The 144,179-nt window shown below is 40.4% G+C and overlaps 1 protein-coding gene and 1 long non-coding RNA gene across 6 annotated transcripts; one reads left to right on the top strand and one right to left on the bottom strand.

Moving 5' to 3' along the window:
* Nucleotides 1-13,195: 13,195 nt before the first annotated feature.
* On the bottom strand, nt 13,196-93,157 carry LOC134226900 (proteoglycan 4). Of its 5 annotated transcripts, none has more exons than XM_062708004.1 (6): nt 92,777-93,157; nt 24,491-24,703; nt 23,457-24,437; nt 22,820-23,300; nt 15,972-16,617; nt 13,196-15,905 (listed from the first exon to the last, which is right to left on the bottom strand). In XM_062708004.1, the coding sequence occupies exons 1-6, from the start codon at nt 92,817-92,819 to the stop codon at nt 14,709-14,711; spliced, it is 3,561 nt and encodes a 1,186-aa protein (XP_062563988.1). In that variant the 5' UTR covers nt 92,820-93,157; the 3' UTR covers nt 13,196-14,708. The 5 variants fall into 5 exon arrangements, with proteins under 5 accessions (XP_062563988.1, XP_062563985.1, XP_062563987.1 ...); XM_062708001.1 differs by adding an exon at nt 16,923-16,955 and having other exon boundaries at nt 15,972-16,476; nt 22,820-24,437; XM_062708003.1 differs by having other exon boundaries at nt 15,972-16,476; nt 22,820-24,437.
* LOC134224013 (uncharacterized) lies at nt 79,347-80,391 on the top strand. The gene is made up of 3 exons (XR_009982806.1): nt 79,347-79,408; nt 79,464-79,547; nt 79,628-80,391. It is a non-coding gene; the product is annotated as an uncharacterized LOC134224013 (long non-coding RNA).
* Nucleotides 93,158-144,179: the final 51,022 nt, after the last annotated feature.

Genomic DNA, 144,179 nt, shown 5'->3' on the forward strand with positions numbered 1-144,179 from the left:
TAAACTCCACACCGAGCGCAATAGAGCGTCGTGTGGTACCATTATTCACGTCTACTTCCTATACTTCTTGCTGTACTTTCCTCCCGGCGGGCGCGGTGGTACATGTCCTGCAGCCGGGCCTTTGCGAATCTTGAAGTTTCGATGTTTGTCATGCTTTTCGTGTAGTCTTCCGTTGAAGTTGAAGGGTAGATACATATGTAGGCGCTCCTCGACGACGACGACGGTGCCAGACAGACAGCTCGGCGAACGTTGAACCCAACACCACCCATCGTCATCATCGCCATCAACGTCGTCATTCTTCACGATTACATCACGCCAACTGGAGAGGACACACTAAGGGTTTCCTACTGACTGACTGGTGGGAAATGTTCTCTGCTGTGAGCAAGTTGTGTCGGCATCGTCGGCGTGCTGGCTTGGATCAGCTCGGTGCGCACTTTATCCATCGTCTGCCGTCATTAAAAGTGAAAGCTTCTTGTAAAACACATGTTGGCTTTTAATTCGTCTCGTCCTTCTGAAGGAGATGGGATGGAGGGTGTCTATTTTTTCGTTAGAAGCAGAACATGTAGACGAGGATGGTCCATAATGCACCACATAAGCTTTCTCGATGTTTTACCCAAAATAAGCTAAAATTTTGAATCGCTTCAGAAACAAAAATTACGAGATCAACTGTGGGTTACCTTTATCCCCTATTTATATTTTCAATGCAAAAAATTATGTTTAACACAAATTTGATTGTTTATATAAGCACGTAGAATGAAATGAATTTCACTGAAAATGGATTTTTTTCTCAATGTTTATTACAGCTCAAAATAGCTTCTAAAATTCAGGTTTGGATGTTTTTATGAGCGTTTAGGCCATCCTCCTCTAGTGCGGAACAAAGATACTGTAAGAAAGGATGGAATGGTGCAGCACAAGCCCTCAGATTGAATTTTCTTGTCAGTCCGAGAAAGCACTTGGATTAGTATTATTGAATTGGCTTCTCGGTTTTTGGCTTTCCCTGAAAATTACGCACTTGATAGGAACAGAAACTTCATATTTTTGGCTTTTCTCGTACTCTAAGAGAACGTAACTCTGTCTAGAATAAAAATGTAAACTGTGTAGAATCACTCCTCATCCTGCCGTCGTGACATATTCACATTATTAATGTGAATGAGTTAAAAGATGCTAAAAACCTTATTTCGAAGAAAAGGAATGTTCTTTCAACTGAAGTTACCACTACGCATTATTTTATTTTATTTTATTTAAAAACAGGAAACATACCATAAATTCTCGTTGAATTAACCATTGATTGATTATTATAAAATAAATCATTTTTAAGCTTAGAGGCTAACGATCTTTATAAAAAATATTTACTCTCCTATGAATATAGTGAAAATTCGTTATGTACAATAGATTCGTGTGATAATTTCCAAAAAAAATGGCAGTACATGTATTTTTTTCCTTAAATAGTGCCGTAGTTGTGCGAAATTCAATCACACTTCAGCATAATAAATGAGTATTGTGTACGTCTGTCTGTGAAAGCGTGACTGATGATAAATTGCGACGGTTCTACTATTTACAAAAAAAGAAAATCTCCGCTGATTGCTCACGAAGCCTATGACCTATTACTGATTACACGGTTCGGAATTAATCTAACGCCGTGTGACACCGGACCGGACCAGGAAACAGTTTTTGATTGATGGATTGGTCCGGCGGTGTTCCGAATGGGATCAGGTTTTGCGAATGAAATTCGCTTAATGAACGATGAACATGACAACAGAATTGAAAGAGAAAAAAACATAATTTTAGTTTGGGTCTGTCCCAATCGAAGCGGGGGAAATAAATGACTTAATTAAAAACTGCCGTAACTCTACGTAATAATATTTACATAAATTATCGTATCCTAACAATGAAATATTGCTTGCATGTCTGGAGAGAGAGAAAAAAGGGGGTTTTAACATTCGACGTATTCAATGTGTGCAAAGCGATTCACAGTCAGAATGATTTTCCAATTTTTCCCTCGTAGGAAAAGATGAAAAATCAATCCACCCACTGTGTGCAGTCAGTTCGTTCGCGTCAAAGTCTGGGGGTCTCTACCTAATAGTCTATACTTAGCGTTATGGGGGGAATGGGAAGGGGGGAACGGTACTAAATTATGCTATTCTTAGGAAACCAACTCTAAAGCTAATCCACTTCCACCGGAAAGTGACGACAGTTTGTCTTGTCGAGTGAGGTGCATAGCGGTAGTTTAGATTTATGGCTCTTCTTTGCCGCGCCGTTAGAAGTTTGAAGAAGATGATTTCTCACAAGAGTTACAATGGCCATTTCGGCGCAGAAGATGATGGGTTTGGTGCCATAAAAATCATCCAACTCCCTGCGAAAGAGCGTGTATCCATCAGGGCAGGAACATAGAAACCCACAAAAGGCTCGAGGCACGGCATAGTGATAATCGTACATCACGTGAATTTATGTCGGTAAACAACTTCGAGGCACTTCCAGGCTAAGATGGTTAATGTGGAACGTGGGGTGCTGGCCAGCAAAAATATTCTTACCGGGGCAAACGGTACCATAAAGGAGGGGTTTGTTGAAATTATAGTTGTTATAGGACGATGTTATAATATGCTGACGGTGCGGAAGGAGGCACGAGTTCCGATGCCAGATTAGTGGGTTCCACCTTCGCGCACAGTTAACTATATGGTGGTTCGGTTTGGCCGGAGAACCTTTGTCCGGGTGCGTTTGGTCAATGGACGAGATCCGTTATGAATACCTCTCCCTACATGGTTCATGTGCGAATGGTCGTAAGTCATTGGTGCGTAAACTAATGGGAACGATTTCGAGGGGCTACCCAATTATGAGATTCTGACGAAATGTATCTCTTGAATATTTAGGGAGTTTGGAAGAATGGACAGGGCTTGAAATACGTTGGATGAGCAGCTACAGTCCATTTGCAGTTGGGAGTATTTTTCATCAAGACAAAAGCGAGAAAGGACTGGCAATATATTTCACGAAAATAGAGCGCAAAATTGTTAGATTCGTCCCAGAAATCCTGAAAAATAAAGGCTCTGGACATTTCTTCTTACTGCCTTGGGAAAAGAAGGTATTGAAACATTCAAAGCTTGAGCAGACTTCCTTGTCAAATATGGGATGATATTACCAGAAAAGATGAAAGGACCTCGACCTGAACTTAGGAGAGGTTTTGTGCATCCACGAATGATAAACTTCATCTCATTCATTCGAACGCTGAATCAGTCAGTCAGCCATTTTTGCCACTGTCGATTTCCATGTGAGCAGTGCCTCTTTGGAAAGAATTTTAGAGAAAAATTAAAAAGTTTTCTGAAAATGTGACGAATATTTTTTCTGGAAGCAAATAATGAACAGTTTTTTTAATCTGAAAGTTTGACAAAGTTCTCTTTTCAATGTTGATAGAGCCCCTTAGAAAACGTTAAACCATCATTCAAGAAGGTAGGGGAGGCATTCTCTAAGAAGCTTAGAAAATTCTGATTGGAGTCCCTTGAAAATATTTAAAAGCTTGGCTTGAAGGGACCACTAAAAAACTACCAAAAAATTCTCAAGAAAGTATGCAAGTCGTTTCAAGGAAGCTTGAGCAACAGTGTCCAATTCCGGGAATTCCTTGGGGAAGTTTTCCAAAATATGAAAGAAATTTACCTCAAGCTTCTAAAAGATCTTCTTAGAATTAAGAAGAAGATCCCATTGAATACCAGCAAGCGTCTATGGAGGACTATACAGAAGGTCGAAGGACAAATAAGAACGACAAAAGGAAAAATAGTTGAAGGGAATAAATAGAGAAGTAAAGGGTCACTTGGCCGAAAATGACTTTTATCAAAAATGTCATTGAGCCTAAATTGACTCACGGCCGGAAATGTCGTTTAGCTGAGCAGGTCATCTGGCCAAATATATGCCGTTGGTTGGCAGACAGAGTTATTCGGCCGAACGGATCATACCTCGAAAATGCCGTTTGGCCGAAGGGGTCTTTCGATGGTAAATGTTATTGGGCGAACAATAGTGAATGTGAAAATTGTAAAATGGGTAATGATAATTGAAAAAAAAGCAGTAAGGAATAAGAAGTGAGATTTGTGAAGTGAGAAGTAGAGAATGAGACATGAAAAGTGCGACTTTCGAATCTTTTATCTTACTGTGAAAGTCAGCGAGGTGAGAAGTTAGGAATGAGAAGTGAGAGATGAGAAGTGATTAGCAAGAAGTGACACATCTTATTTCTCACTTTTCATATCTCACATCTCATTTTTTTACTTCTCACTTTTCACACTTATGGGAAGTTAGAAATAAGAAGTGCGGGGTGAAAAGTCTCTACTCTCTTTTTTCACTTCTAACACCTTTTTTCCCACTTTTCATTACTATCGTCTCACTCCTCAATTATTTTTTCGGCCATTTAACCTGTTGAACTAACGACATTTACGCTCGTATGATTTGTGCGGCCGAACGGCCTTTTCTGTCAAATGACCATTTCTGCCAGGCGGTATTTTTGTCCACTGTCATTTTCGGCAGTTTCGACCAAACGTTCAATTCGGCCAACTGGCTTTCAGACGAATAACTTTCAGGCTTAATTGGACGTTAAGTCGAAACTCATTGGACAGAATCCAATTTGACCAAAGAGTAATAGAGCAAGCCCAAGTAACCAAAAGTTCCTTTAAAAGTACGGTTTTCGCTTAATCAGCTCGGTCAGGCTGGTTACTGGGGAGTATTGCGCGATCGAATGTCGTTTGACCGAATGAGCTCCACCTGGCCAAAAGTCACTTGAAAAAAAAAGCTTTCAGGCCAACCAAATCATACAGTCAAATAGAATTCTGTTGGGTTTGGGAACCGAATCTTTTTGACCTTCCGAATGGAATTCTTTTGGACAGCTGTACGAAATCATTTTGGCCTACTGAAAAGAATTCTATTGCGCTTCAGAGCCGAAACCTTCCAGATGGTTTTTTGGGTTTCTGGAAGGAATTATTTTGGGCTACCGAAAAGAATTATCTTAGGCTTTCGAACTGAATCCTTTTGAACTTCCGAATGGAAGATTTTCAGTCTTTCTAACCGAATCACATTGTCTTCCGAAAAAAAAAGTTTTCGGACTCCCAAACTGAATCCGACAGGAACTTTTTTGGGTTTCTGAATAAAATCATTCTGAGCTTAGAAAAGAATTATTTTGGGCTTCAGAACGGAATTATGTTGGGCTTCTTAACAGAATCATATTGGCCTTTGGAATGGAGTTATTTTGGGCCCCCGAAAAGAATTCTTCTGAACTTTCAAATGGGCGAATTGGGCTCCTAAACCGAATAAATGTTGGTTTTCGAAAGGATTTTTTTGTATTTTCGATCCGGAATCCTTTTGGGTTTCAAAACATAATTCTTTTGGGCTTCAGAAATTATTTTCCTTAGGCTTCTGAGCGCAATCATTTTGGAGTTTCGAAATAAATTCTTTTAGGCTTTCGAACCGAATCCTTTTGGCCTTCCGAATGGAATCATTTTGGGCTTCTGAATGGAATTATTTCGGGCTTCCGAAAAGAATTATTTTAGGCATCCAACTGGAGCTCTTTTGGACTTTTGAACGGAAGTATGTCAGCCTTTCGAATGGAATTATTTTGGGTCTACAAACTGAATCCTTCTGGGCTTCCGTATGGAATTATTTTGGGCTTCCGAAAAGAATTATTTTGTACCTTCAAACTGAATTCTGCTGGGCTTCTGACTGAAAATCTTTTGGGCTTCTGAACGAAATCATGTTGGTCTTCTGAAAAGAATTCTTTTGGGGTTATAGCCAAAACGAAAGAATTATTTTGAACTTCCGAAAATAATAATCTTGGGCTTTCGAACTGAATCCTTTTGAACTTCCGAATGAAAGACTTTTAGTATTTCGAACAGAATGATTTTGCAAGTTTTTGGGTTCCCGAACTGAATCATCTCTGGCTTACGATTGAAAATCTTTTGAGTTTCTGCATAAAATCATTTTGAGCTTGAAATAGAATTATTTTGGTCTTGCGAACCAAATCCCTTTGGGCTTCCGGATTGAGTTATTTTGGGCTTCTGAACGGAATTATTTAAGGCTTCCGAGAAGAATTCTTTTGGGTCTTCGAATTGGAATCTTTTGGGCTTCCAAATGGATTTTTTGGGCTCCCGATTTTTTTTTTGATTTCTGAACAAAATTATTTTGGACTTCTGACTGGAATTCTTTTGGGGTCTCGAATCGAATTCTTTTGACCATCCGAATGGAATCATTTTGTGCTACTAAATGGAATTATTTCGGGCTTCCAAAAGGAATTCTTTTAGGCATCCGACTGGAGTTCTTTTCTAGCATGATTTTTGAAAACGTCGTATGTCCAAATGATCTTTTATTACGCTCTCTTTCACTAATATCGAAGCTAGTTTTGCATTTATTACAATATTTCCACCTCAGCACGCTAGAAAAGCTATTTTCTTCAGATCTCTGTGAAAAAATCCGATGTAAATATTAGTATGGCTTCGTAATAATCGAAAGAGAAAGTAAACAAAGAGAGCTTCTCTTTTGGACGTTTTCAAAAATCACGCGAGTTTTGGGATATTGAGCGGAATTATTTCAGCCTTTCGAATGGAATTTTTTTGGGCCTACACACTGAATCCTTCTTGGCTTCCGTATGAAATTATTTTGGGCTTACAAAAAGAATTATTTTGCACCTTCAAACTGAATCCTGCTGGGCTTCCGACTGGAATTCTTTTAGGTTTCTGAATGAAATCATTTTGAGCTTCGAAAAGAATTCTTCCGGGTTTTCGAACCAAATCCTTCTGGGCTTCCGAATGAAATTTTTTGGGCTTCTGAACGGATTTTTTTTTCTTCTAAAAAATATTCTTTTGGGCTTTATAGCCAAAACGTTTCTTGCTTCCCAATGTTTTTTTTGGCTTCTGAAAGAATTATTTTGGGCTTCCGAAAAGAAAAATCTTGGACTTTCGAATTGAATCCTTTTGAACTTCTGAATGGAAGACTTTTAGTCTTTCGAACGGAATGATTTTGCCTTCCGAAAAGAAGTTTTTGGCCTCCCGATTAAAATCCTCTCGGGCTTACGATTGGAAATCTTTTGGGTTTCTGAATAAAATCATTTTGAGCTAGGAAAAGAATTCTTTTGGGCTTGTGAACCAAATCCCTTTGGGCTTCCGGATGGAGTTATTTTGGGCTTCTAAACGAAATTATTTAAGGCTTTCGAAAAGAATTCTTTTAGGTCTTCGAATTGAAATCTTTTGGGCTTCCGAATGGTTCTTTGGGCTCCCGAAAAGAATTCTTTCAAACTTTCGAATGCGAATCTTTTGGGCTTTCAGCGGAATGTTTTGTACTTTTGATCCGGAATCGTTTTGAGTTTCAAAACTGATTTTTTTGGACTTCTGAACGGAATCATTTTGGACTTCTGATTAAAATTCTTTTGGGCTCTCGAAGCGAATTATTCTGACCATCCGAATGGAATCATTTTGCTTCTAAATGGAATTATTTCGGGCATCCGAAAGGAATTCTTTTAGGCATCCGACTGGAGTTCTTTTGGGGTATTGAGCGGAATTATTTCAGCCTTTCGAATATATTTTTCTTGGGCCTACAAACTGAATCCTTCTGGGCTTCCGACTGGAATTCTTCTTGGTTTCAAAATTAAATAATTTTTAACTTCAAAAAAAAATCTTTCAGGTTTCCGAATAAAATCTTTCTGGGCGACCGTTAGGAATAATTTTGGGATTTTGAATGGAATTATTTTAGGCTACTGAAAAGAATTCTTTTAGGATTTCAAACCGAACACTTTTATGGTTGGCTTCCGAACGGAATTTTTCGTACTTTCGATCTGGAATCCTATTGAGCTTCCAAAAAGAATTCTTTTAAGCTTCAGAACTGAATCCTTTTGGGCTTCCGACTGGAATTCTTTTGGCCTTTTGAGCGGAGTTTTTTCAGCCTTTCGAATGGATTTTTTTGGACTTTTTGGACGAATGGAATTATTTTGGGCTTTTGAATGGAATTATTTTGGGCTCCCGAAAAGAATTCTTTTAAACTTTCGAATAAAAATCTTTCGGGCTTTCAAACCGAATACTTTTGGGCTTCTGAACAGAATTTCTTGTATTTTCAATCCGGAATCCTTTTGGGTTTAAAAAAAGATTTTTTGGGCTTGCAAACTGATTTTTTTTAGCTTCACAACGGAATCATTTTGGACTTCCGAATGAAATTCTTTTGGGCTTTCGAACCGAATCCTTTTGATCTTCCGACTGGAATTCTTTTGGCCCTTTGAATGGAATTATGTCAGCCTTTCGAATGGAATTCTTTTGGGCTTCCGAACCAAATCCCTTTGGGCTTTCAAATGGAATTAGTTTGGGCTTCTGTATGGAATTATTTTTGGCTCCCGAAAGAAATTATTTTAAACTTTCGAATGAAAATCTTTAAGGCTTTCAAACCGAATACTTTTGAGCTTCTGAACGGAATGATTTTTGGCTTCTGAAAGGATTTTTTTGTGCTTTCCTTCCGCAATCCTTTTGAAAAAATGTTTGAGCTCATGAACTCATTTTGAGCTTCTGAACGGAATGATTTTTGACTTCCAAATGACATTTGTTTGGGCTCTCAAAACGAATCCTTTTAACCTTCCGAATGGAATCATTTTGTGCTTCTGAATGGAATTAATCTGTGCTTCCGAAGAGAATTCTTTTGGGCATCCGACTGGAGTTCGTTTGGGCTTTTGAACGGAATTATTTCTGATTTTCAAATAGAATTACTTTGGGTCTTCAAACTGAGTCCTTCTGCGCTTCCGTAAGGATTTATTTTGGGCTTCCGAAAAGAATTGTTTTGCAGCTTCGAACTGAATCCTGCTGGACTTCCAATTGGAATTCTTTTGGGTTCCTGAATGAAATCATTTTGAGCTTCCGAACCAAATCCTGCTGGGCTTCCATTTGGAATAATTTTAGGCTTTTGAATGGAATTATTTTAGGCTCCTGCAAAGAATTCTTTTGGGCTTTCAAACCGAATACTTTTGGGATTCCGAAAGTAATTCTTTTGGCCTTCTGAACGGATTTTTGTGTGCTTTTGATCCGGAATCTTTTTGGACTTCCAAAAAGAATTCTTTTGAGCTTCAGAACTAAATAATTTTAACCTTCTGAACGAAATTATTTCAGCCTTCCGAACCGAATACCTTTGTGCTTTTAAATGGAATTATTTCGGGCTACCGAAAAGAATTCTTTTAAACTCTCGAATGACATTTTTTGAGCTACTCCGAATACTTTGGGCTTCCGAACGGAATCATTTTTAGTTTCCGAACAGACTTTTGTACTTTCGATCCGGTATCCTTTTGGGTTTCAAAAAAGATTTTTTTTGGGCTTCTGAACGGAATCATTTTGGACTTCTGATTCAAATTCTTTTGGGCACTCGAACCGAATCCTTTTGACCATTCTAATTGAATAATTTTGTGCTTCTCAATTAAATTATTTCAGGCTACCGACATTTTTTTTTCGGGCTTCCGTTTGGAGATCTTTTGAGCTAATGAACGAAATTATTTTAGCCTTTTAAATTGAATCCTTCTGGGCGACCGATAGGAATAATTTTAGGCTTTCGAATGGAATTATTTTTGGCTCCTGAAAAGAATTCTTTTGGAATTTCAAACCAAATAATTGTGAGGTTCGAAAAGTAAATCTTTTGGGCTTCTGAACGGAACAATTTTTAGCTTTCGCACGGATTTTTGTGTGCTTTCGATCCGGGGTTTCCAAAAATAATTCTTTTGATCGAGTCAAGTACGAGACACTGAAGGCGACCTTTTTGTTGAGGTCGAAATACGTATCTGTCAAGGTACAAGGGAATTCTTTTGAGCTACAGAACTGAATCCTGGGCCTACAATCTGAATCCTGTAGGGCCTCCGTATGGAATTAATTTGGGCTTCTGGAAAAAAAATATTTTGCGCCTTCGAACTGAATCCTGCTGGACTTCCGACTGGAATTCTTTAGGGTTTCTAAATGAAATCATTTTGAGCTTCGAAAAGAATGCTTTTGGGCTTCCGATTGGAATTATTTTAGGCTTCTGAACGGAATTATGTTGGGCTTTCAAAACCCAACACGTTTGGGCTTCCGAACCGAATACTTTTGAACTTCCGAAAACATTTTTAGCACATCTGAACGGAATGATTTTTGGCTTCCGAACGGAAGTAGCTGTGCTTTCTGTGGGAAATAAAGTGAGCCTGGAGAAAGCATTCGCATTTTTTGATTACATTGATAGATAAAGTAGAACGTATGTCTTGTTTCATAATAAAAATAATGAAATAAACTAAAATATGTTCAAACGACAATAATAAATAAAATATAAATGATCGTAGTAGGCTTTTGAAATGCTAGCATACTAAGAAGCCAATGAGAAGAAATTTGAAATTCAATCTCAGTAGGCTGACATGGAATTCTAGTATGTTCGAAGGTTGACGTCGAAAATAAATGAAGATTATTCAGTGTTCGTTTCTTGAGGCGGGATTACCCCGATTGTTTTTTATGCGCCCAAGGCATGTTTTTCACGGAGAAAGTAGACAAATCGTTTGGTTGCGAAACTTTAGATCCGGAATCCTTTTGAGCTCCTGAAAAGAATTCTTTTGGGATTCTGGGCTTCCCAACTGAATTCTTTTGAGACTCCTGATGGAATTCATCTGGGATTCCAAACCAAATCTTCTGTGGCTTCCGACTGAGCTTCGAAAAGAATTCTTTTGGGCTTCCGTTCTCTTGAGCTTTCGAACTGAATCTTTTTGGGTTTTTGAATGGAAATATTTTGAGCTTTCAGTCCGAACACTTGGGCTTCCAATGCGAATACTTTTGGGCTAAGAAAATATTTTGTTTTTTGCTTCCAAACGGAATTTTTGTGCATTAGATCCGAAATCCTATTCTTTTGGGTTTTCTGAATGAAATTGTTTGGGCTTTCGATTGATTTTTTGGGCTACCAAACTAAATCCTCTCGGACTTCCCACTGGGATATTTTGGGTTTCCGAATGAAATCGTTTTGAGTTTCGAAAAGAATTCTTCGTATGGAAATATTGTTGGCTTCTGGATGGAACTATTTCGGGCTTCTGAGACGAATTCTTTTGGACCTTCTAACTGAATCCTTTTGGGCTTCCGAATTTAATTTGTTTCGTCCTGGGATTTTTTGTGTTTTTGATCCGGAATCCTTTTGGGCTTCCGAATAAAACTTTTTGGGCTTCCAAACTGAATTCTTTTGAGACTCCAAAAGGAATTCTTCTGGGATTCCAACCACCAACCAACCCAGCCAGAGAATTCCGATTGAAATTCTTTTGGGTTTCGCAACGAGATTATTTTGGGCTTTCGACTGGAATTATTTTGGGCATCTGAACGAATTTATTTTAGCCTGCCGAAAAAAATTCTCATGAGATTTCGAACTGAATCCTATTGGGTTGTCTGAATCATTTTGGGTTTTTGAATGGAATTATTTTGGATTTCAATCGAACACTTTTGGGCTTCCAATCCGAATACTTTTGGGCTTCCGAAATATTTTTTTTTATCTTCTGAACGAAATAAATTTTTGATTCCTAATGGAATTTTTTATGCTTTCGATCCGAAATCGTATTTTTTGGGCCTCCGAATTGATTTTTTCAGCCTTTCGAATGGAATCCTTTTGGGCTTCCAAACTGAATTCTACTGGAATTCTTTTCGATTTCCGAATGAAATCATTTTGACCTTTAAAAATAATTCTTTTGGGCTTATTAATGGAATTATTTTTGGCTTCTGAACGCAACCATTTCGGGCTGCGGAGATGAATTCTTTTAGACCTTCAAACTTTTCGAGCTGAATACTTTTGGGCTTCCAATGGTATTTTTGGGCTTCTGAATGGAATTTTGTTGGGCTTTCAAATCGAACACGTTTGAGCCTCCGAGCCGAAAACTTTTGAACTTCTGAATGAAATATTTTTTGCCTTCCGAACGGAATTTTTTGCGCTTTCGAATCGGAATCCTTTTGAGCTCCCGAAAAGAATTCTTTTGGGCTTCCGAATGCAATTTTTTGGGCTTCCAAATTGAATTCTTTTGGAACTTCGAATGGAATTCTTCTACGATTCCAAACCGAATCTTCTCTGACTTCCGACTGAAATTATTTTCGTTTTCTGAATGTAATCATTCGAAAAAAAAAATCTTTTGAGCATCCGTATGGAACTGTTTTCTGCTTTTGTACGGATTTATTTTAGGGTTTCTAAATCATTTTAGGTTTTGGGCTTTCAATCCGAACACTTTTGGGCTTCCAATCCGAATACTTTTGAGACTCCGAACGGAATTTTTTGTGCTTTCGATCCGAAATCCTATTATTTTGGGCTTCCGAAAAGAATTATTTTGCATCTTAGAGCGGAATCCTGCTGGGCTTCCAATTGAAATTCTTGTGGCTTTTTGAATGAAATCATTTTGAACTTCAGAAAAAGCTCCGAAAACCATTTTTTTTGGGCCTCCGAGGCTTTTTAATGGAATTATTTTAGGCTCCTGAAAATAATTCTTTTAGGCTTTCATACCGAATACTTTTGGGGTTCAGATAATAACTCTTTTGGCCTTCTGAACGAAATAGTTTTTTGAGGCTTCCGAACGGATTTTTGCGTGCTGTCGATTTGGAATCCTTTTGAACTTCCAAAAAGAATTTGTTTGAGCTTCAGAAAAATTATTGTGGGCTTCCCAACTGAATCCTTCAGGGCTTCCTCATAGAAAATTTAAGGGCATCTAAACGGAATTGTTTTGGAAAATATTACACCTTCGAACTGAATCCTGCTGGGCTACCGACTGGAATTCTTTTAGTTTTCGGAATTAAATTATTTTGAACTTCGAAAATAATTCTTTTGGACCTCGGAACCAAATCCTTCTGAGCTTCCGAATGAAATTATTTTAGGTTTTTTGAACTATTTGGGGCTTACGAAAAGAATTCTTTTGGACCTTCGAACTGAATTTTTCTGGGCTGAAAGTTTTTGGGCTTCTAAACGGAATCATTTTGAGCTGAAGGAAATTATGTTGGGCTTCCGAACCTAATACTTTTGAACTTTTGAAAATATTTTCTGGGCTTCTGAACGGAATGGTTTTAGGCTTTTAAAATATCCCAAAAAGAATTCTTTTGGCTTCCGTATGGAACTATTTTCGGCTTCTGAACGAAATTATTTTGGGGCTTTCTAGAAGAATTCTTTTGGGCATTTGAACTGAATCCTTCTGGGCTTTCGAATGGAAATTATTAATTATTGAATGGATTATTTTGCCGAATGAAATCATTTTCAGCTTCGAAAAGAATTCTTTTGAGCTTCCGTATGGAACTATTTTTTTTCACTTTTTTTTTGGTTTTTGAATGAATTTTTTTTTGGACTTTTAAACCGAACACTTTCGGGCCTCCAATCCGAATTAGCCTACCGAAAATATTTTTATTTGAGCATCTGACTCCGTTTTTATGCTTTCAAAATCTTATTCTTTTGGGCGTCCGAATGGAACTCTTTTGGGTTACTGGATGCAATCATTTTGTGCTTCGAAACCAAAACATTTTTTTTCTAAACTGAATTATTTTTGGCTTCCGAGAAGATTTTTTTTTGTGCTATCGGTCTAGATCATTTTTGTCTCCATAATGAAATCATTTTCGACTTCTGAACGAAATGGTTTTGAGCTTTCAAATGGACTTCTTTTAGGATTTTAAACTGTATCCTTTTAGGCTTCCGAAAAGAATTCTTTTGAACTTCCGACTGGAATTCTTTTGGGTTTCTGAACGATTTTTTTTGGACTTTTTAATAGACGCCATCCTGTTGAGCTTCCGGAAAAAAATCTTCCATACTTCCGAACGGAATCGATTTGAAATTCCAAAATATTTTTTTTGGGCTTTTGCACCGAATCCTTTTTGTCTTTCGGTTGTTTTTTTTCTAGGCTTTTGTACAGAATCATTTTGTGCTTCCAAAAATAATTACTTTGGGCATTCGAACCTAATATTTTATTTTCTGAATGAATTTATTTTGACCTTCCGAAAAGAATTGTGTGGGCTTCCAAACTAAATCGTTTTGGGATTCTAAAAATAATTCTTTATGGCTTTCGAACGGAGTCATTTTGGGCTTCTGGATTTAATTATTTGAGCTCCTGACTTCCGGAAATAATTCTTTCAAACTAACCGGGGTTTCAAACCGAATAGTATTCGACTTTCGAAAAAAATTCATTTGACTTCCGAGCAGAATTTTCTTACAAAATACACATAGCAAGTATTTTATACATGTATTCCTTTGGGCGATGTATCCTATAAACATTCGTTCATCTTGATATTTTAAAAAATTGGAATATTTTCATATGACCAATCCCACTTACTTTGCACCGACCCCTCGTACCATCGACATACGCCTCATCCATCCTAACTCAAACCTATAATTTCCTCCATCCCGCCCACCAGGTCCTCAAACAAAGAAAGTCCGATTCGATCGGGACCACCTTGCGAAGGTAGGTAAACGAAATTATCCATTTTCTCATCGGATTTCTCCGTTCCGATTTCCCTCCAGCTACTGTTGCTGCTGCCGGGGGTGTCACGCAACCCAACAAAGAGCCATAAACCCAAAGTTGCCACACTGCCGCTTAACTGGAAGCTCCACATACCCATGCGGGTTATTGCGGGAAAGGGTGTCGAGTGGGGCACATTAAAAACAATTGATTGCTATCACTTGCGAAGAGTTGAGCTACAATTAATTATTAGCACTAGTGGAGCTGGGGTGGAATAGAGATAGAGATAGGGATAGCGCAGTTTCCTGCAGTTTTAACCCACGTACGGGAAGGGGGCGTACGGTGCGGGGAAGTAACCGGGGAAAGCGGCCGCCGTCGGTTGCACCGGAACCGACTGCGTCACGTAGGTGGTCAGCTGCGTGGGGACGACCGTCGTCGAGTAGAGGGTAGTGTACGCCGTCTTGGCGCCGAAAGTCAGCTTGAGGATCTTGCTGTTGGTTTCCGTCACGATGACGTTGGTGACGACAGGGGTGGACTGGACGGTGACCTGCGGTTGCGGTTGGAAGGGGTTCAGCTGAGGGATCGGTGGGATTGGGAGTGCGGGCAGAGTGGTGCTGACGACTTCGTAGTTGGTCTTGGTGACCGTACCGATCGGGCGAGAAATGGTACTAAAGATGGTGTTCTGTCCGTTGATGATTGGGAGAACGTGCGACTCGAAGACAGTTTCGACGGAGACGACCGGTTTGGAGGAGGTGATGACGGAAGGGATCTGAGCAGCGGCGGCGGGGTTCAGTAACCGTAGGAGAGCGAGCTGCTGGATTTGATCGGGAGTAAGCGATGGGGTTGTAACCGGGGCTTCAGTCGTGACCTTGTTGGCTTCCTTGTGAGTAGAGATCTTCTTCTTGGGGCGTATGTTTTCTGGGATGTTGGTTTTGTCGACTTCGGACAGGTCAAAGTCGGATCCAATGCTGGACAGGTCCAAGTCGGATGGAAGTCGCTCTCGTTTGGGTTTGTCATCGTCTTCGTCGTTCTCATCGCCGAACTCCAATTCCAAGTGCAGTTCAGATCCAGCTTCGTCGAGGCGGCTGTTGAACTCGTTTAGGGTTTTGGAAGGCACAAATTGATAGATCTCCATGGGTGGCAGGGTCTTCGTGGCAGTAACCAATCGAGTCACGTGATAGGTTTGGATCAGCGTGTAGCTCGACGTGTCGGTTCCGTCGCGAATTACTGGAAGAATGTGAGTTTTGAGCATGACTTGTGTAGTGCTGAAGGTTTCCGTCAGCGTTTCCAGAGGTGGAGTTTCCGTGTCTCCAGACAAAGAAATTGGTGGCAGTGTAGCAATACTCGAGTCCAGGAGGTTGCTTTCCTTATCGATGTGAGTAGTGGTCGCCAAGATGTTCTCAGTCAACGGCTCTGTCAGCGAAGGAGTGACGGTGGCCGTTTCCTGCTCCAACACCTTCTCGAAAGTCGAAGTAACAGTGATGTATCTCGTGTTCTTCACGGTTCCAACCTAAAAAGACATCAACATTTAAATATTTGTTCTAAATCAACTAAACCAAACCCCCAAAGAATAAACCTGGAACGTGTAGGGCGACTTGATAGTGGCAATCTCGTAGTAGGTATCCTTGAAGTCCACCGGGGTCGAAATCTCCACCTTAATCGTTTCGACCGGGTATCGTCGCTCGATTTGGTTGTCATTCTCGGCATCGTTCAGCACGTTTCCATTGACCGATCCGGACTGATCCAGATCCACGTCGGTGTCAACCTTCTCCGAGTGGTCAGGATTCTGCGAAATGTCGTTGTACTGCACGGAGGTGTCCGAGATCGGAGCCGTGGTCAGATTTTCCACGGCATCGTTTGGCTTCTTGGTTCCGCCACCGGGTTGCTTTCGGATATTGACGGTGGGCTTGGGTGGGCTCTTGTACTGCCAGCGGCCGGGCGAGCGGTTCAGCTTGAACTTGTAGAGACTGGTGCTGGTGGTGCCGAATTCCGCTTCCGGTGGCGTAGGCTTCAGGTTCGGCTTGAACGAGCGTCGGTTGTCCTGCTGGGATGCCGATGACGGTGATGACGACTGGGCTGGGCTAGATATGGTAGAGCTTGGCTTGAAATTGTTACGAGATGCTTTGTTACGCCTGTTTGCGTAGGCGGGGGTGGTGGGTTCACTAAAAACGGACACCGTCGCCAGTTCCACACTAGATGAGGAGAATCGGTTAAAGCGGGTGCTGCAAAAACAAGGTTAGGTGGTGGTGTGGGGTGTGGAGTGTGGGTGGAAGAGAAGAAAACGAAAAACAAAACATATGTACAGTCACCGTGAGTGTGGTTTGGTTTCTTCGTGTACTGTGCTTTTTTATATGTATAATGGTGGGATGTGTTGGTTTTGAGATGGCCCTCGACAACCCTGGGTTGAAGTCTCGACAACACTATTTACAGCTAAGGCATGCGAATTGTCTTGGGAGGGAATGAAAGCTCACAACTTCAAACGTGCAAATTTTGGATGATCGAATATTGAAAACACGTTCATACTTACTCGTTCGTACGGTAGCTGTCTGTGAGTTGTGGACTGAAAGTAAATTGTTATTAGTCGGCGGTCTGTAGCTGTAAAGATGTCATTTGCGGGTAGCTGCTACGTTAGAAGTTTATTCTGTGGTCATTAATTTTCATAACTTAAAACACATGGCCAATGTATATTTGGCTTATCAATGATGGGTAACAATTGGTGCGAGTATGCAAGATTTTTGGCATACTTAAGTGCGAATGTGAATGAGATATTTCAATCGATCCTTAGAAGTGTATAAAGACGTGCAAGAAGGATCCTTACCTTAAATATATTGGGATGAATACTGGAAACTATATGAATTAATGCATATGAAATGTGGGCGAGAATTTCCTTCATTCATTCTCAGAAACTCATTATTACGTTCAGAATGTTGAAATATTCTTGTCAATTTTTATATTTATTTTTATTCTAATAATACAGTTTTCGTCGGATTTTGTGGCAACAAAATAAAGAGCAATAGGCTTGTCTTGCACTAAGAGTTGAAATTGTAGCAGAAAATATAAAACGAGCCTATATATGACAGTGGAAGAGAAAATAAACCTCAACTTGTTCCTACTTGGAATCGAGTAGAGTCCGTCTCTTCTTCGGTAGAAGTTGAACCCATATTTCAATGGAAATATCATGAATTCGAAATTAAAATTTGATGACCACACGTGTACTATTTTACCCTTTACACGATCCTTAATTCTCGAGAAATCGTATCTTTATTGAGTTGATGACATCTACTCGAATAAAAAGGTTGTTATTTTACATTTACGAGGGTGAGACGAGTTCGGCTAAGTTTTAAGCGGATGAGTATGCCTATGCTTAAAATTCGCGGCACTTGTGCTAAATTATTCAAATAACAGATTGATTTATTATGGCGTGACATTCATTATCGTTGCAACAAAATCTATATGCGTCTATATGCAAGAAACGGTCGATACAAAATATTCCGGAGGAGAGCGTGCTTATCAACCTCATATAGATATAGAACACGTTTCACATGATTTTGACATTTTCGGAGATTTTTATATCTTCGAGCATTCTGATATTTTGGTTGGTTAAATTTTTTATTTTTTCAAGAGAGTATGTTAAATATCGCCATCCAAGTGAGTTCTCTACTCCGAATCGAATCATCCGCCGAATTATAAATGAAACATGAAACATCATTTAGTTGATTGCAAATTATAGGCTCTTTAGAATCCATATGAATTTTACATTTACATTTACGAAAATACATTAGAATGTATTGTTATGAACCATTCATTAAATTGTAAATGAAGTTTTCACATTAGAATGTACGGGCTGTTAAGTATCGTAACTTTAGAAAATCACTTTTTTTTTGTAAAAAAAAGAGTGAATTGTAAATATATTGTAGAAATATCCGAAGAAAACCGCATATGGTAATTCAATTGTTTAGACTACATTGCTGTCCAACAGTCGTACAACTTACCCACAGACGGTCCGACTTTACTCCGACCGAATCACATTACCTGGGGGCGAAGTCAAAGTTGAACAACATGTCGAAGCGTGTATGGAGCCCCTTATGCTGAGTACATAGTGCAGCATATTGTGTAACGATGGTGATAAAACTTTCCAATTTTTACCGATTTACTTCATTTAGGTGTTTTTACTGCTGACTAGTTACCAAAGTTCAAAGATTTTGCCAGACAAATGGATGGATGGTGCCCTCCAAAATTCTACACTGGCGGGTAAGATAAAGGATCGTTTGGCCGAATACCGTTCCGCCGCATGCCATTTGGCCTTAGGTCACTAGGCCGAAAATTGTTTAGCCGAATTCGGGCGAAAGGTTTATTTGACCGAATAGGACATTTGGCCGAATAGGTCATTTAGCCGAATAGTTTATTGAAAATTGAGAAATTAGGAATGAGAAGAGAGACGTCTCATTACCCACTTTGCACTACTCACTTTTCACAGTGAGAAGTGAGAAATGAGGAGTGAGAAGTGAGGCGTCTCACTTCTTACTCCTCAATTCCCACTTCTTGCTGTCGAAAGTGAGAAGCACGAAGTGAGTAGAGAGACGTCTTACTACTCACTTCGCGCTTCTCACTTTTTACAGCGAGTAGTTTCACTTCGCTGTCTTCGTTGTCGCTGAAACGTCTCACTACTCATTTCGCACTACATACTCACTTTTCACCTTGAGAAGTAAGGAATGAAGAAAGGCAATTGAGACGTCTCACTTCTCATTCCTCATTTCTCACTTCTCGCTGTCAAAAGTGATAAGCGCGAAGTGAGTAGTGAGACGTCTCCTTACTCATTTCGCGCTTTTCGCTTTTTACAGCGAGATGTGATAAATAAAGAGTGAGAAGTGAGACGTTTACTCTTAACTCCTTATTTCTCACTTGTCACTGTAAAAAAAGAGGAGCGTGAAAAAAGAAATGAAGAGTGAGAAGTTAGACGTCTCATTTCTCACTCTTCATTTTTATCTTTTCACTGGTCAAAGTGACAAACGCGAAGTGAGTAGTGAGACGTCTCACTACCCACTTCGCACTACTCTTTATTCACAGTGAGAAGTAAGAAATGAGGAGTGAAAAGTGGGACGTCTCACTTCTCTGTACTCATTTACTACTTCTTGCTGTCAAAAGTGAGAAGCGCAAAGTGAGTAGTGAGACGTCTCTCTTCTCATTCTTTATTTCTCACTTTTCAATAAACTGTTCGCCTAAATGACCTATTCGGCCAAATGACCCTTTCAACCAAACGAAACTTTCGGCCAATCGACCCTTTTGGCCAAACGACCCTTTCGGCCAAATGACCCTTTCTGCCTAATGACTCATTCAGCCAAATGACCCATTCGGCTAAATGACCCATTCGGCCAAATGACCCATTCAGCCAAACGACCCTTTCGGACAGATGGGTTTCGGCCTAATGGTTTGTTCGGCCTAGTGGCATTCGGCCAAATGGTTTTCGGCCGAATGGGTTTCGGCCAAATGACTCTTCCCCGTTCGCGAGTATGGCAGTATTTTGATTCCGAGTAAAAATCACGAAAGGAATTCCTCCGGAAGTTCCTCCAGGAATTCCAGCGGAAGTTCCTCCAGGAATTCCTCCGGAAGTTCCTCCAGGAATTCCTCCGGAAGTTCCTCCAGGAGTTTAAAAAGTTACTGCAGTCTATGACGATTTCCGATTTGGTCACTACTTCGGGTACTTCAGAACATTCTAGGACCACTTGATGCCCATTCGAGTTCAATTTGTTGTCTTTGCAATGATTTTGCTCTTACAATGCAGCAGTAAGGGATCTTTGAAGTCGTAGTTTTCTAGAACGGAATTTCACAATTTTCCACTTCTCCGGATGTTGTGAAACTTCTGGAGGGCCACTTATCTTGACCCGAAGCTTCCGGATGACCACTTCCTGGTCTTCCGGGATCAATGTGTGGTCCCTCAAAATGTGTTTACCCACATATTGCTATTCAAAAAATGAACACTGCTCCTGATGTTTCGGATGTTCTACCGGAGAACCTGTTAGTGGTCACCTGGGTCCAATGAGTAATTGATTCGAAATTTTCGCATCTTACTGGAGGAAATGGGAATAATCGACCAGTTCTTCGGGTGTTCCAGAACTTTCAGAATATCACTGGGGTCGCAGAAATCAATGAGTGGTAAGATAGATAACAAAAATTAAGATGAGAAACAAGGCCTTTAGGTCATTTCAAGAAGATTGATACTCATATTGTTGGGGTTCCATTGAAAAATGCTTATGACCTCTCTCGACCCCTCTGGAGCCTGTTCTAAAATGCTCACTCGAATGTTCACACGTCTGATGATCCCAATATAATCATGATATCAACCTGCTAACCTGGAAGAATCCGCAGGCTTCGTGGAAGACCGCGTTCACGATGGCTTTTTGCAGTTGAAGAGGACCTGATGGCGCTCAATGTTCAGGGCGACTGGAAGCGATTGGCCCAGGATCGAGTCCAGTGGAGAAGGATACTCCATTCGGCGTAGGTTCATCGAAGAGCTGTAGCCCATCAAGTATCAAGTATCAAGTAAGTATCAACCTGCTGTGGAAATTTCAAAAAGTTTGTTACTGAAATCCAATATCAGTATTTCCGAATCAGGACATGTCCCTGGAAATTTGGATTTCCCGAACATCATCATGACTGAGCCGATCCAACCCAACAACAGCATGATGAAGAAGAAAATTCCGAATCGAATGAGCCCAAAACTGCTGAAATCGGTTGAAAGTTGCCTAAGATACAAGCATTTAAGTTGCGTGGGTACCCGGATACCATGCTGGCCATTTAAAGGGCAAAAAAAATCAGAACGCCTTCCTTCACCCCTCCCTGATCAAAACTTCCGTCAACCCCTACAATCGATTTTAATCGTCATTATTGCGGATCTGACAGAGTTTCAACGTCTTGCTGTGAAAAATCAATTAGATATCGTGAATTGAATTCCGAAAAGGTACCCTGGTATCCAGCCGGCCACATAAGGGTTAATGATCATACGGGGTGCATCTACAATTCTCGTAATTTCTTAAGTCAACTTACACTGATCATGCAGCTGTTGATAAGTTTTCTTTCATCAGAACTCGTCGTCAGTTGCGCATGGATGAAATTTTATTTTCGCCCTCATTGCGCTATTCAGACCAAATCGAACAGCTCAGTTTAAAAATGTGACGGTTCTAGAGATGTCGCAAATTAATCGATTACTTCGATTAATCGATTCATCGTTGTGATAATCGATTAATTTTGAATCGATTATTACCCAACGATTAATCGATTCAATAATCGAGATGAATCGTGAGTAATCGATTAGTTACTAATCGATTAATTAGAATTTTACGACATCATAAGGATGTCGAAAATTAATTGAATATTTCGATTAATCGATTCATCGTTGTGATAATCGATTAATTTTGAATCGATTACTATACAATGGATTAATCGATTCAATAATCGACAAGAATCAAGAGTAATCGATTAGTAACTAATCGATTAATCGGGATTTTACGACATCTCTAGACGGTTCCCAACTGTAATCAAAAGTGCGATGGTATCGAGTTCAATGCATTTAAACATCGATAAATGTCGGAGGAAAACAACAGTGTGAAAACCACGTGCTATTGTTTTGAACATTTTCCACTGATTATTTCCGTAGTTTGAAACCTTTGAAACGTTTTACATTTTCTCCTTCCAAACGATGGTTGTGCCAAGGTTGCCAGTTGTGTAGTGTACCTATATATTTATTTTCCTAACGAAATATTATTTTGTGGAATTCGAGAAAAAAAATCGGCGACTATGCACAAGCATCAAAAAAATATGATTATCGAATGCATTGATAATCCGTTTCAAAGCAAACTGCCATATGAAAATTGGATTGAATTACTCGAGTTCAAGCGTCTTCTCCGAACACAACAATAACTAGTGTTCATTTAATTAGATTAACGATAAGTATGTGAATATGTGGGAATTAGTCGTGAATATGTATAATGTTGTTCTTTCGGAGTATGTAATTGTATGGAATGAGTCTACAAATCTTGGAGTAACAATGTCAATGTCAATGGTATAGGCAATGGTTCTGTGCGTGTATGTCAAGCATAATATGAACGTGCATTTCTTCTTACCAATATAATCATGGTTGTAAAAATAAAATAAATATCACACATTTACAGCGAACAAACATCCAATCATTCTTGAAAGCAAACCAAACAAATCACTCAAAACTAAAGCAAACAAACACATCACAACACACAATAACGGCAAGTTAAATAATTTTATCAAAGGTCCTCAAAAAATCACGCCTGGCGCATGCTAGTTAATAATAGTGTGTAAAGGAAGGGTTACGAGCCCCAAAACGAACGTTACCCTTACTCTCTCAATCTGGTCCATCAAAAAACAACCGGCTTGCAGAGCGTGCGCAATACTTACTTCTTGACCACATTGTTAGGCTTGATCGTTTGCGTGTTACGGTAGCGGTTAGTTTTCTTCCCATTACCAAAGCTTGGCTGTGCCGAAGGGGCAGCCGGTGGCCCGACCGGTTCCTCAACCGTGTCGGACCGCTCCTGCAGGTCGTTGTTGCTGTCCTCCTTGCCGATCCGGTTCTTTAGCCGGTTCTTGAATGCGCCACCATTGAGACCGGCTCCGGGACCGCTGAGGCGGCGCGAAGGCCTTACCAAGCTGGAGCTTGGCTGGTTGGCGAACAGATTCTCCAGCGGCAGACCCGTGTCCTCTAGCAACGCTTGCGACGAGTGCGACGGCGTGATGATCGAGGCCAGTTCCGGATTGTAGCGGGGCGATTTGTTCGGGTTAGGGGCCGCCGTTTTCAGAATGCGAAGCGTTGGAGTGGGCTGCACCTTCGGTCCCGGAGCTGGCTTGGCATTGGCGGCGGCGTTGACGTTGGCCGGATTACCTTGAAATACATGAGAAGTGCTTTGTAGGACTTGGGCATATTTTCCTGAAATGTAGGTGCCGATGACGCTGGTTTCGTGGACGGTCGTGGCCCCGTCTTTGATTACAGTTCCACCGAGTTTGGTGACCAGACCCGTCGGGCGGGGTTTCTTATTACCTCGTTTCGGTTTGGCCCTAGCCGTGGATGCCGTCGAGGCGCTCGAGGTGGCGGTCGGTTTCAGGTTTATGACTCGGTACGTTTCTTCCACGAATTCGGATGGTTGCCGGGAAAGGAAATCGTATTCTGGCTCGGGGGCAATGTTGTTACCGATTTGCAGCACTGGGGCTGGTTCATCGTCTTCGTCTTCTTCGTCTTCCTGTGCCTCACCGCGATCGGTTTCGTTCTCCTCTGTGATGTTCGAGAAGTCAATCGGTGAGTGTTCTTTGTGCTGATGAGCCTCAATTGATGGTTCTTCGGTAGTTTTCGGTTTGGGAACTTCAACCAACACTGCCTTAGGTTGGTCTTCCTCTTTGTGTTCTTTATGTTCTTCTTCATCTTCGTCTTCTATTTCTCCTTCGGGTTCCTCTTCGACAGTTTCTGTTTCAACAGGTTCCTCAACGTGTCCTTCTTCAACCTGCTCAGATTCTTCTTCATCATGATGAACATCTTCTTCTTCTTCCTCATTATCTTCCTCCTCGTGAATAATTTCCACTTTGGGTTCAGGCGTGACAACTTTCTTTTCCGTGGTAACTTCTACTCTTGTAGCCACAACCTTAATGATTGGAGCATGCGGCTTTACAACCTGAACTTTCGGTTCGATCTTCTTCTCCACGGCCACTTCTTCTGGTTCTGATTGGGCCTTCACAGGAGTAACTTCAACGATCGATACTTTAGGTTTCGGTTTGCTTATTGGTTTGGCTTTGATCGGAGTCACCACTTTGGGGACAAACTTGACTGGGATGTTTGGTTTGACGACAAAAGGTTTTGGTGTTTCGGCTATGACCTGAACGACACTGACTTTTTCCTTAGGTTGCACCGGCAACACTACGGTCTTGCTAGGCTTGATCTCCTCGACAACCGGTGCCGATGGCGTGGTGGTTGTTGGCGGAGGTGACGTCTCGATTACCGGTGGAGGGGCCGGTGTCGTCTTAGGGGGTTCTGCAACGAAACGGTTAGATGGATGCATTGTGGAGCACGCTTAAAAGACTTACCCGTTACTGCAGCAGCGGCACTTTGCGGTGAAAAAATCATCACCGTGTTACCAATAGTAGTGGTGAAATCCAAAAATCCATACACGGTCTGGGTGACGAGGTAGCCGGGATTGTTGACCTGCGTGGGGACGATGGCTGGCACATCCCCGTTGGCATTCGGGTTGTAGACGGGGGCATTACCCGGCGTATAGACGGCCGATTGGGCAAGTAGTGCTGAAACAAGAAAGTTAAACGCAATTAATTTCAGATGACAGATTGTCAGTGCCCTCCATCACACGTCATCCAATCAAACGAGCTTTAATTGGAATGGAAATAATTGAATTGTCATCAATTACTGCATTGTGTAATTGAATTAGGCTTCCCGCCTCGACTGTCACGAATAAGCTGCTATTCTCGTTTTTTCCCTTTTCGTGAGTGTCTGCTTCACAACTCAAGCTAATGACAGTGAGTGTACTACAATCTGCTCTGATCAAGTAAGTCTCTTGTCTAATAGCTTGAGCAAGCATTCATGATTATAATCCCAGTTTGTGAAGCATGGCATTTTGTGTTAATGACGGTCATGAGGTCGAATGATAGAATTTCGAATTCATGAACAAAATCTCTTAATAGTCGAATTTATTGCAGTTTTCGTCAATTCACTTGAAAAAACAATGTGAATAAATCGAAAAGCACTACAATACATGATAATATAAAGTCTCTGAAAACATAAATGGAAAAGGCCAGTGTCTAACCATTCATTTGACAGCGCAATTCTGTTCACTTTCACCTCCTCGCTCGACTTATTGTCACTCGACATTCCGATCGGAGACCCTAGCTTGTAAATCCTAACTAGGGGCATCGGCGTCGATGGCGATAATAATTTGCTCAAATATTGACGCCAACGATTTGCATCATTTTCATCATCGCATCCGGCGCTGGCTGTGACGCACAAAGGTTCCAGTTGCCATCAGGGAAGAACCACCACGATGGAAGAGGAAGGAATGTTTGCAACTGCTCGGAGCAGAGAACATGACGTATAGACGATGCCATCAAACGATGCTACTTTCTTCGAAAAACAAACAATTGTTGGAATACGACAAACGCCCGGAAGCCCCACGCGATCCAACACAGAGTTTCTCTAATGGAGTATGAAGAGATGGCTGCGCGTTCACTCAAGCCCAGCACTGATGGAACTATCAAATTTCAATAAATTTCCCTCCAATGAGATTGTTTTGTCAGATGTGCTGCTGCCAAGGAGGGGGGGTCAAACCAGGTACAAATTATCACGACGCCCCGACATCCGATTGTCGATGCTATACCGTTGGGAGGAATCTTATGTGAGCCTCGTGGGTTATGAGAAAATTGTCTTTAGTTCGCCATGTGGTTGCTTGACGAGAGATCTAAATTTAGGCATCAGTGATGAACTTGGGGCCTTCAGTCAGCATTATGAGTAAACATGTTGCTGGTGGGGAAAATGTTCTGAACGCGCAAGATTCAAGATTTGCTGACTTGGGAATTTCTTTAAGAGGCTTCTCCCTCGGGACGAAACAAATAAGACAAATAAGACAAATAAGACAAATAAGGCAAATAAGACAAATAAGACAAGTAAGACAAATAAGACAAATAAGACGAATAAGATAAGTAAGGCAAATAAGACAAATAAGACAAGTAAGACAAATTAGACAAGTAAGACAAATAAGTCAAATAAAACAAATAACTCGATGTTCTGTAACTCGATATTTTCCCTTACTCGATGAAATTCAAAGTCCCTTGAATCTAGCATACTGCGTTCCCTCCGTAAGTCGATATCTCCCTTACTCGGTATTCTCCGATTTGAAGTAATTTTCTAATGCATTTTTACCTCGCTAACTCGATGTTGTCTGAAACATAACGACATAATAAGAAGTTAGAAGTGGACAGTGATAAGCGAAGAAGTGAGAATGAGAAGTGGAAAGGGAGAAATAAGAAGATAGAATTGAGAAATGAGAAGTGAGGAGTGAGAAGTAATTAACGTGAGATTAATTACGTAACGCAAACGTTGGGCTTTTTCAACCCCCCTCCCCCTTATGTCACACTTTCTGTATGAAAAATCTGAAGTTTTTGTATGGATCGTCACACTTCGCCCAACCCCCCTTCCCCGTCTAAGCGATACGTACTTCGTGGACACTCCCTTAGTGGCGATTGAAAAATTAAAAGTGAGAAGTTAGAAGAGGCATTCCACGGGGGCATGTCAGTCGATCCTGAGCGACCATTTCGAAAATATTTGAAACTCTGCACAGTTTTTCAATTTCATCTAAATCGTCATTTTTCGATATCAAATCTTCATATTGAGTCACGACTAACTTTTCAAAAGGGTGTATGTGAAAATGGTTCAAAAATATTTAAAAGCTGCACAGCAAAAACGGAATGTTCGATTTGTTATGATTTTTTCAGCAAAGTTAGACAACTAAATGGTGATTCTTAAGAAAATGTGCACAGTAAAAAAATTTTTTTTGCCTTTAAAAATATCATTTTGTCACAAAACTCAAATATCTCAAAACCCTATCTTTTTTCGAACGTAATTTATATTAGCTATTATATTAGCTATCTACCATAAAAATTTGGTGATGGTAAACTAATAAACAAAAAAGTTTTCATTTCACAATTTTCACATTTAGTAAAAAAAATTTTTTTTCTGTGTAAGTTATTTCGAGAATTGCAGTTTGATGCAGATTTTATTGTTAAGGGACGTGATTTAAACAAGTTGTTTTCATGATATTTTTGATTTAATTATTCATAGCATCTATAAGAAACTTAGACACGATCCAGTGTTGTGATCAAAAGTATTGATAGTGTCATAATTTTCATTGCACGTGACTGGCGAAAAATTCTTTTAATAGTGTTGAAACCTGTTGATAATAACGTTGATAGAAACATATCAGAAATGTTATTTTTAAGACAAAAGCTGCAAAATCAAAGATTTATATACACGTGTACGTCTATAGTTTACCGGCAAAAAATATACCTCTTAGAGAATAGACTTTATGATCGGGAGGAAACGGGTATCTTCAACAACAACAAATGCATGATAGGTACATACCATGACAATGCTTACGAAAAAGCAAAAAAATGACTACTACTAAGGTTGTTAAAGATCTTATAGTAATTTTTTCTTCAGTCAAGCAAATGACACCAAACTAGTCAGTAAAAACTTAAAAGTGATTTTGTTTATTGAAATATTACGAACAACATGAGTAGCCGCTTTCTCAACTGTTGTAGGCCGTTTGATGGAAAAAAGTGTTCAAAAGAGTAACGAAATCTTACCGAAAGCACCATAGATAAACTGAAAGCGACTGGTTATGCTCCAATGTCCACATTGAATACAAATTTACGCATTTGCACGTCCTGCCGTCTAAACGTTGACAAAAGAGCAATCTGTATATCATCGGTTGAGCAGAGCGCAGGAAGTTCGAAAACGACAGCAACTGAGGAATTGCCAGATGTATCGACAACAACTGAGGAATTACCAGAAGTATTAAGTGCTGAGAGCCTTGCCACCGTACCATCAGCGAAATCTGTTTCAACAAATCAATCGGAAGATGAGTGTATCCAAAAGGTCAACATCGAACGCTTTAACGATTAAATGGAGTAAGATGGACTACGTTTATTACCCGGAGAAAAATACCGTGAAATAAACGAAGCTGTACGAAGAAACCTCTTCAAATTAGGACCTGATGATGTGGAAAATACAGACTACGATGAGGTAATTATAAATATGAAGGAAAGGTTCTCGAATGCAGCCACGACAAGGAAAGAAAAATTATTGATTTTGTCGATGCTGCCAAGTTCGTGGTCTATTCAGGATGCCATTGATGAGTTCAAAACCAATAGAAATACAGTAAAAGAGGCAAAACAATTGAAGAATAACTGTCTTTCAACCAAAAATACTAGGTCTAGTACTGCATTAACAGATGAGACAAAAGAAATAGTAGTTCAATATTTTGAAGATGATGAAGTAAGTCGAGCTATGCCTGGTCAAAAAGATTATGTATCAGTAAAAAAGATGGAAAGCGTCAAGCAATCCAAAAACGATTAATGATGACGACTTTGAAAGAAGCGTACACACGCTTCAAGGAAATTCACGATAATATTAAAATAGGTAAGAAAATTATTTTGAGCTTTTTAGTGGAATGTCTTCACTTGTCCTAAGACGAGTTTATACCGTCCCATTGAATTCCACCACTTAATTGTATCTTGACAGATACGTATTTCGACCTCAACAGTAAGGCCGTCTTCAGTGTCTCGTACTTGACTCGACAGTGTCTCGTACTCGACTCGACCAAGTCGAGTCAAGTACGAGACACTGAAGACGGCCTTACTGTTGAGGTCGAAATACGTATCTGTCAAGATACAATTAAGTGGTGGAATTCAATGGGATGGTATAAACTCGTCTTAGGACAAGTGGGATTAAAATAGGTTTTTCCTCATTTGCAAGCCTTCGGCCAAGGCAATGTAAGCTTCTTTCCAATTCAGGAACACATAATGTGTGTGTGTGCACAACCCATGAGAATATTAATCTTATTTTACATAGTTTGAAAAGAATCAATTTAACAAAGGATATTAAAATGTTAACTGGTAGTCTTTTGTGTGAAAATACAACATCAAATTGCTATCTACGATCTTGTTCGGATTGTCCAGATTCTTCATCATTGGAAAATACTTTATTCGCTGAGTTTGAAGAAAAATATATTGATCAGTTATCATTTGAGCAATGGGTGACCACGGATAGGTGTGACATAGAAACTATTGTAAAACCTGTAGATGAGTTTGTGTCATATTTTTGCTTGAAATTAGAAAGTTTAATCCCTCACGATTTCATTAAAACAGAACAATCCAGCTTTTTAAAAATACGAAAATACATTACAAAATGGTGAATTTTTAGTCATTTGTGATTTTTCTGAAAATTACAGTTTTGTATTGCAAGATGAAGTGCAGTCCCATCACTGGAACGTACAACAAGCTACAATTCATCCATTCGTTATTTATTTTAATGGAAGTACGCAAATTGAACACTTAAGTTTTATTATAATTTCCGAAGATTTAAGACACGATTCAGTATCCGTAAACTTGTTCATTGAAAAATGATTAACTTTTACGCGTTGATAAGCATAAAGAAGTCAAAAGATATATTAACGCATTTGCCCAAAAGTATACGCGGCGCTCCCCAGAGGTAACGACGCACCGCGCTTTTGCAGCCCGTATACTCGATTCTTATGTGGAGATAACATTGCGGCGTTTCCTAGGGTGCGGATGTTCCTTTCGAATGGGAAACGCCGCGTGGAATCTTGTGCAAATAGGTGCAAATGCGCTTTTGGAAACATTACAACAGCCGCGCGGTGTATCGTATTGACAGCACCCTACAATATTTCATGTCTGATGGAGCAGCGTCGCAGTACAAAAATCGTAAGAATTTTTCGAGCCTATGTCAATTTAAATCAATGTACGGAATTGATGCAGAATGGCATTTTTTTGCTACATCACATGGCAAAGGTCCTTGTGATGCTATTGGAGGAACAATAAAGCGCATGGCCACAAGAGCAAGTTTAGCCAAAGAACGTGAGCAATTAAAACTGCGAAAGAACTTTTTGATTGGGCAAATAGTAGAAAAGAAAAAGATTTAACCAAATTATCATTTTGTTTTACTACTACTGAAGAGTACGAAATAAAGGCTTCAGAGCTCAGCGAGCAATTTAATAACGCGAAAACGATCCAAGGAACCCAAAAATTTCACCGTTTCATTCCATTGTCGGAAAATAAAATTAAAGCAAAACTATACTCAAACTGTGCTGATAATAATTCAAAAGTGTTCGATATTTAAAAAAATTTTAATAAAAATAAATAAAAAATAAGTATTAATAAACTGTTTTCATGATATCATAACCCATACCAAAATTCAAACCCAAAGCTCTTAGAGTTTCTATAACAACATTGTGTAACTGCCACATTTAACACGTACGTCCCCAACCCCCATTTTACGACAAAACTCAAAATTCAAAATCAAGCAGCTCATCCAATTTCTGACGGATTTTCAAGCAATCTTCTGGAATCGATCACAAAATTCCTATAGTTTAAGGAACCGAAGTCAATTTTTGTCCAATGGCCATGGTTCCGGATATATTCCGGGTACTGGGTACTCCCGGAAAAAATGGTCACTGGCAGATCGGCTTCGAAATCCATCGTGCGACATGTCAAATTTCATGATTTTGCCAAACAAGTACACTGTACATTTCGGCGATTTTCGATCGAATTGGCCACCCTCCAGGTACTTCCAGGGCCAGGTTCCCTAGAGAGGGTGGCCAATTTTCGATTCGCTCTTGGAACCCATCTTGCGACATATCAAATTTCATGATTTTGCAAAACAAGTACACTGGAGTACATTTCACAAGATTTCCAAGAGCGAATGAATTGGACACCCTCCGGGTACTTCAGGGCCAGGTTCCTTGGAGGGTGGCCAATTTTCAATCGCTCGAAATGCACCCATCTTGCGACATATCAAATTTCATGATTTTATGTCACAAGTACACTGGGTACATTTCGGCGATTTTCGATCGAATTGGACACCCTCAAGGTACTTCAGGGCCCTGAAGTACCCTTGGAGGGTGTCCAATTTTCGATCTTGGAACCCATCTTGCCGACATATCAAACTTAATGATTTTGCAAAATCAAGTAAATTTGAGTACATTTCGGCGATTTTCGATCAATTGGACACCCTCCAGGGTACTTCAGGGCCAGGTTCCCTTGGGGAAGTGGCCAATTTTCATTCGCTCTTGGAACCCATCTTGCGACATATCAAATTTCATGATTTTGCAAAACAAGTACACTGGAGTACATTTCGGCAAGATTTTCCAAGATCGAATTGGAAAACCCTCCAGGTACTTCAGGGAACCAGGCCCTTGGGAAGTATCCGGAAGGTGGCCAATTCGCTCTTGGAACCCATCTTGCGACATATCAAACTTCATGATTTTGCAAAACAAGTACACTGGGTACATGTCGGCAAGATGGGTTCCAAGAGCGAATGAAAATTGGCCACTTCCCCAAGGGAACCTGGCCCTGAAGTACCTGAGGGTGGCCAATTCGATCGAAAATCGCCGAAATGTACCCAGTGTACTTGTTTTGCAAAATCATGAAGTTTGACATGTCGCACGATGGATTTCAGCCGATCTGCAGTGACCATTTTTTCCGGGAGGTAACCCCAGTACTCGCCGGAATATATCCGTAACCATGGCCATTGGACAAAAATTGACTTCGGTTCCTAAAACTATAGGAATTTTGTGATCGATTCCAGAAGATTTCTTGAAAATCCGTCAGAAATTGGCTGAGCTGCGTGATTTTGAATTTTGAGTTTTGTCGTAAAATGGGGGTTGGGGACGTACGTGTTAATTTAATACTTAGGATAATATTAATTCATTTTTATTTATTTATACATATAATATTTATACATATAATATACATAATATCGATGAATACATAAATATGGAATATCATACAAACAACTTGTTTAACTCACGCAAGGCCCTTAACAATAAAATCAGCATCAAACTGCGAATCTTGAAAAAAAAAATACACGGAAATTTTTTTTTGTTTACTATATGTGAAAATTGTGAAATGTTTGAAATGTCATAACTTTTTTGTTTATTAGTTTACCATCACCAAATTTTTATGGTAGATAGCTAATATAATGGACCGTTTTCCCTAAAACAATTACGTTCGAAAAAAGATAGGGTTTTGAGATATTTGAGTTTTTGTGACAAAAATGATATTTTTAAAGGCAAAAAAATTTTTTTTTTTACTTTGCACATTTTCTTAAGAATCACCATTTATTTGTTTACTTTTGTTGAAAAAACATAACAATCGAACATTCCGTTTTTGCTGTGCAGCTTTTTAAATATTTTTGAACCATTTTCACATACACCCTTTTGAAAAGTTAGTCGTGACTCAATATGAAGATTTGATATCGAAAAATGACGATTTAGATGAAATTGAAAAACTGTGCAAAGTTTCAACTCAATAGAAAATCATGAATTAAAAATTTTCTTAAATTTTGATGCTGTTGCTTGGAATCGCTCAGAAGTGAGAAACTCGAAGTGAGGAGAGACAAGTGAGAAGTGAAAAGTAGTAAGGTGAAAATTAGAAGCTAGAAGTGAAAAGTGATAAGTGAGAAATAAGAAGTCAGAAGTGAGATATAAGAATGTTTAAGTGGGAAGTGAGAAGCGTAGAAGGAAAAATGAGAAGTACGAAGCGAGAAGTGAGATGTGTGAAGTGAGAAGTGAGAAATGAATAGTGAGAAGTAGAAAGTTTATAGTGAGCAGTGAGATATTTGAAGAAATTAGAAGAAGTGAAAAATGAAAAGTGAGAAATGAGGAGTGAGAAGTGAAAAGCAAGAAGGGAAAGTTATATGTTAGAAGTAAAAGTAATAAGTGAGAAATGAGAAGTCAGAAGTTAGATATAAGAAGGTATAAGTGAGATGTGAAAAGTGAAAAATGGGAAGTATGGAGTGAGAAGTAAAATGTGTGAAGTAAGAAGTGAGAAGTGAAAAATGAATAGTGAGAAGTGAGAAGTTAAAAGTGAGCAGTGAGAAATTTGAGATAAGAAGTGAGTAGTGGGTAATGAATAGTGGGAAATGGGAAGTGAGAAGTTAGAAGTGCGACATTTTTAGTGCGAAGTAGTAGTGAAAAGTGAGATGTGTGAAGTGAGAAATGAATAGTGAAAAGTGCAAAATGAGAAGTGAATAGTGGGAAGAGGGAGGTGCGAAGAGAGAAGTAAGAAGTTAGTAGTGGAAAATGAGGTGTGAGAAGGGAGCAGTAAGAAGTGAAAACTGAGAGCCTAGGAACGAGAAGTGAGAAACGATTTTTTTAATGTTTCCTTCTTTTTTATCATCTTCCTTCTTCTTTATGTCTTATGTCCCTCCACTCACTTCTCACTACCCAATTATCATCTCTCATTGCTCACCCCTTGCTTCTGTTTATCTAACTACTCATATCACACTATCCTCACTTCGCAACTATCACATCTCACTTTTCGCTCCTCACTTCTCATGTCTCACTTCCAACTACTCACATGTTACTGCACAGATCACACTACTTAATATTCACTTCCATTTCTCAGTACTCACTTCTCACTACTCTGTACTCATTTCGAAAATCTCATTTCTCACTTTCCAGTTCTCGCTGTTTACTATTCACTCTGAACATGTCACTTCTCACTTCACTTTCTAAGGAAACAAATTTAAACTATTCGGCTAAATGTCATCCGGCCAAATATAAATATATTCCCTATCTCGATACCTCCCTAACTCGATGGTCCCTTCAATATCGAGTAAGGAAGAGTTCACTGTAAAACAAATAAAACAAATACACTCAGGTTTTTTTACACGGTTGGAATTCATTAATTTCTCGGTTAACCTGAATTTTCAAAGCTTTTTAAATACCCCCTGAATTTTCTTTGATTTTTTGTGAATTTTTTCGTGGGGTTAACTCTTTGTTTCATTGACGCTGAAGGTCTTAAACGACTAAAACCAAACCGTGTAAAAAAAAACCTGGGTGTATAACAATTTTTTTTTTTCAAATGTGGTGGCAATGTAATTTTGTGATCTATTCCCCTAAAGAGCATGTTTGACCTTTCTAATAAGATTTTTTCAATATATTTTATAATGCATGAGAAAGGCATCATCACTACTAGGTGGATTATTCTGTTTTTATTTTTCTTGATTTTTTTTAAGAACCGAAGATGATCTGAAATGGTAATCCAGATGACCTCCGACCACTTCCCAAATTGAGTCAAAATAGTTCGTGCGTCACCTCAAACTTCATAATTTCATTAAACAATGATCGGAATGATATTTTTTAAATTCCTTGGCCACTCGGGTTCAATCCGACCACAATCCGTGGGGACCTCAAGAATGGCCATTTTCTAAGTTGAGTCACCACAGGTCATGTCACACCTCAAAAATCATGATTTCACAATTCTGAGGGTACCTGGGCCGCATGGCTTTAATCCGGTCACATCGGCCACAGTCCAGAGACATACGAAATGGACATTTTTAAATTTAAACAAAATAGGACGTGTGCCACCTCATACTTGATGATTTCACGAAACAATGAAATAAATTCTGTTTTTGTGGCTCTTAGGCCATTTGGTCACATTGGCTGTGATCCGTGAAACCTACTAAAGGAAAACTTGTTCAATTGGATCAAAACAGGTTATCAAAATCAAGCCTAGTTTAGTCGAATTGAACCCAAGTCGCCAAGGAACCCTAAAAATATCATTCCCATCATTGCTTTGTAAAACCATGAAGCGGTGTCACACGACCTGTTTTGACTCAATTTAGAACCATTCCGTAGGCTCTTCATATTGAAGTGGATGTGACCGGATTGAACCCAAGTGGCTCAAGAACGCTGAAAATATCAATCCCATCGTTACATTGAGAAATCTTGAAGTTTGAGGTGTCACCCGACGTACTTTGACTCAATTTAGAAAATGGCCATTCCACAGATCGTTGACTGGATTGAGCCCAAGTTTCCCAGGAGACCTTAAATATAATTTCCAGCATTGGTTCGTAAGTTATTGTCTAATTGATCTGAGAAGTGGCTATTACGTAGGTTCCTCGAAATATAGTCGAAGTAGCTGGATTGGATCCAAATGACCACTTCAAATTATGAAGTTGGAGTGTAACTCGACATAATTTGATTTAATTTTAATCTTTCCGCCACTGACGTCTGTTTGTAAGGGCTTTAAAAAACTAAAACTGCCGTACAAATCCGAAAACCTGGATTGTGGTCGATGTGACTGGGTGGAACCTAATTAATGTCCAAGTCGGGTGGTTTAATTAAGGGTTTTTAAGGGAAATTTAAAATGTCTAACTTGATTCGAATCGAAACGAAACATAGATTTACTTTCGATACTTCGAAACGATACGAAATCAAGGTTCATTTAATTCGAAATTTTACGAAACGAAACGAATTTTTTTTTTGCGCGGAATTTTTATTGAATTGTTATTGACTTAAAGTACGTATTTCTGATATCATTTTTTCGAAGTCAAAACACAGAAGACGTTTTATAGAAGAAAACCCAACACAAACTTGTCGATTCAGAATGGGGTTATGAAGTAGGCGTTAATACAAATTTTGACAACAGGTATATGGTTTTGTTCAGCTGCACAGCCGAAATTTTTGATAATATTGCTGTTCCAGAGAAAACTTTCCTTTTTCCGGTTCAATTTTCAAACTACCGCAGCTACTTTGTACTTTTTCTTTACTATTTGGCATGGCATTCTACGATGACAACACCAATAACGGTCAACGCCGGTTTTTGTTTCAGTGTATTGAAGATTTGCAGGCTGGCGGTAGAACTTTGACAGCTACAGTAGAACTTTGCGGAATCCGCAAAATAGAAAATTTTGAAAAGATCCGCAATATAAAGCATGGTATAAGTTTAGATTTGCTTCAAAATTCCGCGGAATTCCGTTAAATTTCGTTAAAAGCTAGTTTTTTCTAGCGAGATTTTTAAAATTTAACGAAACGAAACGAAATAAAGAAATCAAATTACGCCATGCAATCGAAATACCGCATATGCATATCCCCGGAATATAGGCAATTAACTTTGATTGAACTGATCATTCTGATGATTGTTTTGTGAAATCATAAAGTTTGGGGTGTCGCACGACCTGTTTTGAGTTAAATGTGTAAATCACCACTTTATCCGAGGACAACTCACACGTCTTTCCAATCACTCACTCAACAGCAGTCAACATTCTGTCTGAAACTCGCACTTGATTGCTGCTGCTGGCCAACCACACGATGATTTACCGCTGAACTGCAGCAGACGCCATCGTTGAGGTGAAGTTCTCTGGCGGCAACACCATCCGACTAGGCGCGCTACCCACGCTAGCGGCGGAAAACAGTCATGCAGGGTGTCGACTACCTGGAAAAACCTGGAAAGTCAGGGAAAGTCAGGGAATTTCATTTTGGACCTGGAATGTCAGGGAAAGTCAGGGAATTTAGATTGAGGTCAGGGAAAAAAATCACAAAGTCCCCTTCAATATTTTAGATTATTTAGTTTGAGTGGTTTTGTGTCGGAGTCGTTTTGAATTGTTTGCAGTTTCCTTATTAGTAGCGTTTGAGTCATGTTCCCATCAAGCAAAATAAGTTCTGAAAATTTGTTCAAATAGGGGAACGGTTTGGCACTTCATCCCATAGCTCCTATTTCCATCGTATCAAAAACAAAGCAATGAAAATGAATTTGGTTTGTTTCTTATTTTTGTGATTTTTTTCACCAGTTAGCACGCGTGTTAGCAAAAAGATGCGACGAGATTGGTGCTGTCTTTCTTTGTTTTGCGATGAGATGAATATATGTTCAGTGAGATGGAAAACGGAACAGTTCCCCTACTTAATCATCAATCGGGAGAGTTATCTATCTATATATATAAAACACAATGTTTGTATGTTTGTATGTATGTTTGTATGTATGTTCCAGCATAACTTCTGAACCCATTGACCGATTTCAACCAAATTTGGAACACACATTCTTTATCTTAAGGAGACGACGATAGGGGGGTTAGGCATGCTCTTTGGAAAAGGAGGAGGGTGTGAGGGGAGGGGTATTGCTTAGTTTGTCGATCAACTCAGTGTAACTTCTGAACTCCTTGGCCGATTTCAACCTAATTTGGAACACAAATTCGTTATCTTAAGGAGACGACTATATGGGGATTATGGATGCTCTTTGGAAAAGAAGCAGGATGTGAGGGGGAGGGGTATTGCTTAGTTATCTATCAACACAGTGTAAGTCTTGAACCCCTTGGCCGATTTCAACCAAATTTGGAACATACATTCTTTATCTTAAGGCGACGACGATAGGGGGTTAGGCATGCTCTTTGAAAAAAGGGGAGGGTGTGGGGGGAGGGGTATTGCTTAGTTATCGATCAACTCAGTGTAACTTCTGAGCTCCTTGGCCGATTTCAAACAAATTTGGAACACACATTCTTTATGTTAAGGAGACGACGATAGAGGTGTTAGGGCTAACCTTTTAAAAGAGGGAGGGTGAGAGGGGAGGTGTATTGCTCAGTTATCAATCAACTCAGCGTAACTTCTGAACCCCTTGGCCGATTTCAACCAAATTTGGAACGCAAATTCGTTATCTTAAGGAGACGACTATATAAGGATAAGGGATGCTCTTTGGAAAAGAGGAAGAGTGTGAGGGGAGGGGTATTGCTTAGTTATCGATCAACTCAGTGTAAGTCTTGAATCAATTGCCCGAATTCAACCAAATTTGGAGAAAACATTCTTTATCTTAAGGAGACGACGATAGAGGTGTTAGGGATAATCTTTGGAAAAGGGAGAGGGTGTGGGGGGAGGGGTATTGCTTGATTATCTATCAACTCTGTGTAACTTCTGAACCTCTTGGCCGATTTCAACCAAATTTGGAACACAAATTTGTTATCTTAAGGAGACGACTATAGGGATTAGTCGGGAGTAGGGATGCTCTTTGGAAAGGGGGAGGGTGTGGGGGTTTTAAAATGTTTTCTGTCTTGAGGAAGCGATTTTAGTGGATGTGGGTAGATCATTTTAAAAGAGGGAGGGTGTGAGAGAGGGGTATTGTTTAGTTATCGTCTAATTCAGCATAACATCTGAACCCATATTCTCTGTCTAAAGAAGACTATATCAGACCGGGTAGGAATGTCATAGCTGAATGAGAGAGCGGATGTATTTATTGAACTAACAGTCTAGCATACCTTTTTATCGCATGGGTCAATTCAAACCAAATTTGTAAGCACGTAATCTCTACCCAAAGGAAGCTATTAAAGAGAGGCTAGGAGGAATGCAGGAGGTTATTGGGGTTTGGTATTGTTTAGAAAACGAATTAATTAAAAATCCCTCTTATTTAGTTCATCCGATGTTCTTTGACATTGTACAATGCTCCGAAAACAAATTGCTCGAACTTCTTAAAATTGGAAAATCCTCGACAATAACATTTCCCCAAAAATGACTTTAACGAAAATGATATTTCCCGAAAATAATACTTCCCGATATACATATCCCAGAATATGAGATTTCGCTGAAAATAACATATCCCTGAATGAAGCAGGTCATTAACATAACACTATTCGGCCAAAGGTCATTCGACATGAAGGGAATTTGGGATAATTATGAACAGCATCAGAAAAATCATGCATAGCAAGCATTTGCTGGGTATAAAACAATGATTATTGTTACCCTTCATCGGAATAATGGTTTGCCCAGTGAAAAGCAATGATTGATGTGTTTTCTTCTGGATAGTAGATGTGATTGCTTCTTCAAAAGTAGGAATTTGCCCGGGATAAGTCAATGGAGGGTGTGATCCCTTCTTTAAAAATATGCGTTCGCCTGGAATAAGGCATCGGTGGATGTTTTTCCTTCTTTAGAAATAGCTGTTTGCCCGGAATAAGGCTATTCAAACTCACGATCCCTTCTTCAAAATCAGTCAATGGTTCCAAAAGCCTTCTTTTAATCAAATGATGAAGTATCAATAAGTAAACACAATTACCCTGTTGACCAATTGGTTTTATCATTTTCCGATTGTAAAAAAATCTGCGAACCAATCTGGCAATTCCGAGCAAGGCCGGGTACATAAAGCTAGTTCCTTATAAAATTATGTTGATGTACTTATGATATAGGAAAATTTTATATAATGCAGTCTATCCTGATAAATTTAAATTGCTGACAAGTAACCAACTCTAATTAAAAACCTAATATATCACATTACTGTCTGATGAAAATGCAGCGCCTAAATGTTTGAAAACTATCTCGTGAAACCAGTCGAAACTGAATCAAATGACTGAAATAGGCTATAGTTCAGAACCGTTCAACATACAATCAACTAGGAACCTTGTTAAAAAAACGATGAATAGTATCTCTAAACAAGATTCAGTAGGTAATGTTTTAAAAACATTTCGGAAACTTCCATTTGATGATGGGCTTGACTGCATTGGTCGATCCTCACGTCCTTGGGTGGTCAAAATAATAGTCATGTAGAGAGAATGACAGTGGATAAAAGCATCATATGGTCTACCTCATATACGTAGGTGGCGAAGGTCTCAATTAAATGTTACTCGATACTCCATAATTATGCTTGGACGCAAGAGGCGAATAATGTTGTTATCAATGGTAATGTTTTAGTTTTACATTCGCTGCTGATGTTTTTAAAACTATTTAATCGGGAAATATTCTGCTTGATCTGCGATAATTTTGTCCACAAATTACCTCAGAATTCTCACTGATAAGTAAAAAATCCCAAGGGATTTAAAAAAGCTGTGTCGATAGTTTTTATCCTGGAACTCCTCGATAGATGTTCAGTAGTTTTTTTTTTCAAAAGCTCTGCTCCAAAAACTTGGTAGATTGTATGGTATTTACTCAAATTTGAATTGAATGTCTTCGTGAAGACGGTGTTCAAATAAATAATTCAAACCAAATTATTTAAAGTATTGCAGTGGTTAGAATGTTTTGCTGGGCTTACTGTAAGTGCTGCATAGATTTATGTGAGCTTGTAGGGATTGATCCGTAACTAATTTTAGAAGTTTATAAACTCCACAGAGAGTGAATAAGAATGCTTACTCCGTAATCATACTTGAGAGCCAATGGAGGTTTTTCGATGTTCTAGAAAATACCTAATCCGTACGATTTCTTTTTTTACGGCATTAGAAGGATTTCTAGAAGCTTCTCCGACTGTTTGGAAGTTCAAAAGTCGTGTAAAAAGATACAAAAGTTCACACAAATTTCCAGAAAGATATTGAAAACTTCAACAATTTGAAGAAGTTCATCAGATGTCTTGGATGTCTATATTGCGGCTCCAGGGAGTCCGTGAGAGTTCCTAATGGTAGATGAAGGCACCAGAAAACTTATAACATTGATTGGAGTCAATTTTAGAAACTTGTAAAATCTAATTTTGCGCTGTTACGCCTTTTTTAAATGCTGGTCTAGAAATATGAAAATCTTTCAGGAATTATGCGCATTTACTTGAATCTTTGTGAGCGACCAGAATTACCTTCGATATTCTACAAATCCTTAATGTTCTGTTTCTAGAAGTGGCTTCCAGTAGCTCAGGAACTCATATGGATTTAAATGATTCACACATGCAGAGATTTTATTACGTTTCTAGGAATTAAAAAAAAACATTTTTCATATCTGGATTTTTTGAGGAATGGTCTGGAAAGTCAGGGAATTTTATTTTCAAATTTAAGTCGACACCCTGTCATGGCAGCAGCGGTGGAGTACATTTCTGCTACGGAGGCGTCTGGAATACCATCGATTGGTAATCATCAGTGAAAGCTTGAAAGCAGCTAAAACCACAATTTCCTTGCAAGTACAAACCATTGAGTGGTTGCTGTTAATGATTCGAAAGGCCCATTTTTGGAAATTATTCGGTTCTTTGCAGAAGAGAAAGTTGAGCCCAGACAAATTTTCTTCAAAGTGCTAATCATAATTGCTAGATGGCATGGCAGAAAGTTGAAATTTTCTCCCAAGATTCTGATTCGGTTTTGTTGCTATTTATGATTGCGAAGGTGCTATATTGAAGATCATCTTTTTATCGAAGAGCACGCTGTTCCGAAACGAAATTTCTTCAAAGTACAAAACACAATCGCTTAGTGACGGCAGAAAGATCAATCGCAACGATGGCCTTACGTTGTCCAACGTCTACCTTGCGGTCGTGCCTTGTACACAGCCCTTCTGATATTTTTTTTTGTAAAATTTGATTATTTTCTTCATACCAAATGACCTAAGTAAGTAAGTCTGCCACGTCGTTGACCACCACCAAAGCTGACACACGGTTTTTGGCATCAAGATAATTGTTGCACTCATTGGCTGGGTACGTCAAAAAATCAGTAGGAATTCCCATGATTTCGAAGAATTCCTTCGTTTTATCTGTGCAAATGAAGAGAGCGTATTTTACAAACTGATACTGTCTGTTCTGGTTGGCGTTTTCTCGACAATTTTCTACTATCACTTGATAGCTTATTCGCCAATCGTTGTGGTTTTTGAAAAATACACAGACCTCATCTGATCCCTTCCACTAAAGATCATTTCGAGGTGATAGGCACCACAGGTGTTTTTCTTGAAATTAAAATTCTTTATTGACTTCCAAAACGCATCTCATTTTTTGATTTTTTAAGAACCCATTTTGCTGCTCCAAGTATCGCACAGTATTTCGATTCTTATGACACTGCAATGCTGTGTACAAACAAAGATTAAACCTATGATGATCAATTTTATACTAATAAATAATAAATACCTTTTCATTCCTTCACAACATTTTTTATTCTTCTAATTATACACGACTTTAGCTTGAAATCAAATCCCGATAGAGTCGTAAATAACAAACCATCAATAACTTTAGAAGTACACTCCTACAAAGACCGCTTTTTAACAAAATGCTGGTAACAGACGTTTTGTCGTAGATCTGGCTTTGCGTTGCCCACTAATGGTATTTTAAAAACCTTACGCAACGGTTTTAGATTGAGCTTTCTGTTTTTATTCATTTCAAACTAGTTTCGCAGAATGACACAAATTATCACTTAACCCATATTAAAGCTTTTCTTCCTCTATGTACTTCATAACATGTCAAAATTTTCACAAATCATCTATCACATATTCACATACACCAACAACAGCATTCAATATAATTCACGCACACTGATAAAATTCATCATCAATGCATACATTGAACCACGTGTTGCGAGACACAACATGCATGTTGTTATTCAAGCTGCATTTTCAGTGGCATTCTTTATCGTCACTATAAAAAACTAATGTGGTCTGTCGCTTTATCTCATCTTTGTATGAATCTAATGTATTTTCCACTCCAAGGAATCTAAAATTAAAGGAGTGGGAATGTGTATTGGTTCTTAATTCAAATTTTAGATGAATATAAGCTGGAACAAATCCCAATTAATGACTCGCGATCAAACCTGTCAGATCATAAAACTTTTTAATTATTACCATTTCGAACATACACTCAGCAATCATCAAAAGGAGGAGCAAAAACACCATCCCGCTTTTAGTTATGCTTATAAAAATTTAATTATAACATTTGAACATACAATAAGAAAGTTCTATGTGACACCTTGCATTTCTTTAAATACAAACATATCAGAATTTTCAAGTTGTGGAACAGATTTTAAGTATCTCATGGGAATACGCCGACTTGATAAGACAAAATGATTCCGATGCTATTGCAATGTTGTGTTATACCTGGACCCACGGTAATTTAACCGTTATTCATCTGAACACTTTTTAATTTCAACCCCGTTCGTTTAAGAATCGTTCAAATTAAAAATTGTTCAAACCCAGCGCTGTATCGTGTGGTTGGCAGGGGTATGTGTCATTTGACATAAAGTCATTTGGCATATCGGTTATTTAGCATAACGGACATTTAGTATAATTTTGAACTGCGATAAAAGAGTGGGTCATTTGGCACACCGGACATTTGGCATAATTTGGAATATTGAAGGGGAAGGGGAAACGATTATTCGATATATTTTTTTTTCTCATAGATGAAGTAAAACGAGGATATGTTCTGATAAATTTCACCATTCCGATAACTGCAAAACTGTTGTCACTATCGAATTGCAGTTAAATGGCTTTATCGAACGTCTATTGTAATACGGTCAAACCCCTATTCTGTAAGAAAAGATAACTCCACCATTTCCTTAATCCTGGCAAGTGCCCACTTTTAAAGAAGAAATCACATTCACCATTGCCTTACCCCGGACAAACGCTTAGTTTAAAGCAGGAATCACATCCATCATTGCCTTAATCCGGGCAAGCATCTGCTATTCTGGAAAAGATCACATTCACCATTGCCTTAGCCCAGGCCGGCGCTTACTTGTTCAAAGGGATCACATCCATCATTGCCCTAATACGGGCAAACGCCTACTTTTAAAGAAGGCATCGCATCCATCATTGTCATATTCCGAACAAAACCATACCTTCAACGAAGGAACCACATCGACCATTGCCTTAAACCAGACAAGCGCAATGGTGAATGTGACAGATGCGTTATTTTTTAAAACGAAAACATAATAATTCTTGGCTTTCGCTGGGCCATCAGGTAAATGATGAAAAAGAAATTCCCAAATTAGGGGAACATACCTCTGAGCCGACTTGATAAATATTGATTAATGATAAATGTTATTCCTCAGATCGCATTTGATACAGTGACATTTACATTCCAGTAAACCAGAATCTTGTATCATTTTAAAAATGAAAAACAAACAGGAGCTTTGAATATTCGATGATCTCTTGTAAATTGAATTTGATTTTCTCTTGGATCTATATAAACTGGTAAAGCTTTTAACGAGGATGAGTATTTTAAATGACGCTGAATAAGAGAATCTGCATCGAGGGATTCCAGTAACGATGACAACTGACCTTCTGGCCAAATGTCCTATTCGGCTAAATGTCCTATTCGGTCAAATGCCCTTCTTAGCCAAATGTCCTGGTCGGCCAAATGTCCTATTCGGCCAAAAGTCCTATTCGGTCAAGCAACCTTTCGGTCAAGCCCTTTCTATGGAGACATTGACTTGAAAAAAAAAATCCTGGTGCAAGGAGAATTCTATGGGAAGCTTATCGATCTGTAGAGGTTATTGAGGATCTAGAAGTCATTTTGTGAGTGTTGTGTTCTGATAGGGCGCATTCTGAAATTGACACTGAACTCAATATAGTGCACAATAGGACAGCCCAAGGGGCAACTAACTCTAAACTTTCGACAGTATCCAAAAATACTAACAAATACTAGCGAAAAACTACGTCGTATCTATGGTAAATTAATCGAAGAGCCCCGGTTGGGGAAGCATGAAAAACAACGCCACCCAGTCGATACAGTACACCCAGTTTTAAGCAACACATGATTTCAGTCTCCTTTAAAATATTAAAAAATCACTGAACAATTATTTCTATTACAATTACTTTTTAAACAACCTTTGGAGCCCACGTTTCAGTTTGATGGTATTAGAAACATAAAATGCGGTTTGAAAGTTATCTAGAATCCGTGGAAGATAGAAATCATGTGTTTCCTATACGGGGGAGCACTATGTTTCATCAACTAACTGACAAACGACATAACAACCGAACTAGCAACCGTTTCATTGTTTGACGAAAATCGTGGATACTAGAAATATCACGAAATACTATTGCGAGACAATGGGTCGTATGAATAAAAAGTAGTAAGTTCGAGTTTACTACATTTTGAGTAGTAAACGTCACATGTGGAACATGTTCATATGAATAAAAGAGACTTTACTACTCTACACATTTCGTACATACTACAAACAACTGATTCGGTATGAATAAAAGAGAGTTTACAACTGATTTCTTGTAGTCTGCTCAAGACGTTGCTACTCATGTTTCAAATGCAGATTATTCATCAGAATCGAAGCGAATCGGCTTTGTTCTTGAAAACAGAAGTCCAATTTAAGGAAAACAAACAAAACAGACATGTCTTTTGTTGATTAGCTGCAAAAAAATGATGAAATCATCATCGTCATAATGTGGTCTATTTGTTTTGACGTTTCTGCATGAGAAAATGGTAGTAAACTGTAGTAAAACCTCAAGTTCGAATGTAGCATATGCCATAAGTTCGAAAAGTTTTTTTAATTCATATCAATCATGTAATTTTCTCTGTGGACTGTATTTTTGCGTAGATACTACAAGCGCTGAGTTTTGCTACTTTTTATTCATACGACCCAATGAGTGATATTATCGCAAAGTTTAGAGTTACTTGCCCCTTGGGATAGCCCCATATAAAGGAGTGGCCAAAACTACCAAAAGGTCAATTTTCGATTTGGGCGAATAAAATGTGATGAATACACAGTAGACTGGCCCAGATTACTATGGGGAGAAAAAAATGTTGTTGAATTCCACGGGGCACCCCAGAATTGTGTCTTTGGGTGAGAAAATCAATCTCTGAAAATTTCAGCTCAATCGCTTGTTGCATAAGCTGGCGCATTTGATTTGAAGTTTGTATGGGGATTTCAGCCAAAATGTATAGAAAAATACACCTCCGTCACTCATTCGATCTGGAAATTGGTTCTGATTGCTCGATTGACCTCAGAATTGCAAAAACGGCAGTTGGTATGCTACAGAACAATTTCACAGAACATTGCAAGATGATCAAATGAACTTTTATATAATTTTCGGCTGATTTGTGTATTTTTGGGTTTTTTTTTATCGAATCGCATCAGCCGAAACCTATGTAAAAGTTTATTTAATCATCATGCAATTTTCTGTGAAATTGTTCTGTAGCATACCAACTGCCGTTTTTGCAATTCTGAGGTCAATCGAGCAATCAGAACCAATTTCCAGATCAAATGAGTGACGGAGGTGTATTTTCCTATACATTTTGGCTGAAATCCCCATACAAACTTCAAATCAAATGCGCCAGCTTATGCAACAAGCGATTGAGCTGAAATTTTCAGAGATTGATTTTCTCACCCAAAGACACAATCCTGGGGGGTGCCCCGTTGAATTAGACAACTTTTTGTTTCCTGGGCCAGTCTAATACACAGCTTAAAACCTTTATTTCTATAGTCAGGACCTGAGAGAGAGAAGACAGCTCGCTTTATTTACATTAATCCTAATGTCACCGCGATCCAGTCACTGCGAACCGAAAAAGTAAACACTGCGATGCAACTTCAAATGGTCGTAACCAAAATTATTTATTTGGCAATTTATGTTCGGAACTTTTCTTATATCTGTTACAGTGAATTAAACCCGCAATTATCCATGTGAATGATCCCGTATTATGAGAAATCGGTTTTGATCCACGTTAGGAAGTTCATAACCATTAAAATCAGCTAATTTGAACAAGTTTTTATTGCAGTGAAAAATGTGGCTTCCGACGTTATGAAATGTTACTTTGATTTGCTGAGCTTCCACGGTTTTCACACAAATAAAGAAGAAGAAGACATAGTAAATAAACGATCTGTCAGTGAGCTGGCTTCTCTCTCTCAGGTCATGACGATTCTTATTTTTTAGATTTTTCAGGGACGGTTGGGGGCGTTTAAACTAGCCCCTCCTAGAAATGATATTTTTACGTTTTTTGGGAAAACGGACAGCGTTGCCATGTTTTCGTCTCAAAAGTAACATATTTATATATCGTTACACGTAAAAAAATAACCTTATATGTTATGGCAAAAAAACCATTCGAAAATACTTATACTCTTCATTATGCCACCTTATGAATGATCCCATATCAAAAAGCTAATAACATTCATAAGTTAATGAAAAGTATAAGTTTCCGAATGCAGAGCTGGCATTTCCTCACACACTGTGCACAATGAGGAGATTTTAATACACACCACAGAGAGTAACGCTGATCCTCATCGTGTAATAAAGCCAGCACGATGAGTGAGGACGAAGACGAAGAGTGAGAAAATTATTCTGGTGAGAGTTGGGCCAACACAAACTTGTGCCACTTGGTGGAATATTCTTTAAAGTTATATTGTTTTTCATGATGCTCACAGAAATACTTTGGAATACAAACATATTTCGGTGGGGTTTCAATGAAGTTTTGCGCTCCATGCTTAAAAATATAACATTGCCAAATAAGGGTTGCATAAAGAAGAAGAAGAAGAAGAAGTCAAAATATGATATTTGAAAGGAATGGCATGGGAAAGCAAACGGTAAAATTTTGAAAACGCTTTTCAATAATTCTAGAAGCAATTTAGATAAAAGTGGTTGGGGGTCGTTTACCTAAGTTGACATTTAAATAATAAGAGTAAATTAATATTTCAACGACAAACACACAAAAACCCGTTATCAGAGCAGGAGTATTTTGGGCATAATGCATCAAGTAAAAATATAGTACTGAAATGAAATAATGGAACTTTATATAAGTTCCATGTTTTCTGTTTTCGTTTCGATTTCATTACCTGAGATTACCTGACGGAAATTGAATTAAGAAATTGTCAGTAACACTGGTGTGGCGTAATAATGTTGGTAATACAAAGGCTTCTGAATAGTTTTGCCCACAGACATCCCAAAAGCAAGCGAAAACAAAAACATCTTATTACGCATAAAAAGTATCAACAGCTATGTTAAACTTTAGCAATGTATACTTTCATTCTGTTCGATTCACCGTTATATCAAAACTCATTGAGGAACACGGTGTGTTTATTTCATCATTTATCCTCAACTCTTCGTGTCTGACAAATGCATTCGCTGCAGAGTAAAAACACAAAGAGGCCTCACTGCGTTGAGGAAGAGAAAAAATGAGCGATAATTGAAACACACTCTCTCCGGTATTTTTGAGAAGTGCGAAAGACACGCACATTTTGATTACTCTGAGGAGTATGCCAGCCCTACCGAATGTATGTGACTAATGCGATGTATAAGTTTTTCTTATACATGTCATTAAGCGCCTACTTTGGCAAAAAAGCATTATAAATATTAATAATAAACAACATTGATTTTTTTTACGTGTACAAAGCTCTTAAACAGATCTATGCAATAGGCTTGATCTGAGAGAGAGAAGACAGCTCGCTTTGTTTTCGTTCATCCTAATGTCACCGCGATCCAGTCACTGCGAACCGAAAAAGTAAACACTGCGATGCAACTTCAAATGGTCGTAACCAAAATTATTTATTCGGCGATTTATGTTCGCAACTTTTCTTATATCTGCTACAGTGAATTGAACCCGTAATTATCCATGTGAATGATCCCGTATTATGAGAAATCGGGTTTGTTGCACGTAATGAAGTTCATAACCATTAAAATCAGCTAATTCAAACAAGTTTTATTGGAGTGAAAAATGTAGCTTCCGACGTTATGAAATGTTACTTTGATTTGTTGAGTTTCCTCGGTTTCCACACAAATAAAGAAGAAGAAGACATAGTAAATAAACGATCTGTCAGTGAGCTGGCTTCTCTCTCTCAGGGCTTGATATTGTAATAATAGCTCCGTCCAGAAATTAGTTTTAAGTAGTTTTGTAAAAGCATCTTCTACGCAATATTTAACGAACAAAACAGTTTGGTACCCCGCAATACCCCGCAGTAAAACATCATACACTACACTATTGAACTCTTAAGCTTTGAGGACCATGAATAAAATTCTTCCAAAATTCACCATTTTGTAAGACACGTGAATTATAAAAATTGCCCATTTTTGGCTTTCTCGTGTACTAAGTATACGTAGAAGCTATATGATCGCTCTAAAGGCATTGAAAAAAAGCCTTAACACTCATAGTGTTGTAACCGATCGACTCAGTTCGAAGAATGGAGGTGATGTCAGTGTGTACGTGTGTGTGAATGTCTGTATGTATGTGAGCAAAAATGGTCTTAACTCTTTTTTAAGCACTTACTCTTAACCGATTTACTCGCAACAAGTTTCATTCGTCAAAGAACGTTGTTCCATTGTTCCCTATCAAAAATAGGCTGGATCGGACTATGGGCACAAAAGTTATGGCCAAAATACATTTTTTTTATAATGTACGAGAAAGACTACATTACCGCTAGGAGGATTACTATTGATTGGTAAACTTCTTATTTTTCAATTTTAATCTGAGTTACTCAATAATGCCACTTTAATTGAATTTGGTGACGAACACAATTTACATAACATTTTAAGGGGGAGGGTTATGTCTTAACGTTGCGCATATTTCAAGAAAAAAATCATTTGTCATATAAAAAGCGTTACGCAGTGAGAAGGGAAGTTGTTCAAAATTTACAATTTTGACATTACTACATTATAGGAGCGAATTACAGATTTAACCATAACGTGTTGGATGAGTAGGGTATTGAATAACTCCTTGGCACAATACCTTTTTATAATTATGAAAGAAATCTTAATGAAATATCAAATAAATGAAATTACATTTTGTTGATGTCACAATATGACGCTAATTGAATCTGTTATACCCTCCTTTGTTGGTTTAATAAGTTCTACTCAGGGAATTTTCAACACCAGAAGCTGATAGTGGTTTCTTGATCATTTTAGGAAATCTGTGTTGCGTCCATTTGGCCGAAAGGTATTACCTACAGGGAGTTTAGTGACAACAGATCGGGCGTAAATTTTTGGCGCCCGGGACCCGAAGCCACAGCCGTCGATCCGCTGGATGTTTCCTCGGAAGAAATTATAGCTATGGAATAAGCAGTCATCTACCTCTCATCAGCCCTGCACCGGGACGCAAACTTGCCGCAAGCTTTAAGGAAGCCCCTATTCCTCTTACCGCAGTCGAGCCTATCCTGCCTGCGATCTTCAGCCGTTCCGGTCCTGCGTGTGAGTTGGGAGACGGGGTCTTCCGAATTCCTTCTTCAGGCAAGTACAATGTTCGTCCGTGCATTTCTGTCCCTGATGTATTTGTCGCTTCTAGTCATCTACGATCATCAAACCAGCTGCTTTCCACTTCCACGACGTGCACTTGTACAGTATGCAGTCCCAAGAAAGCTCCTATCGTCTCAAGCACCACTGAATATCTCCATTCAACGTCGACTAGCCATCAAAATTCTTCAAGCCAACGTATTCGTTTTCCAATCGAGCTGAAACCGGGACGCACATCTGCGGCTAGCCCAAAGGAAGCCCCTATTCCGCTCAGCGCAGTCGAGCCTCCGCTGCCAGCATCCAATAGTCGTCCCGGTCCTGCGTCTGAGCTGGAAGATGGGGTCTTTCGAACTCCTACCGCAGGCAAGTATCATGTCATTCTGAGCTTTTCGTACTCTGAATCCAATGCTAATTCCAGTCTACCCGCAACTAACAACAACTGGACACCGACACGAATTAGCGTTTCCGATGAAATTACCGAAGCTTGCATCACAGACAATCAATTTGCTTCAGGCCTGCCTTTTTCAATTTCTTCCAACGGGACACCGGGACGCATATCTGCCGCACGCCTCAAGGAAGCCCCTACTCCTCTCAGCTTAGTCGAGCCCCCGCTGCCAGCGACCAGCAGCCGTCCCGGTCCTTTGTCTGAGGTGGAAGATGGGGTCTTCCGAAATCCTACATCCGGCAAGTACAACCAGTTACCGGTATTTTCCGTACCTGAGAGTGTCTCGATTTCCAGTGCTTCCACTTCCGCCTCACGAGAGTTGAGTTCTCCTCAACCGCTTGTTTCCGATGTAAGGACTGCTGCCTCAGTATCTTCGAATATTTTGGTATACTACCTTGGCCTTGTGCGATGGCTGCTATGACGTGTACGCGTTTACCGAAACCTGGCTCAACGATAAGACCTCTACAAATCAACTGTTCGACGACTCATACTCCGTTTATCGACAAGACAGGTCACTTTTCAATAGCAACAAATGAATGCAGTCGAAAATGAAAACGATCGAATACTTGACCTTTGCTTCGTTAGCGACGAACTGCGCGAGAGCTGTTCGATTATACAGGCTCCATCTCCGCTCGTTAAAATCGGTCGACATCATCCTCCCATACTGACACATCTTAAGATAAATCCGTACTGTCGCTTCTACGAGCCGTCTGAAAGCGTTTCGTACGACTTTAATAAGGCCAATTTCAACGGCATGAATGATTTTCTTGCACACGTTGACTGGGACGCTATTCTTCAAGACTCCGACGCCGATCTCGCTGCATCGACTGTGTCAAGTATATTACTGTACGCTATTGATCAGTTCGTTCCGCTGAAATCCGTATCCAAACCGGTTAAGCCAGCCTGGTCTAATGCTCACCTCAAAAACCTCAAAAGAGTGAAACGCGCGGCTCTCAGACAACATAGCAAGTATCGTTCTGATTCTACAAGAGCCAGTTATTTGAAGGCAAACTCTGACTATCAGCAACTCAATGACCACCTTTATAACGTCTTTCAAAATCGTCTACAAAGTCGACTCAAGACTAACCCTAAAAGTTTTTGGCGGTACGTCAACGACCAACGAAAGGAATCAGGACTGCCCTCTTCGATGACAGATGGTTTATGCGAAGCCGAAACTACCCACGACATGGTCAATTTGTTTCGTTCCCAATTCAGTAGTGTCTTTACAAATGAGCACCTCGACCTCAGGCTGTAGCCAACGCTACCAGGAATATTCCCGTTTTGAAGCCGCTGAGGAGCCGTTCTTCGCTACCGACGATAATGTAATAACGGCTAGTAAGGATTTGAAAACTTCAATTGGATGCGGCCCGGATGGTATTCCGTCTCTTATTGTGAAACGCTGCGCTGATACGCTTGCAAAGCCGTTAGCTGCAGTATTCAACCTCTCATTGACTACCGGATTATTTCCGAACTGCTGGAAACAATCATATTTATTCCCAGTTTTCAAAAAGGATGCAAGAGGACTGTTTCAAATTACCGGGAATAGCTGCGCTAAGCGCCATTTCTAAGCTGTTTGAACTGATTATTCTCAAAGAATTGGTTCAAAAGTATGCACATTACATATCGAACGACCAACACGGGTTTATGCCTAAAAGATCGACGACTACTAACCTAACGTGTTTCACTTCCTTTGTAATTCGACAAATGGAGAGTGGCCATCAGGTGGATGCCATTTATACAGACCTTTCCGCAGCATTCGACAAGATGAATCATCAGATCGCCATTGCGAAATTTGACAAATTAGGCATTAATAACTCCATGCTCGGTTGGCTTCAATCCTATTTAACTGGACGGAGTATGGCGGTTAAAATCGGAGATGACATTTCACTGCCCTTTCCGGTTTGTTCTGGCGTTCCACAGGGCAGCCATTTGGGTCCTTTTTATTCCTGTTGTATATGAACGACGTTAATTTTGTGCTCAAATGCCTTAAACTATCGTATGCCGACGACATGAAGCTATATTACTCTATAAAGCATCCTCAAGATGCAATGTTTCTGCAACAACAATTCGAAGTGTTTGCTGAATGGTGCCGCATAAACCGAATGACATTAAATGTCGCAAAATGTTCTGTCATATCCTTCGGCCGCAAACATTCGCTCTTCCCATTCGACTACGCTTTGGGAGATATTCAGCTTCAACGCGAATCGACAGTCAAGGATCTCGGAGTTTTGATCGACTCGAAAATGACATTCAAGGATCATGTAGCATATATCGTTTCGAAGGCATCTTCACAACTAGGCTTCCTGTTTCGCTTTGCCAAGAAATTCCGGGATGTGTACTGTCTGAAATCACTGTTTTGTGCAACCGTTCGCCCAATCTTGGAGTACTCATCAGTTGTCTGGGCTCCGTATTACCAAAACGAAGCTCAGCGCATCGAAGCTATCCAGAGAAAATTCGTGCGCTTCGCTCTGCGACATCTAAGGTGGAGAGATCCGCTCAACCTACCAAGCTACAGTAGCCGTTGTCAGCTTATTAACCTCGACTCTCTTGATGCAAGGCGTAACGTGGCTAAGGCCTGCTTCATCGGTGATCTTCTACAAGGAAACATTGACTGCCCTACGTTGCTCAGCTTGCTGGACATCAACACTCGCCGCCGTAATCTCCGATCGCACTCGTTCATCAATCTCCCTGCAGCCAGAACTAACTATGGACTACATGAGCCGGTCCGAAGCATGTCCCGCTTATTCAATACGTGTTATTCTGTGTTTGATTTTAATGTGTCGCGAGAAACAAATAAGTGTAATTTTCAGTATATTTTTCGCTCTTGACTATAAGCTAACGTATGTACGTAGTTAATGTATTTATTTTAAGATAGCGGTCATTGGGGTGTCTATTTCACCTGTTGACAATAAATAAATAATAATAATAATAATAATAATTTGTCTGTAACACGAATATACAGTTTATATGACCATTAGTATTTTATCCAGCATCAAACAGGCTTATTGCAAGCCAAAAAGTGACCAAATTCCTTTGGTTTTGTAAAATATGACAAAAATCGATACTATGCCGAAAATTGGCCCCATACCCCATTGAAAGCACAGAAAAAATATTTTTCTTTTCCATCTATGTTTTTATGATGAATACCACTGTTTATTGCAGGATTCATAATTTTGGTCAAAAATACCTCTTTTTTTCCTATTGTGTAGTGTACTGAATTACTAATAACTTACTATATAGAGTGTAATCAAGTGTCATTTGACACTATCGCTATAACTATAGCGTCTGATATTGAATTTGTAGTTGTGAACGTGTGTAAAAATAGAAATGATGGTAAATATAAACCAGCAGTGATGAGCTGAGCTCATTCCTGTACTGGACGTATACTTGGAAGTAGTCTTTAAAGTTTAGCTCCGAAAATCTTATATAAGCAGTACATTTCAACTGGCGACGAGACAAATCAGTTAAAAGATTGTGTTCTAAAGCGGTAAAAAAAAGTGGTGATTTCGTACTCTGGCCCCAACGTGAGTCGCTGCAGCTAATTGTCGGAAGAACGGTATCTAAGGTCTCAAAAGTTAAAATACCGGGTTCATCGGAATTTCGGTCCAACTTCCTCAAACGACGTAGACGTGTTGGAGATCCGGTGGGTCGCTTCCCTACAGACTTGACAGTGGCCATTGGGATTTAGAAGTGAGTATAGTGGAAGAGATTATTCTTTCAAATTTGGCTATTGTTGGGATTTCCCGGCATGGTGATACAATCAAGACAAAAGCTTATGGGAACAGTATTGTGTGATAATTGACGGTTGTAACAACAATCATTGTTTAACATTATCCATTGTGTGACAATAGCCACTGTGCGACAATAACCGCTGTGTGATAATAATTACTGTGTGACAATAACTATTGTACTGGATCACAGATAGTAAAACGCGGTGTGCCTTCGGTACCATTTTTTAACTAAAAATAATACAGTGAAACAAAACAAAAACGATAAAGTTTTGAAGATTTTGTTATTATATTTTATTAATAACTTATTTTTTGTATCGTTCATTACGATTGATTGCTGATTGACACAATAAACTCTGCTCAGTGGCAAGAGCCGTTGTTCTATGCAACGAGGACCCTCCGGTGTATAAGGACGAGCGTAGAACGAGTAATCGACGCCTTTGACGGTCGTGTCAATTTCCGTTCCAATCGCTGGCTAACTGGCTAGTGCGGGTGAAGTTGCGGATATCTGGTAAGCTACCCTATATTTTTGTGCTTTTTGGTGTAACTTAATGAATGGGCCGAGCGTCTAGCATCTGTTTTTCGGTTGAATAAAATTCAAGATACGGATAAGAAAGACTACTTTGCCACATTATGTGGACCAGCAGTTTATAGTGAAATCAAATTACTTTTTCCCAACAATAAATTTGAAGACATTGATTTTGAAGAAATGATAAAAAAGTTGAAAGTAGGTTTGATAAGACTGAGTCTTATATGATTCAGAGATCGCTGAAACTTATCAGTTAGCAGAGAAATTGGGGCAAAGTAATCAGAGGGGTCCGGTGAAGAGTCGTCTTGGTCTATTATTATTATTTATTCAGACTAAGGCCGAAGTAGCCTGTGCGGTATATAAGAGTCTTCTCCATTCGGATCGGTCCATGGCTACACGTCGCCAACCACGCAGTCTACGGAGGGTCCGCAAGTCATCTTCCACCTGATCGATCCACCTTGCCCGCTGCGCACCTCGCCTTCTTGTGCCCGTCGGATCGTTGTCGAGAACCATTTTCACCGGGTTACTGTCCGACATTCTGGCTACGTGCCCGGCCCACCGCAGTCGTCCGATTTTCGCAGTGTGAACGATGGATGGTTCTCCCAACAGCTGATGCAACTCGTGGTTCATTCGCCTCCTCCACGTACCGTCCGCCATCTGCACCCCACCATAGATGGTACGCAGCACTTTCCTTTCGAAAACTCCAAGTGCGCGTTGGTCCTCCACGAGCATCGTCCAGGTCTCGTGTCCGTAGAGGACTACCGGTCTAATGAGCGTTTTGTAGATTGTCAGTTTGGTACGGCGGCGAACTCTATTCGATCGGAGCGTCTTGCGGAGTCCAAAGTACGTACAATTTCCAGCCACTATGCGTCTCCGAATTTCTCTGCTGGTGTCATTTTCGGCAGTCACCAGTGAGCCCAAGTACACAAATTCTTCTACCACCTCGATTTCATCACCACCGATGCAAACTCGCGGTGGGTGGCTCACATTGTCTTCTCTTGAACCTCTTCCTATCATGTACTTCGTCTTCGACGTGTTGATGACTAGTCCGATCCGCTTAGCTTCCCTCTTCAGTCTGATGTAGGCTTCCTCCATCTTCTCAAAGTTACGTGCCATAATATCTTTGTCGTCGGCGAAGCCAAATAGCTGGACGGACTTATTGAAAATTGTACCACTCGTGTTAATCCCTGCTCTTCGTATTACCCCTTCCAAAGCGATGTTGAATAGCAGACACGAAAGACCATCACCTTGCCGTAACCCTCTGCGGGTTTCGAAGGGACTCGAGAATGCTCCTGAAACTCGAACTACGCACAACACCCGATCCATCGTCGCTTTGATCAACCGTGTCAGTTTATCCGGAAATCCGTGTTTGTGCATTAGCTGCCATAGCTGGTCCCGATCGATTGTATCATATGCAGCTTTGAAGTCGATGATTAGATGATGTGTGAGCACGTTGTATTCGCGGCATTTCTGCAGTACTTGGCGAATGGCGAACACCTGGTCCGTGGTGGAGCGTTCGCCCATAAAACCCGCCAGGTACTGCCCCACGAACTCCCTTGAAGTCTAGTGCTAGTCGACTAAATTTGGGAGGGTATCTTGTAGGCGGCGTTCAGTAATGCAATTGCGCGGTAGCTGTTACAATCCAGCTTATCGCCCTTTTTGTAGATGGGACACACGACACCTTCCATCCACTCCTGCGGCAAAACTTCCTCCTCCCAAATCTTGGTAATGACCCAGTGCAGCGCTCTAGCCAGTGCCTCACCACCTTGTTTAAATAGCTTTCCTGGTAGTTGGTCAACCCCAGGGGCTTTGTTGTTCTTCAGCCGGCCAATCTCCTCCTGGATTTCCTGGAGATTCGGAGCCGGTAAGATTAAGTCCTGCGCGCGTTCTCCCAGGTCCATCACCATACCGCCATCTTCGTCTGCCACATCGCCATTCAGGTGTTCTTCGTAGTGCTGCCGCCACCTTTGGATCACCTCACGCTCGTTTGTAAGAAGGTTCCCGTTTATGTCCTTACACATATCAGGCTGTGGCACGTGGCCCTTACGTGAACGGTTCAACTTTTATCATAGAACTTTTGTGTGTTATTAGCGCGATACAGTTGCTCCGTCTCTTCACGGTCTCGATCTTCCTGCTGGCGCTTTTTCCTCCGGAAAATCGAGTTTTGTCTGTTCCGTGCCCATTTATACCGTGCCTCGTTCGCCCTCGTGCGGTGTTGCAGCAATCTCGCCCATGCTGCATTCTTCTCTTCCACTAACTGCTAACATTCGCCGTCATACCAGTCATTTCTCTGATCCGGGGACACCGTGCCAAGTGCAGCGGTTGCGGTGCTACCAATGGCGGATCGAATATCTCTCCAGCCATCTTCAAGAGACGCTGCGCCTAGCTGCTCTTCCGTTGGGAGTGCCACTTCCAGCTGCTGCGCGTATTCTTGGGCTAGTCTAGCGTCTTGTAGTCGCCCAATGTTAAGCCGCGGCGTCCGACTTCGACGCGTGTTGTACACCGTCGAGAGTTTTGAGCGCAGGCATACTGCAACGAGGTAGTGGTCGGATTCAATATTCGCACTGCGGTAAGTGCGGACGTTCGTGATGTCGGAGAAGAATTTACCGATTAGAACATGGTCGATTTGGTTTTCCGTTTCTTGGTTAGGTGATCTCAATGTGGCCTTGTGGATATTTTTGCGGGGAAAGAAGGTGCTTCGAACTACCATTCCGCGGGAGGCTGCGAAGTTTATGCATCGTTGGCCGTTGTCATTCGATACGATGTGCAGACTATCCGGTCCGATAACCGGTCTATACATTTCCTCCCTTCCTACCTGCGCGTTCATGTCACCGATGACGATTTTAACGTCCCGCAGTGGGCATCCATCGTATGTCTGCTCCAGCTGTGCGTAGAACACTTCTTTCTCGTCGTCGGGTCTCCCTTCGTGTGGGCAGTGCACGTTGATGATGCTATAGTTGAAGAAACGGCCTTTAATCCTCAGCTTGCACATCCTTGCGTTGATTGGCTGCCACTCAATCACGCGTTGGCGCATCTTACCCAGCACTATGAAGCCGGTTCCCAGCTCGTTGGTGGTGCCACAGCTTTGGTAGAAGGTAGCCGCTCGATGCCCGCTTTTCCACACTTTTTGTCCTGTCCAGCAAATCTCCTGCAGCGCCACGACGTCGAAGTTGCGGGGATGTAATTCATCGTAGATCATCCTGTCGCAACCTGCGAAACCTAGCGACTTGCAATTCCATGTTCCAAGCTTCCAATCGTGATCCTGTATTCGTCGCCTAGGTCTTTGCCGATTATATCGAGTCGCATTATCTCTTATATTGTTCGTAATGATTGGTTTTCTAGGCGGCTTATTGGGCCTGCGCAAACCTCCTGTCTCGTCGGAGGGCCGTCGTGTCAGGGCTGTTTAGCGTCCCACCTAACACCAGGACTTGGGCTTGTGCGCTTTGAGCGGCACACGGTCGCTTTGGTGGGGCCTACTTGCGGATACATGCAGCTTTTTATAGAGGTTTAACAGGGCCCACTGCCAAACCACACCACATCCTAGGCAGGCCCCACAACTCACAGATGGCCTGGGGAGGGATCGTCAAAGTCGTCTTGGTTACCAGCCGCAAAAATGGCAGCGACCATATAATAAGCAGAAACACTTTAGCTGGAACAAAGGGTCTCCTAAAAATAGAGAATTCATTGAGAATAGAACCTGTGATTTTTGTGGTGTGAAAGGGCACTTGAAACGCAAATGTTTCAAATTGAAAAACCTTAAAAGAGACTCGGTACAATTTGTTGATGAATGGAAAACGGAGAACGGCATTGACAGAGATGGAGACAGCAGCATTAGTGGACTATTCAACCGACTTAGAACTGACAAATCTGATAGTGAGGACGACGACATGGACGCAGGTGGAAATTGGAAGCGTGCGAACAACAGCTCATCGCACTCAAATACGCCCGTTTACTAAGCCGGACTTGCTTGATCGGCCTAACGTGATGCTCCCTACGTCGAAAACCCGCAGCATGGCAAGAACGAATAGTGAACCGGCAGAGGTACCTGCACCGGCCACTGGTTATGATGAACCTGTAGCGGATCTAGGGATGCCATCTCGCGATAGACGGAAGAGGACGATAGAAGACACTACACCCATTACATTGAGGCGTTCGAAGCGATTTAAATTCAGTAAGACTGATCCGGACTTCGTGTACTTTACCTAGAACCTTAAGTGTGAATTAATGTTCATTCGAATTTGAGATTATAATTAGGGCGAAACATTTCGAAGGGTGAAGAAGATGTTGTGTTCTGAGCGCATTCTGGAATTGACACTGAACTCAATATAGTGTACTGAATTACTAATAACTTACTATATAGAGTGTAATCAAGTGTCATTTGACACTATCGCTATAACTGTGGCGCCTGATATTGAATTTGTAGTTGTGAACGTGTGTAAAAATAGAAATGATGGTAAATATAAACCAGCAGTGATGAGCTGAGCTCATTCCTGTACTGGACGTATACTTGGAAGTAAGTCTTTAAAGTTAAGCTCCGAAAATCTATTATAAGCGGTACATTTCAGTGAGCAGAGGAGTAAAGAGGAGTACATAAACATTCGTCAATTGTTTCGCAAAGCACAAGCGTGTTGTGTAAAATATAAAGACAGTTGAATATGCGTTTTTCTAATACAGAAATATCCAAAAACCAAGTATAAGTAGTGACATCCGTTTCCGTTCCTAAACGAAATCAACTCATAAATTTGGAATCTCTATATGTTAGACAATAGCAATGTGAAAATCTTCCGATTAGATGGATTTCGAACCGAAAGAATCAGAATGCAACCCTGACCAATCCACACGTGCGGAAATAATGAGGCCAAGAATAGCCAAAAGAGATCCCGATAATAACGATAATGGCCTCCGACTAGACGACAACCATCATTGCTGTTTCTCCATCGCTGGCGTCATTGTCTGTGACTATGACTAACCGTTCGACGGAATTGGCTTTCCCTGCATGTCTGCTGACCTATACATGAGAGGACAATCGTATCCTTCGTGTACGAACATCAGGTGCATCGTTTGAATGGTCCATTGTTAGCTGAGCCAATTTCCAATAATATCCCATTTACATTGGTTTCGATGTGTTTGACGTGTGCCTTACATTGCTGTAAGAGCTATGTCACTTTGATTGTCGAAGATTATTTTTATTCCTTGCAATCAGGTGTAGCAAATTGAAAATAGGAAGGCTAACAACACTGCGACTGAATTTTGTTTTATATTCGATTTGATTGTTTAAAAAAATATACATTCTGTTTAATATCCAATGATGCTTCCTTTTCCGTTAGTCTTGGTCGTAAAAAACGCAGCATAATAGGCCCAGTATCGATTGGTACCGTTCTCTCGCTTTTCAAAAGGTGCAAATCTGCTCAGCCGTCGTCAACCAATTTGAGCTGTTCGTGACCCCATGTCGGTTTTCTATAGTTTTTTCAAAGGCCAAAACTTTTCTTCACCTCGATTGCTAAAGAGGTCCAATTAAATGCAAATTAACTTGGGAAAACTCTAATTAAACTTGAATTTCGAACCGTTGCGTTTCGTCGTTCGTTCTAGTTTTTCTTTTTCCAATCGTTCAACTTTGTCGGCCGGAGGAAAGAAACAAGAAACCCGATGCAGCCAGTTTAAAAGTGAATCTCGTCTTTTTCCATGGAATTAATCGCAAGCCCGTCGCAAACTTTCACCAAGGACATCGCTGGTACGAAGGGGCGAGCTTGCATTATTGGCGGTTGTTTTCGAACCAATTTTCAGCTAATTTGTTCTGCCAAACTTGGTCATAGTTGTGGATAGGTTTGTCACGCAACTGGTTGTTGGGTGAAGCAGTGGGACAGAGGAAACATTGTAGCCATGTTGACACCAATTTGGCACTACTTTGAGACAATTTGCAGAGTACTGAACGCACGTTAATTATTTCTTCCATTACCAATGTCAACATTTTATTTTGATGCTGTTTGAAAGATGAAACGAGAAGAAATTTTGCTTTAGTCAGTTTCTTAAAAAAAATCACAAACATATTTTTGAGCTATTTTTAGTTAAAAGCTTGCGAGCATTATTTCAAGCAATATTACATCAATTGAACGTCTTCAAAATGACGTCTTTAAGGTGACTTCAGAGAAAAGTATTGAATTGTTTGTATAGTGGAAATTGAAGAGTCGCTTTTAAAGTCATTCCACTAAACGAACTCAAAGATGTTTTCAAAATATTGCAACTTCAGCTATTGAAAATTCCTAATGCTAAATTTTAAAGAATTTGAAAACAGAACATGGATATGATGAAAATAAGAAACTTGGAATATTGCTCAGTCACATTGTTTTGCGCTGCATCAGAAACTGGGGGTTTCATTGCTTCGTCGTTACAGTAAGACTTATTTGTCGAACAATTACGTACGTAGTGAGACTCTACTTTTGTTCCAAAGACAAGTTTCCTTCAGCCACAAACATAAATTACTCTACCCCAGAATCCAACAAAATGCCAATAGAGCAACAGTGCATAGTTGTGGAGCAGGGAGCCAATTTTCTTTTCGTTTGCATAAATCAACAAACTTTACACAAACAATTGATGAGAATTTGCTAATCAATCTTCCCATCGCATCCGCACTGGATCTGGATGACGACGATGGCAATCATTCACCCGGGTACGGGGTGCGACCGTAGCTCCCACCCATCTTGAGAGGATCGGACCCGGGAATGCCGTCTGCTGCAAATTCGGAAACTTCTGTCGAGCTTTGCCGAATCCAGTGGCGAGAGCAGGTTGACGAAAGTTCATTCCTTTCGTTCGGCGCAATGATGGGAGCTTGAACTCTGTTGACTCAACTTATTCTGAACAACAGCAGCCAGCCGCAGCTACGACAAATCGCTAGCTGCAGGGGGAAAGGTGATATGCGGCCAGCTGCAGCAACAAGAGGGAAACCAATCGAAAGTGTCGGAAATTGGTGTTTCAACAGAAAACTTCTTCTAGGGATACTCGTGGCAGAACTTTGATTTCGGTGGCTTTGCTGCTGTTGGGGATATTTGGATTTGAATGGTCTCTTCGGAAGCTGGTGTTGATGTAGTAAATAGAGAAATATTTGCTGGATATTTGCACTGATAATAAGAAATCAGATTGTGTGCAGAGTGGTGAAGCTTGAAGGTCTAACAATCTTTCATAATAGTTATCAACGACATGAAAGTTTTCTTGAGTACATCATGAGAAAAATAGAGAATGGTTAGCTCCGGAGTTGCAGACAGATATAAAAATATCCTAACAAAATTCCATATTAGGAAATAGAAACGTTTATAAAGCAGTAATTAAATTAATTTATCTGATTGTTATTTCGTTTTCGTTTTGTAAAATGGAGTCATGAAAATCTATTTTAAACGCAGTTCGAAGTAATGTAAGAATGTTACATTTAAGAGTTGTTAAATTCCCAGAAGCTTTAAAAGATGCCTTTTCCAAGAGCTTGGAAAGGTGGATTTTCCAAAAGTCTTGATAAGACAACTTTCAAAGGAAGCTTGAAAGACGGCTATCCCATGAATAATGGAAAGGCTTTCCCAGAAAGCCTAGAAAGCCTAGAAAAGCTTCCCAAGGAAGCCAAAAAAGGCTTTCCCAGGAAGCCTGGAAAGGCTTTCCCAGGAAGCCTGGAAAGGCTTTCCCAGGAAGCCTGGAAAGGCTTTCCCAGGAAACCTTGAAAGGCTTTCCCAGGAAGCCTGGAAAGGCTTTCCCAGGAAGCCTGGAAAGGCTTTCCCAAGAAGCCTGGAAAGGCTTTCCCAGGAAGCCTGGAAAGGCTTTCCCAGGAAGCCTGGAAAGGCTTTCCCAGGAAGCCTGGAAAGGCTTTCCCAGGAAGCCTGGAAAGGCTTTCCCAGGAAGCCTGGAAAGGCTTTCCCAGGAAGCCTGGAAAGGCTTTCCCAGGAAGCCTGGAAAGGCTTTCCCAGGAAGCCTGGAAAGGCTTTCCCAGGAAGCCTGGAAAGGCTTTCCCAGGAAGCCTGGAAAGGCTTTCCCAGGAAGCCTGGAAAGGTTTTAACAAAAACCGGGAAAAGCTTGCCCAGGAAGCCTGGAAAGGCTTTCCCAGGAAGCCTGGGAAGGTTTTTCATAGAGCTTGGAAAGGCTTTCCCAGAAAGCTTGGAAAGGCTCTCCCAGAAAGCTTAGCAAGGCTTCCCCAGATAACTTGTAGAGCTCTCCAAAGAAGCTTGGAAAGGCTTTCCCAGAAAGGCTTCAAAAGGCGTTTTTCAAAAAGCTTGGAATAGCTTTCTTGGAAAGGATTTCTAAAAAAGCTTGGAAAGAATTTCATTACATAAGCATTTTTCAGGGTTTTTCAACCCCCCTCCCTGCATGTAAGATTTTTCCCATACAAATCATTTTTTATTTACATGGAACGTAAAAAAAATGACGGAACCCACCTCCCCCCATAAGTAATTACGTAATTATTGTACTTAGTAATTAGTGTAATGTTTGGAGAGGATTTTTTAGAATACTTGGAAAGGATTTCTCAAGAAGCTTGAAAAGGCTTCCCGAGAAGCTCAGAAACGTTTTTCCAAAAAGCATTGTAACCTTCCCAGAAAGTTTAAGAAGGTTTTTATTCAGAAAGCTTGAGAATGTTTACCACGGAGGCTTGGAAGGGGTTTCCAGTCATGTTCTATGAACAGGTTTTCCTAACATCCTTGGGAAGCCATCATAGTGACAAGACCAATAAGACAGTCAATTTAGTATTAGAAGATGATTATTAGGTCAACACTCATTGCTCCAAACAGTGGTGTAGCCAGAAAACTGGTCTGGTGGGGGGGTCGGTTTCCGAATTTTTTTTTTTCGAAAAAAAAAATTTCGTCTAGAAATATTGTCTCTGGGGGAGGGTTTATGTCCAAAACCACCCCCGTGGCTACGCCACTCCAAGGGACTAAAGAATCATCTCCGAGTGCACCACGGGAAAAGAATGGTAGGTTGGTTGGGTAGGTAATCCAAGGAAAGTTGCCCTGGTAAGGGCTGAAATATTTCATTTGTACAAACTCCTTATTGTTCATCAAATCCAATTTATATTATCTTCTTGGACTTAATTTGGTTTTCCATCATTAACTTGAGAATTCTTGAAACCGCTTAAAGATACATGTGGTTCAGTAAATGCTTTTCGTCTGCTATGCTATCAGTTAGGAATTAATAGCTGTCTTATAGCGTAGCAAAAACTTCAATTGAATATGCAGAGCAAGTCACTTGTCTTTAACGCGAATCGAACGTGTGGAAATAAACGCTCTCTTGAATTGAAATAAATTTCCAAATGTCAACCTTTGTCAATCCAATTGAGTTCTTCCAGCTTGTTAGACATTGCATTCCCTTTCAAACGGTATCGTTTTTTTTTCAGAAGGTCGAGAATAGACTTTCCTAGAATAAATGCTTTCGATGAAATGCATCCAACATCAACCAGCAAGAATTTGTATCAATATTCGTCGTACGGAAAATAGAACACACCAAAGCTCACCGCAATGTCCAAAGCAATTAAGCCACGTGCAGTTGTTTCCAAGGCAGAAAACAAGAAGTTTAGCAAACAAACTGTTTTACAACTGTCGCACGGAAATAAACGATACATTATGTAAAGAGAAAACTGTCCACCCGGTCGGTCGGTCGGTCGTAGTCGTTCTTTAGTGCCGACCAGGAGCAGGAGCCGCCATAAATAACCCACTTTGTAGACGTAAGGAAAGTAAAAAGTCGTCCCACCTTCTTGATGAAAGGACCCGGCCCAGCCCAGGTCCTTGCTGATGGCAGCGCTACCTTCCTACGGCGACCGCATTGGGGCGAAAGAAAAATTAGTTTTCCACTAAATAAACGGTGAAAAATGAATGCTGCCGTCCTAGGTAGTGGAAGGACGAGCCGTGGGCGGAGAACGGGTGTACCTTCGGTTCATTAAAGTTTCCGATGCACTTCGCTGCATTGCTGAATGCTTAGGTCCGGTGAGCGAGCGGCGGCGGTACAGTTGACGACCGGTTGCGAGCGATATGGTGATGAGAGGGCTGTGTAGTCTTTCCATTCGTGGGTTTTGCTAGGCTGGGAAGGCGTTTGAAGAACGGGTGGATGTTTGAAGAATGAAATGCAGGAGGAACTGATACGGTGGTGTAATGCAATTTGCATAACTCTTGGCGTGACGACAAGTTTTTTGTACCAAAAGAGGCGCGATAGGATTGCTTTCTTGGGTAGCTAAGTGACGACGGAACTCCACATAGATAGCGTGTCCTTTATGCATTGACCGTCTAACCCAAATGTAGAACAACTGTAGTGAGTGACGCACCCGTGAGGCAAAAGGAACTTCCTTAGCCTAGCGGTGAGATGCGTGGCTTAAAAGCAAGACAATGGAGGTGATGGTCTGGGCTATTTTCCCGTTCCGGTCTAGAAAATAAAACCCAGATTAATCCACCTAGCGGCGATGATGCCTTTCTCGTGCATCGTAAAATGTACTGAAAAAATCACATGGGAAAGGTCAAAAAAGCACTTTAGGGGGATAGATCGCATATTTTCTATCATTTTGCATGTTTTTGCATTAATTACTATGCATTCCCACCATTCTTGAAAAAAATATTTTTTTCGATTTTGAAATTTTTTTTCCAAGGGGGGACCCTTGGGAAAAAAACAATGATTTTTCAATAATTCCGAAATGCAATGTCCGATCAGGCCAATTTTCAATAGCAAACAATGGGACCGCATTCCCCGTCGAATGCAACTTGTTGCGAGTAAATCGGGTAATGCTAAGTTCCAAAAAGTGTGTCTACAAAATTTGTACACATACACACATACACACACACACATACATACATACACACAAACAGACATCACCTCAATTCGTCGAGCTGAGTCGATTGGTATATAACACTATGGGTCTCCGAGCCTTCTATCAAAAGTTTGGTTTTGAGGTGAAATTATAGCCTTTACGTATACTTAGTATACGAGAAAGGCAAAAAAAGCAAACAAATTTGAATCTGGGCCCAAAATGGTTTAGTGTCCCTCGTCGAGATCTTCTTGCAAGATAGTGCCGTTTTGATTCCTCTGTCTATTTCCCCAAGCTTGGTATTTTGCATTCAGATATCCCCCAATTATGTACCGTTCTTGCCTCCGAGCCAGCTTGATAATGTCATTCCGCAGGACTACCACCGATCCATATCTGATATTGGTTTACTATTTCTTCTCCTACAGCCTCGATGAGCTTTAGCTACAAGCTGGGAAGAAGACGACAATTAATATTTCGTCGTGGAGCTATGGCCACTCCCCCTCTTCCGGAGCTGGTTAGATCAAGCCTGATGAGACGAAAATCTGGTAGGAAGACATTCACCTCGGCCTTGAGATGAGTTGCTCCTAACTACTATGAACGCTAATATTTACAATAATAATTTGATAACCTAAATTGGAACTAGCGCCCTAATGGTCGCCTGGTCCGATTGTAAGCAACGGACCCTAAACCTTTCCTTACACTCACCAAAGCGCTCGTGTAGAGTTTTAATACCGGCCAGACGGTGGACCTCAGAAGTTCGTGTCCTGGGAGGGGTGTTCATGATCATCCTCAGGAACTTGTTTTGAACTCGTTGGAGTTTCAGATGATGAGTTTTTGCGCAGCTCTCCCAGACCGGCATGCCATATTCGATCACGGGGAGGATGATTTACTTGTAGACAGCAAGTTTATTTTTCAGGGACAATGACGATTGACAGTTGATCAAAGGGTTCAGTATTTTCAATAAAACGTTACACTTCGTCACCGTCTTGTCAACTTTTGTCTTTGGCGGAATATAAGCTTGCTGTCGATGGTCAAGCCAAGGTAGCTGGCCTTATTTGCCCATTCCACAGTCGTGCCATTGAGGATGATTTTACAGTCTCTAGGCGGAACATGTTTAGGGGATTTAGAGTGGTGGAAAATGATGGCCTGGGTCTTCATCGCGTTGATACAGATCTTCCAGCTGGTGAGGTACTCGCTCTAGGTAGCGCTCTGATCACTCTCCCGTTGCAGACGATGGAGGTGTCATCTGCGAACCGAACAGAGACAGAATGCCGCCTTCTGGAGGTTCTAGCATGTCGGAGGTGAACAGATTGAAAATCAGGGGCCCGAGGATACTGCCCTGGGGGACGCCTGCGACGATGTTGTGCGCATTGGAACTCGCTCCGCTGATTGAGACCCGGAATGTCCTTGCCGACAGGTAATTGTTGATGATTTTCACCAGGTAGCTGGGAAGATTGTAGCGTTGTTGTTTGTACACCAGGCCATCATGCCATACATTGTCGAATGCCTTCTCGACATCGAGTAAGGCCATGGCGGATGTTTTTGAGACAAACTTGTTCCGTCTGAGGACGTTGGTAACTCGAGTCAGTTGGTGTACAGTTGACCGACCGCGTCGGAAACCAAACTGTTCCTCGGGCAAGATGTTGAGATTTTCGGCAGACTCAAGTAACCGATGATGAATAGCTTTTTTGAATAGCTTGGATAACCCTGAGAGAAGGCTGATGGGTCGATAACTTTTGGGGGAGGAAGGATCCTTCCCAAGTAACACATGCAACATCCGAATATTAGACAAATAATATAAACGGTTATCAATGAGATATATTTGAGATTGTTGGGAACTATAAGTCTCAAAACAGTGATAAATCTGTTCTCAATGTTTTGCTTTTCAACGTCATACCCAATGTTTCCATTGTACTGCATAAACACATTTAGTTTCAAATCATTACAACTATTACTAATTTACAACTCATTTAAATCACAATAGCAAATTTTGGTAACTTTGAAACACAATTAAAACAAACGGGTTTGAAATGCCAAAAATGTTGTTTATTTATTTCACTTGTTGTTTTCTTGCAAGCTATTCAAGTTCCCCAATATATTGTAACTACAAAGATACGTATTTCGACCAAGCGAACGCAGATGTTCCTTGATAATTAGAATACAATTATCAGCGTATTCAATTATTCTTAATCAACGTACGTAGCCAACTAATATAGCATGATGCAATTCAATTTTCAAGCGATCCATAGTTCGAAATCCCAGCCAACACAAAATCGCATATGCTAGCGAATAAGTATACAAGGTGGAGGCGATATAGGCGCATTCCTCCATTTGACTGCGTGCAAAATGCACGTATATGGCCTCCACTTTGTACACTTATTCGCTATGATATACGATCTTGTGTTTGCTGGGATACTAAGGGTAGCACGCTTTATCAATGACCATGGGCATGAGTGCATCCTTCGAGTTTTTTTTTGCAAAATATCCTAAATATCCTGCAAATGATATCCAGTCGGTATAGTTTGTTTCCATGTGAAATCTTTTCCCTGCTCACCTGGAAAAATAGCCAGTTGTCAGATAATAATACACTTAATAATAGTATTATATGTTACCTAACATCTTCGGCAAGACTAATCAGAAAAATATCCGATAAATTCGATGAGATCTAAATATTTGGCGGTGGATAAATTGGATGAAATAAATATTATAAATAATGTCGACTAACTATTTGTTATTGTCACCGTAAAACTGTAGTATAACTTATTTGCTACTTGAATACTATTGCCGTTGCTTGAATACTATTGCCAAACATTAGAAATAAATATCAGAATGCATAGATATGGCTCCCATATTCCTATAGTTATCGAAGAACTGTATATAAATTATAAAACAATGCTTTTTTAAATCCGATATTAAAGCACGATGAATTTAATTATAATTTTAATATAGGGGAACTGTTCCGTTTTTCATCTTATTGAACTATATTTATCTCATCGCAAAGCAAAGAAATGCCGCACCAGTCTTATCGCTTTTCAGCGTGCTCATTGCTAAAAAAAATCCTAAAAATAAGAAAAAAAAACCGATTTCGTTTTCATTGCTTTGTTTTTGAGCAATGAGATAAAGTGCCGAACTGCTTAGGGGAATAGAAAAAGAAATACAATAATCAGCACAAGGTTACATAACAGTCGTGAGTATCAAATCCTAATGCCATAAAAAAATATGCTGGGGATGCAATACAAAAAAAAACAAATTTTTTGAGAATTCAATTCAACAGAAATATTCATAAATGACTCATAGCCAAGGATTGAATCCAAAGGCGAATGAAAAAATATTTCACTTATCATCTTTGTATACACACTTAATAGGTAGCACATAAGAGACACTTTATTATTTTTTTTTTATATTTTACAATTTCATACTTATAATTTGCATGAGAGCCTTTTGTATCTCAACGATAAGATGTGTGGCTGAGAAATCATGCTGATTGTTTTTGGTTTCGAATCGCGGATATGGGATCGGCATCAAATAGTTATTTTGCAAATTTAGGGCTTGTCCTAAAACTAGCTTTGTATCAAAATCAATTATGTCCCTTGAAAAAACATTTGGCAGCCCTAGACATGAAGGATGTTGCACCAAAACGGCTATAAATTTGGGAAAAAATGTTCAAATTTAAAGCGTTAAAATTATAGTTTGCCCTTGGCGCTTGGAAAATACCGGTCCAAAATGTTCAAGTTTGCAATAAATTCAAACGGGCATAGACATTTTTTTTATTCAAACCCAGAATGGGAGCTATTAACATGCATATTTAATTGTATTTATTACCACGAGTAATCAAAAGCAGACACTGTTGGAATGAAACCTTCTATGCATTTGCATCGCTCGTCATCTAAGTTTGCAAATTTGTTTACGTTTTGACAATTGTTTTGTATTGGTTATAAATATGTTACTGGAATGTATCAAATAAAACTTGAATATGTTTTATATTGACTCCACCTCTTGCGCTTTTTTCGTTTTAAATGAGTTATATAGAAACCACCAAAACTTAAACCAAGCGTAAACCAAAATTCAAGCAATCGAATTTGTTATAAATGTAACAGGTAATCCTATATATGATCAAGTGTGTTGCTTGGGTTCCTAGGCTTCCGGATGGGGATGACTTTCGCTGACTTCCAGGACGATGGGAAGTAGCTGAGCCGGAGACACTGATTAAAGATCAGCGAGAGGTGCTCAAAGAACGGAGCACTCATGTGTTTAAGCTCGAGATTCAGGATGCTGTCGAAGCCTGGGGCCTTCATGTTCTTCGGCGATTTGATATAGGCCGTCAATTCGTCAGCTGAGATCTAGAACTCCTCCGAGAAGTCGTTGGGAATCAAATGGATGTTGTTAGCATGCTCGTTGACGGCTGCTTCGTGTGGACTGACGATGTTCTGCCCAAGATTGTGTGAGCTGACGAAGTGACGACCTATTTCTGCGACCTTCTCTACAGGAGTTATCAAGCGATCTTTAGAGCCATTATTGTCTATTGGGATCAAAGGTGGAATGGGCCGAGGCTTGGATTTTAGTATTTTGGTCATTTTCCAGAACGGTTTAAAATAATCTGGGAGAGTGCGGATCTTATTCGAGAAGTCGTTATTTTTGAGGTCCACCATTCTGGCCTTGATAATTTTTGTGATTCGATTGCAGCGTGCCTTAAGCTCAGGCAGTCCAGTACGCTGAAACTGCCTGCGAGTGACATTCCGCAATCGAATCAAATCTTTGGTGAGTGTATCGATGTTTAAGGAGTTGCTTACCTGCCGAGCCGTCGGGACATGCTGCTCTCTGGTCACCGAGATTGCCTCTTCGATGGCGCACAGCTGGCGGTCGATAGCCCACTTCCGCCACCACCGGATAGTGATCCGAACTGAGCTCCTGGTGGACAACCGGCTGCGAGACATGACCATTAATTTTCGTGATGTATAGGTCGAGGGTTGCGTGGGTACCAGACCGACTCAGCCGAGTGGGGGAATCCGGGCTCAAGATCGTGTAGTGACCCTCCTCCATATCATTGCTCCAGATGGTGCCGTTTTGATTGCCGCGACGGTTGCCCCAGGCTTGATGTTTGGCATTCAAGTCGCCGGCAATGATATACTGGCCTTGCCTCCGCGTAAGCTTGACGATGTCCCTCCGAAGGGCAGCCGATGATTCATCGCCGGCTTTGGCTTGCGTTGGACTGGACGCCGCGATGAGCGCGATTGTGCCGACCGAAGTGGTGATTTCGACACCGATGGCCTCGATGACACTAAGCTGGAAGCTTGGAAGCAGACGACAGTTGATGTTGTAGCGAAGGGCGATGGCCACACCGCCTCCCCTGGTCGGCGCAGTCGAGTGGCGAGCTGCGCGAAGATCGGCATCAGTTGCTCCGGAGTGTACAGCGGAGCAGATTCTTCCGGTGGGACGGCTTCGTTCTCCGACTGCCGACGGAACCCAGGAGGAGGGAGCGGAGGCCATTCGCTGGTGGATGGTGCCGACGATGTTGGAGCTTGGACCGATGCAGCTGCCGCTGCCAATCGCTTGTGCGGCTGTAGCGGTGGGAGTATTGGAATCACACGACGGGGAGCCGGGATGGCTGGAAAGTTCACCTCGTTGATTACAGGAACACGGTTCTTCTTCGGAATGGTCCTGGTGGAAGTCTTCTTCCGGATTTCCAGGAACTCGGCTCGCTTTGGGCAGCCCTTTGTGGTGGCCCGATGTTTGTCGCCACAGTTGGCGCACTTGGGATCGGCCACCTCCATTTTGTCGCACTCATCAGTCAGCGGCTTCATGCGGCAGTTCCTGGTGTCGTGCCCGAAATTGAAGCAGTTGGTGCACTGCGTGACGTCGCGGTACACTGGCCGATATCGCTCCCAGTCAACTTCAGGTCCTTACAAGTGGTGGAGCCGTGCTCCAGGTGGACCAGGTAAAGCTGATCGCGATATCTTGTCGTGACGAGCGATCTTGTGCACGGGCACCGGTTTCAATCCGCAACTTTCGAGCTCAGCTTTTATCTCCTCTTCCCTCATGTCGTGGAGTCCTCGCAGCAAAGCCTTTAGCGGCTTCGTGCCGGGGTGGTCATGAGTGTAGTACTCATACTTGTGGACCTCGAGGAACTCCACAACGGATTGATGTTGGTCCTTGTTTGCCGGCATTACTTTCACGCCCTCGCTGCAGAGCCGAAAAGTACATTTCAGCCCTTTAGCGATCAGCTGGCGAATTTTTGGGCGCAAATCCGGTGGATCGCCCTTGACAAACACGGGCGGGCACTTCTCCTTCCGCTCCGGTTGCACCTGCGGCAGCTGCGATTGCTACTTATCTTCCTCTTTTTCGGCGGATTGCCGGCGTCATCAAGTGGCAACGGAGAGAACACGTTGCTCTGCAAAAGCTGCTTGGAGGGGTTACTCGCGCCTCCAAGAGCAGTGCGCTTAGGCACTTTTCCAGCGACCGAATCGGCCACCGAGTCTCCCATGACGGGTCCGGGAGAAAATAACGCCAACGCGGCGAAGCGAAAACGTAAACAGCGAACGAACGAGAAAAAACACTTGGAAAAAATGCGCGAGCAAAAACACGTCCGTACGTGCTGCTGTCTCGAACTGGAATCAGCGAGCATGTCCTCTTCGGTCTATACACGACTCCTTTTTATGCACATACCGAACAAGGTTCTCTAGCGATATGAAAATGACATAGAGTTGTGGAAAAAATGTACAATATTATACATTTTAATATCATTTTGAATCTCTCCTAAAAGTAAGATTTAGTTTAGTGGATTGAAAATGCGTCGAATGGCAAGCAGAATTCGGCCATATGCCCCTAAAAAGTTTTGAAATTCAGTGATATTTTTTTATATTTGCAAAATATGTAAGGAGCACTGCAGAGTCGGGGGCATTTTTTGGATCATCGTATGGAATCTGTAGAAACATCCAGAACTGGCTGGAAGATCATTCAAATTGCTGAAAATTCGTAGCTCATGATTTCTTTCAGATCATACAAAAAGCGGTCAGGTGAAAGTTTTCTATCAACGTGTTTTGCCTACCCCAAAAAATAAATAGAACTCAAGTCATAATATGACGAGGAAAATATTCGTTCTGAACAAATTGGTGAAGAATGGAATGATATTCACATAATATTGCTCGAAATCAGCGTTTGGCATAAGGATCAATACGTATCCAAGTGTTGTCGTAGTACAATGTAGAACACCAATAATGTTACCTAGATCCGAGTTTCCTAAGTTACGTCAAGCAAAAATTGGTGATTCTCGACCCCCCTTCCCCTATGGTCACACTTTTTGTATCAAACCTCTAAAATTTGTGTATGACTCGTCACGCTGCTCGGAACCCCCCTCCCCTTCAGTAGCGTGACATCTTTTGTGGATGGCACCAATATCTCTTCAAAATTTCATTATTATTGCATATGAAACAATTATATAGGTACAATGAACTCTCACTAACTCGATGTCCTGTAACTCAATATTTTCCTTTACTCAATGAAATTTAAAGTCCCTTGAATCTAACATACTGTGTTCCCTCCGTAACTCTATACCTTCCTTACTCGATATTCTCACAGTCGAAGTAATTTTCAATACATTTTGCTCTCGCTAACTTGATGTTGTCAGAAACGTTTTACATGCACGAAATACACGGTGTCGGGCCATTTGGTCGGATTACGTTTGGCCTAGTCCCATTTAGTCGAATAGTTAAAAATTTACTAAGATTGTGGGTGGTAAAAAGTGAGCAATCTCATTACTCACTTTTTACTACTTATAGTGAGAAGTTGGAATGAGAAAATCGAAGTGAGAAGTGAAAAGTGAGTGATAAAAAGTTAAATGTAAGAAATGAGAAGAGGTAAGTGAGAAGGGAAAAGTGAGAAGTATGAAGTAAGAAGTGAAAAGTAAGAAGTTAGAATTGAGGAGTGAAAAGTGTGAAGTGCTCACGGTGTCTTTGTCCGAAGAGGCTTATTTTCAAAAAATCAGTATCTCCAAAATACCCACTACACGGAAGTATTGGTTTTCCTCTTTCAAGTAGGTCCATTTTTAAAATGTTCTATCGGGGGTCATTTTTCCATACATTTTGGGAGGGGGGGGGGTTAAATCGGCTATCATTTGAGATTTCCAAACATAGTGAAAAAAATAAAAATTGCTCTAGATCCCCCCATATAACATTTTAGTTTTAGGGTGTTTCAGAGGTACTGATTTTTGAAAAATAATATTCCTTCATAGAAACACCGTGGCTAAGTGAGCAGTAAGAAGTTTGGGGATGAAAAATGCGGAGTGAGGGGTGAGAAGTGAGAACTGAAAAGTGAAAAATGCGAAGTGAGAGGTGAGAAATAAGAAGTGACTAGTGGAAATTTTAACTGAGGACAGAGGAGTGAGAAGCGAGAAGTAGGATGTGTCTGGTAAGAAGTTAAATGAGAGAATTGAAATTTTTTAAATTTTTTTTTATTTTTTTTCTTTTTTATTTTGGTTTCCTTCTTCCTTCTTCTTTCTTTTTTCTTAACATGTTTCCTTCTTTTATCTTCCTAATTCCTTCCCCCTTCTACTTTTCTTCCTTTTCCTTTTATATAACCCTTTCCCACATTTCTTCCATAATTCTTTTACTGTCATCCTTCTTTCTTCCTTAGAAATAATTGAAAAATAAAAATATGAAATGAGAAGTGGAAAATTGGAATGAGTAAGCAGTGAGAAGAGAAAAGCGAAAAATGAGAAGACTGAGAAATGAAAAATTCGAAGCGAGAAATGAGAAGTGAAAAGTGAGGAGAAGAAAATGAGAAGTAAGAAGTAATATGCGAGAAGTAAGTAGTGAAAACAGATAAGTGAGAATTGAGAAACGAGAAGTAAGAAGTGCTAAGTGAGAAGTTGGTGGCGAGTAGCGAGGATGCTGTCGAACATATTGTAAGTTGGGTTCGATCATTTAGTAGTTTGTCAATTACTCATTCCAGTGGTTGAATTTCAAAATGTGTTGTTTGATTGACTTCTTTTGATAAGGTGTTTCTACAACTCTGACAAATGGTTCGTTGTTTAAACTCCACTAACGAAGGAGTTACAGCGCTTACTGCAGTTATTTAAACTAAATGATAACAAAATTTTGATCATTTAGTATAAGCTCCCAGTTCGAACAAAACCTGTAAATTTCGTTCAAGTGGATGTAACAAATTGTTTAACAACAAAAAGTTATATATTCTTTTAAATTTACACGTGCTGTAATTTCTTTATTCATATTTTTATCGGAAAATAAAAAAATGTAGTAAAAGCCTATCTTGTTAGCCACAAGATTATTTCCACTTCTTGAATATAATAAAAAACATCGTTACAGCGATGAAATGCAGCGCAATAAAGGCTGCTTTCTCTTTATATGTGAAAATATCCATTTTGGTTCATGTTTATATGAATAAAATAGATGCCAGCTGCGGTTTGAATGAAATGCAATGAAGATTGTTTCGGTTTGTTTTGACAGCCACCTGCTCGCTCATCAAGGTTTCTGATAGAATCATGTAAAATTAAGATATACTGAATAGAAATTTAAATTATTTTATGACAGAAACTTATGATCTGGTGCACATTCTGTTACCGAATTTTACATTCAATCATGAATTCCGTCGTGTTTATTTTTAATAATATTTTAATGGTTATTAGTGCAATTCAAACATCGAACCATTAGGCAGAGTTGTAAAGAAACCTTCGCACTCTTTTCTCTTCCTTCTTCTTTTTTTCTTCTTACTTATTTATTCATCATTTTTTCTTATTTTTTCTTACTTCTATTTCCTTTTTTCTTGCTTCTTCTAATATCTCACCATTCACTTCTCACATCTCGCTTCTCACATTACAGTTATCATTCTTCACTTCTCACATCTTGCTTCTGTTTTCCTCACTACTCTTTCCCTACTTCTCACTATTTATCGCATCTCACTTTTCACTTCCCAATACTCACTTCTCATTTGTTATTCTCCGTTCACTTCGAATATCTCACTGCTTTCTTAAATTAATAAGGAAACAATTTTAACTGTTCGTCCCAACGGCATTTGACCAAATGGCGTTCGCCAAAGTGACCGTTTCGGCCAAAAGTGATCTTTCGGACAAATGGCATATGGCCAAATGACCTTAAACCATATTTCAAGACAGAATTTTCAAAACGACTTATCTGCTTTTGTAAACAAAGATTCAAACGACGATTTGACGAATCTGATAGCTCTCCCACGCAAACCAACACCATCAATAAGTAGGTGGAGGATTCCGCTCATACGCTCATACCATATTTCTAGATTTAGGCGCCCCTCTGAGGGCCGACGTCTTTGGCGGGGCCCAACCCGCCCAACCGCACGCTACGACGCTGGACATACGTTCACTTGGGACTTTTTTTTAATGTCAGACATACGTTCTCCTGAGTTTAGTTTTGCCTTTCTCGTACAACAATGTTGTACCGAAAAGGATTGCTCCAAAAAAGAACTTTTGATAGAAGACCCGGAGACCTACAGCACAGACTATGTCTGTGCCCATAGTGTTATATACCGATCGGCTCCGTTCGACGAACTGAGGGGAGGTCTGTATGTGCGTGTTTTGTAGACACACTTTTTGGAACTTAGCATTATCCGATTTACTCGCAACAAGTTGCATTCGACGGGGAATGCGATCCCCGACTGTTTGCAATTGAAAATTGGCCCGTTCGGACATCGGGCATTTCGGAATTATTAAAAAAATTCAAAACCTCAAAACCTCAAAATTGCTGCAAAACATGTAAAATAATTTGAAAAAAAATGTGATCTATTCCCCTAAAGAGATTTTTTTACCTTTCTAATGTGATTTTTTCAATATATTTCATAATACACGAGTAAGGCATCATCACTGCTAGATGGATTAATCTGTTTTTTTTTTAATTTCGCATAGCATTGAGATTGAAATGCAGTCATACTCATACTATTTTCTTAAGTATGTCTGGAATGAAAACTATTTTATTTTCTCATTATGATCATTTTAACCTATCAATAATTTTAAATTACTGTTGCCGCTATTATTCCTATTGGAAAAATGAGCGGAAGTGATTGATAACACAATCTTAGGTTTCTCGTATTAGGGTAATTCGCCAAATGTTGAACGGCTAATTTCTTCGCCTATTGTTGAACGCACGTGCATTTCTTATGGGAGTTCAACAATAGGCGACAAAATTAGCCGTTAAACAATTGGCGGTTTCCCCTACCACATTTCTCTCGTACAGCGCAGTGAGATGAAAACATTGTGTCTTTGCGTCAATCTAATCAAAACAAAGGAATGGGAAGCGAACCGACATGTTTCTTATTTTTGTAATATTTTAAACACTGAGCGCGCATGTTCGCGAAAGAAGCCGACGAAATTGGATAATGGAACAGTTTCCCTATCTTATTGTAAATCAATGAGAAAATCAAATGCTATCCTTCCTTTGCTGCGAAGGTTTGTAAGACGCTTGCAAGCAAATCGATGTAAATGTCAATCATGATATACATTTCTTGTGCTGAGACGTATAATGTGTAATGAGATAAACAGTTGAGTTTAAAAGCTTCTCTCTACGTTATTCAGAGTGACAAATTGGAAATGGTGAAAATGTGGATAACCCCATTTTCGTATGGAGAGACGACTACTCATACACATCATTATTGCATATGCAATAAAATATTGATTGGAAGATTTTTTTTCAGACAATAAAACACTCATAAAAGGAAATTTCATGTACCTGTAATAGAACATGCAACGAATGTAAATGAAAATTCGAATAAGAACCATTGAAACTCCGTCTCAAGCCAGACCGCTAACTTTTCTAATAGCTATTAAATTTTCAATTCCACTATGCGCTCTCAAGGAGCTGTTGTTTGCCATTTACTTCTAAACTCCCATTACGGAAACCCTTCCGTTGTTGTTACGGTAAGGGAAGGGCTTGATTTGTGCAAATTGTCCGTTTGCGTGCAAATGGCAGGAATTTTATTTAAATTTCACCCAACCCAACCGTGTCTGTAGCGCTGGATAAACAGTCCAAAGCCTCTCTCAAACTTCCGTGGTGGAATATGCCCCAGTGAGGGCCGCTGATGATGATGGGCACAGTTACAGGTATTTTTTTTTTTACTTTTCCATTTTAAACTGCGGCATTTCCACCCAATTTGGTTGATTCTCAGTGAAGGAAGCGGGTTTTTCCTTTCTTGGCGATGAAGCGGTAAAAAACGAAGTTTAATTTCAGCATTCGCATGTGTGCATCTAATCTACCCTTCAAAGGCTTATACGCATGCCTCTATACGCAAACCTCCGCAAACATCCCAACTTTGTCGGCAAGTTTTTGGGACGACGATTCTATTTTAAGTCAGCTTTCCCTGAACTTACTCTCGCATCCCAACGACATCGCATCGCGTCCTTATCGCGTCCGGACTGTACACATTTTCCACACTCACACCTCACACATGCTCCATTTTTTTCCATCTCTGATAAGCATCCAGAGATTTCCCTCATCTAGGGTGCGCTTCCCGGGGGTCCCACAAACAAAACGGACGGAATGGGACGGCTTCATTCAATCCGTGTCTGAACAGCCGACGGAGTCCTGACCGTATAGATAGGGGATGAATATTCTATAGTTTGGCGGATGCGGATTTTTGGAGTGCGAAGGATTTTGGGTTGAAGGATACAAGGAAGAAAGCACAAAACATAAGATTCTACCCTTTTTGAATTCATTCAAAATTGCAGAGCTTTAATTTCAAATTCTAATGCCACTTTCCCAAAAACGAAAAGCTAAAAAACGATCTAATAGCATTGATAATCAAATATTCGATTCTTGAGTTTCTGAAAATTAAAGAAAAGATAAATGATGTGTTTCAAAAGATAACTGCATTGGTGTGAAAGTCAAATTTGTTCAAAGCTCAGATATCCGTAATGCAATAGTTTATGGCCAAATCCATCGGTATTTCATCCACCGGACTATAGTTAGTTCATCGCATTTTTAGTATTCGTTTCACCGGTTCACATGCGCGGTGAAGATTTGTTTGATGTTAGTTCGGCACAAAATTCCGTCATGCTACCGCGCTTTGTGAATTAACGTGGAACTTTGTTCTTCATGCAAATGAAGAATGAGACTCATTTGATGTGTGGCGTGCAGCATTTTTCTGTGTTGGATCAAGATAGTACTTTGAAGAGCAACACAAACACCTCAAAGGCAGGTTTTCAGCGCCAAAAAAACATTTTCTTTTGATGAAACCGGAACTTGCAGTTTTGCATACAATGATCAATCTAATTTACAGAAGTGTTTAGCTATTTTTCATTTAGTTCCTGCCTGTCTTCATATAATTTTGTTTAACTTGAATATCTGTTTAACCGGAATTCCTGTCAATATTACTCTCATTTCAGTCACAATTTAATAACAAATCATTCAAAGTTATTCATAAATTCTGCAAATGTATTTATGATAATGGAAGCTGCAATTCCCAATTGCAATCCCCAAAGATAAATCGGTTGAAATATTTTATCTAAATTAGACAAACAACGTACGTGGTTATCGCATTACTTGTAAAGCTATTTTGATTCTCATGTTTTAGAATTTTTAGAGCTTAGCTTTTTTTTTTAATTCGACGTTGTAACGAGCATGTCCGTTCGTTAAATGTATTCGTATTATTATCTTCAGTATAAATTATCCGTATTATTAGATTAGTTTGAACCAGTCTAGTACTGGAAAGTTCACCCACTGCATGAATCTTGTTCATATTCACGAGTAGCGTCCCACAGACAGTCATTTAAATGAGTTCCTACCCTAGCCAACTCGCACATGCTTTAACCGCCCAAAAGGGAAAAGCGATAACAGCAAATATGAAATTTGCACGCTCGTCGCTGTCCAATGACCCCCGGAGGAATGCATTCAGGGGATATTGAACTTGGATCCACTCTCTCAGATTTAGCGAGCCGTTTGATGTAAGCCTTTCGGCGAAGACTAATCCCCCTCCCTTTAACCTTGATCGTTTCGCGAGCGTGGGAATTATTCAACCTTCGGATTTCCGCTCCGGATTTCCCGAAGGTTATGATTGCGAAACTAATTAATAATGCGCACCTTGATCTGAGGAAAAATTGACCTCGATCGATCACTTCGTTCTGGCTAGTGGAAGAGGCAGGAGTGATCGATTTTTAAGTGTCGCGCCGTGATGTGTTGTTAAAGGTTTATATTAGCATGCTTGTCTTTGATTAATTTTAATTAAGTCTTTCCCGTTTAGATTTGTTGAGTGTAACTTGTTGAGTGCAACGTTATATTGCGTAAAGTTATTAGCAACTTCGTGCGTGTGGTTAAAATTGTGCAGGTAATTAGTTGGTCAAATTTATGTGCAATTTGTGTGTGTGTTAATCGTGTCGTCGTACGACACCACGTGATTTGAACCAGGTTTGTGGCATTCTGCGGAGCCGTACACATCACACCAAGAGTCAACGATCGCTTCTGACCCCACCGTCAGCTACGAGGGTTTTCCCGGAAGTTCGTCAACCGGAAGAGGGTTTGCGAACATTCATCGCGCCCTAGGCAAGGCTAGCAGATACCCGGATTCATCGCGAAATTGCGCCAATCGTCTACAATTCATCGCCGCGACGACCGTACCCGTTCATCGCCGCCGCGTGAAGCCCACAGACCGGAGGGAATCATCTGCGTCAACGTCATCGACGCGAACATCAATCAACGCGTCCGTTCGAATGAACGACCGTTTGATTCCCGTAAAATCCCCTTCAAGCGTACGCAAACCGTGAGTAAATCATGCATGATTAGATAAGTCCATGCGCATGGCTCAGTTCCCGCCGCTACCGAAGAACTAACAGTAAGTAGCGTGCCAATCGAAACTTTCACGTGGCTGTCCTTAGTCCCCGCGCTTGCGCTGACAGCCACGCTTCTGAGCACACACACGACCAACCAAATGAACACCGCACGTAAAGCACTCAACACACGCCCCGAATGAAGACAGAGGTAGATAGAGAAAGAGAGTAGCAAGGGAAAGCACACAGTAGGCCTAGGCAGAAGTAGTATGTAGAAGCATAAATACGAAATACATGTATGAATTGGATGAACATTTGTAGTGGGATGTTATTATTGTAATGCTGGTAGAGTAAATGCAGGCGAACCGCCGTTTAAGGAAAACCTATCCCGAATAGCATGTGACAATAAAATTGATTAAAGTTTAGCATGTTAATCGGTCGTTAATTTATTTTATTATTTATTATATTTTGCTGGGGCGGTTCCCCGAAACAACCACGATTTCTCCCTATTCTTTCCTAGCAGGATTCGCAGGATTAGTCAGGTCATCCAGTGATGATAAAAAGGGCGTAAGTATTGTTTCGTAATCGCCTAATTCCTACGCTTGTAAAATCGATTTCCCTTCCCCTTTTCCCTACATTGTCTTCACCCCCAGTCTTACGTCACCCGATTCGTTCCCTCTCTGAAAACGGGAGTAATTAGACCCATTCCCTGGGGGTCTCAGCGGCCGGGCAGCCCTATATCTGGAAGGTGGTCTCCGAAAGGAGTGGCGCTTAAACCACCTATCTAATTTCCCCGGGAAACGTGCGGGTTGGCGGGTTATAACGTTCGTTTTGGTCAACAAGTGCTTAAACCTTAAAAAACAGGAATCGTCCTCATTACCCAAGCATAATCATTGTTTTGGGATGTTTATTTGAAAACCACCGATTACAGACTCCTCCGACACCCGGCAAGGGTGACTCTTTCTTCTTTATTGAGCGATTCCGAGGAAACAAATGAATGAACCTCCATTCCACGAAGGAGTAAGAGGAGGCACTACGGGTCCTCTAAACAGCAGACTAAGTTGGCACGCGTCTAAGGTGGGAAGACTGTTGCTTCTTCCTCGATGACGACGACGACGTAGCCGCCGCCGTCATCGTCATTTTCGCTCGTTGTGATAAGAAACGAGAATCGTTTGAAATCCAATTTTAGTGTTATTGTGTAATATCTTGGTCGGCGGCGTTGCTGTCGTTTCGGAATCTCGCTCTTTTTTCAGCTCATTAACTTGTTTCGGCAGTGGGGGTTGAGATTGTGGCTGTAAAATTTAATACATATTTCGCTCGAAGTTATGGGGAAATTGCGAGGCGCGATGAGGTGGGGGATGTTACCAGTTCAATTCGAAGGATTAACTTCCACGATTTCATTTTGACATGAATAATGTGTTTCATGGATTGATGGCAACTGTCAGACCTAAATTGAACAAGTGCTACAACGGATTTGATTCAGGTGCCAAATTATGAACAGGATTGACAGGAGAATTAATCAAAGTGATTTGAAACTGGGTGTAAAAGGTGTAAAAGAAGCAATTTCATCTTATCAAATATTATAGAGATCTTTGAAATATTGATTATGACATAAATATAGTTCAAGATAATATTTAGTTTCATATGATAAACATTGTAGGGCCCTCCTTTGCCGTGCGGTAAGACGCACGGCTACAAAGCAAGACCATGCTGAGGGTGGCTGGGTTCGAATCCCAGTGCCAGTCTAGGCGATTTTCGGATTGGAAATTGTCTCGACTTCCCTGGGCATAAAAGTATCATCGTGTTAGCCTCATGATATACGAATGCAAAAATGGTAACCTGGCTTAGAAACCTCGCAGTTAATAACTGTGGAAGTGCTTAAGGAACACTAAGCTGCGAGGCGGCTCTGCAGTGTGGGGATGTCATGCCAATAAGAAGAAGAAGATGATAAACATTGTTATTATTAATTTGCATACTTTTAATTTAAAGCTTTCGAATTCATGTGATGAGCTGAATAGTAATTTCTCATTTCTAGAAAAACCCAATGTTGTCAAACCTCCACGGTAATGAGACGGTGGACTCTCTAGCAAAGGTGAGTGCACAGGGTGGTAATGATTATAATAGACAAACCTTGATCAACGAGTTTTTGACGATTGATAAATGTTCCTACACAACGAACTTGGAAGTTTAGAGGCGAGTATTTGAGCCGAGGCTGCATTCGCGTGATGTTTAGGCTTATGTCTAATTAATATGTCTTATGACTAACGTCATTAGACCGAATGTGTCATATGACGAAAAATGTTGTAAATGTCGTTCGATGAACGGGTCATATGTCCGAACAATAGTGAATGTGAAAAGTGTGAAGTGATTAATAAACATAGTAAAATTAAAAGTTTTTTTATGTCTTTATTAGGGAGACTTTCAGCCCGAGGCTGGCTCGTCTCCGAAATGAGAAGTAAGAAATGGTAAGTAAGGAAGCAGAAATGAAAAAATGAAGAATGAGAAGTGAGGCATCACAATTTTCATTTACAACTTCTCATCGTTAAAAGAAAGTTAGAAGTACAAAGTGAGATCTCACTTGTCACTTCATACTTCTGACTTTTTATAGAAATAACATTACAACTTCTCACTGTAAGAAGTGAAAAATGAGAAGCGAGAAATAAAACGTCTTATTTTTTCTTTTCTCTTCCAACTTTTTTTTTCTCCTCTCACGAAATGTGAGTACTAATAAGAGAAAAATTGGATGTAGGATGTCTCACTGCTCGTTTCCTACTTCTCGCTTCTTACTGTAAAAAACAATGAATGCGAAGTGAGAAATTATGAATAAGTTGATTTAAAGAACGGCTACGCAGTTTTGAAGATTGAAACAAGATGTTTATTTGTCCGACGTTTCGACACGGGGATGGTGTCTTCATCAGGGGGAAAATACTGTGTTTGTTTCTATACAATAAACTAGACAAATAAACATCTTGTTTCAATCTTCAAGACTGCGTAGCCGTTCTTAAAATCGACTTAATATACAGACGATTTATCAATAGTTCATTATGGATAAGAAGTGAGAAATGAGAAGTGAGATGCTTCACTTCTTATTTTTCATATGAGTGACTTTTGTTTGACTTTTTTCTAATAAGAAGTGAGATGTGTGACATTTCACTTTATATTTTTCTGTGTAAAGAAGTAGGAAGTGGGATTTGAGAGGTGAGAAATGAGAAACGAAAAATGAAGAGAGAAAAATGAGGTGCCTCACTTCTTACTTTTTCTTTCTCCCGTAAGATGTACCTAGTGAGAAGAGAGGCTTCTCACTTGTTTCTTCTTCTTATTTCTCACTTTCCTCACTAACTCACTCATACTCACAGTGGAAAATTAAAAGCAAGACATCTAACTTCTCATTTTTGCCTTCCTAGTATACCTAGTATACGTAAAGGCTATAGGATCACTCCAAAACCGAACTTTTGATAGAAGGCTCGGAGACCCATAGTGTTATATACCAATCGACTCAACTGGTGACGAATTGAGGTGATGTCTGTATGTGTCTATGTATGTGTGTGTGTAGGTGTACAAAAATGTGAGACACATTTGCTCGCAACAAGTTGCAATCGATGCAAATTGCGGTCTAGTTGTTTCCTATTGAAAATTGGCCCGATCGGTCATTGCGTTCCAAAGTTATTGAAAAAACATTGTTTTTTGCCATTGGGATAAAAATTTCAAAAAACCAAAAATTGTTTTTTTTTTAAGATTGCAGCAAAGCATTCAAATGACCGCAAATGGATACGAAATGATGGAAAAAGTAAAATTTATCCCCCTAAAGTGCTATTTCGACCTCCCTTATGTGTTTTTCTTATTATTTTAATGCGCGAGAAAAGCACCACCACGCTAGGTGGATTGATCTGGGTTTTTTTATTTTTTACTGCTCGATTATCATTAAGCACTTCATCTTTACACATTGACTATGGTTCAGCCAAATGATATTTCCAGCTAAATGACTTTCGGGCAGATGAGTGATTCACTTGAACTCCATTTAAAAAGTCTCCATAATAAAGAACAAAAACATAAATTCCTCCGGATGGCAGCTCAATGGTTCGTTCACGCAAATATTGTTTTTGCCAAAACAATTTTCGACTTAGTAGCCTTCTGCCAAATGGCTTTCGATTGGTCCTTGAATAGGGTACAAGATCCAATAGTGGAGGAACTAAGCACGTTTCACCACTATTCCTTGCTTCCTATCAAGCCTGTACTTCATTGCACTTACCTCAAGAGTGTATATGAAAGATCGCTAAACATATTTCAACCGAAAAGTGTTGTAATTGCAGCAGAATCCATTATTGCCACCTAAAATAGTACCTCCTATTTGCGGAATTTTTAATTCGTGTTCTTATAGTTGCAAATCCCATCGTTTTCATATGGGACTCGCAACTATGGGAGCACTACCGCAACTATTGGTGCAAAGCCGAGAAAAAGATAAAGTATTTTAGTGATACTTTACCGCTTTTGAGATAAATTCAAACCTGTTTCCTTTTATCACGTCTACTGACATGTCAACAAATTGATGGACTACATGGGTTGCTGCGTTCAATTCGTAGATTTTGTAAAAACAATACTGCCGCAACTATAGGAACACCCACGACTATCGGATCTTTCACCCTACTACTTTTCAGAGTACTTGGATTGAAAACGAAGCGAATTGTGCCTCAATTATTTTTCTTCGTCATACAAGGTTCGATTCTGTACGAGCAGAACCTGCCGGAATTGTCATTAAAAGCCGGATACGCTTTTGAATTTGGAATTCAGCTACGCTGGAGATGGATAACAATCATATCCATCTGACAAACACCAATTCGTTCCCTATCATGAACTCAACGCCAAGTCCGACAAGTCCTACTTTCTAGCACCCGTGCATTAGTAATCGATCGGAATGGGTGCTCATACATCGCTAGACCACTACTGGACAGAATATTGTTTGCTACTTTGCCAAAATATGAGACTGCCTGTATCTTAAAACAATCTTGCAGTTACTGGCATCGGTTGCTTTGTCGTTATGTCATCAACATTAGTTGCAGCTATGCTTTCGTCCCGTTTCCGAAGCTCATCGTCATATAACGAAACCATGCACGTTGTCCCAAAGATAACTGCAAATCAGGGTCAGACTTTTCCGGAAGGGGGCCTCTAGATGTATGAAAATGATTGATGTTGGTACATAAGGTATTGTGAGGGCCCGGGACCATGGACCATGTTACCGATAAAACCCTCAATATGAAATTCGCGTTACTATGGTTGAATAATGTTTATTAAACTAGCTATGTGGAATAACAGCGCCTTTAGCGTTCTAAGTCTTCTGCTTCTACTGCGCAGACGATCAAAAGGATTTCAAGATTCTAATAGCTGAGACTCTAGAGACCTGACGAACTATGCAGATTTAACCCTACGGAAGTAAAGCTCAAACCGTTCCAAAAAGCATTGGAGAACATTTTCGGTTATGTGCGTGTGATGAACGGATTGAATGCGTCCTCATCATAACTCATTCTACTGCACAATAGAATCCTCAATAACTCTAGTCACAGAATCGTTTTTATCCAACAGTTGTGCAATCTACAATCTGCATTTTGTTTTTGGCATCCTTTTAATATAATTTGAAACTTTATATTGCCTTTAATATAATACTACTATCATACGTACAGGTCTAGCTCTTTTGATATAGATAAGTCGGATAAGCTATAATGTAGAGCCAAGGCAGAGCCAAAAAGAAGATATCCAAATGGATGACTCCGGCGTTATTTTGAGATATTTTATTGAAAGACAGATTTTTTTAATTTGCTCTTGACACAATAATCACATCTATGATTTTATTAAGAACTAGCTGTATGTACCCGGCCTTGCTCGGAATTGCCAGTTTGATTCGCAGTTTTTTCACAATCGGAAAATGAATAAACCAATTGGTCAACAGAATAATTGTGTTTTCTTATTGATACTTCATCATTTGATTAAAAAAGGCAGATTTCATTTGAAAACATTGACTGATTTTAAAGACGGGAGCAAACCCATAATCGCCTTATTCCGGGAAAACGTCTATTTCTGAAGATGGAAAAACATCCACCGATACCTTATTCCGGGCAAACGTCTATTTTCAAAGAAGGTGAAACAGTTTGGTGATTAAACCTGGTAAACCATTTGAAGAGTCGAATTTTCGTCAGAGAGCATAGTGTCATCGTAGTGTGGTTAGGATGCTCATAATTTTAAGGGGGAGAAGATTTGGTGGCCCTGTATGGACCAAGACGTAGTAGATTCTGTAAAGGAACGTGTGGGTTATGCCCCCAGTCATCAGCAAGATCCACCTGATCCGATGATCCTCAAGAAAAAAGTCCGAACGCACATGCCAAGGAATGGGTATCGACTTTTTTGTTGTCTGCTAATGAAGGTAATTGTTAATCATAACAGATACAGTTTCTGAAGGATGTGGAAATGCAGACTACAAGCGCTCTCTATAAAGGGTTGATGTTTTAGCTTTTGATCAAGTGACTACAAAGCTTGAGTGGTAAAAGGTGAAACTCTTGTGTGTGAAGTTTTATTAGAATATAAATCTCTAAAAGGAAAACATGGCACGTTTGAAAAGTTTTAAGTTTTCGCGAAAAATGTCTTCGTCTCGATCATTTTCAGATAAATTAAAATTCGCTCATGAAAAGGAAAGCAAACTATCGAGACGCCATTTACAATATTGAATGTCTTTTTGTCTATTTATTATAGTCGACTGTCTACATTTCGATATTAAAGGGACCGTCAAGGTAGGGACAGATCGAAGAATGGAAGAAGCATTGAATAACGGGTACTGCAAAACTTCTTTTTGCGCCCAAAACGAGAGAGCGTGAATTGTATCAGTCCTTAAAAACAGGAGCATTATTTTGAATTTGGAGCGTAAAAAAGTTTGCAATCTTTTAGGTAAGCATTGTTTGATATTGACCTTACTTTTAGTCTTAAGATGTGTCTTTTGCCAATTTCGGTATTGGGATCATCCAAATTGTTTTCGTTGACATGGTCGTTGTTTGAGTGCTGAGGCCTTAAGAAGTTCTCGATGCACCAAGAAATCAAGAAGTCTCAAGTGGTGTAGATCCATGATGGCGCACAGTAAGACGTTCTTCATCATTTTCAAGTATTTAAAGATTTTCGAGAACCTTCTGGAGCTTGAAACTGTGTGTTGTTGAATGCAACAATTGCACATGTTCATGGTCATAAAAAAAAACCCTGATATAGGCCTTAAGATCTACACGCTTATCCAGATATCTTTCGGCTTGTTTTAAAAGTGGTACATTCCCTTTATGGCAGTTGTAGGACAAAAGGTCGAAGGTCAAAAGGTCGAAGGACAGAAGGTTGAAGGTCAAAAGGTCGAAAGGACAAAAGGTCGAAAGGTCGAAAGGTCGAAGGGACAAAAGGTCGAAAGAAAAAAACTGCGTCAAAAGGTTTTTTTATTTTTGTTTCTTCTTTTTTTCTACCTTCTTTCTTACTTATTTCTTTCTTCCGTCTTTCTTCATTCTTTTTCCTCCGTTTTTCCTTCTTACTTGTTTTTTCCTTATTTTTTCCTTTTTTCTTCCTTCTTTCTTCTTTCTTTCTTCTCTCTTTCTTCATTATTTCTCTCTTCTTTCTTCCTTTCTTCTTGTTTCCTTTCTTTCTGCTTGTTTTGTTTTATTTCTTGCTTCTTTTCCCCTTCTTCAATCATTTATTCTTTTTTGCTTCTCTCTTCCTTGTTTTTTTTTCATCCTTCTTCATCCCTTCTTTTTTCCTTCTTCTATTCTTCCTTCTTTCTTCTTCCTTTCTTCCTTCTTTCTGTCTTCTTTTTTTTTCCTTTCTTCCTTTTTTCTTACTTATTTCTTTCTCCCTTGTTCCTTATTTGTTTTATATTTTTCCATTCCCTGTTAATTGCTTTTTTCCTTTTTTGCATCCTTGTGTCTTCTCTCCTTCTTGATTCTGTAACAGTAGCCGTTACTGTTAATTATTTATTTACTAGTTATTTGTTTTCTTGTTATTATTGTTTTGCTTAAGCATTTTATATAAATGTAAATATTATATAAAAAATCTTTAAAGTAGTAAATTACATGAACATAGAAAGCCTTGCATGCAAGCACCTTAGCACAGACACACAAGCATAACTAGAGGAGACAAAAATCGCACACGTTAGGTAGCTAGATGTGAATTCTTCGGAGGTGGCGCATAAGCCATTTTGTTTGCAAGGAGTCCGGGAACAAGCCACGGAATGCTAGCCGCCATTTTACCAGCTTTTCACTTCTGATTTTTATCACTCCTTATATCACATTTCTCACATGTCACTTTCTAATTTTAATTTCTTCCTTTTTACTTCTCACTTCTCACTACCCACTTCTCACTTCTTACTCACTACTCACTGTTCACTTCTCACTTCTCACTTTTCACTACTCACTATTCACTATTCACTTTTCACTTCTCACTACTCACTTCTCACTTCTCATTTCTCACTTATCAATTCTCACTTTTCACTTCTCATTTACCTATGCTCATTACTCTTTTCTTACGTCTCTCTTTTCACTACTCATTCCTTGTCTTTTTGTTCTTTCGACCTTTTGACCTTTTGACCTTCAACGTTATGACACAAATTCGACCTTTTGCCCCTTCGACCTTTTGTGCATTCGACCTTTTGACCCTTCGACCTTTTGACCCTTCGACCTTTTGTCCTTTCGACCTTTTGTCCTTCGACCTTTTGACCTTCGACCTTCTGACCTTCGACCTTTTGACACAGATTCGATTCCTTTATGGCTCCTGGAACAGAATACGCCCATTTCAAATGTTCATGGTCATCCAATAAAACCTTGAAGTAAGGCATTGAAGTCTACACGCGTAACCAAAGATATATCAGCCTGTTTTAGATTTGGTACTTGTCTTTTATGGTGCATAGAATAGAATGCGTACATGTCATATGTGTTTATGGAGTGAGATTTTTGGGTTCACACGAGTAACTAAAAGGTCTTTAACCTAATTAATGATTTTGTGTGTGTTACTTCTACGTGAAGTTAAACGATTTACAATGATATGGAAATGCTAATATCATCTTCCAAACTTAGACGGACAAACCAAAGCACACCAGAAATACAATTACTTGTTCTTTAATGGTTATGATGGTTTGCCCGAATGTCATTTGACCTAAAAGGTCATTTGGCTGATTTCCGTTTGGACGAATAGCTGAAATATATTTCCTTTTGAGTGAGTGAAGTGAGAAGTGAGATATTCCAAGTAAGAAGGAATTGAAAGAATTGAATTGAGGAATTAGTATGGCAAAGTGATTGTTAAGAAATGATAAATGAGAAGCGAGTAGTAGAAAATACGAAGGGAGAGATGAGAATGAAGAATGTACAAGGCAGAAAGAAGAAGAAAGTATGACAAAGGAAGAAGCAAGGTGGAAACAGGAAGAAGGAAGAAAGAAAATGGAAAAAGGAAGAAACAGTAAGAAGGAAAAAAGACAAAAGAAAGAATAGATAAGGAAGAAGGAAAAAGAAAGATTAAAACAGGACGAAGGAAGAAGAAAAAAGAAAAATAAGGAAGAAGAAATATTAAAGATTATAGAAGAAAGATTAAAGCGGGTAGAAACAAGTACGAAGGGAGAGATGAGAATGGAGATTGTACAAGGCAGACTGAAGAAAAAAGTATGAAAAAGGAATAGGGAAGAAGCAAAGTGGAAATAGCAAGAAAGAAGTGATAAAAAAGACATAAGGAAGAAGGAAAACGAAAGATAGAAACAGGACGAAGGAAGAAGCTTGAGCTTGAGCTTGAGCTTGATTGACTGCTCGTAGTTGCTACTCCATTATGACCAGATCAGCTGTTCTTGCACAGGGAACCAACAGATGTTTGCTTGGAACTAGCTCACATCTTCAATGTACAAGTACTGGTGATCTCATTTGTTAGGTCATACTGGCGCCTGCCACGTCAGAATGCAAGTCAATGTTGGGAAGGGGGAGGAAATGATGATGCAATCACTCGCCCACTGCAAGCCGAATATACCTCTGCACTTGCCACGAGTTCATGCGGAATTTGTTGGAGTTTCTGGGTTAGGTTGGAGAGGCAGAGGTCCGTCTTGGTTAACGAGCTGCCAATGTGATAGATAGGAGAAGGTAACTGATGGAATTTCTAGTTGGATGTAGGAAACGAGCTCTATAGATCATTTCCAATTCTAGCAGATTACTGCTAGAATACTCAAGTTGAAGGTATAGGAATAGTAATGGAAACGGTATGGAAGTCCATTTCCAGTCTAGCGATTGCTAGAACATGAGAAATAAAGAGAAAGATACAAAGTAGGAGAATGGAACGGACCTGGGATTGAACCCACGACCTCCTGCGTATGAGGCAGAAGCAGTAGCCATATGACTACCAAGCCCGCTTCAGCAACAGGACGAAGGAAGAAGAAAGAAAAAAAGAAAGAAGGGAGGAGAAAGAAGAAAGAAGTCAGAAGAAAAAGGAAAAGGAAAAAGGAAGAAGGAAGAACAAAAAGAACGAAGAAGGAAGAAGTAAGAATGAAGAAGAAATAAAATAAAACACGGAACAAGGAACAAAGAACATGGAAGAAGTAGGAAGAAAGAAAAAAGGTAAAAAGAAACAGGAAGAAAAAAGGAAGAAGAAAGAAGGAAGAAAGAAGAAGGGTGAAGGAAGAATGAAGAAGGATGAAGAATGATGGATGAAAACATAATGAAGGAAGAAAGAGGAAGAAAGATGAAAAAGTAGGAAGGAATAAGAATGAAGGAGGTAAGAAAAAAAAGGAAAACAAAAGAAGGAAAAAATAAGAAGGAAAAAGAAATAAGGAAGAAAGGGGACGGAAGAAGGAAAAAAAGAAATAACAGATACGAAGGAATAAAGAAGAAGCGATATGCAGAAGAAGGAAGAAGTAAGAGGAACGAAAGAATGAAGAAAGAAGGAATATCTGAGAAGGAAGAGTATAGAAGAACGAAAATGCAGAAAGAAGGAATAATGAATAATTTATTACTTTTCCATACTAATTTCTCATTTTACAACCCACTTCTCACTTATCGCGTCCCAATTTTATCACGTTGTCAGCACGAGTTCGTCACCACTTTTTTTTTTATTTCAGTCGTTGTTTTCAGTTTTGTTAATAATACCGCAAACAACAATGATTTTCATGAAATAACTTCCACCGCCTGTGGTATATTATGAATCAATTCTGAGTGCCAGTCCAGAATTTATAAGCCTTTTCGACAAGAAAGTACGGATTCTGTTCTCGTATTTTACCTTCCCAACATAAACTGATACATATTTGTGAAATAAATAAAAAAAAAAGATTATTTTTCTATTTTGTCGCATTTCCTATTTCTATCTCCTCAAAGTTTACAAGGGATTGATAAAATCGGGATATTACTGTACATCGACGTAGGCAGAGTGTATCCTAAACATATTACAGTAAACTCTCCCTAACTCGATATTCTGCAGCCAGTGATAAACTTATATGTAATTATAAAAAAACACGAAAATAAAGTAATTTAAAAAAAATAAAGATGTTCTGTAGTCCCTTAAATCTAGCATACTGCGTTTCCTCCGTAAGTCGATATCTCCCTTACTCGATATTCTCTAAGTCGAAGTAAATTTCCAATGTATGTTTACCTTGCCAACTCGATGTAGTCTGTAACAGTTACATGCACGATATAGTAAGAAGTTAGAAGTGAAAAGTGATAAGCAAAGAAATGAGAAATGAGATGAGCGAAATGAGAAATTAGAAGGTAGAAATGAGAAGTGAGAAATGAGGGGTGAGAAGTAAGAAATGAGTAGTGGAAATTGAGAAATGAGAAGTGAGAAGTTAGAAGTGAGAAACCCGAAGTGAGAAGTGAAAAGTAAGAAGCGAAATGGGAAGTCAGAAGTGAGATAGAGGAAGGTATAAGTGAAAAGTGGAAAATGAGAAGGGATAAGTGAAAAAATTAAGGAAGCAGTGAGAAATTCGAAGTAAGAAGTGAAAAGTGAGTCGTGGTAAGTGTGAAATGAGAATTGATAAGTTAGACAAGTGTGACATTTGTAGTGCGAAGTAGTAGTGAGAAGTCAGATGTGCGAAGTGAGAAGTAAGAAATGAATAGTGAGAAATAAATAGTGAATAGTTGGAAGATAGAGGTGAGAAGAGAGATGTGAGAAGTAAGTAGGGAGAAATGAGGATTAAGAAGGGAGTTATGAGAAGGGAGTTGTAAGCAGTGAATAGTGACAGCCGTGGAACGGGAAGTAAGAAACGAGATTTTATCAGTTTTCTTCTTTTTTATCTTCTTCTTTCTTGTGTCTTCCTTTTCCTTCTCACTTTTCCCATGTTACTGCACACATCGCACTCCATACACACTTCCGTTTCTCAGTACTCACTTCTCACTAATCTTTACTCATTTGGAACATTCAATTTCTCACTTCTCAGCTCTCGTCGTTCACTATTCACTTCGAACATCTCACTTCACTTAATAAGGAAACGAATTTAAACTATTCGGGCAAACGGCATTTGGCCATGTAAATGTGTTCCCTATCTCGATACCTCTCTAACTCGATGGTCCCTTCAATATCGGATAAGGGAGAGTTCAATGTATGACCAGATCACATTGAGATAGAGATTTTATCGAGAAAGCAAAAATGTATGTGGAAGCAGAATGTTAATTTAATAATTTTAGGAATCATCCAATAATTGGTTTTCATTTTTTTACCACAACGAGCAGAAGTTCTCAATATGAACAGAATCGTTTAGATAAGCTATATCCAATAAAATAAGAAAATATTATAATAGCAAAACTTTATATCCCATACTCACCGTTTATCAGCACGCACAGCACCAGCTCCCTACGGTGTCCCATTCTGAAGGCTCAATTAGAAGTTGTTATCACAAGTTTTCCCGCTTTTTATTTCCTATCACAGGGTATTCTCCCCCACAACACTTCGTCAGTTCCTGCACAGTACAACCACTATCATAAGCAACGAAGCATTCCCCCAAACGTTTGTCGCGTGACCGTTCAAGCTGGAACGTGCTCTTCGTCAACGGCTGCCTTTTGCTCGCTGTTTCACCGGTTGCTTTGGGATCAGGCGCTTTTGGCTTTGTTGCAACACGTTTTTGCACAAGCTACGAGCCCGACGAATAAAAATCTGCGACGTTCTGTATGTTGCACAACTGGAAGGTGTTGCTACCAAAGAAGGCTCTATCTGCAATGAAATGGAGAGAAATAGAAGAAAGGGTTAATCAGTGGAATTAGCAATTAAAACATTGATGTGGATTTTAACAGCAAAGGAAGCGCGTCTTAGTTTTGTGCCCCATCATGCCAGTCACATAGAAGTAATTAGATTACAGGACAAACGACATCAGTCGGTCAGGCTGAATAAGGTGTTCGGAGTATCTCGTATTTCGAAGATCGGTCGAATTGGCCAATTTCATACTCATTCGACTAAAAAAAACTTGACCAAATCATCACAAACTTGACATCACAAGTAACGATTGATTGATGCAGAAAGGCGATACTATCGGTAGTTGGATCGACAAAGGCTTCTTTTTCAATTGGATTAAGTTAATTAAAATCGTTTGTGTGTTCCCTTGGATTTAGCTCCAAAGTATATCAAGACCCACCCATATTGGCGTGATGGAGAAGGAAAGGTGCTACCACCAGTGCAGTGATTAGACTCATTGAAATCCGGATAATTGTCGGCACATTTGATCCGAACGAGGGAAAAAACGAATCTATTCGATGCAATGCAATGGCAGCAGATCGAGCGTTAATTTGTCGAATGAGCGCCACGGTGTTGGCCATTCCTGACACGTACGAACATGCGGAATCAGTTGGTTGGGTGTCTTTTCTTGGGCATTAAATGAGTGTTTTATTGGAAGGTGTTTGTCTCGCTTTCTGCGAAAAGGTGTGACACGCGAGCTATAAGGTACAGCTATTTCTGCCTTTCTGAACGTGTTACATTGAAACTGATAGTACCGATGGTACAAACATCACAGAAGTCGATTAAAAGCTTGTTGTAAAATAGAACGAACATGTCGTCAGTTTCATTGGTCGAGCCTTGAGCGGATCAGAGAATGGTGGCGTAACAATCAAAACATTGTCCAACCCATGTTCATACTAGCAACTTAGTTCACCAATTTACCAATAATTTAATTCCAAATTCAGCCAAATGATATGACGAGTTTATTGACAATGTCTTAGTCGTTAATTGGTGGTCCGGCCTTGACTGCGGGGAGGTCATCTTGAGCATCTCGTTGCTAACTCGACTTGAGTATTCGACGCGAATTCGTCAAATTTAAATTAGCGGAACTAAAAACTCTAGGCTTGAAAATGCTTTACTTAGGAAACAAAAAACATCGCTTAATCAGAACAAAGCCAACCCCATAACCGATTAGAATAAACTATGACCGCAAAAACAATTAGACTAGCGATTATGGCACGGCCGTTGAGCGTGTTTAGTGGTTTCCATTCTACCACAACCACCTGAAATCTGCAACAAACACTCCAAGAGACAGGGTTGCAATAGTGTCCAACCGTTTGAAGTTTGCCATGCTCTGAGTTTGCTAAAATAGTGCGGAAAAAACCATTCTCCTCGTTATGGTAATGGTAATGACCTACCATTCCCGACGCCGCCATTGGTCTGTTTTCAGACTTTTGTTAATTAAATAATTAGAAGTACCATCAGGTGGGTAGTCAAGTTTGGGCAGAAAAATAACGAGAAATCCAAATGGAACAGAAATTATTGCCCGATGCGGTCGGCAACAAAGGTTTGCCCATAACACTTAAAACCAACTGTGCTGCCGGCCGCCATCAAGTGTGGCGAGAAATTACCTCCTTTCTCAGGATGGGGTTAGGTTAGATCCAATTTTGGGTGCTTCCATTCAGATTTCACATTTGCGGAGATAATATTGGTATACATTTGCTTCCAAAAAGAGTTTAATAAATTATGAACTTTGGAAAGAGCTCCGAAGCGTTAAAATTTCGCAAAATGGAATGCACTTTCCGCATTTTATGGCATCTCGATTTTCATGCTTTACATAATGGCTATCTACATGAGCTCGGTCACTACCGACGACGCACTAGCCACCATCAAACAATCAGTTTGGTTTTAATTTCATTAAAAGCATTTCCATTTCGTGCGAAAATGGTACCTCTAAAAGTATTTGCCTTGATTTTCAGTCTCCGCTGGAGAATCCTGATTTTTCTACTTTTCAAATTTATTCTTCCCTGTGTTGCCAGTTTTACTTTCTACTGACCTAAATGTGTGATTTATGCGCGTGGGGATCCTGTGGGAATTATGTTGGCACCCAAATGCGAGGGTGAATACTCTTAACCGGAGTGCAGTTGTCATAAATGTTGGTTTTGATGCTGCAGACCAGTGAAGTTTCTGCGGTGGAAGTGGCAGGGAAATTGAAATTGGGAGCATTACAGCAAATGGACAAAGCGCTGTAAAATTGTCTTGGAGTGTGATGATGATATAATCATAAAATGGGGGAACGAAATTGAATTTGCATAGCAATAAAACGGATTCGCTATAGCGTTATATGTTTTGCAATTGGAGTCATCAACGGCTGATGCAGTTGTAAGTGGGCGTGGAGAATTTGTGTGTAAGATTTAAGAAAGAAAATAATATAATTTTTCAACAAACTCTTACGATACGACAGGAAAATTGCTAGTTTGAGGGTTCAAACAGATTCCAAGATTTAGACGATCTTTACTCTTGCGAGGGCCCAAACTACCCTAAATTAACTATGTTACTTCTACTATGTACATCTAGAGAGTATGGCTAAATATGTTGTTGTTGAATTCCAACAAGTGAATATTGCGAAAAACGTTTATCATAATAAATATTTGATGGCCTCAAAACATTTTTTCTCGTAAGCTGATTGAGAAATTCTTTAGGAAATACCTCTAGGAGTTGCTCAGCCATTCCTTCGGAAAATCCTTTAGAAATAATTCAGAAATTCCTTCAAGGAGGGAATTGAAAGAATTTCTTCGGAACTTCCTCCGAACTTCCTGCGAAAATAAATGTGATTTCAAATGAAAGAAAAATGAATCTAGAAGTAGAAAAAACGATTTTGAAGGAAAGCTACCAGCTGCTTGAAGCAACCTTGGAAGAAGGGGACGACGAAGTCGATTTTCGAAGCGTAAGAAGCAGAATAGATGAGATAGAGTGTTGGGAGAGAACCAAATGGTTTGAAATCTACTCATTCAATATTGGTTCACGTTATCTTACGTTGGTGTTTAATTCAACGATCTCGAATAAAGATTTGGGAACCCAAAGTGTTGTTCTTGAACCGCCCTCCATCTAAAATTTAAGCACCGACTGGTACATTTGGTAAGAATTTCAGAGACGATGAATCTGAAAAGCTATCGTTGGAGGTGCCTACGAAAGCGGCAATATTATAATCACTTTATTGCCAAATCAGGAAATAAAGAAAGTCTGCCGCTTCGAACACTGTTCCAGTCACTATTATGTGCAGAAGACAGACACTGCTTCAAAGATTGTTTTATATAAAGATGTTTATCTAAACGTTTAGCCATAGCTTATCTGATAGACTTCAAAGATTATTAAGAGTTTAATAATAGCACCGTTGAAAACCGTGAACTGTTCAAATCTTCGTTCGTGGTGTGATAAAAGGACCAAAATTATGAATCCTTTTTGACCAAAATTATGAATCCTGCAATAAATTGAGTTATTCATCATAAAAACATAGATAGATAAGAAATTTTTTTTTTCTGTGGCTTTAATGGGGTAATAATGGACCCATTTTCAGCATAGTATCAATTTTCGTCATATTCTACAATATCAACGCATTGTGGTCTCTTTTTGGCTTGCAATAAGCCTGTTTGATGCTTGATAAAATACTAATGGTCATATAAAGGTTTTAACAGTATATTCAAGTCGGAGACAAATTGACGCAACACAGAGTTCCTAAAATTAATAAAAATGCAGTACACCCAGGTTTTTTTACACGGTTGGAATTCATTAATGATTTTTTGTGAATTTTTTCGTGGGGTTAGCTCATTGTTTCATTGACGCTGAACGTCTTAAACAACTAAAATCAAACCGTGTGAAAAAATCCTGGGTGTATTAGTTTCTGGTGTTGAAAATTCACTGAGTACAACTTTTTAAACTAATAAGGAAGATAGAATAGATTCATTAGGCGTCATATTGTGATATCAACGAAACAGAATAACATTTATTTGTTTTTTTTATTCCTTCCCTTATTTGTTAGGCACTCTGTGTTACTTAACCGCTACTGTGCCGACATCTGCTGTGGTATTCTGCTGAACAAAATCCACACAGAATCTCATTTTAGATTTCCATTACCATTATCGTTGTCGTTGCCAGTCCAACTCATCGTGAGTCCGTTGTTTCCGTTTGTCCATGTCTACGCATCCGACGACTGACGAGGGTTTGATGGAGGGACTGGGAATCGAACCCATGACCCTTCGCTTGTAAGGCGAACGTGTAGCCAACTACGCTACGGGACCCCCTATATTTGATATTTCGGTAAGATTTCTTTTATAATTATTAAAGGTATTGTGGCAAGGAGTTATTCGACACACAATTCATCCTACACGTTATGGTTAAAACTATAATTCGTTCCTATTATGTGGTAATGTCAAAATTGTAAATAAGGAAATGGCGCTTCTCACTGCATAACGCTTTTTGCATGAAAGATGACTTTTTTCTCGAATTAGGCCTTGCGTTAAGACAGGGGGGAGGGACCTCAAAATATTACGTAAATTGTGTTCGTCGTCAAATTGAATTAAAGGGGCATCATTGAAGTGTATCCCGGTACTAATCTTACCATTATTATTGAATAACTCATATGTAATTTATAAAAAAAAAGTTTACAAAAAAACTGAATCATCCCCCTAGTGGTAATGATAAGAAAATGTATTTTGGTCATAACTTTTGAGCCCATAGTCCGATCCAGCTTACTTTTGATAGGGAACAATGGAACAACATTCTCTGACGAATGAAATTTGTTGCGAGTAAATCGGTTTAGGAAAAGTGCTTAAAAAAGAGTTAAAATCATTTTTTTTTCACACACATACAGACATTCACACACACGTGCACACAGACAGCACCTCTATTCTGTTCGAACTGAGTCGACCGGTATACAATACTATGGTTGTTCGGGCAATCTTTTAAATGTTTATGGAGCGATTATATAGCGTATACTTAGTATATTGGCCACTGAATGCAGACTTGGAACACATAAAGACGAAGCGATTAAGGACAAAGTTATGTTTGGGGTTAGGGACCATGATTTAAAGCAGAAGTTATTAATGAAAGATGGAATGACTTTGGAAGAAGTAGAGCAAATCAGCAAACGGTGATTAGGACAGAATTAGCGAAGTGTAGATTTTAAGAAATGAATGAAAGTTTGAGAAGTGTCAACTCGGTAAAGTATCGTTTGGGTAACGGATAGCATAGGATGAATAATGATAGAAATAGCAGGTTTTCGTCAGTGGCTAGTGGCTATAGAAGTAGAAGCGCGGAGCGTGAGCGAGGACGGTGGAATGATAAGAGATCCAGTTACCGTGATAATTATGGAGACAGACAGAGAAATATTTGTCATATATTTGCCAATGTCATATGCAACTTTTGCAGGAAACGAGGACACGTCAAGCGTAACTGTTATCAGTTAAAAAATCGTAGAGTGGTGAATTTTGTGCATAACGAAGAGAGAGAAATAGTAGAAAATTATGACTTTAAGAGATTGAAGATTGACGATTCCGAAGAAGAGGATGAAGATTACCCGTGTATGATGGTATCGACAGATAAGCGTATTAGTGACCCGTGTTTGGTGGATGTTTTAGTTGAAGGTGTACAGATAAAGATGGAAATAGATTGCGGAGCGGCGGTCTCGGTGATAGGCTTGCAGACTTACGATCAATATTTTAGCCATATTTTAGTTGAGAATTGTAATAGCCGTTTAGTGGTGGTTAATGGAGAAAGATTGAGCATTTACGGAAAAATACAGGTGAAAGCGATGCTCAACAACAAAAAGCATAAAGTGGACTTGATCATTTTAGAGGGACAAATAATTTTTACACCACTTTTAGGAAGGAATTTGTTGGATACGTTTTATCCTATGTGGAGAGAAACATTTATGAGGCCTACAAAGGTCAATTTGGTATACGATGAAGTTGCTTTAGGATCAAAGGGTAATTTTGAGTCTGGGATAAAGCTTAGATTTCCCAAAGTTTTTGATGGGGACTTTTCGCATCCGATAACAGGTTTCAAGCGGATTTGGTCTTAAAGGATGATCGACCAATATTCAAGAAGGCATACGATGTTCCGTTGGTGTTGGATTGTAAAGCGTCCATTAACAAAGAAATTGTACCAAACACTTATCCCCTTCCTTTGGCGCAAGATATTTTTGCAACCTTATCGGGATGTAAGTGGTTCTGTTGTTTTGACCTGGCAGGTGCTTACACGCAATTACAAGTCTCGGAGAAGTCAAGGAAAGTCGTGGTTTTTAATAAGCATATGCGGTATTTCGAAAAATTTCGTTCTAGGTGGTTCGAAACGAAATTCCGCGGAATTTCGCGGAATTTGAGCATGGCGAAATCTGATTTCTTGATTTCGTTTCGTATCGTAAAATTACAAAAATTTCGCTAGAAAAAACTAGCTTCTAACGAAATTTAACGGAATTCCGCGGAATTTCGAAACAAATTGAAACATAAAATACTTTATATTATCAAAAATTTTGGCTGCGCCGCTGAACTAAATCGTAAAACTTTTTCAAAACTTTATGTTATACTGATTTTTTATTAACGCTTACTTCTTCTTCTTCAATGATTCTACATTCCAACTGGAACTAGGCCTGCTTTGCAACTTAGTATTCTATAAGCACTTGCTCAGTTATTAACTGAAAGCTTTTTCATGCCTGCCATTGCATGAGTAGGGGAGAACAGTGCATAATTCACCCCTGGGGCAAAATGGCCTCATTCATAAAATCACTAATATAATCTGTTGTAGGACATTTATGAAGGAATATTACCATTACAATTCGTAATTAGTTATTTATTATTGAGCACCGTTGGAAAAAAGTGAACAAAATCCCTTCATATTCACTCAAATTTAACTATTTGCGGTTCTTCCACCATACTCGTAAGATTGTAGTTCAATCCATTAAGAAAAAACAATCAACCATGCGTTCACCACTATTTCTCATGCAATTGAGTAATTTTACATCACCATTCGAGGGTTTTGCCCAAGGCCTATTTTCAAAACATTTTTTAAATGCGTTAGAAAGTTATGAAAACCTTTTTATTTTGAATGAAATGTAGCCGGTTTTTGTAAATTTTGCTTCTACATGTTGAAATGGTTCGATATTCTTGTTTATATTGACGAAAATATCGAAAAAGTTTTAGGGGTGCATTTTGGACCGTTCTCCCATATGTATCTTGTGTGGCATGTACAATGGATACACTATGCCCAGGGTGTCGAGAATGTTTCGAACCCGAAAACATCCTAGACCAGACCGAGAATCGAACTCGCCATCTTTGCTCACAAGGCTACTTGAGACGCTTACTACATAACCCCATTCTGAGTCGACAAATACGTATTTAGTTTTCTTCTATAAAACGTCTTCAGTATTTTGTTAGAAACATCCAACAGAAAACGAAAAGTATCTTTAACTATTTTATCCTATTTGTGTAAATGTAATCAGATATTAATAACATCAGAATGGGAGAACGGTCCAAAATGCACCCCTTAAGCTTTTTCGATGTTTTCACCAATATAAACTAGAATACCGAACCATTTTAACGTGTAGATGCAAAATTTACAAAACTAGGTACGTTTCAAAACCATAAGGTTTTCATGACTTTCTAACGCATTTCAAAAATGTTTGAAAAATAGACATGGGGCAAAACACCGAATGGTGGTGTAAAATGACACAATTGCATGTAAAATAATGGTGAACGCATGGTTGTTTGTTTTTTCTTAATCTATTGAACTGCGTGGAGGTGGAAAAATCGCAAATCGTTAAATTTGAGTGAATATGAAGGGATTTCCTCACTTTTTCCAATGGAGCTCAATAATGGGTAACTAATTATGAATTGTAATGGTAATATTCGTTCATAAATGTCCTACAACAGATTATATTAGTGAGGCCATTTCGCCGTGGCGTGAATTCCATGGGCCATTTTGAAGTTTTTTTTGAGCGCCTCTTTCCGATTTCTTCACCTTCGCTTAGGAATCAAACCTGGCTTAAGCACATGGTTAAGCATCATTAAAGAGTTGTGAAGGCCCTAAGGGATAAATTGAATATAAGTGCTTGACCGGCATCATTATTTGTCACTAGCTGTTTGTATTCGCAGTTTTTCACAATCTGAAAATAAATAAACCAATTGGTCAACAGGACAATTGTTCAATCAAAGTTAATTGCCTATTTCCGGGGATTAAACCACCCGACTTGGACGTTAATTTACAATGTTATGAAACTCATATGTGGATATGTACGTTATGTGGAAGATATTGATTTGGAAAATGTATTGGAGGTAACCACTTTCCCTTCAATGGGACTCGAACCCATGACCCTACAGTACGCTAGACTGGTGCTTTAACCAACTAAGCTACGAAGGACCTCCGTCGGCCTTCGCAACCTAGCGGCTACTGAACGAGCTCGAGATTCCCAAATTGGACGCATAGTCGAATCACTCGCAATCCATTTCTCAAGCCAACACTTCCACATGTGTATAGTACACATCCACATTAGAGGAGCCTGAGTATTTAGAATGTCTGGCGGCTGTACACATTCTTCATCAGCAACTGTACTGATCAAGTAAGGTTGTGTAATTTTGTTTTCTTGTTGATACTTAGAAAAAGTGATCAAAACCATATTTAATCGCCTTATTTCGGGCAAACGTTTATTTCTAAAGAAGGAAAAACATCCAACGATGCCTTATTCCAGGCAAACGTCTATTTATAAAGAAGGGATTACATTCACAATCTAGAAGGAAACAAATTAATCATTGCTTTTCACTGGGCAAACCGTGATTTCGATGAAGGGTTGAGTTGACCGATAACTAAAAAATACCTCTCCCCCAAAGGAAGGAAGATAGTGGGAGGCCCTTTTCCATCCCTAACCCACTATCTTCGTCTCCTTGAGAAGTTACACTGAGTTGATCAATAACTGAACAATACTCCTCCCCCACACACCCTCCCGCTTTTACGAAGAGCATACCTAACCCCCTATCGTCGTCTCCTTAAGATAAAGAATGTGTGTCCCAAATTTGTTTGAAATAAGCCAAGCTGACTATTTGCACAATATGTACGGAACATTGCGTGGGCATTCCTAGATCATCGCATGAAATTTGCAAAAAATCCAGAACAAGTTGGAAGATCATTAAATTGCTTGCACTTAATTGAAGTCGATTGATGACAAAAATTTGGCAACAATTTTTGCATGTCTCATATGCACAAACACTTATACAAGAACAAACATACATCATCAGTTTCTAGAGCACACGCTCCACGATGTATTCCTTTGAAAGTGGCACAAATGCTGGGCCTTATCGCCAATGGTATAAAAACGGGAACGCGGCGATATAATAACTCTATTGGTCGCAAAACAGTTTTTTAACTTTGAAAAATGAAATTAGGAATCATAATTTACATAATGTAAAACCAATTTAATAAAAATTCCGCGGAAAAAAATTGAAATTTCGTTTCGTTTCGTAAAATTTCGAATTAAATGGACCTTGATTTCGTATCGTTTCGAAGTCTCGAAAGTAAATTTATATTTCGTTTCGAATCAACATAGACATTTTAATTTCGTTTCGTTTCGTTTCGTTAGGAAAAAGTGTGTTATCGCATACCCTTAGTTATTAATACTATTAAAGGACTCTATACGTACAATCGTTTGCCGCAAGGATCTTCTTCTAGTGCTCCAATATTTCAAAGTTATGGATGAAATTTTAAAAGGCTTAGAGAATGTTATACTTGTGACACATATATGATACCAATATCACTGTACAGCATAAAATCATATGTCTGTCACCCAGAATCACGCTGGTATCACGATAGCACGATGATTTCCGTACCCTGCCCTGCGACCGTTGTATTGTACGAAACAGAACATAATTTGTTGTTTTGAAATGTCAAATACGCCGTTTGACATATGAAATAAAAACAAACATTTGCAAGCTGATTGAGTAAAATAAGTTTTTCTGCAATTCCAGATGATATTTTTCACAACATTAGCAAAACAATTATTCGTAAGCCCATTATTTGCAACAATTACGCTTTGAAGATGTCTTTCTAATGATTTTGCCAGTTCTTGGGTTGTTTCCGGGAAAGATCTACCGTCACTTTTGCATGGCATTCAATGGTTTGAGTTCTGTATCGTGTGATTTCGAACATTTTGTTCAAGGATCCCATGGGTTTTAATTGGAATGAGGTCTAAGGATTGGGAAGGATGCGGGCTTATATGGGAAGAATGTTTTGTGCCGTTGTGCCAAATTCAAAATTGGATCTGTAGTGTTTGGAGATAGAGGGAGGAGAGGAGAGGAGGACCTCGTGGAGGTAAAAGTGGAGTGCAGAAATAAACGGTATAGTATTTGTATGGGAAAAATCTTACATGGGGATTGGGGGTAGGGGAGTTGTAAAACCCAGGAAAAATGCTTACGTAATTATTGTACGGTCCCTTACAGGATCTATGACCCAATTGAACAATGCTGGCTTTATCCTTCAAAAAGTTCAAATGAATTAAACGATCAGTGCCGTTTGCACTGAAGTCACCCCAATCCATGGAATAGAGTGAATAACGTCCGCAGAAATAATTGCCTTGAGGAATATTTGCAAGAACTTGCATATTTCTGCTAAAATACCTATACGAAGAATTGGAAAACAATGACGTTTTCATATCGATGAATGAACTGCTGACGCGAATTCACAATTTATTCAAAAAATATGGATAAATATTGTGTAATACTCATAACAACTATAGTGACAGTTTATGATTTCTATATATTTTGATGAAAAATATAGTTTTGGAAAGCTGTAGAATCATTTTCAAAACAAGCTGACAAATAGATACAACGGTGGAAAAAAAGATGTGTGTCATCTTGTCACTGTACGCGTACAGCGTGATACGAAAATCATTGTGCGGAAATCATATGTCTGTCGATAGTATTAGCTGTTTTTTAGACGATGTGCTAATAGCTGGAAAAACAAAAAAAAAAGAATGTGAATCTAAACTTGAATTGGTCCTAAGAATGTTAAATGATGCAAACATAAAGGTGAATCTAAAAAAATGTAAATTTTTTGTTCAATCCCTGACTTATTTAGGACATTTGGTATCTGAAAAAGGCCTTTTACCGTCTCCTGAGAAATTATCCACTACAAAAGAAGCAAAGGTTCCAAAAGATATTACGGAATTGAAAGCCTTTCTTGGAATAATTAATGATTATGGAAAATTTGTACCCCATTCATCTGCTAAATTAAGTTGTCTCTATATGTTGTTGAAGAAGGACGTAAAGTTTGCATGGAGTGAAAAATGTCAGAGAACTTTTGAGGGAAGTAAAAATGAACTTGAAGGCCCATATTTTGGAGTTCAATGATCCCATGAAGCCTTTGATTGTGGTATCAGATGCTTGCGGTTATGGTCTTGGAGGAGTCCTTGCGCATTTGATAGATGGCCAAGAAAAGCCAATAAGTTTTGTATAGTTTTCATTGAACTCCGCACAAAAGTCATACCCTATATTGCATTAAGTAGCCTTAGCTCTGATTTGTACGGTGAAGAAATTTCACAAATTCCGATTTGGACAAAAATTGATAATATATACTGATCATAAACCGCTGTTAGGTATTTTTGGAAAAGAGGGTAAACATCAGTTATGTGTGACTAGGCTTCAACTTTATGCCATGGAAATAGTCATTTATTATTTTGAAATCAGATATAGACTTTCTTCGTAAATGGCTAATGCGTACTTCTGCTCCCGATTTCCTTTGGAGCAAGAAGTTCCTAGAAACTTGGACAATGGTAGTATCGAAAGTATTATGTATTTTAATGATTTCCCTTTAGATTACTCGTTTATCGCAAAAGAGACCAAGTTGGATTATTTACTATCTAAAGTATTGGAATACATGGAGAAGGGATGGCCTAAAAGAATGGAAACAGTTTGGCAACCTATTTTTTCTTTGCGTAGGGATCTAGAGTTAGTTGAAGGATGTATTTTATACCAAGAAAGGGTAGTAGTTCCACGAGTACTACAGGAAGCTGTTTTAAAACTGTTACATTCCAACCACAATGGAGTAGTTAAGATGAAGCAAACAGCAAGGCGTTGTTTGTTTTGGTTGGGCTTGAATTCGGATGTGAGGTTTGTATAAAGACAGGTACGATTACGGAATCGATCAGTTTCAGTGCCTGGATCCCGACTACTCGTCCGTTTAGTCGCATACACGCGGATTTTTTTTGTTTTTGAATCCAAAACATATTTATTGATAGTTGACAGTCATACTAAATGGTTGGAGGTGGAGTTGATGAAGTATGGAACGGATACTAGTAGGGTAATAAACAAATTTACTCCTATGTTTGCGAGGTTCGGGGTTCCGGACGTTTTAGTCACTGATGGCGGCCCTCCATTCAATTCGTCGTTATTTACTTCATTTATGCAGAAACAGGGCATAAATATTATGAAAAGTCCACCGTATAATCCGAGCAGTAATGGACAGGCGGAAAGAATGGTGCGCACAGTCAAAGATAAGTTTAAAAAGTTTTTACTAGATTCCGACATGCGAACACTGGGAATAAAAAATAGGATTACACCCAGGTTTTTTTACATGGTTTGGTTTTAGTCATTTAAGACCTTCAGCGTCAATGAAACAATTAGTTGACCCCACGAAAAAATTCACAAAAAATCAAAGAAAATTCAGGGGGGATTGTGTGCAGGTGCAGGTTTACCGAGAAATTGATGAATTCCAACCGTGTAAAAAAAAACTGGGTGTACTTACTTTTTGGCTAATGACAGGAACACTTGGGTTGCAACAGAAGAATCTTACCCAACAGAAAAACTTTTGAACTATAGGCCAAAAGTTTTGTTAGACCTTTTGCATCCTAAGCGAAGGCATACAGCGAACGCCCACAGAAACCAGCTTAAAATAGTGGAACAAAAGAAGACGTGCACGAAATTCCAAGTTCCAATACAACGATAAAAGGATGAGAGAAAACAGTGATTCGAAGGAGGAATTCCTGGGCTTTCCGGATGTAATGGAAAGGCCCGATCGAAAGGAAGTAGATAGTAGAAGTATCAACGTAGTCCTATAGCTACTCGAAGCTTAACACGTTTAACAAAGAATGTGTTACAACGAATGACGGTGAATTTTAAAATTTGAATTTTATAGAATTATTTCGAAAATGAGTGGAAGAGGTTTATAGATAGTGAAAGTAAAGTGGATTTGAGAAATTGTATAGTGAGTAGGGAATAATTTTACTATCAAAATGTAATCACGTAAATTAGTTGTTATAATTATCTAAAGCTAAGCTTGATCTGACATAATAATTTGGATGAATTGTTATGGAATTGTATTCCCAGCTAAAAAGGGAAGAACTGATATGTACGGTGTAATGCTTATTCGAATGATGTTCTGAAACCTCACATGAGTAATTGTATTGGTATGTGGAAATGATATAAATATGAAATGAAGATGACTATGAGCTCTTATTTTGAAAATTTGATCGAATTGGACTGTCCGGATTGACTGAAGTCAAGTGAAAAGTGATTAACCACTCCTTCCAAGACAATAAAAGACAAATAAACGAACCAAAGGAAACCTCAAACTATGCAAAGGTCCTAAGGGGCAGTGTTGGTAAAATCATTCATAAAACTCAGTCATTGAGCGCTCCCGCGCGAACTAACTCGTTTGCGAGTTTAAAGGAATGAATCACGTCTGAGTTTTTCATGCTAAAACGGATCATTTCACTCATTTCCCAAAAAATCATTTCGCTCCAAAAAATGTTTAAAATCAATTTGGGGTCAATTTATTGTTTACACACACAAGAGTATCCATTGTTCTATCTGTTGAACGTTAATTTACTGTTAATTTAAGAAGGAGAACAAAAGAAAACACATTCAAATGATTCATCTCAGCCATGATTTTTTAGGTGCAAAGTTTGGAAATCTAGGAATCGATATAAATGACGCATAAAACAATTCTCGCGCTTAGTTTCATAGGGGAGTAACTGTTTTGATTGATTTCTTTTAGTCGATGTTTACTTTTTATTTGGTTTGGTGTGATAAAGGATGATTGTATCTTGCACCGGAATAAATAATCTCGGTTGTAGCTTTTTGAAACAATTGAGTTATTAACAAAATATAAAATCGATTAAGAGAAATCGATCAATACAGTTACGCCCCTGTGAAACTAAGCGCGAGAATTACTTCCAATTTCAATCATGGCACACTACTCTTTTTACAATTGTCACTCTTTCAGACAAACGATAATTTCAGCAAAACAGCATTTTCGGCTAAATTTCCTGTTCGGCAAAGACAAATTTTCGACCGTATGATCCGTTCGGCAAAATGGCCCTTTCTACTAGACGACCATTTCGGCCCAATGATTTTTTACGGCAAAAGAACAGGTTCGGTCATACAATAATTTCGGCCAAATGTACCTTTCTGTCAAACTCCCATAAAGACATTTTTGGGAAAATTACTTATTTGGCGACTGCTGCGAAAACTCGCTAGGTTTAGTGCGTCTACGAATGCTTTGCTCCAAAAACTGCTCTAAACTGTGATTGCACTGTTAATGTTACAACACAAGGTTTGAAACGCTTTACGCCTGAACTTGGTTGTTTTTTAGGTCTTCTAGCCCAGGGCCCGGGATTAGATTGGGGTGGTGCTGTTAGCTACACGAAGGATGGCATCAAACAGCAGGTTGGTTTGTGCTCAGTTTCTGTTCACTTATATAAATACCCACAGCGTGGTTTCCTGATGGTCACATCTACCGGGGTACTGTTAAGGGTCAGCGCTATCGGCATGTGTCGATGGAAGATGTGGTGTGTTTGCTGACTCTATGTTTTTTCTGAGGAACATGGGAAAGCCGTCGTTCTAGTCAGTCAAACCGGATTCAGACAAGGCGGCATGCTGCTCCTGACATTGAAGGAACTTCTACGATCCGAGACGTACGTCCATTATCCCCGTTTTACGGCAAAACTCAATATTCAAATTATATTCGTTCATTTTTGAAACCGATATAGCCACATGTCAACCTTCATGGTTTTACAAAATAAATACACTGGAGTACATTTCCACGGTTTTTGATCGAACTGGCACAGTAATTTTCATACAAACTTTAAACGACGTGCGCACAATCAAATTACATCCAAATTAGTTAAAAATTTAGGAGGATTATTAAAATGGCAAATGAAATCGTTTAGGCATGGGGGGGGGCAAAAAAGTCACACTCTACTGCCCACCTTCTGGGTTTCCAGGAATCTGGCACCCCTGAAGAAATGGCCACTTTTTGTTCAATCTTTGATCCCATCTTGCGATATGAAAAACTTCATGATTTCACAAAATGAATACACTGATGCACATTTTGATGGTTTTCGATCCAACTGGCCACCTCCCGGAACCTGGCTCCCCTAATCGATCGAAAATCGCCGAAATGTACTTGTTTCGTAAAATCATGTCGCAATATGTATCGCATGTGCCCATTTCTTCCGGGAGGAAGGTAACCCCAGTATTCCCCGAAATATATCCGAAACCATGGTCATTCCACAAAAATTGACCTTGATACCAGAAACTATATGAATTCTGTATTCGATTCCAGATTGCTTGAAAATCCGTTAGATACCGGCTGGGCTGTATAATTTTGAATGTTGAGTTTTGTCATAAAATAGGGGTTAGGGACTTACGTGCTAAGCAAGCTACATACATTACGAATGCAATACATTCCCGAATCTTGGAAAAATGTAGTTCATAACATGCCATTTTCTTTATAGGTACATATTTTCACGTGCAGTTGCTAACAGTAACTGTTCCCGTTTGATACCATTCAACAAAGGTATGTCGTCACAGGAACTAGAAAAAAATCCAAATTGCATTTTTCATAGGAAGCCCATCCATTCACCTTTCGACAACTCACGGATGGGTGCAACTTTTTTTGCATTTAGCTGGCATTCGCGGATCCAGAAAAGTTGCATCCTCTGAGACGTTTCGTTTTTCGAAAAGAATCGAATTAAAAGTAATCTCAAACTGGAAACTTTTTAATTTCTTTTTAATTATATCAATACCTACGATTGCAGCACCCGAAGTTGATGGTTCGCCATTTTTTTGTCGCTGTGCAAAGCAGGGGAAAAAAAACCGGAATCAGTTGCAGGTGCAGAGTTGCATCAAGCCTATCACCTCTACCGACGATTCACTGCTCGCGTTGATTCCTCCGAGGAACTCGTATGACGTTTAATTTCCGATTGCATACCTTCCTCAGAACCGAACAGAGTGAGGATTCAGCCGGCGCTCAGGTGTGGCGGAGTAAACTAGTTAAGACGAATTCCCGGGAGCTGTTTGGTTTGAATTCGAATGGAAGTTTCGTTCTGACGTTCCCACTCTTGGCGGAAAGTTTTTCCGCCCCCAAGGAGCAGCGCTTCCGTGGCAGAGAAGGAAACCATTCGAACCACACTGCTGGGTCTTGCCTGGTGATGAACCCATGAGTGAGATTGAAATCAGTGCATCCGACGACAGCGTCGTCGGTGATGTGGGACTGCGATGTAATTACTGGGATCCGAGATTAAATCGCTTGTTGGCGGTAATCTCTTAGTTGAGATTGAATGAAGTTGGATTTATGGAGTGATTTGAAGGGAAGATAGTGCAGTTTACGTGTCGGCAGGGTAAATTCAGTTAATGAAGCAAATGTTTAATCAAATATTTTCGTATGAACGTCTTATTAGGGTTGGAACTAGTTTGGGCATAACAAAACTATTTGATCATTAGTATTAGATAGAGTTTGTAGTTCTGCCTTCAAATTGTGGCATCCTGTATAGGAAAAATATTAAACAGAATTTAGTAAATTTATAAAATTGAAAATTGTATGTTAGAAACTCAAGCTGATTCTATCTTCAATATTTGACTGTTTAACACTTTCTTTTTAAACGTTTATTTTAAATTTCAGTTTCAATAATGGATATTGAACAAATAACTGTTCCATTTAACGCAAATCGGAATACCGATTCGCATTCTTTTCTGCAACAATCTCTCCCAACGTGAAACGGTAATTAAAGTTCCACACCGTACTTAGTGCAAAACCTGACCTAGCCTTACAACTTTTTCCTCCATCGCCGGGTGTGGTGTTGGGATGACGATGCGATTACAACAACGGCGGCCGCAATGGTGTTTGAACCTTTGAATCGTGGAATTTTGCCGCCATCTCTTTGACAACTGTTGGCTGGGGTGGTGTAGAACTGCCAGCAACGCCTCAACGATTAGCACTTTAATTAGTCATTAATCAAGCGTATCAAAATAGTTGCGGTTCGTGACGTTTCGTAAATAATTTTGATTGTAACGAGGGTAACGAGGATTGTTTAGAGCACCAGCAGGCAAGTGGCTTTTCTTTGGATCTGAATAAAACCCTTGCAAATGCCTACGGCTCAACCACAAGAAAGTGGTTTATGAACCAAACGTTAATCAGGTAAATGGCTTTGGCGAAGTTGTTTAAATGGCTCGAAGTGGTTTACGGGAAAATAATTCCTCAGGGTAACAGCATAGACAAAGCGATGTGATGATGTGGAGTAGAAATATGCGTTCGTAATTAAGCTTATTTCATTTTCCCGTTTCAATATATTATAGAACTATGTGTGATTATAGTAGTCAGTGGATGGAAAATGAAAAAAAAATATTGGAATAAATAAAATACAAAAGAGGAGAATGCTGAAGCAAAAACTGGATAAAGAGAATAATTTGCACCGGAAGAGGTTGTCAGAAGCCTCAACAAGAGACTGTTTGAAAAGGAAATGGTCGAGTTTGTCGATCGGGAGAGTATGGATAAAGAAAAATTGGATGTGGAACAGCCGTCAATAAAAGAGTTTTCTCAAGAAAAGGTTCCTGCAAAGAAGAAAAGGATTTTATGTATATAATAAGAAAACAAACCATTTAAAGCGTATGTAAAGTTAAGAGAAGTCTATGAAATCGGCATGAAATTATGATTTGACCTGAATGCAGTTATTTGCTCACTAATTTTCAAGGCAGCTACCAACGCTTTTCAAAGGAAAAGAAAATGATTAGCAGCAACAATTGGTCCTTACAATAAACAACACACTACGAATGCAAATGATGAAAACGCTGCTTGCAACGGTACCTACTGCCAGCAGAAACGCAGTTGAAATGAGAGTTGTAACTCATTGCATTGCAATTTGAACAGCTCGGCCGAGATCTCGTCCCAACAGCTGTTATGTTTTTCAGCTCGTTTAGAGCTGTTTAGAGTCTGCTCTACCTCACCCAGCATTTTTGTTTCCTCAGCTTGACCGTCGCCGACTATGTCCAGTCCATACTGCTCCTTAACCTTCACCGTTCAACCACTCTTCGAAATACTTTTCCATAGTCCAATTTGCTGACAAATTCTCCTCTCGGTCATAGCACATGACAAACACTGGTGCAATCTCATGTCATGCGCCATTGACAGCTGCGTGAAGCTTCCGCATATCGTTTCTATCCATGTTCTCCTGCGCTATCACACTCTCTTCGTGTTGCCTTTTTTCCTGCGGTGAATTCGTTTCTCTTCTGCCCTTGTTACACTGCTCTTTATTACAACGGGTACAAGCCAAGATAAATGTAAGCCTTCCCAGTTCACTCAGCTCATTTATGGAAAGCACCTTGCCTGAATGTTCTTTGAGGTATTCGTCGCTTGCCCAGGAGAAATTGGGATCGATTTGCGATTGGGCGTAACTTGTTTTATAGACAAACATTATTTTATGGATTCTAACCCCCTTTCCTGATGGAAGAAAGCTGATTCTGTCGATATACCGTGATGTTCTCATGAAATGCTCGCTTTAGCGAGAATTCGTTTTCCAGTATATGTTTATAAAATAACAATGTACTCTCAAATCGTAAATCGGTCCCGAAATGTGTTATTCGTGACGGACAAGTAAAGTCAAAAGGATGCCTTATGCCTATTAAACATCAAATTAAAGTTTTTTTCGAAAGCCCCAGCGTATTTGATAGAACAATCGAGAACATGAGAAGACTTGAGCTAGAGGACACAGCAACTAATGTCATCAATACGTCTTTGTGGAAATCCATCAGACAGCAATGCATGAATAAGATAATCATACCCTATTTTCTATATTCAGATGAGGCCGAAATGAATGATGCAATTGGCGCTCACTCAGGGACACATAAAGTGTGTTCGTTATATTATAGTTTCCCTACCATACCTTCACATTTATTATCAAGATTAGATAACATCTTCGTAGCTGGTTTTGTGAAGGCGAGCGATATGTCTGACCTCGGGTCGTCTAAAGCATTGCATGATTTAGTCGATATTCTAGTAGATTTGGAAACTAACGGGCTAGATTTGACGATTAATGGCAGCATTGTAAAAGTACATTTTGTTCTATTAGGAATATTAGGAGACAATTTGGGCATCAACACTTTGATGGGATATTCCATGTCGTTTAGCTCATTATACTATTGCAGATTTTGCAAAATCAATAAATACGATGCGCAATCCGCGGTAACACTTGATACCAATATGAACCGATCGAAAGAGAATTATCAGGTAGATTTGCATAAACCATATAAAGAGACAGGTATAAGAGAAAATTCGGAGTTTAATAGGCTTACACATTATCACGTTGCTGATTCTGCAGTAGTAGATGTGATGCATGATCTATTTTCACACGGAATTTGTAGCTATGACATTTCTCTTGTTTTGAATTACCTGATACAAACTCTACACATATCTCTGTCGACAATCAACTACAAAATTCAAATGTTTAACTTCGGAGATACCGAGAAGCGCAATACTTTTAAGAAAATTACAAAGGAACAGATAAAATCTTCTAACTTCAAGATGACAGCTAGAGAAATGTTGATGTTCATCCATTACTTTCCTTTGATATTCGGAGAATTGATGCCAGAAAGTAATAGAGTGTGGAATTTCATTCTATCCTTAGTGGAGTTAGTTGATATAATCTTACTACCAAGCTTTGACGTAGAAATGATAAGTGTTTTGGAAAAGCAGATAACGTATCATCACTCTCTATACATTGAGCTATTCAACGGAAATCTTAAACCTAAGTATCACATTATTTTACACTATGCACAAGCCATAAGAAAAATAGGTCCACCTAGATACACATGGAGCTTTCGGTTTGAAGCCGTTCATCAAATATTTAAAAAATATTGTAGATCTATTACATGCCGCCGAAACATTTGTTTAACGTTATGCAAAAAGCTCATATTATCTTCATTAAAAATATCAAAAATCAAACCAACTTTGCTGAAATACTAGAACCCAAACAACCAATTAAAATTAAACTTGTTAATCTTCCATATTTTCCTAAATTGGAATTAACTACTACGCTGCTAACAACCAACTTTTCAGTCACGAATTTTGTAAAGTATAGGGGAACCGATTATAAAGTTGGCTATTTTCTTACAATATCGAAAAACAATATGAAATGTGTACAGTTATACGAGATCAAAGATATTTTATTAAAGGATGAGCACTTGTTTATAGCATGTCAAGAACGGTTAGTTAAGGGCTACATAGAACATTTTGCTTCATTTGAAGTTGGTCAACCTCACTCTATATTTAGGGTAATTAATGCGGATGATTTCGATGGACCACCTATTCATTTGTACTGCATAGGAAACAAATATTATATAAGGTTGAAGAAATATTTTATATAATTTGATGACCAAATTTATAAAAAAAACTGTACCAAATAAAAAATACCTGATTAATTCCTAATATTTATTCCATTTGAACCATGAAAAGTCTGTACTACCATGACTATTTTTACATAGCTAAAATACCATGCCCGATATTTTGCCATAGTAAAATCATCTTCATTGTGGTCAAATTGAACCATACCCATAAATGTCACTTTCTCATCAAAGCAATTTTCAATTTCACCACATTCATAGTAAATCGTACTATGCCAACCATATGTGTCAGAGCATAGTAACTTCCACCGCGGAAATGGTGTTTTCAATTGCAGTAAGCGTTCTACCGAAATCAAATGGTGCGATGTTTTTAATTTTACCCTATGATTCGGTAGTGGTTACTATGTTTTTGTTCTCAGTGTAGAAGTCCACCATACAACACATTTTGATATTCAGTTTCTGGAATGAGCTATTGACAAACTAAATGATTGAAACCAAACTACTAAATTATCGATAACATCCTTGGATAGAACAAGGTTTTCATTGTGCTATTTTTTTTATTATGGTGAATATACTGCCGTAAATTGCGAGCTAGTCTCATCTGTATTTTTTTTTCTTAATAAAGACTTAAAAAAAAATCATTTGTATATGACTTCCATTTAGGGATGGGACTGACTTGAAATTCACGGCAGTACAGTGAACTCACATCATTCTGATGTTCAGGCCCCGTATCAAAAGCATGAATCGTTTTGGCATCATGATTACTTAAATTCATCACTTCCATGGTTTGCAGAAATCGCACTTAGTAGATAACAAAAAACGACAAAAGAAAGGCAAAAAGTGTTCCGTATTTAAGCCATGATAGCAAATTTAACAAACTAGTATACGAGTGCGAAAAAATAGAATCGGGTAGGCAGCCTCCATAGAAAAGTGATGCTTCTCGCTTTGTTTTCGGTCATTTTGTGTTTTCGACCGCACAGCTGTGTATAACAAGTTAAAATACATCATCAGAACCAGTGCTCCCCGCCCGCGCTTGGAGCTTTTTGCCTTTCTCGTATACTATATGTGAGTCATAACGTATGGACTGTGAAGTCGGAGGTCCCACTGTTCGGGACGGTTTCGTAAAATTCTACATAGATGGCTCAAAAATAGGAACAAAAACGGGAGCATGAATCTTCGGCCTTGGTATATCGATCTCAGTGGCAATGGGAAACTATCCAACGGTGTTCCAAGCGGAGATTTTTGCTATAATGAAATGTGCTAATATCTGTGTAGAAAGGAAATATAGATATGCAAATATTTGTATTTTCACAGATAGTCAAGCGGCACTCAAAGCGTTGAGTAGCTTTAAATGTACGTCAAAACTTGTCTGGGACTGCATTCTTTCATTGCGAAAAGTGTACCAAGAGAACTCCCTAAATCTGTACTTAGTTCCGGGACACTGTGGCATTGATGGTAATGAAAAGACAGACGGGCTTGTTAAACTATGTACAAATGCACAGTTTATTGGCCCAGAACCATTTTGCGGTATATCATAGTGTGCCATAAAGATAGAATTAAAATATTGGGAAGGACAAACGTTGATGATCAACTGGTTGGTTGCTGAAAAGTGTGCTCAATCAAAGAGATTTGTAATTCCCAATGTTAAAGTAACCGAAAAGCTCTTGGAGCTCAGCAAGAGAACTCTTTGCACCTTCACTGGCCTAATAACCGGACACTGCCCGAGCAGATATCACTTGAAAAATATTGGCCAGATTCAGAATGATATCTGTCGGTTCTGTAACATGGAACGTGAAACGTCGGAACATCTTTGCTAAACAGTGGCTTTATGCAACCAGGAGATATTTGGACTGCTCATCCTGGAAAGGTAGTGGATTTTATTAACTCAATTATACCGGACTGGGAAAAGACGTATCTTAGGTTTTTTACTTGACAAATGGTGATCAACCTACAAGATGCGAATACATAGTTAGAAGTGATCAGGGGTATACCACAAAAGTTCAACTCAATGGACGCAGTGGTTCTACACCAAAAAAAAAAGTATACGTAAAGGCTATATGATCGCTTTAAAAATAAACCACTGCTTGTCACTTTTTATCAAAAGAGCGGGAGTCGACGAAGAGAATTCCCTCTTGCGACATTCGCCCTTATGCCAGATAGAGCTTGATGTGTATTATTGTCGCAGATTTGAGGCGAAACCCGTATCCAATTTCAAATCTATCTCAGGAATGTAGGAACCAATGAAACCCAATTTTTCATCTTTGCTACAGCATGTATAAAAATGATTTTTGCAGCAAATGATTTGCAACTTTTTGGCTTGTCGATGAAATAGGTCTCAACATAATATTTGGAAAAGTTTTTTTTTCTTCAAATGTTCATTGTACGTAATCATTTAACGATAAATAAACATACTGATTATGGAAATTCGATGGAAGACCTGTTTCCTTCGTAGCATTTTGTTCGTTGTGAAATGTTTCAACCCATCGGGGAAATGCAAATGCATTTTGCGGGCACGATTCAAAACGTCACCCTCGCAATTAAACGTATTATTTATTCCAGAATTCAACATGGTCAATAAATACATCCGGAAAGCTAGCTTAGCTTAGTTTGATTGACTGATCAAGCGAAGCTTGAGAGCAAATCGAGAACTAATTTTGTTGTTGTGATATCTCCTAATTTTTATAACTCAAGTTGATATCCTTCTGGTCACTTAAACGGTTAAAAGATCAAAATCTATAGCAGAGAAATCTCACTGTGACATCGAATCGAAAATCGAAAAAACTAATTTTAATCTTGGCTTACGTTAACAAAATAAATAATCAGTTGGATGCCAGAGAAAAGTCGGAAGAAATAATGTGAGCATATAGAATATTTTGATTTTGACATCAAATTGAAATCATCATTTGTTTTCTAATATGAATCATCATGATTGATTACATATTTTAATCTCATTTTGCTGTAGATTTCTAAATTGTATGATCTGATATCAAACCGTGTACTTATTTTGTTATATGAAACCAATATCAAAATTTGTTTTCGATATGCCTTCGACAGCAGGAATAGTTTTCGATTTGATGTCAAAGAAAGATTTTTCTGCTATACGTTTTGTTTTTTTAACCGTCCAAAAAAAAAACAAAAAGTAACAAATTATTTAATCATAATCGGCGATTCCTCAACATCAAAACAAGTTATCGATATGTTCTCAAGCTTTGCTCGGGTATCATATCATACAATTTTGAAATCAACAGCAAAATGAAAGCAAAAAATGTAATCAATCACAATTGGAATTTCAAACCAAATCATGATTTAAAAAAATATGTTTTCAATTTGCTCTGTTTATGACATCAGACTTTATTCGGGTGTACACGGGTGGCCGTCTTTGGATTTGAAACTATTCTCACTGTATCTATCAATCATTGATTCAAGGCCAATAGCAATGCCGGCCACGTCCTCACAGTCAATTGAGGATAAGGAGAGGGAAAATAGTTCAGTTCGACACTCATTGCTACAAGAGACCAAAGAATCCTCTGCATATCCGTGAGCGTCATGGGAAAGTACTAGTTGATTAGTTAAGAAGATAATCTAAAGAAAGTCGCCTTGGGAAGCGACTAAATAATTCTGTTGTACGTTGTTATGTCAAAGTTAATCGTTCTGCGTGCTACAGAAAACAGGAGCAAAACATAAATTTATAAAAGGTCCACATTTCTGAAAATAAATTTATTAAATTATCGTTCCTCCAATTTTTTATTTATGAATGCAACCTTGATTTCATATAATCTCTGCTAAAGAATAGACTGAAAAGCACTGGCGGAAACAAAGGTGGGGCACCACACGATGCATTCACACCATTGTTCTCATAGGCTATTGTTCTTGCGCCAAGTGGTGCCCCACCAAATAACAATAGCTGGCGACGCCAGTGCTGAAAAGGGATCATAATTAAATTGCATGGTATAGTTGTGAGATTCTTCATTCACTTTTTCTCATAGTGTGCACTTGCTCTTACAAAAATAAAACATGAAGCATTCAAACATTTCGTAAACTCTCCCTTTTACTTCCCCAGTCCCCATTTCTCATCAAGAAGCCTATGAGTGATACGTTGGTAAATTATTGTGAATTAGCAACAAAGCCGCAACCGAATTATAAATCACACAATACAAGCGAAATAAATAATTAAACATCCTGGAGAGTAATCCAAGTGGTCACCTGCCGAAGGTAACTAATAGTATAACTTTTCAGCGTAGTGCGCAGTTTGGCTCTCTGGAATTTTGCCGTTGAAAATTACGCTTGTGGATTTATTGTATACTGTATAGTCACCTTAATAACCTGGTGTATCTTGAATCTAACGGAGTACATATATTTTGTTTTCAATACGGAATTATAAGCTTATGTCTGTACATAGCGCAGTGTTTCAACTTGCCCCGATATCCGGGCAAGTTGGAATGTTGCATATAAAAAATTAAAATCTGTATACAAAATATTTTTAAATTATTTTGGTAAGATTTCATTCTCTATGCACCGATACTCTTCCTACCCTTTTCATACGAAATATCATCACAAATATTTTCCTCTACTGGCACACTGATTTGAACTTGTTTTACAAAATCTTTAAACATTGGAAGTTGTGTTTCCGGATCGACATTTTTTCGGGACGGGACGTTACCAGATTATTCCCAGAAATAACTCCAGTAGCATGGTCATTTTCGAAACGATGACCAATGTCCCAAAATAAAAGAAAACAGAACTAAACTCCGATGCAAACCCAAAGAATTGAATCTCGAGGTTCTTCACACCGAGATAGCCATGAGCCCACGGTAGGACGTTTCTTAACCATTTTTTTTTATTCCTTTCTTTATTTGGTAGGCACTCTGTGTTACTTAACCGCCACTGTGCCGAGATCTACTGTGGTATTCTGCAACCAGAATCCACTCAGAATCTATTTTCAAATTTTTCCATTATTCATGGTTGTTGTCGTTGCTGGACCATCTCGTCGTAAGTCCATTGTGTCCGTTTTGTCCATGTCGTGTATCCAATGATCGTTGCATTGTTCGGTTGCAATTTATCCGGGTAACGTTGGAGGAATGCTTCCGAGAAGAACAAGTTGTCAGTCGTCATAAGGCAGCCGTGACGGTAAGGCGTGCACCCCAATACGCCACCGCATAGGCTGCGCATCCGACGACTGACGAGGGTTTTTGGCGGAGGGGCTGGGAATCGAACCCATGACCTTTTGCTTGTAAGGCGAACGTGTAGTTAACTACGCTACGGGACCCCCCATTTTCTTAATCAATGGCAATTATATATTAAAATCATTCAGGTCAAGTAATGGACCTTAGGGGGGTCCCGTAGCGTAGTTGGCTACACGTTCGCCTTATAAGCGGACGGTCATGGGTTCGATTCCCAGCCCCATCACTTGTCAGTCGCCGAGGTGCAGTCCAAACGGTAGCGTTTTGGGGTACGCATCTCATCGACACGGCTGCCCGATGACGACTGACAAAATTGTTCTTCTCGCAGGCATTCCTCCAACGTTACCCGGATAAATGGAAACCGAATAATTGGATAAACGATATGGACAAATGGACACAATGGACTCACGATGAGAGATGGACCCGGCAATGATAACAATAATGAATGTCTAAAGATAGATTCTTTGTGGATTCTGTACAGCATAGTACCACAGTAGATCACGGCACAGTAGCGGTTAAGAAACACAAAGTTCCTACCAAATAAAAAAGTAATGGACCTTAGAAATTAAGAATTTTCTAAAAAGATAAGCGCTCTTCTGACTCCTGCTGAGAAGACTGCCGAGATAAGCTGACACTTCGTCAGTTCACATATTCTAGAACAGGACATTAGAAAGGCTTATTGAAATATCAGCGGAACATTTGCCTTTATTGAGCAATGCAACGTAGTATTTTGTTAGCTGAAGCTTGGTTAAAATGCTTAAGCCAAAATGAATGATACTAGGTGTAGATGTTTCAGATTCGAACTGGAACTCCACGAACTGGCAGCTGCAAACACTTCTGCTTCGTAGGTTGTGACAGAATAATCTACATTCACGTATTACGGACGACGATATACTGCAGAAGATTGGCTTGCCAGACAGATAATGCAAAAGTGTAAACCAATAATCCTAAAGTGCATAGGACAAATACGCTGATCCATATGTTTTACATCAACCCTTCTTCTTCATCCATCTAACAGTTCTTAATTGAAAGTACCTTCTCTGTGCACATCGCCAATGATACCATCCATCCAGAAAGGTAATTCAATCACCCCCTCTTCAGAAATCGAAACCTTCCGTTCTCCGATACAAACTTGTCAGCTGTAATTACCTCGGACAGTGATTGATGGCGCACCATTCTTGAAACCTTCGTCGGAACAAACCACCCGAACCGTTCGTTGGCCCATTGTTAAGTTGGATGGCTCAAATCGGATTCGGACGGGTGTCGGAAGGAAAACCACAATTTCCCGCCAAGAAGTGCAACTGCACACAATCGGAAGCTCTAGAACTCCCGGAGCCTGACGTGTGGGGAGGGGATGTGTGCCATTTATTGACTAGGTATCGGGTGGAATGGCACAATCAACCAACGGCATCGCCCATCACACCTATAACGCCCACCTGTCACACAGATAGATTTCCCTGATTGTGGTCGTCAGCGAGGAAAAATATGCAGACGCGAGAAAAACTTTCCCATAGCCACATTACCAACCCTTTGCGTCGACAATGAACACGAACTTTGTGGACGACGACGACGACGACGACGTGTGGATCGCGTCCATCCACGCCGACTGACCACGCCACGGTTGCATGATGTGTCAATCATTGGAGCAGGGGACTCGAGAATTGGAAGACCATCAGGATTGAAATTGAACCCACTATCGGGGTCATGTGGGTGGGGATATCAAGCGGACCACATGATATGTGGCGAAGTGATGGACGCCATTGTGGGTGTGGTGTTTGGTACATGATGGACTATAAAAATGGTTAGCAGTCTCTGGTTTGATATGTTTGCGAGGAACTTTGTTGATTGTACTTTGCAGGATGAATGTAACATTGTAATTAAAAATACTAGCGAAAAGTCGAGAAGCTTGATAAACATATAACAATCTTGACAATACAGTCAACCCTCCATAATGTGTTTTAGGTCAGCTTATTAGGCCTATGCAAGTCTCTTGCCTGGAAAAGTCCCACAGCTTACAGGGAGGCCGTTCATCAAGCTCTTGGGCACGCTCTTACTTAGATATTCATCCCCACGACAACAAAAAAAACCTAATACCCCTAACGCCATGCATCACCTCTCAGCACCCGCCTAAACTTAACCACAACCACAAGAAATATGTTCATCCCCCTGAATCAAGTTTTCCCATCCATCGCGATTCGTACCTCCGCTGCTGGTGCGGCGGTGGGCAGTCCACAGCAAGCTTTTTTCGTCGATAAGCCATTTTCGGAGATGGAACTGTAGAGGATTATCTTGTCGCCAGCAAACAGCGAACTGCAACGACGACGGGTTCGAAATTGAAGCCAGGAAAAATTGCAAAACAATTGCCGCTTGAGCTTGTGTTGTTCGTTCGGCTGGTACGAGTAATGCCACAAGATTAATGCGATGCAGACGAGAGCCTTACCGCAATCTTCTGGGCACTGGCACACTGGCGCAAGGTGATAGTCTCAGCGGCACTTGGTTGGCTCACAGTTTGAGCTTATCGGAGCGAATTAAGGGAAAACGCCATTCTAGTCTTGCCTCGTCGCATCGGCGTTGTTGCTAAATTTGGACGCGCAATTGCCCCCAGTAGAAATTAATGACTCAAAGTAATTGAAACAACGAAAATGGTTGTCAACTGGGCTTACTCGTTTGCAGATTTGTACGTTTTTTTATTATTGCCGATGAGAAAAAGACCAATTTGAGCACTTGAGCCATCGAGTGGCATGTGCCGTTGAACAGTGGACTGTTCCCTAATTTTCTCTTGGTAAAATAGATCAACCAGAAAAGGTTGGATTCCAGTACTTTGAATTTATGTATGTGATGATTGTTATGTAAACGCCACCTCATTCGTTCTGTGTGTATTTATTTCTGACCAAAAACAATTAACAAACATAAGTCTGTGTGTCAATTGGTCGGTTGGTTGTCCACTGCACTATTATCGGCTCTATTAAATTGTCGGTTGGCTGCAGTTGGCCAGAAACACAAAAACTCTAGCACCCGATTTTATGTTGTTGCAGCTAATTACTAATGGGCAATATATTAGCGCAAATTTATTCTCATTCGTTAGATGGACAAAAACATGGAGCGCTCATTGTCGCCCATGTTCAAGATTAACCCGGGTCCAATTGCTGCAGTGGATTGACAGATTTCGTAAGTCACTGCGCGCTTGTAACATTAGGAAGCATTCATCACATCGTTATGAGCCAAGTGTTCGACAGCAGATCAACGGCGGCGATTATGATCAGGGGCTGAAGCAGACGGTAATTTGGTTGTCTAACCCTTTTAAAAGCAAAAACTCGATAATCAAGAATCAACCTTCTCACGCCTGTGTTCTCGCTTCAAAATCGCAAACACGCCTTGTTTATGACATTTTCCTCCAAAGGTGATCAATGGCACGCCCGTGTACCGCTGGATCCGTCCAGTTTTTGTCGCCATGATCCTAGCAATGACCACCAACCGTTCGTGAACGTGGTAACAAACCCTTACCTTGAAGATATCATATCTTGAGCTGTGAGCCTCACCCGAGAATCAGCTTTTAGCTGCGTTCGAGCAACCAAAGAGGCGTTCTTTCCTCAAACAGAGATTGAATTTATGACCCACCTTGCTGCCGTTGGGCGGCAGAACTCATGCGGTTCGGTGTTTATTTTAGTGCTTGTTTTTAGGCGCCTTCGCTCTCGGTCGATCCACTATTGCTCGGTAAATACTAATTGGGTGAGTTTTCCTTGTGCTGACGTATAGCGATTTCTATCTAGCATGGGACCAAGTTTACCCACGTACATACATAGTACATGTTGACACCTTGCCGGGTGCGTAGTTGAAGGTCTGCTGACGAAAGGCAATCGGAACCGGAGAATCTTGATTGCAGTGACTCCCGATGATTTTTGTTTTTCTCCTTCGTACACTTTTGGGTGGCAATTAACAAACCTATAAATTACTTTTTTTTGGCAACTGAACAATTTGTGGGTTTTTCAAACTGGTATAAAATTTAACTTTGACCGGTGGTCAAAATTTACTTCGTGCTCGTTACGACTTTAACCTTCCTTTTGGTTTGAGAACTCCTGCTCAATTCAATTTATTTATGGGAGAATATGTCTTACCCAGTCCTAACCAAACAACGGACAAAAACATTCACCCAATTCGTACTTTATTTGGGCATCCTGTTTCTAATTTCCACCTTCTATTAGACGTTTGGGTTCCAAGGAAGGTATTTAGAGTGGAGCTGAGAAAATAATATTACGATTTCCTTTGAAAAGGTATTTAAATACGGCATCGGCGTAGTGCTGAAGAATGATGTTTTTCTAGTTCGCAGATCTTTCGCAACTAAGCAAATAACATGGTATAAAAAAACCTCTCTAGTAGATCGATAGAAATAGATTGATCTATCTGGCGATCGTAATAGTCTTTCATTTGTTTTTGCTTGAGCTTAATGACCTAAAGTACCCCGGAGCAAGTGGGACCTAAAAAACGCTAGTTCAACAAAATTATTAATGCATATTTAGAAAACAGATTATTTCAGAACATTAAGGACATAGTTGGAGGAGTTCCACGATGGCAGTCAATATGGCACCGGACCTTCCACGGGTCAACATTCGAATGCATCGAACAGCATCGAACAAAAGTATAATATTCAAATTACTAACCTGTTCACAGCATATTTATTCACTTCCCGTGATAATGAACATGTTTCTTCAAAGAGTCCTTTGAATTTCGGCTCGAATTTTATCGTAAATCAGCAGTTTCGTGCCAATTTAATAGTCGTTCGCGATTCGGTGGGCTTATCACTGCACTTCACTTCTTCTCAAAGGGCATAGCAAAATCAAGTTTTTACTCACTTCTCCGCACATGAGCAGCCCGAAATGTTGATAGAATGCAAATTAAACATCACTTTTTGATATAAGTCACTAGTTTGAACCGAAAACCTAATATAAACTGCTATTTTTGCCCGAAAAAACGATTAAAAACTGACCGCGGAGCGAATGTAAACACCGGCAGCGGCAGCAGCAAACTAATACATAGGGTGGTTCAAAAAATGATTTTGCTCCGCCGCGCTCAGTCGATTATGATTCATAATTTGGGTGTCATCCGATGATTTGGGTTGGTTTGAATAGAGGCTTACCGTGCACAGGTCGTTTCAGGTTTGTATGACAGTTGATATGGCGAGGTTGAATTTTACATTATTTTGATTGTGGCACTCCGTCATTGGGCGCTGGCGAGGGGGGAGAATGACTGGATGAAATATTCAAGAGCTTTAATTCCATAGACAATGTATATGGAATGGTCGTTCTAATAGTTGGAAGCCGGTTTTAATCGAGGTTGCGAGTCTTTAGCATGATAATTAGGCTTAATTTTTGCGTTACATAATCAATGGATCTTTCCTGCGGTGCGGTTTTCGTTCAGTGAAGTCTCCGGAATGTTGCTTTTAGCTATGTGGGTTCTCTTTGCGCCAGCGTTTGGAGGGGAGGCGCTGTAGCCAGTGTAATGAAAGGTTTAGTTCCTCATACTAGTTTTCATACAAACTTGAACCGGTTAGTGTTCAACTAGTTTTTGTTCAAATCGGTTTTTGGAGGACACTCGGAGCATGGGACGGAATCGAGTGAGCGTGGTGGGTCGTTTTTTGAACCACCCTACTAATATTCTTTGTTTTTTTTATAAATACGACACCAATACTACTACAGTATATGACAGTTTTTATTGTACCAATACTTTCAAAGCTTTGTTTTGGTACTCAACCCACCTTCACCTTAACCACTGATACATCATTATATGCTTCCATTGTTGAAGTGTAGAGGCGTTGGAAGCCATTTATTCAATTACAAAAATATTGGTAGTGCAAGAAATAAATTTCCCCTCAGAACCCACCTAACTCTTCAAACGGGGCAAGTGAGACATATTCTGTTTTCTACTGTCGAATGAAACTAATTTGAGGAATGTAGATATACTGGTCATATTATTTCTGAGATTGGTTGCATGTCGGACTTTATTTTTGCAACAAGAAAGGGATTATAATGTTAGCAGATATGAAAACAAGACAACAGCCGAATTTCTGTTTATTTGGCTGTTGTCTTGTTTTCCACTAGCTTACTTTTGTATCACTTTGTACTGCGCTCAAAAATCTCGACGGTGTACAACACGCGTCGAAGTCGGACGCCGCGACTTAATATTGGGCGGCTACAAGACGGTAGACTAGCCCAAGAATACGCGCAGCAGCTGGAAGTGGCACTCTCAACGGAAGAGCAGCTAGGCGCAGCGTCTCTTGAAGATGGCTGGAGAGATATTCGATCCGCCATTGGTAGCACCGCAACCGCTGCACTTGGCACGGTGCCCCGGATCGGAGAAACGACTGGTATGACGGCGAATGTGAGCAGTTAGTAGAAGAGAAGAATGCAGCATGGGCGAGATTGCTGCAACACCGCACGAGAGCGAATGAGGCACGATATAAACAGGCGCGGAACAGACAAAACTCGATTTTCCGGAGGAAAAAGCGTCAGCAGGAAGATCGAGACCGTGAAGAGACGGAGCAACTGTACCGCACTAATAACACACGAAAGTTCTATGAGAAGTTGAACCGTTCACGTAAGGGCCACGTGCCACAGCCCGATATGTGTAAGGACATAAACGGGAACCTTCTTACGAACGAGCGTGAGGTGATCCAAAGGTGGCAGCAGCACTACGAAGAGCACCTGAATGGCGATGTGGCAGACGAAGATGGCGGTATGGTGATGGACCTAGGAGAACGCGCGCAGGACATAATTCTACCGGCCCCGGATCTCCAGGAAATCCAGGAGGAGATTGGTCGGCTGAAGAACAACAAAGCCCCTGGGGTTGACCAACTACCAGGAGAGCTATTTAAACACGGTGGTGAGGCACTGGCTAGAGCGCTGCACTGGGTCATTACCAAGATTTGGGAGGAGGAAGTTTTGCCGCAGGAGTGGATGGAAGGTGTCGTGTGTCCCATCTACAAAAAGGGAGATAAGCTGGATTGTAGCAACTACCGCGCAATCACATTGCTGAAGGCCGCCTACAAGGTACTCTCCCAAATTTTATGCCGTCGACTAGCACCAATTGCAAGGGAGTTCGTGGGGCAGTACCAGGCGGGTTTTATGGGCGAACGCTCCACCACGGACCAGGTGTTCGCCATTCGCCAAGTACTGCAGAAGTGCCGCGAATACAACGTGCCCACACATCATCTATTCATCGACTTCAAAGCCGCATATGATACAATCGATCGGGACCAGCTATGGCAGCTAATGCACGAAAACGGATTTCCGGATAAACTGACACGGTTGATTAAAGCGACGATGGATCGGGTGATGTGCGTAGTTCGAGTTTCAGGGGCATTCTCGAGTCCCTTCGAAACCCGCAGAGGGTTACGGCAAGGTGATGGTCTTTCGTGTCTGCTATTCAACATCGCTTTGGAAGGGGTAATACGAAGAGCAGGGATTAACACGAGTGGCACAATTTTCAATAAGTCCGTCCAGCTATTTGGCTTCGCCGACGACATAGATATTATGGCACGTAACTTTGAGAAGATGGAGGAAGCCTACATCAGACTGAAGAGGGAAGCCAAGCGGATTGGACTAGTCATCAACACGTCGAAGACGAAGTACATGATAGGAAGAGGTTCAAGAGAAGACAATGTGAGCCACCCACCGCGAGTTGGCATCGGTGGTAGAAGAATTTGTGTACTTGGGCTCACTGGTGACTGCCGAAAATGATACCAGCAGAGAAATTCGGAGGCGTATAGTGGCTGGAAATCGTGCATACTTTGGACTCCGCAAGACGCTTCGATCGAATAGAGTTCGCCGCCGTACCAAACTGACCATCTACAAAACGCTCATTAGACCGGTAGTCCTCTACGGACACGAGACCTGGACGATGCTCGTGGAGGACCAACGCGCACTCGGAGTTTTCGAAAGGAAAGTGCTGCGTACCATCTATGGGGGGGTGCAGATGGCGGACGGTACATGGAGGAGGCGAATGAACCACGAGTTGCATCAGCTGTTGGGAGAACCATCCATCGTTCACACCGCGAAAATCGGACGACTGCGGTGGGCCGGGCACGTAGCCAGAATGTCGGACAATAACCCGGTGAAAATGGTTCTCGACAACGATCCGACGGGCACAAGAAGGCGAGGTGCGCAGCGGGCAAGGTGGATCGATCAGGTGGAAGATGACTTGCGGACCCTCCGTAGACTGCGTGGCTGGCGACGTGTTGCCATGGACCGAGCCGAATGGAGAAGACTCTTACATACCGCACAGGCCACTTCGGCCTTAGTCTGAATAAATAAATAATAATACTTTTGTATCAAATGTTTTAGGTGGCAAGGATAAGCAAATCTTTATTCACTTTTCGTATGAATAATTATTTCTCTTTGTAGAACACAAATTATTACATAAATCAATACTTCTGAAGAAACGTTTTTATTCAGGCGATGCGCAGTTTTTAATTTGTAAAAGAACAAAATAGCCAATTTATGTGCTAAGCACTTTATTTATTTGAAAATCTGATGTGATATTTGAAAACAGCAAAACACAAGACAAATCCTGTTGACCTGTTGTAGAATAAATAGATTAATGGAACTGTACACGGAAGAATATCGCATAGCTATAGCCATTGCTTTTCTTCATGCGGGAGATAATTTTCAGAATGTAAAATCAGACATCATGCACGCGTACAAAAAAGGATGAGATTGAGCAACGACTGCTACGCGCACATAAAATTTAGCGCACACGAGTCTCACGAAGCTTGTGTACCTCACATTAACATTGGTGAGTCGCATTGAGACATCTCAATGCGATCAGCTCATGCGCTGTGTTTGCCATGGTATACCTTTGCAAACAACAGCGGAGGTGTGTTAAACAGCTTGGGCGGGAAATTTTCATTCAATAATATCGTCGCCTAAGTAACGCCAACTATGCATTCCTAGCGCATGAGATGAGTCTCATGAGACGTACATTGAGACACGCTCACTCAGTTATTTTATGCGCGCTAGCTTCTCTCGTCGCACAGAATCGGTGCTACGTGAGCTTTTGTAGCTCATGGCACACTGTCTCATCCATGTATACACGAGAATTAAGAGACTCTGTGTAAAATACACATTTGGTAAATAACTTTACGATACTTTTTAACAACGAAATCAAACTGCGTCTGATTCAGATCCTGATGATATATGAATGACGAAGTTATTTTTCACTAGACAACCATCTGAAAACAATTTAAGTAGCTTTATCGAAAATGTTGTTCAAATATGTCACACTTTCTCCATGTATGTTAAAAGTCAAGGGCAAATGAAAATGGCGGACTTCGGCTTCAATTAAAAATTTTAAATCGTTTTCGATGTCACTGTTTCACGGATTTCACGAAAACGGTCATATCTCAGGTGCTCGGGGACCGATCTGTGACATCAATATCTTAATCAATTCAGGAAAAACTCTAGATTTTGTAAAAAATTTAAAAAGAGCCAATATTTCACTCATATGAAAAATACAAGCGACCAAAAAATATCACTTTTGACATGCACAGTCTTCTAAATGTAGATGAATTTCTCAGTTGAAACCTGGCAGAACCAAAGAAATCGGTTGAAATTTAACAGAGTCATGATCATTTGAATTTTGAAAAAATGCCTTTCCAGATCATTCTGTCCAACCCCTGTACTTCTGAGGCAAGATGCATGTATCCTTTATCACCTAAAACCGAAAAATCTACAGCTAACTGCCGAAATTCGTTGAGTTGGTGGAAAACGAAGAGGAAAACGTCGACGCACTGATGATCCTAAGCGCCAGATATCGATGATCGCGCTCTCATCTGCGTCCAATAGAAAACACGAACCAACGTGCCTTCTGTGTGAACCCTTTAAAGTAACAATTAAAAAACATACCAAACCACGCATGGCCTACTGCAGCTGGGTCCAAAACTTATTCCGATTAGGAAGACGAATAAACTTTATAGCCATAACACAGAAATTTTATCATTTTTACTCCACTCAACTGATGAATACTGTTTGCAAGTAGGGAGCGGGACCATTTGGGCAGCACCCCTATTCCCGTCCGCAACGTTAATAACTCGACCGCGTTCCATCCAAATGGCTTGATTTTCTGTACATCACTAGATATCGACAGAAACTAACCATGTACTAAGAAACAAGTTATTTGATTGATCGAGTAGTGACGGGAATAGGGGGTGCTGCCCAAATGGTTCTCTGCCCTATGGCTACCAGACATCCATGGATGACTTAAATATTTTAAATGTTGTTCATCGACGCTCAGCCCTGACTCCAAAAAGCTAGAAATCTCCTAAAAATCTTGATACGCTTAGAAAACCGTAAGAAAATAATGAAAGTTCGACACTAATCTTTGAGAGCGCTATTAATTTGCTTTGGATCTAGAATCAGTTACAGTTATATCCCGATTTTATCGCCCCCTTGGTGAAATTTGGGGTTATAAAATAGGAGATGTGACAAATCGGATTTTTTTTTATTTTCAAGTTTTTCAGTTTATGCCTTGGGAAGGTGAAATGCGTGTACGATACTTGTAATTTCTTGTCTAGAAAGTTTATAAAATCGTTTACAGGTACTCAGAAATATTTATAATTAACCACAGGCGGTGAAAGTTATTTCATAAAAATCATTGTTGTTTGTAATATTATTTTCAAAAACAACATGAACGAATTAAATGTTAATTTTTCTTTTGTGACAAAATCGGCTCGAAAACGTGACAATATCGGAACGAGATAAAATCGGGTCGAAAACGTGATAAATCGGAGGTAGACAAAATCGGATCAACACTGTATATATTGAATATTGGATAAATTAGTAAGATAAATTCTTTTCTACGCCCCCAGTGACCCGATAGCTCCTACGAGCTTTCAAACGGCGATCTCACCTAACTTTCAAACGCAACAAACTCACCTAGCTTTCCTGTTGAAATAAATTCCAGGATGTATTTCCATAATTCTATCCTACATCTTAATACAACTTATTTGTCGATAATTTTCAATTTAGTTAACAAATTCAGCAACAAATTATTTTAAAGGAACAAATTTTGAATAAAATAGCTGTCTGAAAAAACTCTTGCAAGAGCAGTCACCAAACTTCTATTTTTTCACTGTTGCAACGCCTACTAAGACTTTTTCACTGGTAATACTACTGCGACGACAGTAGGAGCTTAGCAAAGCAAAGTCTGTGGAGTTTTTAAAATCCATCCGAAAGAATTTCAAGTTCTATCTTATTCAACTTTCAGTTACATCTCCTTGAAATCTAAGAGTTTTGCCGATAATTGGAAAATCAAAATTTTCGGGAAATAGCAAAATCCGAAAAACAATTTACAAAACAAATCTGCAGGAAAAAATGTCTAGATTTGATACTGACATCCGATGCACTGTATCGTATTTGTAAGGATCATCCAGAAATGTAATGTGCTTCTAAGTTCCATTGTTCCGTTGGGCCGAAGGATCATTTGGCCGAAAGTGTCGTTTGGCCGAATAATTCGTTTGGAGACAAAAGAGAGACATTAGGAGTGAGAAGATATACGTCTCACTTTTTACTCTTTATTTCTCACTCTCAAAAATGAGAAGCGCGAAGTGAGTAGTGAGACGTCTCACTACGCTCTTCGCACTTCTAATTTTTTTTCACTGGGCAGTGAGGCGTCTCACTACTCACTTCGTGCATCTAATTTTTTACAGTGAGAAGTGAGACGTCTTACTTTTCACTCTTCATTTCTCACTTCTCCCTGTGGAAAGTGGGTAGTGAGACGTCTCACAAGCGCGAAGTGTCGCTTCTCACTATTTGCAGCAAGAAGTGAGAAATGACGAGTGAGAAGTGAGACGTCTCTTTTCTTACTCCTAGTTACTTACTTTTCAATTGACCTATTTGGCCCTTTCGGCGAAATGGGACTTTCGGCCAAACAACTCTTTCGGCCAAATGACCATTTCGGCGAAATGACCCTTTTGGCCAAACGGAGAAGGGTCGTTTAGCTGGAATTAACTCGACCGAAAGCCATTTGGCCGAATGCCACTACGCCGAACCCAACTGGCCGAATAGGTCATTTGGTCGAATAGGATATCTGGACGAATAAAGAAGGCCGTTTGGCCGAGAGGGCTCATTAGGCCGGAAAAGTCATTTGGCCGAATAGGGAAGGGCCGTTTGGCCAATTGCCGTTTGACCGAAAGGGTCATTTGGCCAGAAGGGTCATTAGGGCGAAAGAGTCATTGGGCTGGAAGGGTTGTTTGGCCGAAAGAGTCATTTGGGCAAATAGGCCGAACAAACCATTAGGGCGAATAGGCCGAACGAACCATTAGGCCGAAACCCATCTGGCCGAAAGGGTCATCTGGCCGAAAGGCTCATTCAGCCGAATAGGCCATTTGGCTGAATCTGGCATTTGGGACATCTCTACCGTAATCTGAGAAAGTAACGTAACAGCCGATTTACAACATGCATGTTTGCCATTTTTCTGTTAATGAGCCCGATTAGTACTACTCGTTAACCCAATTTTTGGAAAATGGCATATACGTTACTTTTTCAGATTAAGGCAGATCTGGCAGAATAGGATATTTGGCCGGAAAGGACATTTTTCCGAATATGACAATAATACGAAAAGGGTCATTAGTTAGGCCGAAAGTCATCTGGCCGAAAAGGTCATTTGGTCAAAAGGGTCGTTTGGTCGAAAGGGTCGTTTGACCGAAATGGTCATTTGGCCAAATGACCCTTTCGGGCAAATGACCCTTTCAGCCAAATGACTTTCGGCCTAATGGTCTGTTCGGCCAAATGGTATATTCGGTCAAACAGCTTTCGGCCTAGTGGCATTCGGCCAAACAGTATTCGGCCGAACGGCCCTTCCCCGAATATGTTGTAGTGTTTCGAAGAGAGAGATAAATGAAAACAATTCGCCCATACCGTGCTGTGCCCTTATTCCGTTCACCCAAGACAATGAGCTATGTCTAAAAACTCTAAAAAATAGCCGTTGAATATTTTGAAGCTGCAGTTTCGCTACATTGTGTCATGTTCTATATACAGTTGAAAATAAAATATGTTGGGATGCATTCATAAACTTAGGTTCCAATAGTAAAAACAAACTTGAGCAATTCTGTGGTCCTAATTCCAATCATCTGAAATGGCATTGTTCCTAATTCCGTTCATTCGTGTTCCTAATTCCAATCACCCGAAAAACATTTGATTTCTTGGAGATGCTAATACCAGGCATCATTTTTCTCACAAATGCATCTTTCCATTTATTATAATATTGCAAATAAAAAGTTTAAAATGTAATTTACTTCCAAATTTAAAATACAATGAATGATATTTCCTTGGTATAGTCAAGTTGACTGTGTTTTCGTTTGTTTCACTTACCATTCGAGATATATTCAACATGAACATTGATGCTAGCTGCCCATTAGGTACCACAGAAAAGGACATATACGATTCCTTATCGGAGTTTTACACCTTATTCTCAACGTAATGTTGACTAGAGCCTGGATACTAGGCCTTTAATTCTGACCTGAACCTTCAAAAGCAATGTCTCTGTTTGTTTGGAATTGTTCGTACCACTGTTTCGTTCAAATTGAATATTCTTTAAAGTTCCGGTTCTTTAAAGTACCGGATAACCCTATGTACTTCTACGAAGTATTAACCATTAACGGATTTCGGTGAAACATAACCTTATTTGCAGCTCAGAGAGGGCAGTTTGTTTTATAGAATTTCGCCAAGAAATTTCCGGATAAAGCTTTTAAACAAGAAAGCCGCAATTATGGATTGTGCTGTTTGAAACTGTCCGTATTCTCCGGAAACTCTTTCTTAACATTGTCCAGCATTCACTTTATAAATCATCAATAAATCATTAACTGAAAAAACTGTATTTTCCCGGCACGAGTTGAAAAAGGTCCCATAACCTATCGTTAACGGAATTCCTTTCGGTCTGCCTGCTTGCGGGATAGAATTTCATATGTTCACCATTCATATGGCTTCATGTACGATGTACCTTTTCTTGCTCATAGATTTTATTCTCAAACACAGAATTTTCGGAATCCATCCTCCAAACCCAATGAACGGAATAAGGAACGAGTAGATTTAGATGTACCCTTATTCCGGTCAAGATATTTTACACTTTTCAGCATTTTCTATCGGGAAAATACAGGCAACAATTTAGTAATACGCTATAATGTTACCTGTTTTGTTTTATTATGCTGCTGTGTTCGAAATCCAAGGCAAATTTTCACTTAAAAATGCTTAAATATTATGACAGACGTTCTTAGCAAGTGGGTTAATGAAAACAGTCAAAATGGCGCTCGTAGTGACGACCAACAAATTTTGTTTAAATTTTCACTATTATTCGCTAAAAATGACGCTGGTTTTCATTTCATTTCATGCATACATAACCATAGAAAAATACAAGGATATTTTTCTGTTGTTTTTAGACAAAAACTCTTTATTATTTATCATTTTGTCTTGCGTGAACGGAATTAGGCGCTGATTGGAATAAGGGCACAGCACGGTATATAATGGATTTACGCCCATATATGATCAGAGGGCTAGATATGTGCAACACTTATGCTAAGTAACAAATATTTTAGAGGTGAGGGGGCTTGCTAGATCCTAGGGTGGACTAAAACCCCCTCCTCTCGAGCCTTTCTGTAGTTACGCCAATGATGAATTTTGCTTTATGGAATTACAAAATGTGGTCAATGAATTGTCTTCAAACGAAACAAACACAATATTTCCGCAGCAATTCTTTTTATAGAAGCCATGTTATATAAAGTTTATCAAAAATCGTTAATCGCAAGTTTTTAAATTTTCTTTTTGCTTTTCAGGTTAACATGTCTATGTGGCGTAATATTTCAAATAAAATGCGCAAACTTGTGCAATATAGTTCAAGATAAATTTTTAGCGGATTTTACAACAATCTCCGTTTCTGGATAGAAGTTGCTTTGATTATTTGTATGACTGTCCAATCCTTATAAAGCAAATACATATTAGTTTGGGATAATCTCGAATGAAACTGTCGATAACACTTACGAACCAATGGGTCAAGCAAAGAAAATCTGTAAATAGAAAATAAAATACAAAAATATCATTAGTATCATATCAATCACCATCGACATCAAGTTAATGAGTAGAAATGCAGAGCATTTTTATTAGGGCTAAATATTCCTGTAGATAGAATATTGTTCAGAATATCCAATACGCATTGTTCCTGGTTGGCACCTTTCCTTTTAATATATTACGATTAGAACTATAATCAAACGAGCATCAAGATCTACCTTCAAATTAAATTCAAACACGTAACGATTAAGATTGAAATAGTACGCGAATCTCCTCAAAGCTTCATATAATTTCACAAATAATCTCCGGCCGCTAACGAAGCCGTTTCCCCTTACCCAATAATCCCCATAACCGGGAAAGCTTCCGTCGTCCGTTGATCGCTCGTTACGTGACAGAAATTTCGCGCGGCTCACATCAATGGACAACTCGGCTCAACAACAGCAACGGCCGCACCACCATCCCTCCAGGGGGGGCTGGCCATTGTAATCCGGAGCCAATTATTATCGCTCTACCATTCCTCCCCGTCCGAAACCATCCGGATGATATAATGTTCGAATAATTATAATCCCGCCCGGCTTCTTGTTTCCTGACTTCGTTGTGGGTGCAACACCGAACACAAAAGTAGCTCACTGTCTCATAAGAATTTGTCATCTTCTTTGTTGTTCTCGTCGTCGTCGTCGTCGTTGTCGCCGTTAGACCATTAATGCTTACAACAAACTTCATCATCCCCGTAAGGACACGAAGGACAATCGCGCCACAAACGAACGCCAGAATCTGGTGACGACCGACGGGGGAGATGGCTGACGATGATTACCGGAGGAGCACGTTGGCGACAATAGGGCTATGATTGTCACAGCGGACAATAATGGAACACGCAACAGTTTGGATCCTTCGCTTCTTGGGGAAAAATTCGGAGGGAGGAGGGACAACATTGTTGTCGAGAAAGATTGATTCTAGGAGGTGATTTCCGTTCGGTTTTGCTTTTTCGGAAGGATGAAGGAAGAAAAGTTTTCTGGCCAGCCGGAAGAAGTTTTATCCTATGAGAAGTGGACGTAACGCCTTCGAGAATCTCATAAGTATTTGCAGTAAGTTGGGGAATTGTTCTTGAGTTTTTCGTTTTTGCTTTTTTTCTTTACCATGATTGGGTGTGTACTCTTGTGAGCATTTTTCCTAGTGAAATATCCATTAATTATGTAACGCGAAAATGGTAATTTTTCATTCCCCCTTTCCCAATCCACACACCCCTTTTCCCAATCAACACACTTTTCATTTGAACCACCAAAAAAATGTACCCATCGTCCTAATTTTTGAAACTTGCCCATTACAAGGCATCTTTTAATATAATTGAATAACTAATTATTTTGAGCGTCTTAGCAGAAATTACAAAATTATTCCAATACAAATCAACTTTCATCATTCAAAATTTTGTGAACCTAAATACGTATTTCATTTTAAACTTGAAATCATCTTCTACATTTTTTGCAGTAGTCGATGGCAAAATACATACATATGAGTACTTAACTCGATTGACTCGATTTGTATGAATCTACGAATGTTTTTTGTTTTTTGTTGAATTTATTTTGTGCCTGATATTGTTCAATTACCTAAGCAAAAATGATCGAATTGGCGAAAAACCAGCTGTGGCGTTTCAATATTTTAAACTTGCTAGAACTTGCCGGTGAGTGAATTTCCGCCTTATTAACCTTACATCAATTTGGTCTCAGGTGGGCACAGCGAATGAAGTCAAGGTTCGCCCACTCTTACATTACAGAACCGAATCGGGAAGCACCGCCGGAGCCGGACCATCCAACTTGTCTGCCTACGTCGGCATCATCGTTTTCATCAATTTATCATCGGGAATCGAGCTGTCCATCAGCATTTCGCAGAATCTTCTTCGATTTCAGCATGAATTTATTGTTAAACCATCATCCTGGAAAGATGTGGGTTGGTGGTAGATGGATAAGAAATATTAGTTAGTTGTACGTACTAATTTGGTTTCCTCCTCCAGCGGTTCAATATTGTATTTAGGATTCTAAGTAATTGATTGAATTCATGTCAAGCATATTTTGCAATAGCTCCAACAAATCTTGAAAAATGGGGCCCAGAAACGATCGAAAAATATAAAATGAAAGAAAAAAAAACAAAAATAATAAATGTGTTCCTATTCTCTATCTCATGATTCTCATTTCATTGTAGGGGGAATGACGGCTTTGGCAGGTTTTGTTCTATTATTGGCAGGGGTTTTTTTATGACTGACTAGGCTCAAATTTGGTCTAAGCATTCTTTGCATATCAAAGAATATTGTGGCCAAATTTCATAAAATTTGGTCGACAAAAACCCTCCTGCCAATAATAGAACAAAACCTGCCAAAGCCGTCTTTCCCCCTACCAAAAATCATACGCTATTAGGTATTTATTTATTTTCTCAGACTAAAGCCGGAGTGGCCTGTGCAGTGCTTGAAAGCATAAAAATCAATCGCAACGTCTTTCAACCGATTTTGGAGATTTTGATATCAATCGAACGACAAATTCTTTATGGTTTTGAACAACTATTGAAGGGAATGGATAAAAGGCGCTAAACTATTGCAAAATCAAATTTCGCCAGGCACTGTTTGAAACCGGTAAACCAACGAATCTGGTGTGTGCATCGCAAGCGCAGACAAACCGTTCAACTTACGGGATGAGCTCCTCAGTTCAATCAAGACTTCACGGAGAGCGGACACGAGAGCCGCATAGCAGCACTCAGGTCTTACAACACAACGATGACACCGATGAGAGTAGGGGCACTCAAGTGAAATTTTCACGCAATGTTCAGACTACCGTTTTGTTGCCTTTAGTGATTAGAAAGGCAAAATGTGAAAAGCTTCGTTGTCATGAAGTGAATGAAATAAAACCAAAAATATTCGGGAAAAATTATTTAAGCTCTTTTAGTGGAATGTCTTCAACTATCTAAGACAAGTTTAGTATTTTCCATTTAATTCCACTACTTTTTGTTATCTTTACGGATACGTATTTCAACCTCAGGCCGTCTTCAGTGCCTCGTACTTGACTCGCTTTTTGTAGACGGCCTCACAGTTGAGGTCGAAATACGAATCTGTAACGATGACAAAACGTAGTGGAATTAAATGGAAAGTACTAAACTCACCTTAGACGGTTCAAAAATATTGGTCACTATACTAAATGAATAAAGGGTAGACAAACTACCATTTTCTTAATTCCCCTGGCTTTTTGCAGGACCAACATTCAAGAAAGAGTTTGCGAGTTTTATTTAATTTTGTATAATGTTAACCGTTATGAAAATTAAAAGTGTATTTGATCACTTTTAATTTTCATTACGGTATATTTTCAGTTGCAAAAAAATCAGTTAAATATTATTTTATTAATTGAACGGCTACTCAGTCTTACAATTGCCGTTGTAGCCGTTCAATAAATAGAATTTATTATACAGTCGATCCATCACCGGTAAGTTAAATATTATTATTTTAAAAATTGACTGAACTTATTTTTGGATCATTTGCCAAAAGATAATTCTATCCTGTCAAGATTTCATTCGGAATCCTGTCGGGATTCCACTCGGAATCCTATCGGGATTCCACTCGGAATCCTGTCGGGATCCCACTCGGAATCCTGTCGGGATTCCACTCGGAATCCTGTTGGGATTCCACTCGGAATCCTGTCGGGATTCCACTCGGAATCCTGTCGGGATTCCACTCGGAATCCTGTCGGGATTCCACTCGGAATCCTGTCGGGATTCCACTCGGAATCCTGTCGGGATTCCACTCGGAATCCTGTTGGGATTCCACTCGGAATCCTGTTGGGATTCCACTCGGAATCCTGTCGGGATTCCACTCAGAATCCTGTCGGGATTCCACTCGGAATCCTGTCGGGATTCCACTCGGAATCGGAATCCGGAATCAGTCGGAATCCTGTCGGGATTCCAGTCGGAATCCTGTCGGGATTCCAGTCGGAATCCTGTCGGGATTCCAGTCGGTATCCTGTCGGGATTCCAGTCGGTATCCTGTCCGGATTCCACTCGAAATCGAAATCCGGAATCAGTCGGAATCCTGTCGGGATTCCAGTCGGAATCCTGTCGGGATTCCACTCGGAATCCTGTCGGGATTCCACTCGGAATCCTGTCGGGATTCCACTCGGAATCCTGTCGGGATTCCATTCGGCATCCTGTCGGGATTCCACTCGGAATCCTGTCGGGATTCCACTCGGCATCCACTCGGAATCCTGTCGGGATTCCACTCGGAATCCTGTCGGGATTCCACTCGGTATCCTGTCGGGATTCCACTCGGAATCCTGTCGGGATTCCACTCGGAATCCTGTCGGGATTCCACTCGAAATCCTGTCGGGATTCTACTCGGAATCCTGTCGGGATTCCACTCGGAATCCTGTCGGGATTCCACTCGGAATCCTGTCGGGATTCCACTCGGAATCCTGTCGGGATTCCACTCGGAATCCTGTCGGGATTCCACTCGGAATCCTGTCGGGATTCCACTCGGAATCCTGTCGGGATTCCACTCGGAATCCTGTCGGGATTCCACTCGGAATCCTGTCGGGATTCCACTCGGCATCCTGTCGGGATTCCATTCGGAATCCTGTCAGAATTCCACTCGGAATCCTGTCAGAATTCCACTCGGAATCCTGTCGGGATTCCACTCGGAATCCTGTCGGGATTCCACTCGGAATCCTGTCGGGATTCCACTCGGAATCCTGTCGGGATTCCACTCGGCATCCTGTCGGGATTCCATTCGGAATCCTGTCAGAATTCCACTCGGAATCCTGTCGGGATTCCACTCGGAATCCTGTCGGGATTCCACTCGGAATCCTGTCGGGATTCCACTCGGAATCCTGTCGGGATTCCACTCGGAATCCTGTCGGGATTCCACTCGGAATCCTGTCGGGATTCCACTCGGAGTCCTGTCGGGATTCCACTCGGAATCCTGTCGGGATTCCACTCGGAATCCTGTCGGGATTCCACTCGGCATCCTGTCAGAATTCCACTCGGAATCCTGTCGGGATTCCACTCCGGAATCCTGTCAGGATTCCACTCGGAATCCTGTCAGGATTCCACTCGGAATCCTGTCAGGATTCCACTCGGAATCCTGTCGGATTCCACTCGGAATCCTGTCAGGATTCCACTCGGAATCCTGTCGGGATTCCACTCGGAATCCTGTCGGATTCCACTCGGAATCCTGTCAGGATTCCACTCGGAATCCTGTCAGATTCCACTCGGAATCCTGTCGGGATTCCACTCGGAATCCTGTCGGGATTCCACTCAGAATCCTGTCAGGATTCCACTCGGAATCCTGTCAGGATTCCACTCGGAATCCTGTCAATTCCACTCGGAATCCTGTCAGATTCCACTCGGAATCCTGTCAGGATTCCTCGGAATCCTGTCAGGATTCCACTCGGAATCCTGTCAGGATTCCACTCGGAATCCTGTCAGAGTTCCACTCGGAATCCTGTCAGGATTCCACTCGGAATCCTGTCAGGATTCCACTCGGAATCCTGTCAGGATTCCACTCCGGAATCCTGTCGGGATTCCACTCCAGAATCCTGTCAGGATTCCACTCAGAATCCTGTCAGGATTCCACTCGGAATCCTGTCAGGATTCCTCGGAATCCTGTCAGGTTCCACTCGGAATCCTGTCGGGATTCACTCAGAATCCTGTCAGGATTCCACTCGGAATCCTGTCAGGATTCCACTCGGAATCCTGTCGGGATTCCACTCGGAATCCTGTCAGGATTCCTCGGAATCCTGTCAGGATTCCACTCGGAATCCTGTCAGGATTCCACTCCAGAATCCTGTCAGGATTCCACTCGGAATCCTGTCAGGATTCCACTCGGAATCCTGTCAGGATTCCACTCGGAATCCTGTCGATTCCACTCGGAATCCTGTCGGGATTCCACTCGGAATCCTGTCAGGATTCCACTCAGAATCCTGTCAGGATTCCACTCGGAATCCTGTCAGGATTCCACACGGAATCCTGTCAGGGTTCCCTCCGGAATCCTGTCAGGGTTCCCTCCGGAATCCTGTCAGGGTTCCCTCCGGAATCCTGTCAGGGTTCCCTCCGGAATCCTGTCGGGTTCCACTCGGAATCCTGTCAGGATTCACTCAGAATCCTGTCGGGATTCCACTCGGAATCCTGTCAGGATTCCACTCGGAATCCTGTCAGGATTCCACTCGGAATCCTGTCAGGATTCCACTCGGAATCCTGTCAGGATTCCACTCGGAATCCTGTCGGGATTCCACTCGGAATCCTGTCAGGATTCCCTCGGAATCCTGTCAGGATTCCACTCGGAATCCTGTCAGAGTTCACTCGGAATCCTGTCAGGATTCCACTCAGGAATCCTGTCGGGATTCCACTCAGAATCCTGTCGGATTCCACTCGGAATCCTGTCAGGATTCCACTCAGGAATCCTGTCAGGATTCCACTCGGAATCTGTCAGGTTCCTCGGAATCCTGTCAGGATTCCACTCGGAATCCTGTCAGGATTCCTCGGAATCCTGTCGGGATTCCACTCGGAATCCTGTCAGGATTCCACTCAGAATCCTGTCGGGATTCCACTCGGAATCCTGTCAGGATTCCACTCGGAATCCTGTCGGATTCCACTCCGGAATCCTGTCGGATTCCACTCAGAATCCTGTCAGGATTCCACTCGGAATCCTGTCCAGGATTCCACTCGGAATCCTGTCGATTCCACTCGGAATCCTGTCAGGATTCCTCCAGAATCCTGTCAGAGTTCCACTCCGGAATCCTGTCGGGATTCCTCGAATCCTGTCAGGATTCCACTCGGAATCCTGTCAGGATTCCACTCGGAATCCTGTCGAGATTCCACTCGGAATCCTGTCAGGATTCCACTCGGAATCCTGTCAGATTCCACTCAGAATCCTGTCGAGTTCCTCGGAATCCTGTCGATTCCACTCAGAATCCTGTCGAGTTCCACTCGGAATCCTGTCAGGATTCCTCGGAATCCTGTCGAGATTCCACTCGGAATCCTGTCGGGATTCCACTCGGAATCCTGTCGGGATTCCACTCAGAATCCTGTCGGGATTCCACTCGGAATCCTGTCGGGATTCCATTCGGCATCCTGTCGGGATTCCATTCGGCATCCTGTCGGGATTCCATTCGGCATCCTGTCGGGATTCCTCTCGGAATCCTGTCGGGATTCCACTCGGCATCCTGTCGGGATTCCATTCGGAATCCTGGCAGAATTCCACTCGGAATCCTGTCGGGATTCCACTCGGAATCCTGTCGGGATTCCAGTCGGAATCCTGTCGGGATTCCAGTCGGAATCCTGTCGGGATTCCAGTCGGAATCCTGCCGTGATTCCAGACGGAATCCTGTCGGTATGTAAATCGGAATCCTGTCGGGATTCCAGTCGGAATCCTGTCAGGATTCCAGTCGGAATCCTGTCAGGTTCAGTCGGAATCCTGTCAGGATTCCAGTCGGAATCCTGTCGGGATTCCAGTCGGAATCCTGTCGATTCCAGTCGGAATCCTGTCGGATTCCAGTCGGAATCCTGTCGGGATTCCATCGGAATCCTGTCAGGATTCCACTCGGAATCCTGTCGGGATTCCATTCGGAATCCTGTCAGGATTCCTCGGAATCCTGTCAGGATTCCACTCGGCATCCTGTCAGAGTTCATTCGGAATCCTGTCGGGATTCCACTCGGAATCCTGTCAGATTCCACTCGGAATCCTGTCGGGTTCCACTCGGAATCCTGTCGGATTCCACTCGGAATCCTGTCAGGATTCCACTCGGAATCCTGTCAGGATTCCACTCGGAATCCTGTCGGGATTCCACTCGGAATCCTGTCGATTCCACTCGGAATCCTGTCAGGTTCCTCGGAATCCTGTCAGGATTCCACTCGGAATCCTGTCGATTCCACTCGGAATCCTGTCAGTTCCACTCGGAATCCTGTCAGGATTCCACTCGGAATCCTGTCAGGATTCCACTCGGAATCCTGTCGAGTTCACTCGGAATCCTGTCAGGTTCCACTCGGAATCCTGTCAGGATTCCACTGAATCCTGTCGGGATTCCACTCGGAATCCTGTCGATTCCACTCAGAATCCTGTCGGGATTCCACTCGGAATCCTGTCAGAGTTCACTCGGAATCCTGTCAGGATTCCACTCCGGAATCCTGTCAGGATTCCACTCGGAATCCTGTCGAGTTCCACTCGGAATCCTGTCAGGAGTTCCTCGGAATCCTGTCAGGATTCCACTCAGAATCCTGTCAGGGATTCCACTCAGAATCCTGTCAGGATTCCTCGGAATCCTGTCAGATTCCACTCGGAATCCTGTCGATTCCACTCAGAATCCTGTCGGATTCCACTCAGGAATCCTGTCAGGATTCCACTCGGAATCCTGTCGAGTTCCACTCGGAATCCTGTCGGGATTCCACTCAGGAATCCTGTCAGGATTCCACTCGGAATCCTGTCGAGTTCCACTCGGAATCCTGTCAGGATTCCACTCGGAATCCTGTCAGGATTCCACTCGGAATCCTGTCAGGATTCCACTCGGAATCCTGTCGGGATTCCACTCGGAATCCTGTCAGGATTCCACTCAAAATCTGTCGGATTCCACTCAGAATCCTGTCGGGATTCCACTCGGAATCCTGTCAGGATTCCACTCGGAATCCTGTCAGATTCCACTCGGAATCCTGTCGGGATTCCACTGAATCCTGTCAGGATTCCACTCGAATCCTGTCGGATTCCACTCGGAATCCTGTCGAGATTCCACTCGAATCCTGTCGGATTCCACTCGAATCCTGTCAGGATTCCACTCGGAATTCTGTCGGGATTCCACTCGGAATCCTGTCGGGATTCCACTCGGAATCCTGTCAGGATTCCACTCGGAATCATGTCCGGATTCCACTTGGAATCCTGTCGGGATTCCACTCGGAACCCTGTCGGGATTCCACTCGGAATCCTGTCGGGATTCCACTCAGAATCCTGTCGGGATTCCACTCGGAATCCTGTCCGGATTCCACTTGGAATCCTGTCGGGATTCCACTCGGAACCCTGTCGGGATTCCACTTGGAACCCTGTCGGGATTCCACTCGGAATCCTGTCGAGATTCCACTCGGAATCCTGTCGGGATTCCACTCGGAATCCTGTCGGGATTCCACTCGGAATCCTGTCGGGATTCCACTCGGAATCCTGTCGGGATTCCACTCGGAATCCTGTCGGGATTCCACTCGGAATCCTGTCGGATTCCACTCGGAATCCTGTCAGGATTCCACTCGGAATCCTGTCAGGATTCCACTCGGAATCCTGTCGAATTCCACTCGGAATCCTGTCAGGATTCCACTCGGAATCCTGTCAGGATTTCACTCGGAATCCTGTCAGGATTCCACTCGGAATCCTGTCAGGATTCCACTCGGAATCCTGAGTTCCTCGGAATCCATTCAGGATTCCACTCGGAATCCTGTCGGGATTCCACTCAAATCCTGTCAGATTCCACTCGGAATCGCTGTGGGATTCCACTCGGAATCGCTGTCGGGATTCCACTCGGAATCCTGTTAAGATTCCACTCGGAATCCTGTCGGGATTCCACTCGGAATCCTGTTAAGATTCCACTCGGAATCCTGTCGGGATTCCACTCGGGATCCTGTCGGGATTTCACTCGGAATCCGGTCGAGATTCCAGTCGGAATCCGGTCGAGATTCCAGTCGGAATCCGGTCGAGATTCCAGTCGGAATCCGGTCGAGATTCCAGTCGGAATCCTTTCGGGATTCCAATCGGAGCCCTGTCGGGATTCCCCTCGGAATCCTATCGGGATTCCGGTCGGAATCTTGTCGGGATTCCAGTCGGAATCTTGTCGGGATTCCAGTCGGAATCCTGTCGGGATTCCAGTCGGAATCCTGTCGGAATTCCAGTCGGAATCCGGTTGGGATTCCAGTCGAAATCCGGTCGGGATTCCAGTCGGAATCCGGTCGAGATTCCAGTCGGAATCCGGTCGAGATTCCAGTCGGAATCCTTTCGGGATTCCAATCGGAGCCCTGTCGGGATTCCCCTCGGAATCCTATCGGGATTCCGGTCGGAATCTTGTCGGGATTCCAGTCGGGATTCCAGTCGGAATCTTGTCGGGATTCCAGTCGGAATCCTGTCGGGATTCCAGTCGGAA

Source organism: Armigeres subalbatus, chromosome 3 (assembly GCF_024139115.2).
Source record: "Armigeres subalbatus isolate Guangzhou_Male chromosome 3, GZ_Asu_2, whole genome shotgun sequence".
NCBI lineage: Eukaryota > Metazoa > Arthropoda > Insecta > Diptera > Culicidae > Armigeres > Armigeres subalbatus.

Bases quoted from the DNA above. Each gene is read 5' to 3' on its own strand.
- LOC134226900 (XM_062707999.1), bottom strand. From the start codon at position 92,819: ATGGGACACCGTAGGGAGCTGGTGCTGTGCGTGCTGATAAACG. The intron at 16,618-22,819 runs GTAAGTATTGCG...TTGTTTTTGCAG, and splicing joins CCTAACAATGTGGTCAAGAA to CACCCGCTTTAACCGATTCT. The intron at 15,906-15,971 runs GTTTATTCTTTG...ATGTCTTTTTAG, and splicing joins AGTCGCCCTACACGTTCCAG to GTTGGAACCGTGAAGAACAC.